At 42.9% G+C, this 124,767-nt stretch overlaps 1 protein-coding gene and 1 pseudogene across 3 annotated transcripts; both read left to right on the forward strand.

Annotated features, from left to right (window-relative positions):
* Positions 1–1,035, forward strand: part of LOC115909997 — a 2,327-nt pseudogene extending 1,292 nt beyond the window's left edge.
* A 50,390-nt stretch (positions 1,036–51,425) lies between these two features.
* On the forward strand, positions 51,426–121,484 carry RASSF8 (Ras association domain family member 8). 3 transcript variants are annotated; one of them, XM_030959369.1, is made up of 6 exons: positions 51,426–51,515; positions 87,670–87,752; positions 104,098–104,292; positions 116,391–117,280; positions 119,230–119,374; positions 120,465–121,484. In XM_030959369.1, the coding sequence occupies exons 3-6, from the start codon at positions 104,190–104,192 to the stop codon at positions 120,584–120,586; spliced, it is 1,260 nt and encodes a 419-aa protein (XP_030815229.1). In that variant the 5' UTR covers positions 51,426–51,515; positions 87,670–87,752; positions 104,098–104,189; the 3' UTR covers positions 120,587–121,484. The 3 variants fall into 3 exon arrangements, with proteins under 3 accessions (XP_030815229.1, XP_030815230.1, XP_030815231.1); XM_030959370.1 differs by lacking the exon at positions 51,426–51,515 and adding an exon at positions 52,428–52,725; XM_030959371.1 differs by lacking the exon at positions 51,426–51,515 and adding an exon at positions 57,221–57,239.
* The last annotated feature ends 3,283 nt before the right edge of the window (positions 121,485–124,767 follow it).

Here is a 124,767-nt window from a genome sequence, read left to right on the forward strand (position 1 = left end):
CTCCGTCAGCTCAGATGTGCAGGCCGTGTTCAAGGGGAAGACCTACAACCAGCTGCAAGCTCTGTACCAGGGCATCGAGAGCAAGATCCAGGCAGGAGGGCCCAACCTGGACACTGGATACTGGGAGAGCCTTCTGCAGCAGCTGAAGGCTGACACAGCTTGGGCCAGGTTACAGGAGCGACATCAGGACATGCTGCATGAGAAGCTCTACAAGCTGAAGCAAGAGCAGGGTGTGGAGTGTGAACCGCTCTTCCCCATCATCAAGCAGGAGCCAGCTTCCCTCAGCAACAGGCTGGATCCTGAGGAGAGTCTTGAGGCACAGCCAGGGCCATCATCAGAGCAGGACACAGAAGCCAGGTGAGAGGCAGAGGGGGAGGCTGTGCTGATGGAGGAGGATCTGATCCAACAGAGCCTGGATGACTACAATGCGGGCAAGTACAGCCCCCAGCTGCTGGGCCCCAGCGAGTTGCCCTGCAATGCCCACATGCTGGAGGCCAAGGAGGACACTCATCAGCTGCTGCTCCTGCGCCAGGGGCAATGAGGGGCAATGCTTCCAAGAACACTCACAACATCTTCTTCCATAAGGCTAAGGAGGGCATGGGCACGGACGAGGAGCAGTTCAGTGTGGAGATGCCGCTCACAGGCAAGGCCTATCCATGGGCTGACAAGTACCAGCCACGCAAGCCCCACTTCTTCAACCACTTGCACACAGGCTTCGAGTGGAACAAGTACAACCAGACCCACTACAACACCGACAACCCCCCACCCAAAACCGTGCAGGGCTATAAGTTCAACATCTTCTACCCCGACCTCATTGACAAACGCTCGATGCCTGAGTACTTCCGGGAGGCCTGCCAGGACAACAAGGATTTTGCCATCCTGCGCTTCTATGCCGGGCCACCCTATAAGGACATCGCCTTCAAGATTGTCAGCGTGGAGTGGGAGTATTCCCAGCGCCACAGCTTCCACTGCCAGTTTGCCAATGGCATCTTCCAGCTCTGGTTCCATTTCAAGCGGTACCGGTACCGCCAGTGAGGGGCTGCTCAGCGCCCTCGGACCCCTGCCAGGGGTGGGCAGGGGGCATCATCGCACAGCACAGACTGCTCCAGGCAGGGCCCCGAGGCCTGGCCCTGAGACTCTGGTGTAAATAAAACAAGGGTTGTTTCAGCCATAAGATCTTGGGGAAGTGAATTTTACAGTTTTTTACACTTTTGGAGGAATTCAAAGCTGTTTGTGTACACTATGACACAGTTGCAATGCTTTTACTACAATAATTAAACTTTTAGCTTTTACTACAATAATTAAAATTTTAAGCTCTTATCTATGCACATATCTACATCACAAACTTACAATGACTTTACCACACCCTCCTTGTAATTCCTTCAGCAAAATCGTTCTGTTTTTATTTTAAGCATGCATTGTTCAAATTCTCAGTATCTTTTGTATTAATAGTATCAAAATAAGTTGAAACATTTATGGATATTAAACTTTAATATGTTAAGTTGACCTGATCTTAGCAACACTTAAGTTTTATTACTTTTAGGTCTAAGTACTCTTAAATTAGATTTTATCAGTTTGGTATTCTGTTGAAGTTAAATTTATTATTTTTTCTGTCAAAGTTCATTCCTTTCAAATTTTAGTATTGTTTAATATAAATTATCCTAAGTTTTGTTAAAAGTAATTTGCCTTAACTCTATATATATAGTTATTTTCTTAGAGAGATAAAACAGCTCCAATTAAAACAATAGGCTGCTTAATTGATCCAACGCCTGTTCCTACAGCTATTCAATTAAAAAATAATTTTTAGTCTGATTTTCTCAGGTTGTTACTTTTGTTCTGTAAGGAAATGAAGCTTAAACAGCTTATTAACACATCTGCACATGTGGATGGGCACACACACAGAGTCCCTCTTACCTCCAATAGCTTCAGGACTTACTGGCTAATTTCAAAGAGGTTTTATAGAGCAGCAGAAGTTAACCTCAGTGCCCAGGCAGAGAGGAAAAAAAACAAAATTAACACCTGTCTGAGAGAAGAACGATCATAATTAGAGAATCAGCTCAGGGGTACAGAACAAAAACTAAATCTAAGTCCAGCTGCTGTCCCAATATGTAAATTATGACTGAGGATAAACTTTAGACATGATGAGTTCCTTGTAGGCAGAGTTATTTAAGGCACTCGTTCAAGGCTTTTTTTTGCATTTGTAGATCCTTATACTCCTTCCAGTGGAAATGCAAATGTGTTTAGGGCACTTCAGCCTGACGATAATTATCTTTTATGGCCTCTCAGAGAGAGTTCATGGATTCTCCAAGATTGATATACTAAGAGTTGTAAAATAATTCATCTCATGCAGACTTGCATCTGCAGTTTGGGGCTAGAAGTTTCAGGAACACCCAAGTAGGCAAGCAGAATTTCCTAACTCTGGTTGAATTAGAAATAGTGCTTAGAAACCTCTTTAATAGTATTTTAGCATTGCAAATTGTGGCTGAAACAATAAAACTGACAGCAGGAAGCAATCCTTGCTAACATTCAGCATCAGTTTTCAAAGAGACATTAAAAATACCTGTGAAAAAGTGTGTTTGAAAGCCCTTTCCTACATCTCAACTAGATATCCCTAGTGCTCATCTGTGGGATAAATTAAGCAAGGGCTTAGATCTTTGCAATTTATTCCCCTCATTGCTATCCCCAAAAGGTCTCACAAGACTGGGCTAAAAAAAGAGTTCATATTGTGGTCCAGCTCCAGTGGCACACCCCTTCATACACAGGCAGCCCTAATGAGAGTTCCTCCTTTAAAAGTCCTATGTTGATCCCTTATATTCTTTCCTAAGCTAAAACCAGACGAATATACAGATTTTTTTGGGGCAGCATTTAAAAAAAAACAGTGCTAATAATTCATCAGTAACTCTTGCTTAGATTTCCTTATTGATGCTCTTTTGAGGAGAAATAGTATTTCAAATGAAGATGTGTCTATTAGCATTCAGAGGCATCACTTATTTGATAGCAGAACTGATGCTCTGCTAATCAGCTGCTCACACAGGGACCTGAAGAGAAATCCATGAGAATATGACAAGAATAAGACAAGGGACACACAGCTTGGAATGACAGAATACCCTCCTGGGCCTTCTCAGGCTCTTCCAATTTGTGTATTTTGGAAGATGCATTTTCAGCCATCCTATAAAAAGATCAACCAATTACTCACCTCATTCTTTTGTTTAATTTCTCATACACACACTTCACTGTGTATGAGAAATTAAATTATTTCTCATATTATTTTCGCTGGTTTCTGACCAATGCAATTTTTGTGCCATTTTTCAAAAAGGCTGTTGAATAGCAAGAAAATTGTAATTGTGCTTCCTTCTGGACAAGGCAACTGCAAAGTGTGCTTTATGACAGCATGTTGACCAGTTAGTGTTTTTTTATAAAAACAAAACATGTCTCAATCTTGAGATGTATTAACAGAGCTCTGGCTCTCAGAGCCCTGAGGACACCTGTGGCCTTAATGGCCTTGCCAGCCTCACCTGGGGGTCCAGAACCATGGCCCCTGTCCATGGGCCCAGCTCAGCTCCAGGGTTCCAGCCTTCACTGGGGCCATGTGTAGTGTGCAGCCCTACCCAAGGTCCCCAAAAAGCCCCAGGCCTGTGCTGCAGATAAGGCCATTTCTGATGCTGCACACTGGATAATTCTTTTACCCACACTCAAGGGAGCTCCATCTTCTGTCCAGTCTCCTGCTGTTCACAGCAGGACTCCCCCAGACCTGGTCCACCATCTTACCTTGTTTAGGTCTGTCAGTGGATCCTGCCATTGTCACAGAATCATTTCGTCTGGAAAGACCTCCAGGACCAATGAGTCCAACCTTTGAACAATTTCCACCTGGTCAATTCGACCATGGCGCCGAGTGTCGCATAATTTCTTAAGAACTCCAGGGATGGTGACTCCACCACATCCCTGAGAAGCCAGTTCCAATGCCTGACAGCTCTTTCAGTGAGGAAAGTCCTCCTGATGTCCAAACTCAATCTCCCCTAGTGCAGTCTGGGGCCATGTCCTGTCACTGGTTGCCTGGGAGAAGAGGACAACCCATTGCCACCAGGTACTGCAGCCCTGGGCTCTGGGGACAGAGGGTCTTGCACAGCCCCTGTTGGGCTGCTCCATTACATCAGGTCAAGTCAAAAACCACAAGAATTTGTGTTCTGGCCTGAATGACAAGGTCATGTGGAACATGCAAAACATCTTTCCCCTGACCCACTTGTGTGCTATGCATGGACACACATCCTGCTCAGCCACAGCCAGTGCTGCAGCAGGAAAAATGCTGCTCCTTGCAAACATGCAAGAGGAGAGGTCAGAGACTTGCTTCAAAACCCCTCCCTGCTACTTTCAAGGGCCTGCAGTCAGGAGCCAGGAAATGTTGCACAAAGAAAGGCAGGTAGGGCATAGGATGTGGAAGTTCGGAGCAGAATTTCACTCCCTGACTGCTGTCACCACTCATGGATAAATGAGCCAAGCAAACAAAAAAAGCCCACCAGAATGTACCAGCTTCTAGTACATCAGATCCTCTTTCTCCTTCCATTCTAGAAACACATTCTATTATTCCCTTATTCCAAGGGTTTCTAGAGTGGAGGGAGAAAGAGGAGGTGATGTTTCAGAATATCTGCAGATAGTCAATTATTCATATGCCCGCATGGAGAGGGAAAAGAGCAATTATTTCCAGTTCAGCATCAGCACATACTGAAAGCACTGTGAAAAACCACCAGAGGTGTGAAATAGCTGTCAGTCCATGTGAAAGGCCAAGATTAAACACCCCTCTCACCCAGTAATCTTAGTCTAAGGATAGCAATCATGAATCAGCCACTCAAAGCCCACAGAGGGCTTGTTCCAGGAAACCACCCTTAGAAAGGGCCAGGATGGTTTGGAAATGCACACAGACAAAACCACACCAACAATCTGCCCACAAAGGGATATTAATAATCTACAGATTGTACATACACAGGCAGATTGCTCCAAGCCTCCCAGGGTGTGGGGTGGGAGCACATCCTCCCATCCTGCCCTCTCCAAAGGAGCAAAGCGCGCTAACAGAGGAAACTGAGAGAAAGGAAACCTCCTCATACCTCCTCACAAAGGGCAAGTCCAAGAAAAGCAGGACGTGCCCTATTTACAGTCCTCTAAAGTCCCTGCCTGCCAGATGGTCCCTTTGAGCTCCTTGGTGGGGCACAGCTTAGGCTGTGTTAAAACTCCCCAGAGCTGGGGTAAGCTCACAGCAGGAAGGAACATGGAGATTGTGCCAAGTGTCACCAATACAAGACCACACTGTGTGAGGTGCAGATGACCTCATTTTCTGTGGAAGATGACATTAGAAGAGAGCTGTGTGTTTTCAGGTGTGAGGTAAGGAAGGAGGAGGCTATTTCTTATGGGAAAATATAACAACCAAAACAGCAACACAAAAAAAACCACAATCCTGGGAAGTGCCCCTAGAAGGTTGTAAAGATAGAAGCCAAGCTAACAATCCTTTGTTCTTCTGGAAATACTTTCCTCTGCCCATAGCAACGGAACCAGGACCCCATATTACCATCCTAAGTTAAACACGGGCCCTTGTAGCTCTCAGGAGGCCAAGATTTAAACTTCTTTGTTTTCATAAAGCAAAAAAATACACGCTTGCAGAAATCACTGTCTTCTGATTCATTTCCTCTGGCATTGTATTGTTAAGTTGCTTTAACAAAATACTCAGTTTTCTCCTCTTCCTCCCCCTTTCCTCTCCTTCAGGGCCACGTTTTCCCCCAGCAGGGAGAAAGTCTAACTTTCTAAATAAGCCATTACTGTAGCTAATAGCCTAGAGGGAGAACAGCCCCCCTGTGAACCCTGAGAACGCTGTGTATTAACTCTTGTAAAGCAGACAAATGAAAGCAGGAACACGTGTTATACATTAGAAGCTCATATTTTGATGGTAGGTTGCTACAGCCCAACCTTCAATTAATTCTGCCCCTGCTCCCTTGGCTTCTCAGGTTTTCTGAACTTCAGCCACTAAATCTGGGTTTGCATCACTCAGGTGCCGAAGGTTTCCTTCCAGGTGGAAGGAAAGAGCTTCTGACCACACAAGCCCCATTCCTATGCTGGCATCTTTAGTATTTCAAGAGGCAAATGGAGAGAGTCTTGGGGACAGACTGGTAAAGAGCATGGCCATATAGCATTTATTACCACAAAACCCCACTGATGTTCTGGAGCCATGAATCCGCTGAAAGGAACCAATTATCTGATTGCTAGGCCTGGTTTTAAGAAAGGAACCTGTAACATACCTATGTTCCTTGTTAGACTCTATTACAAACTGCTGTGGGCAAAAGAGCAGAAAGCAGCAGTAAATTTACTGCTTAGTTTCAGTTGCAACCTACTGCTTCCCAAGGAGTAAATGTAGATACATGAAAATTATGTAAAACTGTTCAGACCACAGGTTTCAACTCATCACCAGCAAGTCAGCAGTAGGCTTTCACCCCAGTTCTTAAAAATGTTTTTATACCTCATAGCCCTGTCCTGGGCAGCATCTCTTGCTTTCTAGTTGAAAGGATGGCTTGTCACCACACACAGACACACATTCCAGCCTTAATATTCCATTACTCTGTAAAGAATTATCTCACAGGTCACCCATCATCTCTGTACAGAGGTGCAAAACAGTCTTCTTTTCACAATGGATTGTGGAAACCCGAAGAGAAAAAAACCCAACAAAACAACCAAAACACATGTAGGATTGAATTATAAAACAAAAAAAAAAGGGGAAGAAAAAAAATTGGGAGTTCTTAGATAATCTTTCATTCACGTAAAAGCATCTTTGTTTATGCAACAATACCAGATATTAACACCCCAAGAATTATCTTTTAATAACAAGCACTGGTTATTTGTTTTACACAGAAAAGAAAATCTATGTGATATTTATTGTTGCTGAAGAGTGGAAACTCTACTCCACTGAAAAGCAACGCTGCTCATTATTATGACACACAAATACATCTGATATGAATTATATGGAGTAGCTGGCTGAGGTGAACCATTGCTGTTTCCTGCTGCCTCAGAGCTTTATCTGGGGCTGAACTGCAGGTGACAGTTCATGCTTCAGATGGAAACACTCCTCTGGAGCGAGAGCAAGCACCAGCAGGGATTCAGAGACAGCCCAAACGCTCTGTGTAGTGTCAGAAACTAATCCCACCTCTGCAAGGAAGGGCTAGGGGGAAAACAGCACTCAGCACTGAGAGGGCATGCTCAAACTTTCTGGCTGATGAGATTCCCAGAGCTCTTCAACATGTGCTGGGCAGTTACATCATGCACATGGCTCTGCTTCCAGCAGCCTGCTTAATACATCAAGAGCTGATGTGGGGGAAAGGAGGCAGAAGAGCAAGCAAACTCCCCATCAGAGTGACCTCAGTCAATGCTGCAGCCAAGTCTGTGAGGTTTGGATCCAGAGCACCTCCCAGCATCCAGATCTAGAGCCCTAGGTGCTGCCATTACAGAATGAGGGGCCAACAGAGGCAATAAATACATGCTAAAAACATCAAACTTCAGCTCTGACCATGGCCCTCATGCACAAAACACAAAATGCTTTCATCTGTGTCCATCTCTGTTTGGTACAAGAAGAGTGCAGCCAGCAGCACAGGACTGCAGGGAGATTGGCAAAGATCTTCCCCTCCATGCCAAGGGCAACACTTCTTGCCTGTGGCATTTTCCACCCACACATTAATTCACTTCACTTCATGTTTGAAAATAAAGAGTAAAAAACCCCATCATCATTCAATAACAGCAGCAACATCAATTCACCAGGGGAAACAACAAAGGCAGGGGAACACAGGGAGGAAATGTTTATACATGCAAAGGAACCGCCAAGAAAACCAACCGATGAAAAGGCAGAAAATAAACAAATCCCACCCTGCCCTGCTCACCCCCCACCTCCAGCTGCAAACCAGCCAGGCCTTTGTGTCACCCTGCTGCAGGTGCCAAAACTTTGTCCTGGCAACCATTCAGGGGTTTTTGCTCCTCAGGACAGACGGACAGCAGGGACGGTTAAAGCAGCCATGCCCTGCTCTTCGCTTTGCCAGTGCTCCACTGGACTCACTGCTAATGGCCACAGTCCCAGTGCACCAGGGTCTTCCTCTCAAGTAATTTTGCTTCTGTCACTGAGATCCTTCCATTTCTCATGGCTCCTCTCACTCAAAAGGCTTTATCCTCCTCCACAGAGAGCAAGCACCTTGGAGCAGTTCCCAGCAGCAGTTCCCTGACACCCATTCCAAGGTGGCAGGTAGTCCCCAGTCTGACTCCCATGAATGCTTCCACTGGGAGAGGATAAAACACCTGAACAGGGCACAAGCATCAGAGTTTGTCATCTCAGAACTATACTTCTGCCTCCATGTAGAATGGCAGGCTCCAGGGACAAAATGGTGCCTCTGCTTTTGTGCTGTATTGTGGAAATGCCAAAAGGGGTGGAGAGAGAGGGGAAAGGGTCACAGAGAAGTGGAACACCTTATGGAAACAGGCCTGTACTAGTGATGAAAGAAACTCTCTGGTCCTGCCAGAGCCTGCTCCTACCCAAGTCCATAACAGAAGGAGGGGGGGGGTAAAGAAACAACCACCAAAAAAAAAAAACCAACATTTTTCTGTGTTCCACTTTCACACGCAGATATTGCAAAAGACCAATCCCATTTTTTCTAGAAGCTTGCAACATTAGTGTTAACAATAATTTCTTTCCTTCAGATGTGCTGCTCCTTCATTCTGCACACAGCCTGGAGTCGTGTTCTCATTGTTTCTACTCCTGAAGGCACCTGGAGTCAAACCAGTCACTGATGAGCACTGGGTTTTACCACAGAGGGTGTGGAAGAGCAGAATGAAGGTGTCCAGTGCTCAGAAGAGCTGTATTAGTGACTTCCCAGGGCTGTTTACAGTGACAAGACAACATAGAGGAACACTGAGACTCATCGATCCTATGTCCACTGTCTGAAGGAAGACTCCAGGAGTCTTCTGCCTACTTCTTTATTCTATGTACTTTTAATATCCCTGTGTTTGTGCAAGGTATTAAACCCAGCAAACGCTGATCACTGCCTCTGCTGTTCCCATTCAGATCATTAAGTTAAAGACAACACTCCTGCTTTTGGCACTAACACAGATCCTGTGCCTCTGAGGGGAGGTTGGAGCCCTCTCAGCTCCTTTGCAATGTGCATACAGAAACAGAGTTCCTATCTGCACATTGCTAGAAAACAACAGGTTTCCTAATCAACAAGTTCAGCTCTCATCTCACCTTGTGCAATTTTAAGTGTTCTCAAACATATAACAAACCACACACCAAAAAAAAAAAACCCAAAAAGCCCCTAAGCAGTTACTGACATGATTCCTGCGCTGTTCCCATAGAGTCCCCCAAAGTGAATGGCTACAAAAATGAAAATAGATAAAAGGAAATGGCACATAGGCTGTGCCAGAGTAAGCTTAAAAGGCAAATGAACTTATTTTAAAATTAAAAGCCTCCCCTGACACAAGATGATCCTAAGGAATATTTATATTTTTTCCCAGCAGCCTCCTGTCTGTCTACACAAGGAACCAAAGTGACAACCATTACCAGAGCCTTCAAATACCTTATTATTTTAGTTTGCAACCATCCAAGACAAGGAGCAGCTCCGTTTTCAGCAGAAAATAGAGAGATCCTAAATACAGGGCATAAGAATTCACACTGTCCTCTGGCTAAGTCAGTCCCTGCCACACATCCAGGCACAAGGGGAAAGCAAAGCTATCGATGGGGTTTTAAAAACAGCCTGCAAACCACTCGTGTGAGGGCTCGGTCAACATAGTTTTCCACGACCTTCATTTCTTGCAGAAGTCATCAATATTCACCTACTAATGAGAACTCGTGGCCTCACAATTGGCTTTTCCCTTCCCAGCTGTGCTCTAAAGCTGTTCTTGCTTGCCCAAGGGTAAAAGGATGGAGGGAAATGCTCAGGTCTCTAGAGGGCAAAGTCAGAAACCTAAACATAGAACCACTCCTCCTCCTTTTGTTGGGCTTTCATTGTCAGTGTCAAGAGTGTCTTATGGATCAGCAAGGTGACCACCAAAACACACACACAGGGCTTTTTGTCCTGTGACTTTGACGCCATTCTCTTGAGTGTCTCTCTAACACAAATGCTAATTTATGCTTTGCTTGTTCTTTTTGAATTCATGCACATGAAAGATTTCTCTTGCCAAATTGTTGTTTTAGAGGTTTCAACAGAAAAACAAAAGCAGACTAAAGGGGAGGTTAACCCTGAGGTTTCAGGAGAAAGCATGGAAAACTTGAACCTGTCAATGCTCATCCCAGCTAAAATAGTTCCAAGTACACAACTTTTGTCACAGTATTTGCAGCTTGAATTAGTGACATTCCAAGGACCTCTCTTTCATTTCCCCTCGACCACAGGTTTTCATTCTTGTGTGTATTTTCTTTAAAAATCCAAACAAAACCCAATACTACATTATCACAACTCTCTTCATCCTCTCACATTGTTTCCCGACCTTCAGCTCCTGTGCCTCAGCTGTAGTAAGTTAACTGATCACAACCAAACATCTCAGTAGGGAAGAAGTTTTTCTCATTTACCAGACTGATAAAGGCAGTTCCAGGACTAACAAGAGCTTAAACACCCCTCAGTCCAGGTGGATGCATTCACACCATGCTCAACAGGAACTAGAATTAATATTAAAACACTTTTCAATAACCTAAGTGCTGACAGACCCTTTAATGAAACAGCTCTAGGACCCATTTTAAATAATGATCTAGCCCTGAAAGCTTACAGCATAAGCCATTAGCAAGCTCGACAAATCTCAGGTAACTTCTTCAAAGAATTTTAAAACGCTTAGCAAACACTAATTAATTGAGCATCACATCACCTTCCAAAGCAAATGACTGAATTTACCACGATAACACATTGGATTTTCCTGTCTTCAGGTTGTTCAAACAATTTGCTTTCTCATTTTCCTCAGAGTGAACACTTGCTCTTCCCTTAGCAACCACTGCAGTCAAACCCGCTACAAACGCAGAGGCCTGGATACATTTTGAATCAATGAGTGAAAGAGGGATTTTCACCTTTACTAGCTCCAAGTCCAGCATTTTACCCTCATCAGCAGGTGAGCTCGAGGGAAGTAATGCTGCATGCTGGCCATAAAGGTCAATCCATATTAGATGTGGTCAGAACAGAAGATATGCTCCCAAAAAATCAGCTTTCCCTTCACCCCCCTCGCTGTGGCATTAGCTGATAGCACAGAGAGGCTGAGAGCACGCAGAGAAGATTCCTTTCAAGTGCAGCTGAACAGAATGATCAGCTCCATTTGCTAATGGACATTCAGCCTGCTGGATGAGGCTAAGAGTAGCCCAAAATATATATACTGTGAATTTCAGGTCCTAAGCAACAGCTATTTAGTGCTGCCAGTCAGTTCCTATTGGGCTGCTGGATTTATCAAAAGAAATAGAGGCACAAACAACCCACTCCTGAGAAGAAGAAAGTGCTAAGGCTCTTTAAGTGCACATTTCAGCAGTGAAGGAATATCAAAGCATCAAAGAATGGAGGCTTCAGTTTTTTCCTTTCATACAGCAATGCACAAAGGAGAAGAGTTGGTTTAAATTCACACAGAGGCAGAGCTGCATGCCTAGGGCAGCCACAGGAGCTATGGCTTCCTTAGCTCTTTGAGAGCTCCAGAAAAGCAGTTAGAGAAGTTCCCTTGGCTGAAAGGGCCTGGATCTAGAGACCAACACTTCCCTCAGCCCCAACAATTTTCCTTCTTCCTGCAGTAAAAGCACATGCACCCCAAGCGAAGCTAAATGCCACATAAAATGTTATGTCACCTTGAACTATGTCTAGTCAAAAAAGATACTTACTCAGAGCTTATTTATATATTCTTCTTGTAAAGGACCTGTGACAAGTGACCCATGAGCAAAATTCAGCAGTGTCAGCACTCTCTGAGACAAGGCAACAGCACCTACTCCCTACACAGACACAGCTCTACAAGTAAGCGCACAAAATAAGAGCAACTTTACAGTCAGGCAAAATCATTCTGTATCTTATAGCCCCAGTGTTATTAAAGTGTGACATACTCACAGAGAAAACAGCCAGAAAGAAAAGGCAACTTCACATCACAACCAGACTCCAGGATCAGACAAAGGCTCCTGACTCTCTCTACCTCAAAGGCAACGTTACCAGGCCGCATACAAGGGAGGAAAATTTAACCTCTAGCAGGTGCCCCAACAGGTGTGGCTCTTTAGCAATCAGGCACAACAGCTGAATTTGGGCCAGTCAGCACCAAAGATGCCTTAGTGAGACCCGGTGGTGCAGAGATGCAGCTGACAAAAATTATAAAGTGAAATTGTGAGCTCTGGGGACTTTCTTATACCTTGGCATTTGAGAGTGTGGCCATGTAAACACTGCAGTACCACTACAGCAGTTCAGTTCCATTAGTCTGTGCTCATCTGCTTCTGTAGGAAAGTCAGCTCTGTGACAACAACAGTGTGATCCGGAGGCACTGAAGATGCCTGTTTTAAGGGCAAGGTTACTTTTTGGACCTGTAAATAATTATCTCTTTGAATTTCCACCTGGTGCTGGAGTTGCAGTACTTGGTCCTGTAATTTCAGTCGCTGGAAAAGCTCTTTTTGTACCTGATCTTTGGGGAGGGGGATTAGGAGAAAGAAACCGATGTTGGTTTTGTTTGTGTGTGTGGTTTGGGATTTGTGGGGGTTTTGGGGTTTTTTCTAAGGAATCAACTCTAGTGAATAACGTGAAAGCACAAACCACTAGCATTGGGAATTGGAGAGTGGAGCAGACCCTGAAGCTTTGTGTAAGCAGTGCTGCTTTATGTCTCAGATACCCTGGCAAGGGGCAGGGCAAGCGGCTCTCTGTCACCTTCCTGCATCCCTGCTCCTCCCAGCGCCTCTCGCATCCCGTGTGGGTGAAAGCAGGATCTGTCCCTCAGCAGGGCTTTCCGGCACACCCCTCGCTGAGCCTTGTGCAGCTCGGGTAGCCTGCAGGTCAGTTTCGAGGATTTAGAAAGTAGATGCGTTTCGGTGATTTATACAATAGGTGTGCTGCAAAAGCAGCAATCTTTGCCGTTCTCTCAAAACGCACCGATTTGCAAAGAGACAAAGAGTAAAAGAAAACAAAGTGCGTGCAAACACACTTAGATCCTCCCTTCTTTGTTTCTTAACAAATCCGCTGGAAGCGCTCACTTGGCGGAGGGGAAATGCCTATTTGCATTAGGCCCCTTAAGTCACTGCTCGTTTGCTCTGAGGAGATCATGGGCCATTGTTCTGCTCTCCGAAACCAGCGCTGGGGCCGGTGTCCCTACTGAGACTCTGGAGGAGCCTTTGGCTTCCTGGCTCCACTTCTGGCACGCAAACTACTTGCTGCAGGGTGGCAGCCCCAGCCTAAATTTCTGAAGAAATGTAGTTACACCGAACCCCAGTTCAGCAAAGACTGAGCCCTCTCTTACCAGACTCGAGCTCTTCTTCTGGGGAGCAGCAGAGAGCCAGTCACACTATAAACAAGTTACACATTGTCACTGAAGATTAAAAACTGCTGCTTGTTTAAATTTAATTTTAACGATTGGAAACTTTAGGAATTAAGGAAAAAAAAAAGCTCTGTAAAATATTAGCCCGAGGATCACAGATTTTGGCCGAAGATCTTTCCCAATTTCAGTGGCATGGTTGAATACACACTGCAAAAAGACAGCTGTGTCACATAACACAGCCCATTGCTATATAGAATATCTAACCAATTCTATATTCTATTGCTATATAGAATATCTAGCCATCATTCAGATGCTGAAGGTGCTACTAAAGGCAAGTTCACTAGGTAGGGTTTGCTTAAATCCCTCTTATGCTTCTTTTCCTGAAGGGGAAGAAAAAGTGTTTTCAAATAAGGAGACATTTTTCTCAGAAGTCATCTGGTTTCTTCAAACACTTTTGGGAAAAAAAATCTGCTTTGTAACAGATAATCATAATTTATCTTCCACTGAGCTCTGCTATAGGAGAATTTGTTTCTAGCCTTGTTCTTGTACCGCAAAGAATTCACAATTCTTCATTTCTGTTATTCTTAACATTGTCTGTGTACCAAACTAAATTCTTCATTTTCTTGGTACCCCTACCCTTAAGTAGTCTCAGTAGGAGGTATAAAGGCTTATCAACTCAGTGCCTAGCCACAAAGCTTAAACACATTTGAAACTCTTTCAAGGTTTCTAGGTGAAATGAAACATTGCCATTGTGAAAACAATTCTTTCCAAATGCTGCAGAGTGCCATCGCACAGTGAAATTGCTGTTACTGCACACAAGCACCAAGGAATATTCATACCTGATGTCTACAGAAAGCTCAGGATGTGTAGAAATGCCCAGGGTTATGCTGATACTGGATACTTCAATATCTTGCTTGATATTCTTGGAGTCCCGGGACATTCAGCAAACCTGGAAGCAACTCTACATGACTTGTTGGCAAGGAAAAGGCTTATGAGTTTCAAGAGGCTTTTGCTTTTATATATATATATATATATATATATATATTATATTATATATATTTTTTTTTAGTAAGTATGCAAGGAACAAAAAGCCAAGGTGTGAGAATTTCATATTCACCTAGAAAAGCACTGTAGAGTGCTAGAAAAACTGCTGGTGCCCCAGCCCAGGTGATGGCTAGAGTCTCAAGTGAGTGACATTTTTGTGTCACACCAGTGCTGTTGATTCTATAGGAGCTGAGCTGAATCCTTCATGTGCCACTCAGACCAAGTGCCCCCTGACTCTGGAGCAAAACCTGCCTGATCAGTGTCTGAAGGATGCAGCCCTGGGGTACACGGTTCACTGCTGCTGCCAATTAACTGAGAAAAACATCCCCATCACTGACTGGGTTCCCAGTGCATCTTTATTTCCCTTTCCAGGCTTTGCCTGTGCCCAGAAGGCTTAACTGAGCTTGGAGAGGCAGTGTGCTAGGCAGGGTCTCAGCAGAGAGAGAGCATCTGCCTGCAGGAGGCAAAGGCAATACCTCCAGGAGCAGGGCAAAAAACCCCATGCAAGTGTGTAGTGTTCTGCCCTGGGCCCTATCCATCAGAATGTGTTATCTCCTCTTGAACCCAAAGAATAAGGTGGCTAGATTTCTATCCCTCTGTTTCACATGGAAACGGCTCAGGCCATCAAAGGCCAGCTAGCTGCAATCACAGAAAATATTTTTTAGTCAAGCCTACAATATATGCAAAAGGTAAAAATGCTTGTTGGCATCCTAGCCCAGAAAAGACAGAAAAATCACAAATAGAAAGGAAAATGGGGTGTAGAAAATTGCTACATTTCTAAACGCTAATTTTTGAGATTTTGCTTCCAGCCCTGGAGAACTGCCAGGTTGCTTTATAGTGCAGTTTTTTCCTTGGTGTTTTGCTTTCCTATTACCAGGTGGTAAACTGGCTGGGGTTCATGCTTGCCTCTCACACAACAATCTTGGAACTTGGAAGTAATAATACGTGCTCTCAGACATTGCACAAATAACCATGTCGTGTTTGCCAATTATACTCTACTTGTCTGTTGTTAACAAACCATGCAATTTCTAGTTTCCTGCAATAAATTCAAGCATAATTATCTTGTAATCTTGCAGGTATAAATGTAATTAAGCCAGGGAATCACAGTAATAATTACCAGGTAGATACCAAAGATACTGTGCTGATCCCAGATCCTTCTGTATGATGCTAATCGTGTCACATGGTATTTGTATTTCTTTGATACTTTCCTTAATATCTCTGAGAACAGCCATGTGAAACTGATTATCTTGTACATTATTAACTGGCCCCTCCAATTTAAATTGACTCTCCAGCTTGCAAGGCAATCACAAATCTTACAGGGGACAGAGATGTGACAATTTCATTGCTAGATAACAATGCAAATGTGAGGCCACGCTATGAATAACAATTGGAGTCAATCACACCAAAGTAGTTTCATGTTAAATTGCATTGCTTGGTGATTTTTTTGAGATAACAGAGATTCCTATGCCCTGCATCAGCTTCCTGTCAGGAAACATCATCTGCCAAACTTCCTGCTTGCCACAGTGGGGAAGAAGAAGACAATATAACGTTTTCTTTACCGGGATCATTGCGTGGCCATGGACAGCTGTGGGGAACTGCTTCCAGCTGGGCAGGAAAAACAGGGAACTAACAGCAAAAAGGGATGAGAGGAGACCAATACAATGAGGAGAACAAGTTAAAAACATGAGACCTCTGAAAACAATTCACCTGGACACCCCTCCATTTTCTAGCACAGTATGAAACTGAGACCAGCATGACCTTGTGGATGCTCCTGTACTTTCTGAAGACATAGAACAAGTCAATAAATCATTTGCTCTTTAAAGCCCACAGAAGTGTTTGTGTTTTACAGGGGAAAAAAAGTCATGAGGAGTTCTCAAACATATCCTAAGGTACAGCAGTGACATATTCCTCCTAGGCAAAGCCAAAAGGTCAGAGTTGTTAGGTGACATGCACCTCTTGTAGAGGAAGGACAGAAGGTGAAGGCCCAGTGCATCAAAAAGCTTTTTCTCATTCAAATGCAGCATGAAGGCAGCAGTTTTCCCTAATTGTTAACAGAAGTTCTGCTGGCTTTTCATCTCCCTGGGGCTCATTCCCACTTCATCTGCTAATATAGAAAGTTATAGTGAATTGGTTGTCGTCAAAGTTTGCTGATCAGGAACCCAGTCTTTCAAGCTGGCAGCAAGCCTGGAGTATGGATTTGTCACAATAATGAGCAAGGCTGGAATATTTTGAATAAACCTGGGCTCCCTTGGTGCAGGGCCAATTTATCAGCTCAATATGAGAAGTGTGGCAATGAGTATTAAATGCCACAACACTAAAAGCTCAGAGACTCCTGAGAACCCTACCCTGAGCCAGCTCCCCTCTCCTGTATGCCTAAACAACACAGGAGAGATAAAAACACAGGCTGGCATTTGTATTTCCAAACCATTTACATTTAATTTAATAATATCTGTAATGTGTTGGCAAATAAGCCATGGTGAATTCCAACAAACTCTCTTGTACCTAAGCAAACCTGAGCTCCCAAAGGGACTGGAATTAAAGGCTGGAGCAAAGCAGGGGCTTCCATGGGCCAGCATTGCTGGGAGCAATGGCACAGCCCTGCTGCCCACTGATTGCACTGCCAGGCTACTGCCTGCACTTCCCACTGGGAAAGAGAGCTCCAGGCAGCTGGAACTGCCCTCTGGGAAGAGGCAGAGGAGGCAGATTCCTTCTTCAGCGGACCCAGACTGTTGGCAACTAGGCAAGCAGCTGGATTTTTAGGGCAGCATGGCTGACTCAGGGTCAGGGCAGACACGGGGCTCTTCAGCTGGCCAGTGGTTTCTGTTCTGTTTCAGCCCTGACAAGGTTGGTTTCTTACCTTCTTCAAGGCATCATGATGTCCTTACTTTGGTGCCTATGCTCTTTTCCTGGCAAAGCCCAGCAGCATGGATGTTCCCCTTCAGTCCCTCAGCCTCCACAGGTTTCCTGCCAGCTGCCTTGAGAGAGGTTGTGATGCCTTCATTGCTCCTCCACCCTACATAGGCACAAACCCCAGCTTTACCCAGTGATGGGCTGGGATTTCCCTCATGTTTATCCCCTCCAAGAAGTCCCCCTCACTCCCTGAGAGCTGCTGGCCCAGGAGTGACTGCAGCCATGCCACAGCCCCATTTATCTGGGTGTGCCCTCTCCTCAAGGTCCTGGCATGGTCTGGGGAGGACCTGCCCTCAACATTGCTCTGCTTAGCTGAAAGAAGACTTCTCTGTAGGGGGTGGAAAGAAATGACAGTCTGTAGGAAACAGTGGGTTGTCCTCTGGAAAAGGCGGCAGAGAACAAAGCTGCTTTGGTACAGGTTTTCTCTGGGGTTTTGTTGTGGTCGCTGATGGCTTTTCACCGCTGGCCACGGGTGACTGATTTTGTCAGGACCCACATACACCTCATTTTATAATGGTTTGAGAGCTGGATGAAGGACTCATCTGGCTGGGTAAAGTGACAATGTGTATGGCCACTCATCAATCCCAGAGGATAATGCAGCAAAATTAAGCTACCAGGACAACACCTGCTGCCTTCACAGTGCCTCGGTCCTGGCCATGCCATGGCAAGCCTGTGTGAGTGGTGTGGTGTAAGGTCCAGCTCCTCTTTCTCTCCTGACATCTAAACTCTCCAAGCTGCAGAGTTTTATATTCCACTGCATCTTTTTTATCTTTTTTTTTTCCTGCAGCCTTCTATGCTTGGCCCAAAACAGTTCTATGCCCCCTAATCCAAAGCTGCAGACTGGGCTGTGACCCTGACAATGGATGAGACTGCTCAGCTCAGCACAGAGGCTTCTGTGGCGTCCCCAAAGCAACTCTCTCTTGTTCTCCCTTCCCACGTGGGGAAAAGCTAAGTCTCCCTTGTAGTTCCAGAGCTCACTTACTAAGCTCTCTGAGCAAGCACAGCACAAAGCCTGCAATGTGAACTTTCACTGGTGTCACAAAATCACTGCCTGCAGTAACTGGCCAGGCCTAAAGCACATCGTGTTCCCCACAACCATCAAGCAAGAACTGCTCTCTGCTGCAAGGTAGAGCCTTGTTTTGCTTTGAACAAAATCCTACCTCACTTCTAATATGAAACCCTCCAGAGGAGAGCAGGCAGAGCTTTCTCTGGTGTAGAACAGCTGCTCCAGCTCAGTGATTCATGTGGGACACCCAGAAACCTGCACAATGGAGCTTTGTTACAGATGCTGTAACACAGCCTGCTAAAAGCACTCACAACACAACATTAGCACCTCAAAGCCTAGAGAACCAGGGCAGGGTAGAGAGCAGACTGGGAAAACACAGATTGAGAGAGAAACCTTCTCTGAACAAATGACAAACTAAACTTGCAAGGCAGAACACTACATGGAGTTATCTTGATGTTTAACAAGAGCCCAGCTGAGGTAGAAAGAAGAAAGGTTTTCCCCAGGAACACATGTAATGCTGCACATGCTGGGTCTTCAGCTAATGTTCAGTGATCTCTTGTGAATTAGATGTAAGATACAAGCTTACTCTCGCCTGGAAAATGAGAATATAGGACAAAGCCCATGTCTTCAAGCACTGCTAGCAAGTGTTGCCACCCAGTCATCCCTGACTTCAGTGCTGCAGCAAAACTCACAAGGAACTGATGCCACTGCCTCACGTGTGTGCTGAGAAGGTGAAATTCACCCTTAAGCAGAAGGGTCTGGGAGTCAAACCTCACTTAATCCTTCAAAAGACACTCCAGCTGATACACAAAGGTAGAGAATGAATTGTACCCGGAGACAACAGTGCATCAATACCAAATCTTGATGTACCAGCTTCGTTCCTCCAAAGGAACCCCAAACCCCCAGGAGGTCAAGAAGCAGCTTTCATTCTTGGCAAGGTGGAGCTGTGAGGATTAGAACATGATGACAAATCTAAATCCTGATGAAAAACTGCCAGAGGCCCATAAGGCTGCCAAAGTACAGCAGGCAGGCTTTCACATAATTGCAAGTCTTCCTTTCTCAAATGCCCAACCTGATTGACCAATTAAAGTGTTTAATTCTCTGAGAAAGAGTCTATCATTAACTGTAATTTGTTCTAGTCTCACCAATCCTTTCATGGCTGCCTCTGGTGAAAGAACCATTATGTATGATCTCAATCTCCATATTATAATATGGAACTTTTGATAGTTTGCTATAAATAGGAATTGATTCATAAGGAGAATAACGGATTCATTGCTAGTCCTTTACCAACTACTTAATGACTGTCAAGATACATTAAACATCCTTAGCCCTACACTGGGGCCTGAGTTTATTCTTGGCTAACACATCTGACTGTATTATGCACTCAGTGAATTAATGCCAGGTGAAAAATAGTCTCAGCAAAACCACATTTTAGAGTGCTTTATTTCATCATAAATATTGACACTGATCATTATAAATGCCTTCCAGACGAGGCAATAAATAGATAATCTATTGCCATTGAAAAGAAAGAGGAAAAAAAACCCAAACCAAAATAAACAAACAAAACATGCCCCTAAATCTTAAAAAAAAAAATAAAAGGAAAAAAAAAAGGAAAAAAAAAAGGAAAAAACACCAAACAAAAAAACCCACAAAAAATAAAACTGACTCAGTCCAGCATATCATGTTATCACCACTCTCTCCTGAATTTTTACCTGAAAGACCCTGAAACCATGCTAGGCCCTGTGCAAGTTACAGGCACTTCTTGGGCTGTACTACTTGCTAGATGATTAACAACACAGCATAAACCCTCTGATATCTTTGATTTTCTCACTCCTCACTCCCATGCCATGTCCATGCATCGGTATCATTCCCAAAGCGTACTGACAACTACATTTAACTTCAAAATAACAGCAGGCATTGCCCAAGGCTCACAACCCCCTGCTCAGGGCTCACAACCCCCTGCTCTTACCCAGCCCTTCCTCACAGATACAGCTGCAGAGACTGAGCCCAGGCTCTGAGAGCACACCAAGCTCCCTGTTTCCTGGGCTATTCAGGCATTCCCAGGGCTCACAACCTCTCAGGGAAAAAAAGGGGAAAAAAGGGGAAAAAAACCTAGGATCTCATCATTGCAATAGGGAGAGCCCAAATGTACAGGAAAATTACTTTTGGAGGCTATGTGTCTCTTACACCAGAGTTCACTTCCAGCTCTTGCATTTCCAAGACCCAGGGAGGAGTGCCTGTTATGCTAAAACCATGAATCCATGGTTTGTATTTTTAAAGGAAACAGAGTAGAGCGGGCACTGGGGTCCTACAGGGAAGGCCTGTGATGTACAATTACACCACAGAACATTCCCTGGCATGATGCATATTGGCACTGGGAACCACCTGGAGGCTTCTCTGCCATTGTTTGTGAATTCAGCATGAGCTCTCATTATTTGTTATATGCACTGGGTACACACAGTGAGTTAATTCAACAGCAAGGGAGGAAGGATGACTGCACTCCAGATTAGTCTCTCAGTGCACCTCCAGGATTACTAAATTGTTACCTTTTCTTTTCTCCAGTCCCTTTAAATAGGCTGAGAATGCACAGAGGAATGATAAAGTTTGTGGATACCTTTGCAGACATTTCCTAAGAGAAAAGGGAACATGCCCAAACTTCAGAGTCTAAACCACATAGGAAGCTAGAATTAGCTAAAGAAGCCATTTTCTGAAGGAGTTAAGGGACTGAGGCACACTCTCCTGAAAGGAGCTTGGTGTTTTCTGGTCAAGAGACTGTTGCAGCCAGACAATTGCTCCAGGAAAGTCTGCTTGGACCATTACTGCCTTTTCTTGCAGGAGCAGTGCCAGCTCTACCTGACCTGCCTCCTGTCTGCTCATGTTCCAACAGGGCACCCTGAGCCCACCTCTGGCCTCTGACTTCTCTTCTGGGAGCAAAGCACCTTCCCAATTCCTAACAACATGGTGGAACCTGGTTCTTCACATTTCTTCTAAGGTCTCACTTCTGTGGGTAAAACCAACCTCAAATCCAGGCAAAGAACATGTTTTTGTGACCCCCATATACTCATACAAATCCCTGCAATACTTCTTCTGCTGTGGCACCTGGTCTCCCACTGATCATATCAAATTAAACTTATCCTTGCAATTTTTAATGAAATTCATCTATAACCTGGTACAGACACTTGAAGCTTACATTGGTTCAATAAATTAGGAAGAGGCAGAATAACAAGCCTTGGAACCTGCAGAAGATATATGTAGAGATTACCAGTCAAAGAGAAAGGGAAGTCTTTAGTCAATATTCCTGAGGCAAAAGCATTAAGGTATATATTTTACCATGTATATATCACACTATGTACAATAATGAGCTGGCACAGCTTGTTGGCAAGTCACACTAAAAACACACATTAAGAACAGCTGTCTCAGTTTTTTGGAGCATTCATCTCTCCTCAGATGTTTTCACTAACCAGCAACAATCCAAAACCTGTAATCCTTGTAAATTAACACTATTTGCTAAATTAGAGATTATCATATTCAAAATATGTTCTTTCCTAGCTAGGACAGGCCCTATGTCCTACGAAAGCTGCTTGCATATAACAGCAGTGCAAATAGGAAGAAAAGATTGGAAATCCAATTATTTAAATCCTGATTCAAATGAGGCTGAGGAAGCCACAGCAATAAATCACCTCAAAGCACAAAATACACTTTTGTGGAAAACCCAGGGTGGGTAAAGCAGCAGGAGAGAGTATGAAAATAGACCCTTCCTGGTGCCCCCCAAAGAGGAAATTTATACAATAGGCAGACAGGGTCTAGTGTTTACACAGGTAATGGAGCATGATGTGCTCCAGCTAAGCCCAACTGCTATTTAAAATGCCCAGCGACTGTTTGTGTTAAAAGGACTCTGATTGCCAAGTGCCATTTCTCTGATGGGGGACAGGAAGAGAACAGTAACCTAATTTACATTTCCCTCTCCTCTGCGTCCCTTTCTGAAGGAAGAGTTCAGTAGACAGCAGCAGAAGAAAGACATATGATTAATAATAAATTATTTTCCTCACAGCCTCAACAGCTTAGCCTGCAGCAGAATCTTTCCAGAGGATGTTTAAAACCAAAGAGCATCAGCATTTTTCAGCAGATATACCATTAGCAGGCTGGTTCTCTATTCCAAGGATAAAGACTATTCCCAATATTGGAGCTGTCTTGGGAGCACTGATGAATGCCATTCTTCTTGCAGAGGCTCAGTCATAAGAGTGGATGTCAGGGAACAGGACACCTTGGGGGTCTGCCACCAGATCTCATTTGTCTGAGCCCCGGATGTCCTCTTGATATGGCAGAAATAAGAATTAGAGCTGCCCTGACAGCTTATGAAGCCTAAAAGAAACCTTGGGTGGAACAGATGCTGTTTGCAAGAAAATGCCTATTTATGTATAAATGTTGGGCTGTTTGTAATAAAAAAATCACACAAGCCAGATGATGATGATGATGATGATGATGATTATTGTTATTATTATTATTATTGCCGATGAAGTCCAAAGGAAAAATAAAAACTATCTTCCTTCCCTAAAACCTTATTGTAGTTTTGTGGCATAAAGAATTGACAACAATAGGAAAGTAAGTCTTCGACTAACCCTAATGAATCTTATTGGTCACAGAGAAACACTTTGGCTGAAAGGCAGCATTTAAGAGCCAGATGCTGCTATGGATCAGCTCCCTCTTGATAGCACAGCTATGCTGAAGTCGTGGTCCAGCTGACAGCATCCTGACTTTCACAGGTCACACAGATGCAGACAAGGTCAACCTGTGTTGAAAGCACATTAAAGTCCCCTACTGAACCGTTTTTCTCCCACTTACACAGGCAAGTTTAAACTGAGCTGTGTCAAGGTTAAATGACTATTTAGCCTGAACCAGTGACTCAGACATTAAATCAAATGGAGAGCCTCTGGTACCTAAAATCTTTCCTCATGATGGCCAAGGAAACCATGTGAGTCCTCTCTTTATTAAATATTTTTCATACACAGTTCTCACTAGCTTCAGTTTCAGGCACGGTTTCAGACACTCTGAAAAGAGTGAGGAACTTGGGGTTATCTTAACAGATCATTAAAACCAGACCAACATCACATTTTAAGCCATTTTCCTATTCCAACATACCAAAGTAGCAGCTACAACTACACAACACTAAGAACATCTAGTGTTTGCATGTTTGAACACCCAGCAGCACTGAAAATATATCAGCAGCTTTGGGAAGGAGAGACAAATGGATCTTCAGAACATGAACACATTTATTTCCTAGCATTTTCCCAAAATACTTCTATTGGATGTGGTGGTTACATATTCTTCCCCCTCAGGGCTTTCATTTGGATTGCCCAGGGTAAACGATTTTGATAATGTTGCCTTGGCTTTCTGTGGTTGGAAATAGAGCTATTATTTCCGAATGGACTTTCTAAACAGTGGAGATGAGAGGCCATCAAACAAACATCTGCTGTGAGCCTTGGGGACGCAGACTGGAAACGGTGTCAGAGGTGTTGTTTGAATAGGCAGTCAAGAAAATACCCATTTTGATTAATGCGTACAGGCATTAGTATCAATCATCATTTCCTTCCCAGAGAAAGACCTTGGAAATGCAGCACTTGAACCCAGCTGTAGACACTGCTTTGGTCATGTTCATAATGGCTCTTTCAAAACAGAGCTTGCTGGGCTACTTTTCTTGACCTGTCAGGAGAATAGACAATAATGTGAAGTATCCTAAATGCAGCTAATTGCTCTAAACTGTACCTACACACAGAACAGAAATAAAAGATATTTCTCCTTCCCAGTAGAAATCAGCTACAGTAACTATATATGCAGGGGAGAGAAAGGGTTGGTCATTTGACATAAATCAGTTCCCTTTGGTGTTTGCAAAACAGAGCAAGATCACAACACGCAAGCAGACTGAAATTGCAGCTGAATAAATTTATAGCCTTGTTTTCATTAGTTTTAAAAATAGATTGTAACATCTAAAAGCAATCAACTGATGGTTTTGGTCCACTTCTGCCTAATCAGTGCTTCAATTGATGCGTCTCCTAAAAATACTTGAAATTGAAACTGTCAGATGCTAACAATCTCTTCTTCTGCCATTAGATAATATGCAATCAGTGATTATGGGCAGCAATGAAGTTCCTTAATTCAATGACTACACACCACCTACTTTCCCATTTTGCTGACAGAAGATCCAGCTGTTTCTGGTTCGTATCAATGCTCTTCAAAGATTGGCAAGTATAGTTACAAGACTAAAATTAGGAGTATTCTGCATCCCACATCAGTCACCCTTTTGCAGCAAAAGAATTTCAGAAAGTTCTCGACTAGACCAGAAAGAATGGGATTTATTTTTAATAACCACTAGACAGTCACACTGGTAATCACTGGGATATATTTTCCCCTAGTAACAAAAAATGACAACATTACTGGTGGCTGAGTTGGCTCTTGGGCTGCTTTGCTTCCAATAAAATTATCCTATACAGGGAAACTTTTATCCTGCTGCATCAGTCTTCGAACCAATACCTGCCTGGAAAGTGTCTTAGGATTTAGTCCCAGGAGACAAACAGTTCAGCTGTTTTCTCATTACTGGGCCACAGCTTCTTCTGTGAGGTTATGTTCACTGTAAATGTTTAAACTAATAAAGTATATGGGAAACTCAAATCAGAGAGGGCAGATACACCTTGAGTGATGACGGGATCTGTGCCTTTCTTGATGTGAAAGGTGGTGACACCTACCACATCAAACTTAGGCAATATTCCTGTGACCAAAGACTGATCCCCCCCATGGATCTCACTGGTGGGCCTGGCTAAAGAGGAGATAGTGCATGCAGGTGTCAGAATGATTGTACAGCAAAATCAAGTACACCTGCTTTGAGGATAAAGAATATTATTATCTTTAAAATGCTGCAAAGAACTGTTTGACCACTGAACTCCAAGAACTGCAGACTCTTTTAACCACGATGTGTGCATGACAATGTTGAACACTGTCTCAACCCAAGGCAGTTTTCTTTAATCGCCATTATTTTTAGATGCCTGTAAATATGGGTGCCTTGAAGCAGTGACTGTGATTATTTTATGCATTAATTCTGGGTTTGTGCCATATGCTGAGCTCCGTTGGTGCGTGTGCTCCTAAGTCCCCAAAGCTGTCAGCTTTCCTGGGCGCAGGTTTACAGTCTGGGCTGTGCCCAATCCTTCCCTCTCCTTCTCCCAGCCCTGCCATGCTGCCAAGGCAGTGAGGAAGCAGTGTGGAAAGCTGTGATGGTTTTGGGGTGGGGACATCTCCTCATGTCCTCCCAACCACCCCACTGCCATGAAGAGAGACCAGAAGGGCTGCAGTCTAGCCCGAGGTGCTTTATCTGACTTGTCTCTAATAAATGCCACAGTCCCAACAGCAAGTTCTTGCTGAGAACTGTTTATGGTCAATTCACAGCCTGAAGAATAAATGCCATTACAGAATTAAAATCCTTTTGAATTACAAAGCTGAAGAAATTGTGTTCTGCTTTCAGGGAGACTGCACTAAAAAAAGATGTTGCCTTCATCACGGGGCCTTTACTTGCAAACTCTTTCAAGGGGAGGAAGCAAAAACAACACCAGCATTGCCCCCAGGGATCTGCTACAGGGTCTGCCAGGTCAGCAGGGTCCATAAGATCCCCAGAGCCTGCCCAAGAGCATGAAACTTCCCAGAACTTACTTCTTCCTAGAACTGGCCTCAGTCACTTCTGTGCTGTTGGTTTTCCCTTGTGGTTGGTTTTCTTTCCTTCATGCCTGTTGGGTGTGGATTTACTACAAGGGGCAAATAGAACTGAACAAGGAATGCACCCCAAAATAAAATAGAATCAATTCAGAATGCATTTCAATCTACCTGAGCACAAGTCACAAGTATGGATTATACTTCCTGTTAAGTCTAGCATTTGTTTGCTCATTGGGTATTTATCTACCACACTGGCACTCAGAGGGCTAACAGGAATTACTTTCCAGTCTCTGTGCCAAGGACTGAGAGACACAAAAATATGGGAGAAACCACCAAAGAAACTGGGCTGTCCCAAACATGGCAGTATCAACTCACAGACTTTGGTGTAGATCAAAGACATGGTAAAAGCAGAGTTGAAATGATTGAATTTATGCATGGCATGGCAAGAAGGCTGTCCCCACAGACAGGTTCTATTTTAGGGACAAAGTCCCTCCCACATGAAGTAAAACTGCGTTTACTTGTGCTGGAAGCAGATGAATTCTCAGCACTAGGGCAATCAAATAGGAAATTGGTATTTGCTGAATTGGATTGGAGGCTTAAAGCTGATTTCCCTCTGCCTTTTACAGCAAAGACCTTCCATCCTAGGCTCAGGTTTTGCCTAGGTCTAGCCTAGATTGATAATCTACATCTGACAGGCACCATGTTTTCCTCCCTTCCAGCCTCATTTGGAGCCTTTACACAGAACCCAATGAAACTTTGTGTGCTCATTAATTAGCCTTTGCTCAAATGAGATTTTCCCCAATTATTAAACCTGTTTCCCTTTGCCCCTTCCCCATTTGATTCTATTCTATCTTTATGCTCTAGGGAGATTTTCAGAGGTCTTGTTGTGAGGATTACAAAAGCAATAAGCAGATTAGGGAAAAGCAGCTTTTTGGTGTACCCAGCATAATACAAATTAGGATTGTTTATAATTTCATTCCCTTATCAGTTCTTGCTGTGTGTATGCTGAGGTACTTTGAGGTCTCTAAATAAACTGAGAGGGCCAAAGGTAACTGATTTATTTTAACTGGCACATTAAGGAACACACTTGCCAAAGAAAAGATCATGTGTACAATGCTGGTAATTAGCAAAGCTCATCTTATTTTTCAAATAAACTATGGAAAAAGGAATGATCTTGTGCAGAAGGACACAGGACTTCTGCAGGTAGAATTTATCTCTCTGTGAAAAGAGGACTGTGCCTGACTTTGAAGACTCTCTGGTTTCTTTAGGTTTCAAACTCTTCAAAGCAAGGAGTGCCTTCTCACATAGCCCAGCAGAGTGAAAGTCTGGGCTTGATGAAGAAAATGTTCACCTTCTAATTAAGAATAACTTGTTTAATATTTCTCCCATTATCTGTTGGGAAATTTACTGCATGCATTCACTTCATAGTGAATCTAACTTAAAGTAAAAATGCACCACCCTATCACCAGGAAGTCCAAAGAAAGCAAAACTGTGTATTTTACTTTAGTTTCCTCCACTTTTGCCTTTGTGGCCCCTGCAGTGTTCAGGTGCCCAGACCTACCAAAGGATAGATCAGATACTCAGGGAGCAGAACCTGTTCTGGTAGGCAGCAGTTCCTCTGATTTCAGGTATTCCTGTGGCTTTTAGACAGCTGCAAAAAGAGAGGGGGAATATTAAAAATTGATTGCTCTATCACGAAATAAATATGTACTCTGGCATTGGATTGTCCAGCAGAAGTGGCCAGGCAGATATTTATACCACTGAGAACATCAATAACAAGGTGCAGTGCACTGCAATAGGGATTTGTTAAGGAATTGATGAAAAGAGTTATTTTTAGATTGTGAATAGGTCTGAGGAAGTGAGCTCTAAAACTCTCAAAGAGAAAACAAAATTCACTGTGTTCAGGTTTACCAGCACTGAAAGCCAGTCCCCTGCCTTCTGATAAAAACATACCAGTGTAAATGTCAAGCCAAGCCAGTGATGCCCTCTGACTTCTCTGAAAATGCCTCCATTCTTTCAAAAGAGCACTGGGAGAACAGACTGAATCACTAACTGGGAGATGTGCCCTCTGGAAAATCCCAGAGATGGTGTTGAAATTGCTGAACTTCCCCACAGGCAGGATGAGCAGAGATGCTGGGATCAGCACAACAACAGCTCTGCCACACTCCAACACTACACCAGGCTCCTTCCCTACATCTGGGGCTTCAGGGAGGAGAGGAATAAGGAAATCCTCCTCTTTGGCTTTTTTCCCCCTTGAAACCTGAGCTGATTTTTAAGTGTATGTTCATGTTTCCCCTCCTTTTCCTCTCCACCTCCTGTTCCCAAGGGCATAGGTGCTAGCACAGGAGCAGCTGCTGAAACCCACACTGCCCTGACCTAGGGAAACTTTTTGGGTTGGGAGAGTCAGAATCCATAACTCCTGCGCTGACACCCACCCTCAGAGGCTGTTGCACTTTTTAAAGCCCCTCTCTGTGGAAGGCAGCACCTGGTCTCTGGATAAGGCTTGCAAATGACTGTGATTCTGTTTGTGCATCCCTGTGTTCCATAACCTTGCAGCTCATGCTGGCTCATTTCCCTGTGCTGGGAAGGGATGGAAGGTGTTCCTAGGTGAGCCTGGAGACAGCACTGCACACCTGTGGGGCACCTGGATAAAATATCCACAGGCAGATATGGTTCTTCAATACAAAAATATATAGAGAGCACACACCCCTATGTCTTTTAATAGACACACATATCTTCCCCTGGCAAGGTGTTTAAGGTTTTACATAACAAGTCAGCAATAAGAACATTAAAATACACTTTAATTCAGGCTATTAGAAAGGCTGACTGGGACAGTTCCACCCCTGCAGATTTTTCAAGCCTTGCTGAGGACTGCAAGGCTGCCTGATGGTGCTTTTAGCAACTGAGACAGGCACCTCCTGGTCCTTTCTTTGCAAACTGGCTCAAGATCTCTTCCTGCTCGCAGTGACAGTGACAGGGGTGCAGCCAGGCTGGAGGAGCCTCCCAGCACACCCTGCAGACATTACTTAATTCTTGCCCTCTGAAAGCTCCTACAGGTTAAGTCTTCCCGATGCCAGGAACTCTCAGCTGAACATCAACAGAGTAATAACCACGTACTCTCCATTCCCGCGGTGAACTCTGCGGATTTGTTGTTGGTTGCTAAAGGCAACTCCTCCTGATTGATGGTTTCCAGGAACTTTCCACCAGCAGGGTGGGGCCGGGGCTATCGTCTTGCCAGGGCTCTGCAGACAGGCAGAGGCTATAGGAGAAAAAGAGGGAAACTGGAAGACCATAAAGGTACCAGAAGTCGTTCAGATTTCTGCCTGTGAGTGCCTTGTAACCACAGCAGCAGCAGCAAGGGCTCTCTGTGGGAGTTTGTAAGTGACACCAGTTGCCCACTGTACAAAATAAAGTAAAAACAAAACAGAAAGTTCGTAAAACTCTTTTCAGATCCATCCATATTAAACTCCCAGCTCACTTTCTCATACTAAAGTCATCTTGGTGAGACAAATCTCTTTTTAAATATTTATCAGAAGAAAAGGGAAGCGGTCTGAAAGAGATTTGCACAAAAGCTGTTTATCAGTCCCGGGCGTGCAAGCCGATCTATCAGCCCTGCCGTGACTGGGAGCAGTTTCCTCTGCCTGCCTCATATGCTTCAGAAGATATGGAAGCATTTCTGTGTGCACTTGAAACGTTGTTCTCCAGATTTATTCTTCTAGTATTTTTCTCTAACATGGTTATTTGTCTTTTTTAAGGCCTGCTTTACATTAGGTAGTCTCTTTGTGTTCTCTGCAGATGAAAAGCACATGCATTTCCACTCCTCCCTCATTATAATGCTGCTTTCTGAAGAAAAGCATCTCATGTGTTCTAAAAAACTATTGTTATTATAAAGTTTTTAAAAACCTGTTGATGACTCATTGGGAAATAGTTAACAACATTATTTCCCCAGCTTTGCCTTATACCCATTCAATCCTAGATCTTTCTGCCAAAATCCCTTCTTTTAGGTGGGGCTGACAGCTCTATTGTTAAGATTGTTCAAGTACATTTACCTAACATTGGATATTTTAGCTAAAATTTCCATGCTGGATATTTACCTAAACTTGAACTACATGGGAAAATCTTGGCCAGAAGTTTCTCTTATCTCTAAGACCGGGGCTAGGTTGTATTTTGCCTTGTCAAAATACTCTGGTAACCTTTTTCAGAGAGGCTTTAACGCCCTTAGCCTTTGGGAAGGGAACATGAAATTTGCCTTTGTGAAAGCTTGCCCCAGTTTAACCACATTAGGAGGCTTTGAAAAACTGCAGGCACCATTTGGCTAGATCCAGAGGCCACATCACTCTGACCTGCTGATTTTGTTGAAGGGCTCTGGGATAAGAGAATGGGAAGGTCCCTGCCTGGCTCCTTTTCCTGGCAGGGTTGTCTCAGCCCCCTCAGTGTCACTTGTCTCTCTTAAAAGGCCCCATCACACACCTCACTAATGTCACAGAAAGGATGAGATGGATGAGCTCTGTGCCAGCAGTCAGAGGTAGGTCCAAGGGATAGAAGGTAGGGGATTGGAACAAGAAGATTTTCAAAGTCCCTTCCAACACAAACCATTCTATGATTCTGTGATTCCTGCTCCTCCTGCCCCTGGACAGGGCATCGAAGCAAACAGCAAGCCCTCCCTCTCTCCTGCTTTCCTAAGATTTCTCTCCTCCTGAGCCACATGAAGAAGGAAGCTGCCAGAACTGTACAGCAGTGTGAGGAGCAAGATGAGGAACAAGAAAAGGAGATTGGGTTGTGAGACAATATCTGAGGCAGAGAACAGAGACTTGAGGTTTACAGGGGTTGCCTGGGGTGTGGAGAGGGAAGCTGGGCATGACATGGGGGTCAGGATGTGGCCCCTGGGATTTCCCTGTGGTTTGCAGAACTCACACAAGATGATGGGAGAACCCACAGACAATACTTGGCTGAATAACATCCCAAGAATGAAAAGAGGAAGCTGGAAAGATCATGCTTCAAATAGGCAGGCAGAAAACTGGTCACTAGAACACATTCCTCTCTGGAGCCTGGAGAGAAAATCAGGAGTCTACTGCTTTTCTGCTGTCAGCAAATACCTGCTCCAAATGCATCCTGCCTAGCCAGTGGCAAGTTCACAGGAATTACTGGCATTCCATAAGCACAAAGAGCAGAATTGCTTCAGAAGAAGAGGGGGTCACTCTCCTGCTGCTGATGTTCTGTTGGCAAGACTTGGAAGGGCAGAGGAGACGCTAATCTAGTGTAAAAATAGGTACTTGAAACTCAGAAAACTCCTGTTCTCAATATCTTGCTTCATGTTCCTTATGCATATCACAAGGGTCACCAGAGTAATGGCTTTTTATTTCTGTCCTTGTGACCCCAGCACACAGACAATGGGTGTGCAACAGGGACCTGTTTGGTCAGGTTTAAACCTGTTTAATGAGGCCATTGCTTTTCTACAGCAAAAAAAAAGTACAAGGTCATGGAAGTAAAGACATGTTCAGAGTGGCTCAGAGAACAAGGGACCAGAGAAACATTTCAGTGACTGTGTAGCTTTTCCTGGCACTTTAAAAAAATTGTCTCTTCAGACTAGAAATGATCTTTTGTAATGTTAATGCTCAGTCACACCATTGTCCCATACCACCCCATAAGCAATACCCAAAGGTTTAAAAGCAAATTGGATCCCAAATCTGCCATGTTGGCTGCGTGTTCCCAAGATTTCCCTTCATTTAGCAGCCATGAAAGGCTGTTTGAACTAAGCCATGGGACCAGCCACTGAAACAAATGAAGAGACGAAACAGTGCTCAGGTTCCTGCAGTTCTGCTTACACTGCTACATTTCAGCTGTGAACACCTCAGCATGGCTGTGGACCACAACAATCCAATCACTTTCAAAACTGACCAAAATGATGAAAATCAAAGGGCAGACCTGATCTGAGCAAGCTCAGCTAACTTCATATAGGTTACCAAGCATTTTCCAAGAAGGAGCAATGTTGGATCCTTCCTCATTTGGAGCTGATGTTAACCCGTGATTCAGAATTGGAAGTCTCTGTTTCATTTTATTAATATCTTCAGATATTTAACCCTGGAGAAATCTGCTTTTTCAAACTGTAACAATTAACAATTCCTTTCCAATGCCAAAATGTATCTGTAAGCTTGTCTTTCTGCCCATCAAACCAAACAAAACAGAGTCACCCAAATCTTTAGAAAAACAGCCAGGTCACAGTTCTTCAGGTCAACCCTTGGTGAGTTTGGGGCTGAGGGAGAAATCTGACCTGATACACAGAAGAACCTCAGGTTTTTCTGAGTACTGCCTTCAGGCTGGATGTAGTTTTATTAAACACCTATACACTGCCTCTCACTTGTTTCCAACCACCCTCCACACGTCACTCTGTGTCAGAAGAGCCTTGCTGGTTTCCCAAGTCATGAAAATCCTGTTACTGCCCTGGCCTCAGGCATGGCTGCAGCTGTAAGGATGGTGACAGTGCCCCAGTTGGGTCAGGCTGGCCATGGTGCAGGGACAACCCCTGGCCTGTGATTTTCAGTTCCCATTGTATCCAGCTGGGATATCCTGCGACTTGGAAGAGATGACTGTGGTGTTCTGTCTCTTTGCATCACACAGCTCATCATCACTTCCAGCTGCTGCTCTTTACAGTCCTGCAGTGACTATTTCTCTTACAACCACGTCAAGCACAGATCTTTCACCCCAAATCCCATTCTCCATCATCTCCCATTACCTGCTAGGCCTCACCAAGGCTAACACCTTCTCCCTTCACTGCCTCCCTTCATCACACAGCTCACCAAGTCCCTCCAGCCCATTTTTCTCAGCAGCCCCTTGCCTGCCCAAAGCCTTTTCCAAGCTGTGTTTTATAGGCTAATATATCATGCTGCAGCTATACTATGCAGAGTAGCATTTCACTGCATAATTCCAGGACTGGACACATTCATCTCTTCCCCAGTCACAGCTCAGAAAGCTCCTCTGAACAGATGATTAGTGAGTCAAGAAGCTTATTAGAAGACAAACAACACACCAAGGTAAAAGCCATAACACAAAGCAAATTGCTCATGGCAGTGGTTCCTCCTGATGCCAAGAGGAATATGACCTTTAAAGCTGTGTTTGACGGCCTGGTCCTGGCTCTCTGTGCTCTCCTCAGGTTGAACTAAGCCATGGGACCAGCCACTGAAACAAACGAACAGATGAAACAGTGCTCAGGTTCCTGCAGTTCTGCTTACACTGCTACATGTCATTCTTGTAGGCTTCAACACAGAGCAGAGTTCAGGTTTTCCATAATATCCCTAAAGACAGTGTGGATCTGCACCTCAATCTGCACAGGTCACTTGTGGGATCTCATCCAACTGAGATTTCTGCTTGTTATAGAGGGATAATGAGATGATTGGCTCTCACAATTAAGGGATGACTATTGTGTGAATATTAAGAAAAGCTTTAGTGATGTACAGTTATGTTATTGTAGTTTAGATGTCCTCTGTTCTCCCCACAGTTCCCTTTCCCCCCTGTACTGTTGCCATCAGACAGCCTGGGCTGTCTAGGACAGGTACAAAGAAGCTGCACAGGTGTCCCTGGCACGGGGCAGTTGGGAATGGAAAAGCTTGGTGCTTATGGGGGCAGCATGGCAACACCTGACCACAGAATAACGAGGTTGGAAGAGACCTCTAAGATCATCAAGTCCAACCTATGCCCTAATACCTCAACTATACTATAGCACCAAGTGCCATGTCCAGTCTTTTTTTTAAACACATGTTTAAGAACACAAGATCTCCAATCAAGTTACAAGCAAGCAGTCTCCACTGATAAATGGCAAAGAAGAGCTGACTGACAGACTTTGGGAGGGGCCAGGGCTGGCTGATGCAACCCCCAGGGGTATAAAAGACTGAGCACCCATCTTGAAGAGGAACTGGCCATGTGGTGTCCACAAGGGCAGTTCCCAGCGCTGCGAATTTTTCTTATGTAGTCCTTTTTTGTATTTTTGTCAAGGTTTAATAAACTTTTTTAAATTTTCAAAGTGAGCAGTTGTTTCTCACATGCTTCAGATGCATTTACAGAGTGCTTTAGCCATAAACCATGGGAAGCAGAATACGGAGGGGAGGGGGCACCTGACCAGGCCATGGTGGGAAGAGCAGGGTCATGGCAATTAGTAATATGCTAATATTACTAATTACTGTCCTATATTTGGTCAAGTTTCCAGCTCTTGTTTGCAGTTGGCTCAATACCCAGTTCATATAAGGTCTTATCCTGAGTGCACGTTGTGCTTGGACCTCTGGCCCCTATACCTGGTTGTGTTTGCCCCACCCAGGGGTCTTTGGAATCTAGCCTCTGTAACCTGTGTTACAGGTCACATTTGTTATTTTTGTTATTAAAGTTTTTGTTTTCTGGGCTATTCCACCATTTCTGTTCCTCATTTATTAGCCAGCTCCTCCCAGCTGTCGGAATTCAGGACATCCCTCTGGCTGTCCTGGACTGCCCAAACCTCTACCAGAGGGCTCAGAGACCTTAGCACAGAGCCCAAGACACCTGTGATTTTGATTATGACCCATAGAAAAAATTACCAACCTTATATAAAGATCTGCAAGCCATGAAAGTCTAAGTAAAATAATAATTAGTTTGTCACAGGGTGAAAAATAGATTTTTTAGAGTTTTTAGAATAGAGATTCAAAAAGCAACATGGAAGAATCTGAGCATGTCCAGTCTTTCTCCTTCTTCTTCTTAGCCTCCATCTTCTGCCGTGATGCTGGCACTTTTAGATTAGTTTAGAGTAAAACACAAGTAATAAGTATTGAGAAGTTATAGTAAATAATGTACACGTAGTTTGCAGTATAAAAAGATAACACTGCCCTGAGGGCGGACAGAGTGCTTCTGTCCGACCTGCTGAACAGACCTCAGCAAGCCAAAGAAAGAATTTTATAGATAAGAAACAATAAACAACCTTAAGAATGAGAATAGAAGAGTTCTGGCTCCTTCTTTGACTGGCAGGCTGAGAAAAGAGACTTTCTAATGCATCTCGGGGTCACTCTGTCCAGCAGAAGTCCCGAGACCCAGCCAAGCTGAGCTGGGACATCACAGCTTCAAAGCTCCACAGTCACTCTGTAATGTAATAATGTCATGTTCTGATGGTCCTGGAAAGAATGCTTTCCCAGGTTTTCCAAGGTATTCAGCAGAAGCAAGTGTGAAGAGTGTCTCCTCCCCACCATATGTCAATATAAAATTTTGGTGTTAGCATGGGGCTTACACAGTACACAGGGGACCAGCACAAGGCGTGTACTATCAGGAATACATCATTACCAACACCAAACATTCAAAAGTTGTAGGCTAGAGCTCAAACCATTACACAATTGGCACTCAAAAAAGAGAATTCGACACTAAACATTTAAAATTGATGCTTTTCAGCTTTATCTAACCACAAGAACTAGACCCTGACTTTTGTATAATAGTTTGGATGATGCCAGGACAAAGGGCTCTAGAGAAAACGATAAATATTTTGAGGTATGCCAAGTTACAGTTTTTAACCTGCAATCTGTGTGTTCATAGAGTGTTTTTAAGGGGTCTGCAGAGGGTAGCTGAGAAAAGCAAACCTATTTTCTGCAGTATTAAATCACTATACAGGAACTGACACTTCCACTGGAAAAAAGAAAGGTTTTAAGGTGCTGCAAATTGTAAAAGGTTGAAAAACATGTTTCTGCTGATTCTGAATGCAGCTTTCAATTATTCAAGTATGCAAGGGCCTCAGTTCTACTGAAGTTAACTGGGATTTGTTCTAAATCCCATAGGTACGTCGTAAAGTTCAAACCAGAGTTTTTGAATGAATGGTTCCAACTGTGTACAATGTGCAGAACTCTGGTTTTTTCCTTTTTTTTTTTTTTGGTCCAGTGGAGGTGCAAGTCCCCGTGTATAGAATTTAGCACTATGTATAGCAAGGCAGCATTTTTTGATTACATTCTGCAGCCCCTTTCCTGACAGTCCCTGAGCCTTGGCATTTCCACACAGGCTGCCTGAGCTTTTACAGTGATTTGCTTCTGTCCTTCAGCTAATATTTCTGGGAGGGATTTCAGGGATCTTTTTTGGCTTGGGAGTAGTTAGTTAAACTGTCAAGGAAATGATGAATGGAATCTGCACCCATGTGTTACCACAAAGATGCCTTGCAGACATTTCCTCAGATCTCAAGGCATCTGGTTGGGGCTTTCTTACGTCATCAAATACAATAGAAGAATAATAATGATTAGCAGTTGTATAACAGCAGCACATTTCCCCAAGTTCTTTTTGCTTGGATGTTTATAAAGCTCTGCTGGAAGAGAAACAATAGTTCAAATAGGAAAACTAGGGAAGAGGCAAAGTTCCTTGCTTAAGACACAAATCCATCTCAAGTCAGTGCCCAATACACAATTCAGATTTGGTGCTCAGATCAAAACTTCCCAGTGAAGGCAGGTTTTTTTAAAAAATGAGGAAAAGATATTTTAGTTTCAAAACCTGAAGATTTCTTGACAGTAGCACTGAAAAAAACACATTCAGTTCCTTTGAAAGCTGTCTTACAATTCACAAATTATGTGTATTAACTTTCCTGGGTGTCTTTCTCACAATAAAAGTTGCTCAAACCAGAAAATGAGCATGAAGAGCAATAAGGCTCATCCTTAAAAAAGAAAAAGAAAATAAAAAAACTGAAACTGTGCAAAAGGAAAACAAGTGGTTCCTGAATTCCAACGATTTCTTGGTGTTCCAGTTTTGCTTAAGGCTAAGTCACTCCTTTCAGAGAAACGTCCACAGGAAGGGCAAGGTTGTTCATGCTCTGAGTCAGGGTTTGTCACCGTGTTCCTGGGCGAGGTGCCCAAATCCTGCCTCCCTGCTCCTGCTGCTCCTGGGCAGGGCAGGAGGAGCTTTGTGTCCCTGTGGTGCAGGATGATGGAGCCTCGAGTAGATCTTGCATGAAAATGCCTTTGCTCTGGCCTCTGGAACAAGCCTTTCCTGCCCCATGGCATTCCAGCCCTCAGTTCTCAGTGATGCCTCCTTGTGATTTAAGGGAAAAGCAGCTCACATTCGAGTTTCCCAGGCCCTCTCAGGGGTTAAAAACAGAGAATGTTTGGGGGAAAGGTTTGTGCTGATGGTGCCTGTTAGGAGCCAAAGATCTGGAAATGATTTGTGATCTCAAAACAGGAGACATCAGGTAGGGCACTTAATGCTGAACGTTGAGGGTGTTTTTCTTCAATCCTGGGACTGGCTTAGAATTGCAACAATTAACAAAATAATTTCAGCATAAAGTGTGGGGTTTTTATACTCCTTCCCTCTACCCTGTCCCTGTAGCCCAGTTTGGCATCCACAGGAGGGAAATCCTTGTGCACATTTCCTGTCCATGAGAGAAGCTCGTCCCTCACTGCCATGCTGTCCCTGCCTCCCTGGCTGCCTGCACTGCCAGCCCCAGCCCCAGCCCCGAGCCAGGCACTGCAGGAGCTGCCCTGCTTACACAGTCCTGCTGGCAGAGGCCAAGTCCAAGCCCAGAGCAACTTCCAGGGCCTCTCACACTGCCTCTGCTCTTTCCTCCACACTCTTAGCCATGGGTTTTCCGTCCTGGTTTGCTGCAGCAACCTCTGCAATTCAGCTTTGATTCCCACTGGGATTTTTTCCCCTCCCCTTTTTAGTGAACCTCTCTACTCTGAGTTTCTCAGTGACCTGCAGGGATAATCCCAGCGTGCTGAGTGAGGCTGAGGGATCAGACTTGCTCCAGTTCACATCTGTCACCTTGTCCCTTTGCTGATGCTGGTGCTTCCCAGAGCGTTGTTCCTGCAGTGCTGGTTCCAGTGAAGAATCTCTCTCCCCAGCCAAGCTTTCAGCCTCAGTGGCTCACCCTCTCTCTGATGGAGTTTGTGTAGCCTCCACGTTTGACTTCTGAAATTGCTGCTCACGCATTTTTCTTGCTGATGTCACATGGGCTGGGAACATCACCACGCTCCCTCCACCATAGGTGATCTGGGCACCTTTGTATCCCCACGGGGTCATTTTAGCTGCAAAATTCTACACAGAGATACCTTAGGAAAGGATTATTTACACTGCAAACCTTCCACAGGTCTCCTGCAGGCCGGGTGCTTGATGACGCATCTACCCAGGCTTTTTGCACATTTTTGTGATTGTGAAAGCTCTTCCACAGAGGAGCTTTTTATTTGCACATGGATGGACAGCACTTGGCACATGCTAAGTGGCGTTAGGGCCGCTCCTGTGATGTGCTGCAGCGTTCCCGGTAAATAAGATTTGAAGTGTTTCATTTTTTCCTGCCGTAGCCTCCACTGCTGTGTCTCTCCACCCGAAGGATTATTGCCACAGCACTGCACCCCCTGTCCTGGGGAATAGGCAGCTCCATTAACGCAGCTGTCTCGCTGTGTGCTGTTATCAGCTTGGCTCATCACAGCAAGACCTCTACAGCCTCCCTGGAATTTCTGGCAGATACTATCACTTCCCAGGTATAATACATTACCCTTTAATAAATTAGTATGTGCCTAACTTTAATGACCCAGGGAAAAGTAATCTTTAAATTGATGGTATCCTTTTAAAGGAATTTAACCAAAGATAAGTCTTCTGTAAATTGTGCAGTGTGTTAGTTATATCCACCTTGAAATGACTGAACAGGCAGCCTCCACCTTCTGGGAGATTCACCTTTTTTAAAGACACATAGAGAACAACAGTTCCAACATTGCCCTTTCATTGCTCCATACACCATCAGGGGTGATTGGGTCCACATCCCCTCTCTGGGCTATTTTGCTGCTGCGTAATTAAAAAAATGTAATTCTGCAGTAATGTACTGTAAATTCACTCACTGCTGCACAAACAGCACTGCCCATTTCAGGGCCATAAAACTGCCCTCAGTCCCAGCGTGGGACTCACATGAGCCCTGCTCCTGGCACAGTGTGGCCCTGACTGTGCAGGAAGCTCATTACAGATCCCATTCCACGTACCCACGTGAATTTGTCAACCAGTAACTGGCAGAACGGTGCTTCAGGAACAGAGCATTCACTCACTGCATCTGCTGAGCTCGCTGGAGCCTATGAAAAAGTTTAATTTTTCATACCCTTCATTAGAAGAGACCACAGGGAGGACAAACGAGCAAGCAGAGCCATAAATACATTACAGATGTGTGGAGTTTTCTTTGGGGGCTCGAGTCAGAAGTGCTTCGGCTGGAGCTGTCTGACACTGAGGCGTGGCTGTGGCACTCAGGGGTTTCTCCTGTGGCACAGAGGGAAGGGCACACACTGTGCAGGCCCCAGGCAGACGCCGAGGGCACCTGGTTGTGCACACAGACTTTTCCAGTGCCAGAGGAAAGCAGGGATTTTCTCTCAACAGCTTTGAAAACGAAGGCTGGTCTGGGGGATTTCTGTGTCCGCACAAATTAGGAAGATGGAAACACATAAATGCACTTGGCAGGAAGCACGGGGTTTTGCTGACACTCCAGGAGTTCTCTCACGATACTGAGTGAAAGCCATTTCCATCACACTCCCAGGTGATGGCCTGCATTAGCCTGCCTGGAACAAAGCAAATCGCGGCTCGGGCTCTGAACTCACTGCCAAGCCCTGAAGAAAGAGTAGAGAAGGTGAAATTGGCCCCTTCATTTGCTGACGAGCAGTGTGATAATCACACAGAGCCCTCAGAAAAGCCCTATCAGTGCCACACGTTGAGCAGGGGACCCTCAGTTCAAGCCATCCCTCCACATCCCTCATCCCCTTGGCTTTTCTCTCCTGAATTTACACCGCGGGTCCCTGACCTCTCCTCCTCTCTGGGCACAGATGTTTGTCCTGGTGGTCAATCCCCTCAAGTGCTGTACCTGCTCCAGCGGATCAGGGGAATGACCCACAGGACACCCACAGGGACCACAGCCCTGCCCCTGAGCATCCCTCTGGCTGCAGTCTGTCCTGGCAGGCACTTCCCATGGGATGATCTGCACCAGCACTCTTTCACCCACATGGAAAGTAAATACTGACCGTGAGAAAACAAATCCAAAAGGAATACTTGCTCAGATTTGAGACATGCCCTCCCTCAGTGGAAGTTCATAGTACCACAAATTAATTGAGACTCTTCTGAGAACTCTTTTTTTTTTTTTTTCATGGAAGAGATGCCAGGCTAGTCCTGAGGGCACTGGGTCTTGTGGGTATCTACAAATTACTTTCATAAGATGGGGAGGCAATGTGTTTAAAAAAAAATCAAAACCATCCCAGATACTTCATGGTAGCACTTCTGAATTAAAGAAGTGACTTTTTTAAAGCATTCAGTTTTGTAATTTTTTTCAAGGTTATTATTACTTTGAAGTTTATAAACACTTAATATGGAATAGAGAAAAACAGCCCTCATTTATCTCAGAATTATTTAGATCCCTGTTTTCCTGATGAGAGTCTTTGGCACGGCTTATGGAAGATGAAATATTCACAAAGTGCAAGGAATAAAGAGGTGCATGACTTTGGCAAACTTTCCCTAAAAGCAATGGGAACATTGTTTTAGGAAGGGTGCCTTTGGATGAAAGAAAAACAAAAAGAAATTATGATGAAAGAAAACAAAAGCAGCTGCACAGCAGGATTGAACTGGCAAAACCCAAACATCATCATCTTCTTAACCCTCTCACTACTAAGAAACAAAATTCTGTCTAAACCAAATTTTCCTTACAGTCAGCCTGTCTCTCTGTGTTCCAAGCAGCAATGTCCTGTTATTACCCTCCTTCACTTCTCAGTCTACAGGAACTACTCTTCCTTGCCCCAGATGCCTCTGATTTCATTGCCAGCCTCTAAAATATTCACTGGACCATCTGGAACACCATTTCTCACCTGAATGTAGGCAAGAGCCTCTTTTGAATTGGGAGATCTGCACAGCATCTCTGAGATACGCCTGGATCAGCTGCATTATCTGAGTGCAAAGGGCTTATTATTACTTTACAAGTGGTGTTTGTAGAGCGCTGATAAACAGAATGATTATCTTATAGCAGCCTGGCACTTCCTTTGTTCCTGTCTTTGGCTGAAAGGCTGGGTAATTAGTTGAGAAACCCTCTTCTGCTACAATAACCTAAAAAGAGAGTCTTATTCAAGACCAGTTTTTTCAGCTCCCTTAGCATTTCAAACCTCACACCTCTGCCGTTTGCACATACAGGTCGTAGAAAACAAATGAAAATTGGCCAGGAACAAAAGATCAGTCCATCTCTTTGTTTAGGCATGACACAAACCCAGTGACATGAAAAAGCAAACAAACAGCAGAAGTCAGGGACAGGTCAGAAAAACTGAGATTAGAGGTTACTTTGTTTTTGCTTGAAAGAATAAAAATTGGCCTAAATCAATTTACTGCGTGTTTTCAGCTTTCCTGCTGGCCTTTTCTTACAGAAAAGCAGTTTGGAGCTGTGATTTTACAGCAGGGAAGAAAAATACATCCAGTCAGTGTCAGAGGGCTGTGCCTGCATCACTTACACCTCCCATGCCCACATTTACACTGAAAGTTTTAGTGAACAAATTAAATTATGTCTATGTGTTGGAAATTTCTACTGTGTCATGTTAACAGATCCCTTTTACAGCTGAATCCCTCAGAAAAACATCAATAATTTAACAAATTTGCTGAGTTTTGACCAAGTACATTTGATGCTAATATTTTTCCTGCCATTTAGCATTAAAGCCCTTATTCTGTTTTTACACCACTTTCATTCTATTTTGAGGAATTGTGTTGGTGGGCTGCCTGACATAAATGATATAATAATAAAAAAATGGTACATCAATAATCAGATTTCAAGGAAATTCACTTACATTGCAGACTACCAGGCAAATGTAGGTACTTAAAAAAACAAACAGAGCCATTCTCTCTAAAGCTATTACTTTCTCTCTTCCTCTGCTTCCTCTAATAAGAAATTAAAATCCATCATGTTCAGGACATTGGAATATTCATCATTATGTTCACTGGAGGGTTGTGTTTCAGGAGGAGTGAGGGAAAAAAAATTAGACCAGTGCTCATTTTTACTTGATATACAAAATTAAAGACCAGGTCCTCATTGAGTACAAATCATTATAGCTCTTTTTGAAGCAATGCTGAGAATGTGGCCTTGTACCCAAATGAAAATTACCCTTCTCCAGGCCATTGTGGTTATAAGTATGGACATTTTTAGAGGTTTTGCAGTTATATTTTCACATAAGAGCACGACATTTTCTCGTGGGCAAAAAAAAAAAATTGTTGCAGATCAGAGCTCCCTGGTGGAGTTAAAACCAGGAGAAGGTGCCACTCGCCTTCAACCACCAGCAGACAGCCCCAAAAAGTTCCCTCCCAGAAGGAATCTGCTCCTCCTTCTTGCAGGAACACCCTAGGGGATCTATAAGGTGACTTTTCCTCTTTCCTTCCCACAAAGGGAGCTTAGACTGCCACCACCACGATGGAATATGAGCAGCAAGAAGCCCCACTCTGACATCCTTCTGCAGCTCACAGGTCCTCCCCAGTTACAAAAGGTGTGGAGCCACAAAAAGGGAACTAGCTGGGCCAGACTGGGCTTGGTACTCAGCAAAAGAGCTGCTCTAAAGAAATAACTGCCCTAAAATACTTCCCCATTATAGAAAAGAGTACATTGTGTTGGGATTATTTTGCAAAATAATTCACCTCATGCAGACTTCTTGCATCTGCAGTTTGGGGCTAGAAGTTTCAGGAACACCCAAGTAGGCAAGCAGAATTTCCTAACTCTGGTTGAATTAGAAATAGTGCTTAGAAACCTCTTTAATAGTATTTTAGCATTGCAAATCCTGGCTGAAACAATAAAACTGACAGCAGGAAGAAACCCTTGCTAACACTGAGCACAAGTTTTCAAAGAGACATTAAAAATACCTGTGAAAAAGAGTGTTTGAAAGCCCTTTCCTATATCTTGACCAGACATCCCTAGTGCTCATCTGTGGGATAGGTTAAAATTAACTTTTAACAGAGTAGAGTTCAGGTTTTCTATAATGTCCCTGAAGACAGCATGGATCTGCACCTCAATCTGCACAGGTCACTTGCAGGATCTCATCCAGCTGGGATTTCTGCTTGTTATAGATGGATAATGAGATGATTGGCTCTCACAATTAAGGCATAACTATTGTGTGAATATTAAGAAAAGCTTTAGTGATGTATAAAAGAAAAAAAGATGCTCTAAAGAAATAACTGCCCTAAAATACTTCCCCAGTATAGAAAAGAGTACATTGTGTTGGAATTATTTCCCAGAAATGGAAATTAGCCTGCCCTGATCTCAGCTTGGGCCTGAGCTTACACCACCACAGTTCCAGCTATCCAGGAGAGGCTTGGGTACCCCCACACCACACTCCAGGTGTTCCTGTGGGCACATCCACAGCCAAGGCTGCAGAGGAGGCTCTCCCTTGTACCAGGATGCTGGAAAATGCCCCTCCTTGCTGCTCGCTGGACACTGTGCAGAACACAGCTGGTGGGAAGGGATGACAGGCTCTGCTCTGTCCCCAAATCAGCAGGGATGTGAGGTGTAGGGGGGTACAACCACTGTAATGACTGCTCAGTCCATCCGTGCTCCCACAGGACAAGGAATCCAGGTGTTGTACAACAAATTTGCAGGACTTGTGGCCTGGGGGAAGAACACGAGGCACAAACCAATCCTGAGAATCTCCCACCTTGATTCACCAGTGAACTCTCTGCCCCCAATAGATTTTAGAAGCCAAGGCATGTGACTGTTAAAGTTTCATACAGAGAAGCCTAATCCTGTGGTGGTGTTCACAGGGGTCTCAGGATGAGGGAAGAGATGAGAATCTTGACCCCATGTTTCAGAAAGTTGATTTATTATTTTATTATATAATAAAAGAAAATGATATATTAAAACTATACTAAAAGAATAGAAGAAAGGATTTCATCAGAAGGCTTGAAAGGAATAGAAAGGAATGATAATAAAATCTTATGACTGCTCACAGCCTCGACACAGGTGGCTGTCATTGGTCATCAAGTAAAAACAGTTTCACATGCTAGGTAAACAATTCTCCAAATCACATTCTAAAGCAGCAAAACATGAAGAAGCTGAAGCTTCTCAGCTTCTCAGGAGAAAAGATCCTGGCAAAATAATTTTTCATAAAATATGTCTGTGACATAATCCAGCAAGGATGTGCACAGATCTGTAAATGAATGCATGGTTGTGGATGCAGCATCACACAGGCTGACAAGAGTTTTGAAGATTTTGGCCTTAAAAAAAAAGACACTGTGTAAAAGGAAGAGAAAGGACAAGGAAAGGGGCAGGAAGAAAATTTTAAACCAAATAACAACCAGTTGATAATGTAAATATCTGAAACTTACTTTGCCAATTTCTTTGCTCTTTTTCAGCTTGAAGTAGACAACAAATGAAACCTCTCGAAAATAACCTCTTGATGAGGAACAACTACAGGTAAAGCAAAGAAAGAGCTTTTCACGGCTCTGATTTCCAATAACTTACTTGTAAGGCATAGAACTACCCAATTATCCTAAAACAGTCATCCAATTTGTTTCTCTGTGGGGAAGCTTGGCTCACTCGGGTCATAAGGATCAGGAAATTAGTTCTTTGTTGAAAGAGGGTATCTTGCCCTCTCATGTTTCCCAACCTACCACAAAAGCAAGGAGTGAGATTGAGAGAAAGGCTTTACAAGACAACAGGGAAACTGTTTTCACAAAGAAATGAATCTGCTGAACTCAGGTTAAATACAGACCTTGCAGAGCAAAGCACCAATTTTTGCTGCAACAGATTTGTAGGACAGCCTAAAACTTCTATCACATACTTTCTGGAGGTGCAGTGAAGTGTCAGTGTTTATTCCCAAGCTTTTCCAAAAATCCATGAGAAGTAAAAAACTCTTCTTTTTTTTTCCCATCTTCTTAAGATGGAAACCTCAGCAGCAATACTTTATTCTGTGGTGGGTTTTTTTCCTTCTCCATTTTAATGTGTGTTTTGAAAGCCCTCGAGGCATCTATTTGCATTTTCCAAAAGCTTTGGAGATCTGGCCCTAAATTACTTATGAAAATGGGGCTTAAGCTCGGGAACTACTGAGGTGCTTTTGAAATTTTGCACTCTTTGTATTTTAAAGTATATTAGCCTTGATTTTGCTGCTTCAGGGGACAGGTAATTCCTATCATTTTCAATAGAAATGAAATACTGTGCAGCAGGAAAAAATTGAGGGTCTAGAATTTATCAACAAGGTCAAAATATGAAAGGGGTTTGGTGTTTCTTTTAATGTGCATGATAAAAATCTCTTCATAATAGAAAAGCAGGCATGTCTTTTGGGACACCTGCCAGACATACAGCAGAGTAACAACAAAACTGATTTATAAACTGAAGTGAATATAGTTAAAAATATATTTAAATATGTTGCCTGATGAACCATAGCTTACACTGGAAATTATAATTGTCCTAACTCAAAAGTAGCAGTACCATGCCAGATCCTTTAAGTATTCCTGGTTTTTGAACTCCATGGAAGGATATCGTACTATCCTAGAGTTTTGTATCACACCTGGAGCGAGAGAGATAGAGGATTCTCTTTATTTTACAGGAAAAACAAAACAAAAACACCCAACCCAAAGAAACGTTGGAATTACAAAGGTTTTACAACTTTTCTGTGCATTATAAAATTATTCCTGTCTAAATGTCCTTGATCAGAGAAGGGCACAGATTTCCAGACACCCAGCAAATTAACTCCTGCATTAAATATTACATCCGGTTCAAGGGCACATTTCCAGGTTCCTAAATTAAAATCTTCTCCTTGTCATTCCCTCCTAGTTAAGTCAACTATTTTTGTCTCCATCATTGGATTTCTTTTAGGGTGTGCGTTTTTTTCTCTGCTGAGCCAACTCTTCATCAGAAGACTCGTTGTAGACAGTTTGATCTTCAGATGGTTTCTCAGTCCTTGCTTGGTGCAATGGTTCTGTGACCATCTAGGTCCTCCAGGCAAGAGAGATGCAAATCCCCATAGAGATATTATTGTTTTAGCTGATATCTGGTCACTTTCTCAGAGCCACAGTACATAATTTTCTCTCTTCTGAATTTCTTGAGATTTAGAGTGGTATTTCTTTCCAGGACTAGGCAAAAAGGTGATGCAAAGTACTTGCATAATACTTAACAGGTGGAGCATTTTTGTTGTCATTATGTTCAAATTAAATGTCTGAAGACTGATATTGGTAATTTCTCCTCCTTTATCAAAAGACATTTAGATTTCCTCTTATTTGCATTTTGGTTCCAGAATTGTCAAGGTTCCCATCTTTCTTGTGTTTCTTTGTAACCATAGCAACTACAAACTTACTTTTTTTCTCTAATGAAATCCAAGACTTGTGCAGTGATCTACAGAAGACAGAACTTGAAGAAAAATACTTTAGAAATTATGTTTACTGTCAACCATTCCAGATAACTATTGATTTAAACAGGCCTTTAAAAAGTGGTTTAAAGGTGTTCATCCAAATCTTATAATCTCATGGCCAATGCACAAGGGTGAGGTCCACTAGTAATGTTGCACTCCTCTGTAATATTCCCCCACTTTCAACATCTTCCTCTAACTTGAGCGAACTGGTCTATCTCTGAAGGAAGAAGATGACTTTCTATTAATAAAGAAAAATCAGAGGAAAAAAGCCATTTGTTGATGAACAGACAGAACCAGGCTCACCTGATTCCCATTCCTGTGAAATAAACAGAAGAGCCACACTCATGAATATTGAGTGTCTTGCCTGCCAGAACTGTAACTATCCCTGAATATATTCATACTGTGCTTAGGCTGGACCCAGGAACTGGGAGAGTTACTGCTTCTACTGACAACAAAAATAAATTTGCTCTGGTTGCTTATTCGAGGCTAATTCCCTAGTTAGTATGAGTTAACATTCACGTCCAGGTCAGAAAGAAAGGGGAAGAATTCGGTTTGGGATTCTTTTTTGAGCTCATTTGGATCTCTTCCACAGAGCCGAGTCTTGAAATCTGAAGTCTCTGTGAGTACCCAGAATCTGCTGTGTGAAACAGAAATAGAACATATTTCCCATCTTAGAATATCTGTCTTTTGAATTTCAACCATTTGAAGACTGAGATTGCATTTTTCTGTATATCGAACACAGCACATCATTCATACTCAATGCACAGCAAGGCAAGACCTAGAAAACACAGAGGAGAAACAACCAGAAATTATTACTCCTCAGGCTGCAAGAAATAAATATTAACTGAAAAGGAAAACAAAACTAAGAAGAAAGAGTTTGAAGAATGCACTTAAATTTTAATCTGATGTTTGTTTGCTTCCCCTGAATATCAGACGGCAGCTCTATTTTAAAAGAAACCAGCCTCTTGAAATGTTCATTTTACAGTTAATCAAATACACTACTGGACATAAATTAACCCCACTCCAAATCAGCTTGTTTTTCTGCTTGTTTGGTATCAGTTCAGATTTATTTGCTATGGACCCAATTCAGCAAAGTACTTAAGCACATGCCTAACTTTGATCATGCAAGCAGTTCCACTGAGACTATTCACATGCTCGGATATATGTACACAGTTAAAGAATTTGCTGGATCCAGCCCTACTTTTCCTCTAGAAAGCATTTGCAGAGACAGAGTTTGTTCTGTTCCTACCATGAAGAGCTTCCTGCAAACCCATGACAGTGAAAGCAGTGCTAATCACTTGTCACTGGTCACACAGAGCTGTTTCTGTTCTCAGTGAGCTGGATTTTATAGTCTGGATTGAATTTGAAGGGCCCACCGAGACACTGCATTTCTCAAGGTGAAATGACAGTGGCAAGGGCAGAGGTAGCTGCTGCTAGATCAAGGAGAGGAGGAAATTAAGGAACCTCAGGAACGTTCTTTTCTTGGTTTTGGGCAAAAAGGCATCATTCTTGGAAAACTTACATAACCAAAAGGCATGTGGGCTTATTTTCTCCTTTCTGTGCTCATTAAGAACATATGTGTGCATGTGTGTGGCTGTGTGGTGTAAGGAATTCCCCATGCAACTAGAATCCAAAGGGTGTCTTACTCCTCTCCTGGGGTACCTAAATTACCCCTTTGGCAAAACCAAAGCAGGATCTTTATGGGAAAATTGCTTTCCTACAGATCTGAAAACTTCTCTGGCTAGATCCTCCTTACCCTCCTCCAGCAAAGTGTGGAAAAAGGATTGAGTGAAGGTGAATGTGACTCAAATTATTTGGGATTATATTAAAAGTATCCAAGTTCAGGAGTGATTGGGGTGGGCACCAGGAGTGAAGAATTGTCACAGCAGAGTTACCCTGCACCAGCACAAAGTCCTGCCCTTGGCTGGTACAATTTAGCATCGCTCTGCAACATCTTCCTGACCAATTTTCTGGGAAAACAAGGCATCTTGTTCTTTCACAAAAAGAGCAGCTGGACTGCTGTGTTACATAAGGGAGGTATTTGTACAATTTTAGCCCCATTTCATGGCTGGATTTGAGCCTGATTCCCCCCTTTTTGCTTAAATGACCACTGTTGTATTCCCTGTGCTAGCCTTGGTCAAATTCTTGGTCAAATTTATGTAATTGAAGCAACACAGAAATTTGATTTTCTCTTTTTGCCACCACCTCACCTTCCAAAGAGTTACATTTTTGATGTACAAAATCACTCTTGAAAATGTATTTGATGCCCTCTCTGGACATCCTGTCATATCAAGCTGTGCAAAAATTGCTCTGAAAAATTCACAGACACTATTCTGAAGCAGTGGAAATGTGTTCCCTTTGGTGACTTCATAAACAAAATGCAGAAGGGAAATAGGAAGAAATAAGACATTAGAATATTAAAAATGCCAATGCTCAGCCAGCAAGTCAAACACCACAAAACCACCGAACATAAGCATTTTATGCCTTGTTGTGCATGTGCTGAACATTCAGAAATCTCTCAATTGTGGCCATTAATTTTCCCTCGGTAAAGAAGAGTTTTTCATTCACAAAACTTTCTCACAGGAAACTACACAAAAAGTGTAAAAAAATTATTTGTTGGGCTGGAGAAACTAATAGGTGAATGAACTTTGAATAGAAAACTCGATGTTTGATGTTGTGGCCCCCAGTTCTGAACACCTGAAGGAGGCAAACAACACGAACTCACAGGAAACTACACAAAAAGTGTAAAAAAATTATTTGTTGGGCTTGAGAAACTAATAGGTGAATGAACTTTGAATAGAAAACTCGATGTTTGATGTTGTGGCCCCCAGTTCTGAACACCTGAAGCAGGCAAACAACACGAACTCAATGACTTATCAAGTAGTTGTTTTCAGTAAACCATTAACTCCTTCAAAAAGGCTTTTCTCCTCCTAACAATAATTTCCCAGGTCATATAGCTTCAATAGCTTCCCAGGTCATTCACTCCATAAGAGTCCCTGGGAAGCCTGAATTTTGGGAAAATTTCTTCCACGAGTTTTACAGCTCCTGTTGTGTTTACAGGCTTCATGAAAAACAAAAGGAAGCAGTGGTATATTCTGAGAACAGCAGCATCATGACAGGTATATTTGGTTAAATATTTTGCAACAAAGAATCTACCCAGAAAAAGCATCAAGCTTTTAGGATGTTGCCTGACATTCTTGAAAGTCATAGTAAAAGATGCTTAGTGCAAAAAAAATCTCATCCAGTAGAGTACAGAATTGGTCATCAGCACCATCCCTTTTTCCTTTCATCCCTCAAGTGATGGTTTTTTAAAAGTTTCTTAAACTGAAGGTGAGTGTGTGTGTTTAACTGACCACAGAAAGCACATGGTCCCCAACAGAACAATCTAATTTTTACAACCTCCACTTCATGTTGTGCTTAAGGCTCTTCTCACAGACTGCTTAGCACCTCTTCCTGTAAGAGGATAAAAAAATCTAAACAAAGAAATAAAAGTGACAGCCTTCTGAAGACTTTTTCAGCAGGAACTTTGGAGGTGTGCGTAGAAAAAATCTGCTTAGCAAAATGAACCCACGAAGAAAGATATGATCATAACCCAAGATTCAAACCTACTAGGAATATTTGTACAAACATCCCCAACCCCAAATCTCACAAATATTTATTTGCTTGTGTCTAAACTGAAGTTATGCTTGTAGTCTTGAAAATGTCCTCCGTGTAGCACCAGCACAGAGTTGTGTGCAAGCAGCACCCTGCATGGAAGCAAAACCCTGCTCTCCTCTGAAGCATCAGGAATTACAAAAAACCCACCTCCATAAAAACATTTTGGGATGCTCAAAACCCACAAGAGGAATAATGATAACACAAAGAAGAAAGAATGTTTTCTTGGTGAGACTCTTCTTTAAATGCTATTAAATGTTTTTTTGATGAGACTCTTTTTTAATTGACCAGTGTGTCCTGGACATGGCACAGGCGGTTTTGGGAAGGCTACAAGCCCAGGGAAGAGCTGGGGCTGACTGCTGCTGCTCTGCTGCTGCAGCTGCTGGGAACTGAGCGCAGACCCTGCGCCAGCGTTTGCAGACAGCGAAAAATGCCTGTGCATCACAGCGCTGAAGTTCATTTCCAAATAGGTTCTGGATTTTTTTTTAATGGTCATTTTCCCAAAAATGATTAAAACTTCATACTGAAAACTTTTTGCCCAAAACAGCTGCCTGCAGTCTTTCAGTCTTGGCTGCTCCGAGGTTTATGACTTTTTATTTTTTTTTTCCGGGGAATTTTCCATCATCAAAATCCAAATCAGCAACAACACAGAACACTGCCTGCCGGCTTCCCGCATCCCGGTTCAAACAAGCACCAAAGGCATTCTTGTTTCTTCCAGAAACAATAGGGGGGAGAAAAAAAAAAAATCTCGTGGAAAACCACAGAGTAACCCGAGGTCTCCGGGGCTCGCCCTGTGCTTTGGGAGGGGGTGTGGAGGAGGGCGGGCGGCCTCGAGCTCCCACAGCCCCGCGGTGCCGGGCACGGCTGGGGGGGCTCCCCTCAGGCGAGGCTGCAGCGCCTGAACCGGTGGAGGCGGCTCCCGGTGCCGGGCACGGCTGGGGGGCTCCACTCAGGCGAGGCTGCAGCGCCTGAACCGGTGGAGGCGGCTCCCGGTGCCGGGCACGGCTGGGGGGCTCCACTCAGGCGAGGCTCCAGCGCCTGACCGGTGAGGCGGCTCCGCGCCGGCCGCCGCCTCCCGAGGCTGCCAGGCCGGGCCCGGGGCGGCGGGGGCGGCTGCGGCTTTAAGAGCTCCCACAATGCCGTGCTGGCGCCCCAGTTCCGTTACATGTCTCCCCCGGTGAAGGGGAGCGAGGCAGTGGCAGGAAGGAGGCGGAGGCCCCCCTGTCCCTCCCCGCACTGCCGCCCGCCCAGCCCCGCGGCGGGGAGGAGCGGGGCAGCAGCGGGGCAGGGCCGCGCCGAGCCCCGGGCGCTGCTCCGGCCGCGCCGCCCCCGCGGGCAGCGAGGCGGGGCCGGCGGCCGCTGGCGCTGCCCCGGAGCCGCCGCGGGACGGGCGCCCGGAGCCGCTGCCGGCGCGGCGAGCGAGGGGACGGGCGGTAAGTCCTGCTCCCCGTTCCTGCTCCTCTGCCCCGCTCCCTCTGTCCCCCGCTCGCTCTCCCGGCTCCGCGTCCCCTCTCCGGCAGCTCCCGGCTCGTCCCCGCTGGGGGGTTTGTGACCCTTCCCTGCCTCCTCCTCGCTCGCCAACTTTCCCGTCCATCTCTCCCGTTTCCCATCTCCCCTCGGATTTTCTTGGGTTTTTTTGGTTTCTTTTCCTGTTGTTTCTGGTTTTTTTTTTTTTTTTTTTTTTCGGCTCTGCCGTTCCCCCTCTCGCCTCTTCCCAGCCCTTTCGCACTCGCTTCTGTCCTTTGGCTTCTTCCTTCGCTACTTCCCCGGCTTCCTCCGGCTTTTCCTCTCTCCTGGCACCCGTTGGGTATCGCGTGGAAAAGTAAGGCATATTTTTCGGTGTCCTTGCGGAAGAGAATTCAAAACCTACTTTTCTTACACAGGGAAATCTTTGTAGTAGTTTTTTTCCCCTTCTCTTCCTGACAGCGGAAAGAAAATTAAACCTATTTTTCTCTTTTTCTTTTCCCCCCCCTTTTGCTACGTGGACTGTTTGTTTTGATATTTTTTTCTTCTCCCCCTTCTTCGGGCAGTGCCGGTTTGTTTCACGATTAATCTCTTTTACTCCTGCCCCAACCCCTCCCTCTCTCTTTTTGTTCCCCAGTAAGAAGAAAGATTAGAAGAAAATGTGTTTTGCCGGCAGGGAAGGCATGAGACCCTTTGGTTTGGGTTTTTTTTTTTTTTTTTCGTGGGGTAGTATTGATGAGAAAAGAATACGGTGCGGTAGGACAATACAGAGGCATGAACTTTAAAGGGTAAGGAAATGGATTCTGCTGCTTGCTTTCTCCAGCTCTGGAGTGGTGCTGGGATGTCTGCTCCAAGGTCTGGTTTGGGGTTGTGCTAGTCCGCTGTGTGCCAGCCTGTTTTCTGCCCAGCAGAATGGTGATTTAAACGCAGTCCTAAACTGCATTTCAGTGTTGCTCGTGGGTTTCGTCAGTGTGGGAAGTCAAGAGGCGGGGGAAGGTCACAGATTCCGCTGACCCCTTTGGAATTACACCTGTCACGCCTCCCATCCCCAGGCTGCAGGTGTGTCGGAGGTTGACACGTTTAACAAAACCGCTGGAAACTGCTCGCATCCGTGGCAGAAAGTGCTGTCGGGGGTTTAGGAAGCCTGGTTCGGACCTGTGAGTTTCTGCCTCAGCTCTGGTCAGTATCACCCGTTGAAATTGAGTGTTTGCCGGGCTGTGGAGAGCGAGCAAATCAATTGCCTAATGATTTCTGCAAGACGCCTGTTTAAGGGCGTTCAGGCTCCCTGCTAATTGTGTTTGGGCGCGGTGCGGTTGTGTTAAGTGCTGTGAAAGTAAAGGGCTCTGTCTTTTTCAGTAGAGAATATGTAGCTTGTGAATGAAGTGTCAACTCTTTTGATTGGGGGTGGCTCTTCGTTCTGTTACATTGCCTCTTCTGATAGATACTTTTCCGACAGTCCAAAACACCACGTGGCTGAACTGCAAATAAAATCAGTCTTACTTTCCCCCCGCTTCTTTTAGAGAAGAGAGAAAATTTAATTTCGGATTAACTTTTTGTTTGATGATATCTCATTGGAAAGTAGGCTAGATGTGAAATTGGAAGTACTTCTCTGAGTCGTAGAGCAAAAAAAATTTTTGATACGGAATGAATTGCTGAGGGAACTGAAATGACTGCTTGGGATTCATTGTTACTTAGTTATGTGTCCTTTAGGACAACTGAGAGATAAAGGTGATTCGCTTCTTACAGTTGAGTAATCTCTCCATCCTTTCCACCTTTGGGAGCCCAGTAGAATTTGATCCATTGTTTGAATTAATCTTGTTTTTAATCTTTCCTGGAGATGAAAAAGTTTGGCATAGTGGGAAATAGGAGGAGAGAAATATCAATTCGTATTTAGCAAGAAGTCTAAGTCTTCCAGAACTACTTCGAACCATTGCTGGAAACACCAGCAATAATTCTGAAGAGCCAAATTAAGTTGATTAATATAACTTAAAATCTGTTTGAGGGAAGCTCTGAAAAGGAGTGAAGGAGACCGAGTTGCTGGAAGTGCAGAGCTGAGCACCGAGGATGGTGGGTTCTGTTCCTGCTTCTGCCGTCGCAGGGCAGTGTGACCTCCTGCCTAAGCTGCCTTCCAGCCTGCACCTCCCAGGATACTGAGATTGCCCCCATTCTCTTAGGTGCTTTTTCATCTGATTTGTAAGAATAATTGCATGTGAATGTTCAGTTGTCATTCTGATTGCTGATGTGGTGGTAGTTTGGCTCGTGCTGATACTCATTCGTGGAAAGTTGTAGGCATCTTGAGCATCACCGTTTATTTGGAGCAACACTGGATTTTTACATTGCGGCAATGGTTTTGACACTGGGGCTGTTTTTATCCTCTGAATATCTCTGACAGTATCAGTGCATGCTTTTTCCATGGTCCCTTAAGTCTGCCTCAAGCTGACTATGAAGGACAGCATTGACCTCTTGAGAAAGAAACTGTTAAACTGAATTACAGGGTGGAAAACTGTGCTATGGGGACTCTGCTGAGGACCCCCCTCGGCGTGATGCTTGTTGTTCCTGGTAATTTTATTTTGTGAGGTCTGTAATTATGAACTTAGCTTAGTCCACCAGTGTGTTTGCTTTCTAATTTTAGGGGTTTTGCTTGGGCTTTTAAGTCTTTAGGACTTCTATCTTGACACTAAATGTAAATAGTTTTGTGTTTTCTGGGGCTTTTTTGAAAGCCTATGTTTTCCTGTAATTTTTTCTCATGGTGGGGTTGGGACTTTACAGTGTGATGAGATTTGTTATAATCTCAATGCCTGCCTTCCTGTAACACTTGAGACCGGGGTACTTTGTAAATGTGAGGCTCTGACCTGTTGCTTTTCTCCAGTGAAAATGATACTCGGTTCTGTAGAAAGTTGTTACTGGGCAAGTATAGGTGTGTTTGTGTGTATGTATGCGTTGTGTGTTTATAACTTGCTGTCCTCCTGCATATGCACTTTGCCAGCTCTGTGCTTCTGAATCTGGACAGCAAATCTAGTCTCAAATTCAGTTTCATAAATAACTAATTCTTCCTACCCTTCCCATTCCCCTTCAAAGCATGTGGTGATCTCATGCCTTTGACAGGAGTGGTTTTCCTGGCTGATAAGGGGATGGTCATGGTGTTTTCTCCCTTGGCTCTTCTGAGGGCTGTATGTTATCTCTCTCTGTGCTGATAAAGTGTGGGGAGGGGGTTGAGTGGTCTGTGCGTGCTGAGCGGTGCCATCCCGCTCAGTCTCTCTCCAGTTTGTCACCTGTGAAGTTGAGATCACAGACTTTATCCTGCTTGGGAAAGGAAGGTGGGTTCAAGCTGTAGATACAGGGGTTTGTCACATCTGCCAGGGGAACTGCAGACCCCTCTGGGTTGTTACTTCACTCGTGTCTCTGAAAGCAACTGGTCATCTTTATGATGACAAAAATATGGAGAGTTCTAATGTATCTGAGAGGACTCTAGGAGATGGGCACTGTGAGCTTTCAGCTGGCAGGCGCTTGAGAAATCTGTGTAATTCACCTTTCTGCTTTTGAGTCACTCCTTAAGGAGGGAGGAATCTGTTTACTTTCTTGTTGTGCTTGGGAAACGGGCTCACCCACACCAAAAGACCCCGTAATGCTTGCTGGAGTGCAGGATTATTGCACAAAAGCATCTTGCTGTGCAGTGCTGTGGCTGCACTCAGTGTTGTATGATAACACATGTTTCTCAGCTGTTGTTGATTCCTCAGTGGCACAGACTTCAAAGGAATGCACTGAAAGAGAGCTGCAGCCAGGGAAAAATGGGGTTTGTTCCAGTGGCCTGTACCATCCATCTGTTTAAATACTCTGCTGAACTGTTCCAGAGTGGTCAGGCATCCAGTTAGAACTGAGGAGCGATTACAGCTGGGGTAGAGCCTGCTGCAAGAGACCACCTAGGGGAGGCTTAAGTGCTACCTCCCTTCTGTGGGTCAGAGCTCCCCTGCCCTCCCAGCCAGCCAGGAGAGATAAGGCTCCTCATCTGGGGTATCTTTCAACATGACATTGTCTAATTCCTAATGCTGTTGAGGATTTATTTATTTTTACTCTCCATGCTATCTTTAGCACAAGAAGGGAGGAATGGTAATGAGGACAGACGGTCATCTCTGTAGTCTCCTCTGTGTGGGTAGCAAGATAGAGCTGTAATTTAAATGAGTAAATATTTATAAAAAGATTTTTTTTCCTCCCATATGTATGGGATAGTTCACAGAGACTGATCTGTTGATCACTTGTGTCTCCAAAGGTGGTGATATACATTACTGGATTCATTTCAGCTCCAAAACATGAGCAGTAAAGTTACATTGCAGCCAGTTACGTTGTGCTCTTTCAAATTGAGCACAACTTCACAACTTCATCCACAGTAACTAAAAAAACTCCAGTGTACTGCATTATAATACAGGAGGATGCTGCCAATTCCAAGTGTCATAAGTTACGTTTTTACTTAAATTCCAGTATTGGAGTCTGCTGTGCAAGACACGTCCACACCCGTTGTTGCCAACTTAATCTTCCTATCATGGCCTGTGTGTTCTATGTGATCCCAGATAGTGGAACTCAGAGGAAATATTAGCAGAGAGGTTACAAGTAATCCATGGAGAACCTGTGAAGATCCCTGAAGTTTTTCTGTGTGGGACTGACATTAATTTTGAGGATTGGAATGAGCACTGTAGATAGAGCAATGTGTGTTTCAGCTAAGAGGGTTTAACCTTCTTTGTCAATGGAAAATGCTCATGCAGATGCACTAAGAGGATATTTGAGCTTGGAAAAGTTGTGAGGCACTCTGGGATTTGTTTTTCACCTGCAAGCAAGCAGCACAGCTTTAAAGGTGAGCTTGAATGTTGTCCTCTGCTGTGGTATTGCTCCCTCCTTAGTAGTGTGATGTGACATCTATGCCTTTGAAAGAAGAGTTCTTTTTCCCCATGTTGGCAGTTGTGATGGTTTTATGGTATTTTGAGACGTCAGATTTTAATGCCTTACTACCCCTTTGAGCAGAAAGGGGAGGGAAACTTCTAGAAATGTGTAATGCAACTGACTTCCAGCTTCTGCCCTTGATCCAGGCTCGACAGTGTAGTTTGAATTTATTTACTTGCTTTGAAAGCTGTGCTCGGTGTAACCTTGAGTTTTACTTCCCTTCCTGCAACAGTACCTGACATGTTTCCAGCCTGTACCTTGCTGTGCCTCTGCATGGTCCTGTTTTAAACTGGCCAGGCTCTCGGTGCTTTCTTTGTATTGTGTTGTCCCCAGGAATCTTCAGAGCTGGAACTTTTGCTTCAAGTGAACTGGAAGTATTTTGCTAAAACATTTTTGGACTCCTGAAGTGTTTGTCAGTGTTTCCAAGCTGTTGTTCGAAAGGAGTTTGGAGCTTCCGGAAGAACCTTTGGAAACTTAAGGTTTTTCTCTCACTCAGCAGTTTTGTGAGCAAGGATAAAGAGAGGCTGTAATTCCATTGGGCAGCCAGATGTTTTGTGTCTGTGCCGAAGTGGGGAGACAGTGTAGCTTTAGGGTTTGAAGGATCTGCTGTTCTTGTCACAGGGCTGTTTGGAGATCTTCAACAGATCTGATCTGCTTTCTCTCCTCTCCCTTCCACTCCCTCCTGCCTGTGCTGATGGTGATTACCGCCTGAATAAAATGGGATTATTGAGAGCAGAGCGTAATTTCTTGCTTTCTAAAAGGTAGGTATTTGCTTGTCAGTCTGTGTTTCTTAAATACTAAGCTTGAAGCCATATAAAAGCTGCATGTATCTTGACAATTAGTGAATTAATAGCAATTATCCAGTAGATTGATACTAAAGTTCATTCTGACTAGTGTGGCATTAAGTGAAATTTATAAAGCAATCAGTTTTCCTTGCAAACAGAGATGAAGAGAGCACTCATTGATGCAAATCCCCCAGGTCCATATTAAATTGCACCATTTTTAGGCACTTAAACACTTGTAAAATCTGTGTCTGTCCTTGTCTTTCTTCTCCCTCTTCTATTTGACACATGAGGGAAAGTTAAAAGGAACTCATCAGTGGCTGCACATGTCAGAGTCTTCCTGGAGAAGAAAGTAGGAAGATGCCACAGCTGATAATATTTAGAAGTTGATATTGGGAATCAAGAGAGCAAAATCTTAGATGTGCCATTGCAGCTATGCAGCTGGCAATATTAACTAGCAGTTGTACTTGGAATAATAATAATTCCTATCCGGAGAGAAACATATGGCAGTGGTTGAATGCCCTTGTCCTTGCCCACCAGGAAGTGATTGTGGTGGTTTTTTTGGTGTTTTGTTTTTTTTTTTTTAGCAAGTTTTCCCTGGACTTCATTCTTGCCTCGAAGTCTGTCCAAGCATTTGCAGTGTTTTCACTGGGGGCAAGGACAGAAACTTCGAATAAGCTGGGTTGGAGACTCTGTGTTTTGAGCAGTGGAAGTGGCCCAGAGGAGCATGGGACTAACAAAGAACAGTCACACTGAATACAATGCAGTGTTTTCATGCAGCTAATGGGATTGGAAGTGGTAACCTGATACTCCAAAGAGATAACAAAGACTATTTAGCATACAAGGGAACATAGGTTTTTTGGTTTTTTTTTAAGGAGTTGGTAGAGTGTAGCAGAATCTTTTGTCAGAACTCATTCTAATGAACAAGTTCTGGCAGAAAATGACTAAATTCATAGGAGTTTTTGAAATACTCTGAACAGAAATTGAATTTTCTTTTTTACTACCCATGTTCTTTCACTGCAGTTGATGTATTTGCTTAGCAGTTTACCTGCTTCCCCCATGTCCTGTGAACTTAGTCTTTGTTTCAAACTGAAATGTACCATAAATTGAAAGTCTTTGGGCTTTTCTTCCAAGAACAGAAGAGGGGAGCAGAAATCAATGAAATGTACAAAGTTCTGCTGTTCCCTTATTTCCCAGGAACAGACCAGAAAGCGACCAGCTTGATACAGAGCACAGCAGTGCTGCTTGGCGTTAAGCTGTCCTGTGTGAGACCACAGTGATCTGTCTTTAGATGGCTTTTGTTGTAGTGAGGAGGGACATCTGTGGTGGTGATCAGCTGTAAGAAAACCCAGTCATAACTCAAGAATTCAGATCATATTCTACTTTAGGCCTGCTGCTTGCCTCCCTTGTGGTTTTAGTGAATCAAAGGAACTTGCAGTCCATGCAGGCAAGGCTGGAAGGTAAGAGGCACATACCTTTAGGAGGTGGTGTGTGCAACAGGAGGAGAGCTGGGTGTGAGTTTGTTGTTGGCAAGTTCTGTGTGCCATGGGTTGGTCATTTTTCTGAGACAGAAATTAGGGGAAGAAGCTCACGTTCCTTAGGTAGGGTGTGAGAGAGCTGGGCTCCTGACAGCAGCCAGAAATTACAATTTAAAATGTTCTCCATTGCGGGGTTTGGTTTTACTTAAACTCTTGGCAAGACAGAAGGGGGGTTGGGTCTATTTGGAGTTGCTGGTCTTCTGTTTGTAACTCGTTGCAAAGATCCTCATCAGCCTTGATCAGCAACCTGGGCTGGTGGCAGGTGTCCCTGCCTGTGGTAGGGGGTTGGAATGAGATGGTCTTTAGGTCCCTTCCAATCCCGAGCATTCTGCGATTCCGTGCTGGATTCCCAGTGTGCGTTTTGAAACTCGAGGCTCGTTCCCAACCCTTCCTGCTCTCCTGCCATTCTTTTAGCACTTTCTATTAGTGGCTCGTTCCTGTGCTCCCTGTGTGTGCCTGATGGCACTGCCACCCCCTTTCTGCCCTGCTTCCTAAACACTCCCTCATGACTTTGTGGCTTTCCAGGTGCCCCTCTAAGTTGCAGCCCAGCTTTTGGTTTTGGATGGGAGGGGAAGACACCGGCACTTTCCCTTCACATCTCCCAGGCACAGAGCATTCCTCCAATTCCTCTGCTGCTGAGCTATTTGGAGCAGAGCAGGGGGAATGCTTACTGTGCTGTTTTGTTGTCCAGGAGTTGGGTTTAACTTGCACCTGTCCTGTTGTGATCCTGACATCCTGTCAGTGCTCGTTTCCCCTGCTCCTTGAGAGACAGCGTTTTTGTTGCTGGCAGCTCTCTGCCTTAGCATTCTAGGGAAGCCCAACCAGAAATATTCTAGAATTCTTCCACTTTCTCCCTCCCCTTGTCCTTCACTGACCTCTAACCACATTTTTATCTTTCTTGACAAGATGCTTAGTTTCATTTATCAGCTGCTTTTCCCTTCATTCTTCAGCTTTGATTATTTTTCCAGGACTGCTTAGAAACATTAACCATTACAGATGTGCAGAACAGTCAAATACAGTCACATTCCTTAGTGTTTTGGTTTTTTATTGTTCTCTAATACTAAAGTGCCTGTGGCAGGTAAATATTTTTTATGTACACTACTTGTCATGACAAAAATATCCATCCTCAGCACAGGGTAAGGAAATGCAGTTGGCTGTATTTTCATATTAATATATACCAATGTTACCAGCTGCAAGAGCCCTCTGTTTCCCTCCCTGAGCATAAACTAGTGTAGTAAATTCTGACTTTTTTTGAAAGTCATTAACGTTTTCTGAATTTGTATTTACACACTGTAAGATAAAATGTGACATAAATAGAAAGAAATGGCAAATACACTTTCTTGTCTTAGTCTTGTGGCTTCCTAAGTGCTTGACAAATGCTGTGCCATTTCTAAACAATATTATTTTGTTCTAAAAAACTTAAATACTACCTCAACTTTTGTAAAAATGTTTGCTTTAGCTGTGGATAGCAGAGCAGAGGATGACTGGATTTATTTAAATATATGCTGCAAGGGTATTTCTTCCCTATTTTACAGTGCCCTTCATGCTTGTCATTGTAAGTGTATATGCAAAAGCCTAAATAATTGGAAATCTATATTCTTCCTGAGCATGGTTTACTTTAATAGTCCACAATGATCTCTGGACAAACTATATTTTATTTCAAAAGACCTCCATTATCCTCAGCTTGACCAGTATGCATGAGAATAGCATCAATGTATACACCATTTTTAAGAATACCCTTCTTTTTCTTGCTGACATGTTCATAAAGCATGTGGTAAGGTGAAGACAGTTCTATAATGGAGTAGAAAATTAAACAAGAGGAAAGAAGAGAGTATGGCTTCAAGTTTATAGAGAGGAAGTACAGATTGGATATTAGGAAGAAATTATTTCCTGTGAGGGTGGTGAGGCACTGGAAGAGGTTGCCCAGAGAAGCTCTGGATGCCCCATCCCTGGAAGTGTTCAAGGATCTTGTGGAAAAAAAAAAAGAATATTTAAATCCCTTGTGGTGATGTCACAATGTGTAGCTGTAATGTTGAGCCTCTTTATTGCTGGGATTTCAAGTACAAGGCAGATGGGAATATGTGGTCTGATTTTAATATTGGCAGGGGGAGCCATGAGTTGCTTCATTCAGAGTTCAGACCTTAGTTTGAGCAAGATTACAGGGTGAACTTCCTTTGGACATTTGACCACTACTTACAGTGGTGGCTTTTTCTTGTAAAAAATAAAAGATGGCTACTAGATGAATAATTAGACCTTAAATCAGGAGTTGGTAGGTGCATGTCCCATCCTCAGTGGGCGAGCCTGTTGGCATGCCCAGGATAATGTCCCTGTAATGAAGTCCAGCTCTGGAACAAGTTCTTGATTAACTTGTGTAGCAACTTGACAGCCTCTGTTGCACCCTGAAAGGCTCCTCAGGCAGGCTGGAGTGGCAAAGGCACAGCTGTACAGTGATGATGGCCAAGCAGTGCCACCTGTGAGCCACTCTGTGAGTCACTGAGGCCGTGGGTGCTGTGGCTGTCACATCAGCCAGGGGAGATGCCTGGGATTTACCTGGCACCCTGAGTGGGATAACAGCAGGCACGTAGCTGAGGTACAGCTGCTCTGCTAGCAAGAAGCTCAAGCAAAAGGAAATGTGAACTGGGGTGTTCTTTTGGAATACTGAACATTTTAAGGGGCAGGTATCAAGGAAGGTTCATCTTTTGAGGAGGAGAGCTGACTGAAAGAGTCAGATTTGTTACAAGATAATTGGAGGCAGCCATGGATTGTTACTGTACCTTGTCAATTCCAGGAGCTGGGAAGGGTGTCAAGTGTAATCCAGCAGCTGGTACCCAGCCGCTGTGTGGCAAATAAGCCACTGGCTGTTCTTACATCTTTTCTTGCAACTTCTACTTCAGTGTTCCTACAGGACAGTAACTCTAATGCCAATGCTTCAGTGCTCTGTGAGCATACAGAGCTTTCTGGGAGGGTTTGTGTGTTCTTCTGATGGAAGTTCAAAATAATCTTGCTGTACAGCCACTGTTTTCATTTTGCTCTGCGTTGTGTTCTTCTCCCTGTCTTCCTGACTCCTGCAATGTTTTAATAAAGTCAGTCCTGTGCTTGCTGAACTAGGAAAAGGGAAATAACTATAATGCTCCAACATGGGTCCTTTCTACTACACCTGACATTCAAGAAAGACATTAAGCCAAGGCAAATCTTGAGTAGTTTGACTTTGTTCATTTTCATAGTCCTTTTCCAAAACATGTGTTTTTGTCATATGATTTCCTGCAGTGGATTTATTCCTGATGTGGAGAATTAATACAGACCTTCAAAAGAGATCACAAAATAAAGAATCAGTATTAGTTTAGAAGCTTTTACTGATTTGTTTTTTGTTCTTAATTAATACAGCAGCAAATTGGTGGGCATATCCTTTGAGGAATTCTTTACCATCAGTTCTATTAAAAAGAATTCCAAGTTCTATTTCGCTGTGCTGAGCCCATCATCAGGATGTCTGACTGGTTACCTTGTATTCTTAGCACTCTTGAGGTGCAAATGGTGTCTGTTCTTCTGTTCACACTGAACCCTGTGGATTTGTTGAGAGATGTTCTTTCTGTGTTTTGTTCACGTCACTTAATTTTATTAAAGCAAAGGCCAAGCATGTCCTGAAATTTGTAACAATATTGTTTGCTCTTCTAGTATCTATTTGCTCGTTGTCACCAATTTGACAATGTGTGAACCTGAGGCAGAGCTTCACTGTGTGGGAATTGGTGATTTGTGCCTGCATTTGCCTCTTCTTAGGGAAATTTCAGGTTTGTTTGTTTTGTTTTTTTTTTTAATTAACATTTACCAGACATGGGTTTTATTTAAAAAGGAAGAGAAAAAAGCTTAAAGTATGGATTTATGTAGGCCTGTAAAAATGTGTTGCTTTGTCAGCTTATGCTGTTAAAAATATACCATATGTAGGAAATAATCTGTTGGTCTTTGTGTAAGATGCTTTTACATTAATTTAATAAATGCCGAAGCTTATTTGAAGCATTGGAAATGTGTGTAGAGGGTGAGGTAAAGAGTGATTGGGCACAAGTCAATTTGAGCCATCATTCCCAAACAAATCTTGTGACACAAATCACTTTGGTAAGTTTGCTTTTATGTGTTTGCTTGTTTGGGTTTGTCTCTGGGAACTGATTATTTGTGCTGTCTTGGATCGAGGGGACAGCAAAGCAGTTGTGATGGCTGGTATTAAAACCTAGTGTGCAAACTTACCTACATGGGTTATTTCTACAAAATTCAAACTGATTTATTCCATCTTGCCCAGGCTGGGAGAAAGCCAGCTGCTTACTTGGAGTCAACACTGGTTGTCCTCAGAGCTGACACTCCAGCTCTGCCTGTGTTGATGTAGTCATTTGTGAGCACAACTTGCTTAAAAATGTATTTACTAATAGGAGATACTTTCTGCACTGTATTAAAAACTCTCGGGATGCGTTGGGAAACTGCAGTCATTCAGTGGCTCTGAACTTCATTAAGTGTAGAAGTATTTAAAGAAAGTGATTTAAGATTTGTCACTGGCTTAGGGCTACTGGGAGCTCTCTGATCTATGTCATTATTAATGACCATATGTAAAGAAGGCTTTAATTTTCTAGGGAAGCATTTTCATCCTTTGAGTCAGTTTTCAGGCGCAGCTGGTGAAGGCAACCTGGTCTGAATGGAGCACTGGCCTTGCTTGGAGCAGGAGGCTGGGCTCCAGCAGCTCCTTCCAGCCTGGAGGGTTCTGACTTTTGGTTTGTTTTCTTTTTCTTTAAGAGGTGTTTGTACCACACAGCCACTGTCAGCTGTAATGGGGTTGCCTTGCTGATACTGCCAGCAGTTAAGCCAGAGGGGTAAATAAATCCTTGATTTTAAGTAATTTTTTTAAAAATCTTTTTTTTTGCTTATCTTTACAGCACTTCAGTTGGATGAATGCAGAACATGTAGGATTTTCTTTGCATCTTGTTTTCTGGCTGCCGCAGAATCTTTGTTTAAAGAGGTAGAGTAGGGCAAGTTATTATGACCTTCCTCTAAACTGCAGGGTAAGTTCTCAGCTTTCCAGGAGCTGGGTTTTTATATGGAATCTAATGATTCTGTACTTGAATGCAGCAGATAAACTGTGTTCTAGGAAAACTTGTCATAAATGTATAATATATTGAAATTACCCATGAATTATTGAGTTGGAAAAAAACTATAAACATAGGAAATATTAGAGGTGATAAAGAAGAGAAGGAAAAATTCTTTTATCCAAAGTACTTCTAACAGAATGCAGTGTATGCATTTATGTGGTAAGACTTTTAACAAGGAGTTAAAAATACAGATTTTTCTATAGGAATGTTTATGCACATACTTGAGTAAGGTGATATGGGAGAAATACATGCCTGGTAATGAATCCAGGATTTCAGAGCTGCTTGTTTGCACACCAGCTTGCTTTTGCAAGGGATAGTAGAGTGAGCATTCCTTTATATGTCTGGACTTGTGTCACAGAGGAGCCTGTCACTCTCTGGTGGTAACTGAGATTTAGAGAGTCATCCCACTCTGGACCCAACAGGACAAATCAGGCTTTCAGCTGGAAGCTTTGAAGTGGAAGCAGAAGAAGAGATTTTTAATGAAGTTGAAGGGGAATAAGTGATTAATATCATGTGCTTCACTAGGTGCTACATCACTGGAATTTTTTTCTTGAAATTAAATCCTTGATCAAACCATTTTGCTGTCTTCTTATTTGCTGAGTGAAAGGGTTCCCCTTTGGTTCGAGTACTGTCATGTAATTTTTATATATTTGATGTGGAGTAGGTGGCTTGATGTACCTTTTTCATGGAAATCTCATTTTCCTCCTTTCAGTTAATTGATTTTTTTTCTTTTCTGATAAAGCAGTGCTTGAACATACTATGAAAAAGAGACAAATTAATTAATTCTTCACTATTTTTTACTTCTAGGTGAAGTAATCTTGAGAAAGGCAATGATAGATGGAATAGAGATAAATCAAACTTTGCAGGAGTAAGGACACAAAGGAAACTCACTGCATTGTCACCTGTGCAAAATCAGTCAGCAACTACAGCATCAGGTCTTAGAAATTTTGGCAAATACCTGAATATCACAGCATGTGTTTAGTTATTTATGTAAAGGCACCTGAATTGCAAAATCATGAGTTTCTTAATTTAAAACCCAGTAAATTGAAAGTTCATTCAATATAACTTACACCATGAGTCAGGGGAGGTTGAAAGGGAAATGTCAGGACAGTGGTGTATTCTGGCATCATCTGCTGATTGTTTGGTCACATGCATCAATAGTTATCTGCCCTAATGATAACTTTGGTTTTCTAAATCAAGATTAGATAGAAATTTGGAGTCACTGTGGTATCTCAGGTGGTTTCCTGAGAATTATTTTGGTATCCCTTCCTGGTTTTTCGTAAAATGTAAAACTTGATTTAACTGCTTGCTGGCTTGTGTTGGAAGCTTATGGTTTAGCTCCTTAGTATATTTACTAAAAAGTGATGATCTGTTGGAATTTGAGCATGGGGCTCTGAATATGCACATATTGCACTGGTTCTGCAGCCAGTGGCCCTGTGCCAGCTGGGGTGGGCAGAGCTGGAACTGAGCCACTGCTGAACACCTCTGCAGTCACAGTCATCTGTGCCATGGGAAACTGCCGTGCACTGAGCACGGGGGGTGTCTGCAGGAGTAACACAGAATTTGGATTGGATTTAAATTTTTTTGGAGAAGATAGATGGGAATAGGAGGGTTAATTGCAGTAGAGGCTGGGTCTGTTGGGATGTGGAGCTGCAATACTTAGAGTTGAAATAAACCCTGTAGTGTTTGGGTGCTGCCAGCCTTACACCAAGGTGCAGGCTCATGGCCAGAGCTGTTGTAAAAGCAGTTGTAGCAGCTCTTGTAAGCAGGTCCTGGAGGTCACTGAAGTGCAGTCTGGGACCTGTAAGCTCTAATTACTGACCATGTGTGGGAGTAGGACTTGCTGGATCATGGAGAGCCTCCTGCAGTAGTTCAGCTGCAAATCATGGTATTGATGATACTGCATGGAAGTGCACTGGTATTACTGAGAGCTTTTTTTATATATAGATGGTCTTTGAAGATCTGGGAGCTCTGAACTTGTCTTGTGTTTCTTTAGCATGCTTTAGCCAACTTTGAGCCATTTGTGTTGGTAGCCTGCTGAAATAAATGGCTTTTTGATGATGTGATTCTCTTAAAGGGATCAATTGTGTTTGTTAAAAGTTCACTGGTCAAGCAACACTTAGACATCCAGTCTTCTTTTGATGGGACTTTAAATAGCAGAGCAACTGTGTACTTGCATCTATCTTTTTGAAAGGGGAAAAAGAAGCTTCCATATTTTCCCAGCAATAATTTAAAAATACCTATTGTTGCCTATGGAGCTTTTTCTAACTGTGTATTTTCATGTGAGAATTTTGCATTTCCTTTGCAGTGACAATTTACAGTGGAAAAGCATGTTTATTTTTGGCAATCTACTGAAAAGAACCCAGATTAAGATCTTTGACCCACAGCTGTTGTAAATGCAAGTCTTTTTGTTCTAAAGCCTCGAGGAGTTGTTCCCTTTTTGTGTTAATTGATTAAAATGTGTGCTGGATTGGCCCACGTTTCTCTTGGTAATTAGGTAAAATGAAGCCCCAGAATAGATAGAAAAATCAACACTACAGCTTCCTTTTGAGGAAAGTTGGTTATTATTTTGATGGACTCTTTTTCCTGCTGTGGGCAGATTATATATATATATGTATGTATGTATGTATGTATTTGTGTGTTTTAGCCTCGAGACCCCTTAGACTGACACTGCACTTCACCAGGCCTGTCTCAATGTTACAGAACAGATGGTTAATTCAAAACCAAGATTATTAAAGCTGAGTAGCTAAATCTGATCTCCTAAAAACGAGGTTGCCAAAACAAGCTGCTGTATTTGATGTAGCTGCTGAATTGGTCTTTTATTTGCTACAAAGGCAAACCTGAGTCAAATGCCTAAATGCTAAGAGGTTGGTCATTTCCAAATTTTTTCAGCTTTCAGTTTGTCTCTGAGCCTGTAACTTGAAGCAGGAAGTTGCTTACATATTGTAGGGGTTCTGGAAGAGAAAAAGGCTCGTTTCAAATCCATTGTTTTTTCTGGGCTTATCACCATGGTCCTGGGTTTTTGAAGTAACAAAGACAAATTGCAGCAGTAGAATGAGGCTGATGCCTGTTTCTCACGTGCTGTGATTTGCTTTTTTCTCCTATTTAGGTGGTCAGTGAAATGAGAAGAAAAGGTCAAACTGTTAGAAGAAAGAATTTGCCTGTAAACACAGTAATCCTTTCTCTGGTTGTCAGCAAATAGGATAGATAATTTGAGACAGGTGTTGTGCTAGAAGAAACCTTTAGATGTTGAATCCAACCTGCACACCACAGATCCTGGTTATCTCTGGACAGGGCTAATAAATATGTACTGATACAAAAGGGATGAAGACATTTATTTCCTGCATTTACCCTGATGGTATTATTTCCTAGGGATGCCATTTCACACTAACATACTTTCCTATTTTCAAATGAAACATGAGCAGGCTGATGCTCTTTATCTCAGTTCTTGGGGGTTTAAATACTTACAATTCTTATGTAAGCTGCTGAAAGTCATAGTCACTTTTCAGGAATCTCTGACCTTGCAATCCATTTTCCTGTGGTGGATTCATCTTAAAAAGAATGCTGTATGTGACTTTTGGGGGGTTATTTTTCACTTATATGATGCCATAAGATGAGCTCTTACATTTTTAGGACTACTTTATCTTGAGTGATAAGGCATGGCATCAAGGTAGTGTGGTCATTGTATAGAAGTTGGAGACAGCAGCCAAGTTACTTGTGTATGCTTCTGCCTCGATAAATGCCCTAAAGTTAAAAAAAAATCTATCAGGCTCCCCAGTCTTTATTTGCTTTTGCTGCTTCTTTTGATGTTTAACTCTAGGAAAGGTGTCAGGCAAATGGGTACAAACTGAATCCTTCCTTCTCTTTGATTTACACCACAAGTTTTGTGGGTAGAATTGCACTTGCTGCATAAGCATCTGAAATTTTGTATTTTTTTGGGGTAGGCCACTATTTGCCATAGAGAGGATATTGCTTTACTTGCTTGCATATTTAAATGCTAGGGAAAATCTTGATTTCTATAGGACTTCTGGGCTTTTCTTAAAAAAGAGTTTGTTTAGGTCCTTTTAAAATTCTGCTTCTTCTCATTGGCCCTGGACCCTTTTATTTCAGGGATTTTGCCATCTCTGTTGATGCCATCAGCCACATCCTCAGGCTTCTGGAGGTGATGGTCTTAAGAGGGGAGTTAATTTGAAATCTGCTGACCTGTGGGTTTGGGCATGGGATAGGTGTTCACATCTCAACTTGAAGTGTCCTCTTCAAACATGGTAGAAGAAGTGCAGGAAGCAGAGAAGCCTTGGCACAGCTTGGAGAGAGCACCACATTAGGGAAGAAGTTGGCAGAGGCACTGAAGTGTCTGAGAGCAGATGGAGTGTTGTCATCAGCTGCAAAATCAATGTAAATACTTCCAGAAAATTACTCTTCCTCTGCCCTTGCCAAACAGAAGGAACAGGAGCCATAAAAACCATTGGCAAATTGTTTTAGCTGCCAGTGAGCATGGTTGCAGTTGGAATTCTCCCTTGCAGCCACTGCTGCAGAAGTGTTGCATTAGTGGTGATGAAATATCCTTTTTTTTTTTTTTTTGGTTCTTGCCTGAAGATTTACAGTTGGAAAATCCCACAGTTCTGTGCAGTTCTGTTGGGTCATATCAAGAATAAAAATGAGAATTTCGTTACTGATTGTGCTGTATGGCACAACTTCTCTATTCTGGGTGGTTCAGCAAGGGGCTGTAAAGCAGCTCTTTCATGTGTATTAGCATCACGTAACTGGGAGCCCAGTCCTCCCAGATGGACAGTTTTGGGATACTGTTGTGTTTATAAATGTGTCTGGCTGGCTGCTGCTGAATTGACGGCTCTGGTGCCTGGTTTAGAAGAGGCTGGCAACCTCTAAATGAAAATGGGGAGCCACAAGGCAGGGTGAGTTACTGGATCACAGATGTGTGTGGCATTTGTGCCTCTCTCGACCCCTTATTACCCAGGAAAATGAATGCTGGAATAGAGCATGGAAGATGGAGAGCATTGGGTTTTAAATTCTGAAATCCCTGTTTGTACTGATCCAAATTCCATTTCCATGGAAACTGGAAGTTTAGTACTCTCACTTGTCAACTTCAGCTTCTGGCTGGCTTTGGGGAGACTAAAATTGTTCACTTACACTAAACCTTCCAGAACTGAGAGTCACGTCAGGACATTAGCACCATGTATTTTGTGGAGACTGAGAAGTTATAACTATAATTACTTCATGCAATTATTTTCTGAGAGATGCTTACAGATAAGAAATCTGAATGTTCAGAGCCTGTGCCATGTTATCTAGTAGCGGAATTGTCATGTGCATAATGTGTAAGGTCATAGTTTCTAGTGGGGATGGTTTCTTCATTGCTGGTGTGGTTTTGCAGGTGCTGAAGTGAGCCCAATTTATTTAATTAGCTGACTGCAGTAGTGCAGGTGTCCTCCCTTGCTGTGCACACACCATCTGCAGCAACAACTTTACCCCTGAAGACATCCTCAATCCACACATCCCCGGGGCTCATCATGAAGAGTTTCAGAGTTCTGATGCTGCCCTTGCCAGCAGAACAGAGCTGCCAGGCCAGATCTGCCTGGAGTGTGTGCTGACAGAAGGGCTGAGCCAGGCCTGGGAGGGAAGCAGTGCAAAGCTGAACTTTCTGGGAGAAGCCCTGAAGGAGCCGATGGCTCTTCCTGCCTCTGAGTAGAATTGGTGAGATTGCGGAGACTCTAAAGAGTGTACCACTATGATGTGGAGCTGAGAGCCGAAGCCTGCAGTCCTTTGGTCAATCAGTAAGTGTGGGAAGGTAACTTTTCTTCTCTTGAAGCTTGGCTGTTGAAATGAAACTCTTGCTAATGATTTAGACATACTTTTATCAGTGTACTGCTTTCACTTAGAGCTGCTTTGGGAGCATTATAATCACTGCGACTGCTGTTTGAAAGCAAGTATTCTTTATGGATTGGCATTTCTGTGTTTCTGTAACTTTAATGTGCAAGAATGTCCCACAGTAACAGTATATTGAGTGTGAGGGGAAGCAGTGTTGTGTTAGAGACTTGTAACCTGAAATTTTTTCACTTTTTTCTTGGTGTAGAATAGTAGTGTAAAAGTAGTGTAGTAGTGCCTTTGTGGGCTATTAACTCTGCATGTCTGGGTGCCAGTCGTGCATGTAGCTTCACCAGAAACACTGATGCCAGCTTTCAACAGGTGCATTAAACTTCACATTCTCTTCTCTGAGTCTTTAAATATTCAGCTGCCAGTCAGGGCAGGTGACCTTCCCCATAGGTGCTGCATTGTGAGCACAACTGGCTGTCCTGGATGTGTTTGAACAAAAACATTGAAGGATGCGCTCCTCTCAGTTCTTTTGTGCAGTAATAAGGCAGTTTGAAAGAAGATAATATCTTTTTGGTAGGTAAATAGGGCCACTTTTAAAACAAAATTAAAAAAACATCTAAGGTTTCAGCTTTGTAAATAAGTTACAGCAAGGTGCCATTTTGATTTTGAAAAATGAGTAAGGTGGTTCTGAAGCAGTGCCTGAGTTCTGGGAAGAGATGTTTTCCAAACACTTAAGGAAAAAATTGTTTACAATTAAGAACTTAGATGTAATTTTGTACACTTTAAGGTTTCTTTTATCTGGCAGAAGTATGAGAAGAGAGGATCATTTGATTTGCACATACTCTTCTGTCATGAGCTGGAATTTACTGGAGATCCATCTTCCTGCCTGGATTTCTTTAATTCCAGGTGCTTTTTTAGGTGCAGTATGGCAGGCTTGTTTAAGGGGAGGAACACATAGCATCACTGCTCCAATGGCCTTGTCTGTCTTCAGGTAGAAGGTTCCAGGTTCTTTCTAAAATGTGGGCAATTCTTCCCTGCTGTGATGGCTGGAATTTGATTGGAATTTGCCAGTATAAACCAGGAGCTGGGAGAAAGAGACTTGGATTTTTTCTTACAGCACAGATTCAGGCTTATGAGAGAAACAGCCAGAAATTAGCATAATTAAATAATTCTGGTGCTATCTGTAAAGCCAAGAAATCTTATTTGTTTGTATTAGAAAATTTGCCTTATGTTTGAAAGGTGTTGCCATAATGATAATTTGGCAAAGGCTTCTGTTCTCTGTTCCAGCAATCAGTGAGTCTAAAAGCTAAAGACAAGTTCTAAAAAGGTACATGTGCGAGGTAATAAACCTTTACTTAGGGAGAACATTCCCAAACTACCTGCAGCTAAATGCAGGAGCACAGAGTAATCTAATGGAGCTTCTAATCTTCTTTGAAATGTTACTCGAGGAGGTGCTTTAACATGCAAAAATTGTTTTGTTGTGCTGGTGTTTCTGATCCTGTACATGAATTTAAATAGAGAAATATGAAAATCTGAATGAAGCTTTAGCACAGCTTCTCTTCCTGTGTCATGGGTGTTATTTAAAGGATCAACACAGGATATCTGTATGCCCAGCTTGGCAATTATTCAGCTGCTTGTTTCCTGCCTGGTGCTCAGCTCTCCTATGATTACTTGACTTCTCACCACTTATATAGGTCACAGATTTCAAGAAAAAAAAATTAAAAATCAGTAATAACAGAAAAGATGAGTATTTGCATGAAAGCCTTGTGTAAGGAAGTGTGTCATTACTGACTAGCTCAAAATCCTGTGAGATTTCATTCTTTTCACAAGTGAGAGTTATCTTGTTCTCATTGAAAATGGTTTTCTGTCCATGCTGTTTAATGCAGTTAGAGCATAACAGATTATGTTTACCAGGGATTTTGTTACCTAGGCTCTGTTCAGTGTATGTAGAAAGCCAAGATGCAGGTAAACAACTTTAGAAATACAGAAGGGCTGAAATCTTGTCCACCTTCATGTAATGTGTGAATAATAGACATAAAAATAATCACATAGAAACAAATAAATAACAAAGTCAGTTTTCTGGTGGTAGTAATCCATTGTTGATGGCTGCAAGAAGCTCCTTGTCCCACCCAGAATCTTAGAGCTGAGATTCTCATTCACGTCATTCTTCAACGCAGTTTGCTCACCAATAGTCACTCTCCTTCTATTATACTCCTTATTTTTAGAAGGCTCAAGGAGTTATGTTGTAATTGAATTACTGTAAAGAGTGCTCTGATCCATTATCTAGCACACACTCAGTCCTGGTCAAGTGGCTTTTAATGGCATTAAAAAATAACCTCATTAGTACTCAGAATATATGTGTTTTCCCCAGAATCCTTGTTTGAGGATGGGAAAAACCCAGCAGCATCTCATAGTCTTGTGTTGTAACACAGCTGAGTGAAAAGGGAAGCACTCAGGATGCTCTGGGTCACAGACATTTGGCCATTCTATCCATAAAACAGGTACAGGCTTGTACTTGAGTGTGACTTGATTTTACTTTGTGTAAGGGTTTCATGTGCTGTGTTGTGAGCAGCAGACAAAACCACCTCTCTCCTGCCTCTCAAACCCATGGGGTTGGTGGTAGGGGCAGATCTGCAGTTAGATTTGCTTCCAGAAGAAAATGGTGACTTCTGACTCTTGACTTGGAGGAGATGAGGAGCTCCCCTTGCTGATGACAGCAACACCTTGGGTTAAAAAACTGGTTTTGCCTTGTGACTTAGCTCTAAATCTTACCTTTCTAGGGTTTATGTAGACCATAAATCATGCTATAAAAATAGCTTTTGGCCTTTCAGCTAATATGCATAAGAAGTCAATTCTGAAGTCCTTAGAATAGTAATTATGGTTGGTTTATGGGCATATGTCTTAAATGGATGGTTTTCCCCTGCACCCCTTTATGACAGTGTACACTGTGCATAGTTCCAGGTTAATTTTAGCAGTGTGTATTTAATTAATGTGACTGGCTGAACAGAATCAGCCTCTATGCTCCAAATGTTGATTCCTTTCAGAGTCTAAACAGCTATTTGAGATATTGTGTCCTGCTTTGATTTTAACGTGAAACATTCTTAGAGCTTAACAGTGGTGTCAAGCCATTGCTTAGTCTGTTGTTTTCTTCATATGGTGTGTAAAAATGGGATTTTCCCTTCTGTAAGTGCATTGTAACTTGCCTTTTGGGGTGCTTGGTGTCTGCTTTCACATGGTGCAGCAGTGCGGTTCTGTACTTGGATGTGCATCTGTCGTCACACTGAACTGGATTGCACGTGGGTTATTTCTTCCTGCTGCAAATAGAGATGAAAGATTTGATCTTCCCCTTCCTGCAGCAATAACAGCACAAATAGTCTGAATGATGGTGAACAGATTTTAGGAAGAAATTGTTCCCTGTGAGGCTGGTGAGGCCCTGGCACAGGCTGCCCAGAGAAGCTGTGGCTGTGCCATCCCTGGAAGTGTCCAAGGCCAGGTGGTTGGACAGGGCTTGGAGCAACCTGGGATAGTGGAATGGGTTGGAACAAGATGATTTTTGGGGTCCTCTCCAACCCAAACCACTGTAATTACTTGATGCAGTGTACCACAGGCACTCCACTCATGTTTTTCAGGTTTTCAGGATGGTTTTGGGTGAGGCTTTTTGTCCATTATTGCTCTGACTTCAGAGCACCACCTGTTCTGCATTATACTGATGAGGATCTTTCTGAACTCTCCATTTAGTCTAATTTTTGCTTCTTTCTGGATTAAAAAATGCACAAGAGGTTTATTTACCAAATACACAACTTTGTTTTGATGAATAAACTTCCAGTTCAAAATGATGCAATGAAAGCAATTATTTGAGTGGGGAAATCATGGTCTGGGTGTGTTTTACCCTTCAGGTTTCCTGTGGGGCTTCCATCTACACCTCAGACTTCATCTATGGCAAAGCTGCTGGTGTGGGCAAGGGCTTTTCTAGGACATAGGGCGCTGCAATGTTAAATATTATTACATTAAAATTATATTTTTGTGTCAGCTATGCAATAATAGCCAATGTATGAGGCACTCTTATGGACAAGTGACAGGAGTCTTGCCTGTACTGCATTAGTCAAGTAATGTAAACCAATTTCACCTAATGTTGGGTAGGAAACAAGCTTGAAATGGAATAACTTTTTAGTTGGATTGCTACCAGCTTGCTACACTGGCAGAAATGAAATTATTTGTCTGTTAATGGCAAACTGTGAAGAAAATGCTGATTCTGATTTTAATGTGTTTCCAAAACTTATTTATTAAGAATTGCATAACAGCACATTGGGATGTTAACATTGCAGCTTTGGTGGCTTTGGAGGCTTCACTCTAAAAACTACTTTTTTTTTTTTAATTGTTTCCAAGAATGAAACATGAAGAATAGGGGGTTTTTGTTATATGGTGGGGATTTTTTATTGTGAATAAGATAGCTTGTTGAAATGTCTTATATGTATGCACTCTCTTATTATAATGAGTTCTTTTGGAGGTGACTGAACCAATATTTTTGTCCTATCTTATATCCATCTTCAAAACATTTTTTATAGCAAAGAAATAATTTCATGGTGATGCCAGGTCACTTTTAGTAAAATCTAGTAATTGGTCTCACATGGGGTATTATGTCCTATGCAAAGTATGTGCTTTTCTACATCAAATGAATCTCAAGGGCAAGAAGGACAAAAATGACTGGAATAAATAGTAGAGAAATATGATTTCTATTTTCAAATAATAATAATTAAAAAAAGTCCTTTCTAAAATGTAACTGAGAAAAATGAACAACAGGAGTGTCTGGTTGCATTAATGTTGGTGGAGTTTGATAATTTTGTTCCTCAGCTACCCATCAAATATAGATAACTCTTGTTACTCTTAATCCTCATCACTGTTGGACATGGCTTTAAAAAATTTAGCTTCCTCCTCTGAAGATCTGGGCTAATTAAACTTTCATTCATCTTCTGAAACAAAAAAGTAGTGTTTCACTCTGCTCTTGGCTTCTGCAGAGAAGGTACCACAAGCATCGGTGCCTCCAGTGCCTGGGAATGTGGCACTCCTGGGCTGTTTTGCTGAACATCTGGATTTCCAAAGCCTCTCTCCATCACTTGCGAAGTTGTTCCAGGTTGTATCATGATTTTTTGTCCTGCTGAACTCTTGCTTTGGCCGTTAGTGGCTCTCCCATTTTCCTGGGGAATGAATGCCTGAAGAGCAGAGTTTCTACCACCAGCACAGTGGGATGTGGAGATGTTAATTCCTTAAGCAGCACATTCTCCTCGTGATGTGTCAAGTCTTTTTAAGGTTTGGTTCATGGTGTGGCTGTGTTTTGGATTTGGTTTTTTTGTGTGTGGGTCAGCTCTTAGATTTTTCTCTCAGTTCTAGCAGGCTGTTACTTGTGGTCAGGGAAGGCTTGCTCCTGAAAATGCTGATAGGAGGCTGAGATAAGCAGTGAGTGAGTCATGTTTGATTCCTGTGTAGCAGTGGTGGAAATCTTGTGTTGTTTTGTTTCATGTTGGTTTTTCCCCTTGTGTCTGGGTGCCTCCCATGGATGTTGGAAAAATCGAAAACCTGATGGAATGCTTTGTAGTCCTTTTGCCAGAATTACTAACTTTCCTGTGATAATCATGTACATACAGAATTATTTAAAAACTGCTTACCTGGCCTCTACATCTCTTCTTTTCCTTGGCGCCTCGCAGACCTGGACTAACACAAAGAACAAGGAGATACAGTGTTCCTGAAGGAAATTAGGCAAAGGAAAGTAATACTAACCCAAAACTGGTAGATCTTGGGAGCAGAAGAGATCTTTTTGGTGGCAAGTTAAAAGTGCTTCTGCCTGGCACTGTCACTCCATTGCTCTGTGTTTTCTTTAGCACAGAGTATCCACCTGGCAAGTCAAGGTTAGGCCCTCGTAACCAATTTGTAGAATGTCTTGTTTATAGACCTCCAGTAGTTACCTAAGCAGCAGTTTCAGTTGGGAACTCTGATATTAGAAATATGGGAGAGAAAGAAGTCTCAACACAGGGAGTTGGTGCTGTGGCAGAGAACCAGTCTCCAGTATAGAATGATTTGGCTGTAATCCATCAGGTGAAAAATGAATTATTTTTTGAGCTTCTGTCAGCAAACAGGATTCTCAATCACTGCAGCTGAATTTAATATTGTGTGCAACTGGTCTATTATGTTATAAAGGATGCTGTAGGTTGATGTTTTTTATGAAGCTGAATAAAATTTTCATTGCTATAGATGTCTCTTCCAGCTGAAGAGATTGCCTGAACTCAGATGTTGTCCAGTGATTATAAACAGCAGTGTCTCGTAAAAATGTTTGAATGTGGTTTAACTAAAAAAATTAAGATGTTGGTAATGTACTGAGAAGTGGCCCATTTTCTCACCATGAAGTGGGATTTGCACTTAGTGTTTGGTTAATCTTAGAAACTATGTAAACGTCCTTTAAAGCTTTTGATCGTTTTAATGCATAACTATGCTAAGTCAACTGAGTTGGTGTGTTCTTAGCATAATACTTAAGGATTATTATTAATAACTGAGTGTTCTTTGTGGGTTTTTTTCCACAAAGCATTAACTTAAAGAATAAGCTGTGCAGATTGCACTGGATGGTGGAACAAGAAAGCGCACAACAGAAGGAATACAAATGCAGACCTTCTGGTGATATTTGTTTCTGCCCAGTGGAATTTTAGATGCCTTTATTGCATTTCCATGAGGAAATATTTGCCTGCTTAAGGGCATCATTGAGGCATGTTGAGGTAATTACTGGTTTGTGCTGGTTTCTTTGGAGGTGGAATTGTCTTGTGTCCTTGTAGGAATTAGCAAAGGGATGAACAATCCAAGCAAATTCCTGGTCTGTGTGTGTCTTGAGTAAATAGAGAAAACTTAGTGAGGATTTTCTTATTCAGCTCCCAGCTATCCTGTCATGGGATAAGTACTCCAAAGATCTGAGCTTTTTGTTCAGGTGGTTTCATCACTTGGTGTCTTCTGAGCCTTTCACTAAGTGGTATGAAACCTAAAGGAGAAAAACAGATGTTTTGCTGAAATGATTTTCAGAGAGGTAGTGCTGTCCTGCAGGTTTGTAATGGAGTTAGGTTACTGTGCAGGTCTTGTGCTCTCAGTTTGGTTGTTTCTGTGTCTCAGCTCTCTGGTGTTGTTGTGTACCCACCTGCTGTTTGGATGCAGTAGCAAGAGAGTATTTTCAAATGAGTTGGCATTATACTTTTTATAGAAACAAGCTGTGCGTCTCTTAGCCTCCAAAAGCCTTTTAACGTTGTTAGTCTTTGTCATTTTCAAAGAAGGTTAAAACATTCTATTCAGCCTCTTTGTTACATTTGCAGTTTCAAAAGCTGTTTCATTGATTGTGTTAGTTTCAGGCAATATTTACACTTTGCTATTGACTGTTTTCTAAGTTTTCTGTGTAGGTGGATTCCATTTGCCCCCAGGGAAGAAGCTATCCTGACTAAGGCTTTAATTAGCTGTTTCTTGCTTTTCATTGAAATTCTGGAAATTGAAATGGTGAGAGCTCATCAGAATTAGTGTAATTTGGATGGGATCTGAGTCAGTGTTAACTGAAATAATCTCCAAATCCCAGCACAGGAAGGACAGGGAGCTGCTGGAGCCAGGCCAGAGCAGGGGCACCAAGGGGATCAGAGGGATGGAGCAGCTCTGCTGGGAGGAAAGGCTGAGGGAATTGGGATTGTTCAGCCTGGAGAAGAGAAGGCTTTGGGGTGACCTCATTGTGCCCCTTGCAGTGCCTGAAGGGAACCCACAGGAAAGATGGAGAGAGACTCTGGACAAGGGCCTGCAGTGACAGCACAAGGGGCAGTGGCTTCACACTGACAGAGAGCAGGTCTAGATTGGATATTGGGAAGCAATTGTTCCCTGTGAGGGTGGTGAGGCCCTGGCACAGGGTGCCCAGAGCAGCTGTGGATGCTCCATCCCTGGCAGTGTCCAAGGCCAGGCTGGATGGGGCTCTGAGCAACATGGGATAGTGGGAGGCGTCCCTGCCCATGGCAGGGGCCTGGGACAGGATGATCTTTAGGGTCCTTTCCATTCCAGGGCATTCTGTGATTCTGTGAATTAGATTTGTAATGCCTTTAACAAAATGTTTACAGTTTTGCAAACAACTATGTTTGGGGAGGAGGAGAACTTACAAAATTGTGTCTAGATGTGATTCAAAGAAGAGCTTTGATAAAAACACAGAAAAAATGGCAAAGTCATCAAAAGAGCCAGACTTAGTGTTGTGTATCTGCAGACACAGGACAGCCTATTTTCTGGCCACTTGGCTTCAGGTCTGCCTTGACTGAGCAGGACTCTGAAAGGTATCAGTAGATCTTTACAACATGTCAGTCTCGTGTGCTTGCAGCTCTCCGGCTTTGAACTGCAGCTGGACCTCCCACACGTTGTTACAGAGCATGGGAGCTTTTCAAAGGGAATTTGGGAGGTTTGCTGGCCACTGCTCTAAATCAGGAGAGAGACAGTTCCACAGAAGTCTGAAAACAGTAACAGGCACAATGGGCTTTATTGCTGCTTTTCCCTATCTTGATTGTTTTCCTGTTTTTTCTGCTAATGGCAGCAGGATCTCAGTCCTGCTTTTGAACTCTGAAGAAATCTTTCCATTTTGTCTGGTTTACGTTGAACACTTAATTTTAGGTAATGAGTCTGACAGTCCCCTACCAAAACCAAGCAAACAAAAAAGTAAATAAGTAACTGGTTGTTAAACTGTAAGGAAGGGTCTTTGAATAAAAGTGTTGACTTGTGCCTTGTTCTGACTCTGGGCTTAATGTGAGGACTTTATTAGTCAGGAAAATTTAAAACAGAAAGGATTCCCTGCTTTGAAGATCTTGTGAAGAGAAAGCTTTGTGTATATGAAGATTTTTCTCTCATTTCACTGTTGCAGTGCTTGGAGAGTCTGGTTATCTAGAATCACAGACTGGTTTATGTTGGAAAAGAGTTTAAAGATCATCTTGATCTAAACCCCCTGCCATAGGCAGGGATGCCACTAAGCTTTATACATTTATTTTCACTTTGCTACACGAGGTATTTTTTAACCAGCCCATTATCTTTGTTGTTAAAAGCCTTTTGGGTGTTGCTTTCCTTTTTTTATTTGAGCTAGTAGATTTGAGCAGTCATCTATTACAGTAGCTTTTCCTTGTCTCCCATTCCATGCCTTGCATGTCATCCCCAAAAATACAGCTTTTTCAGAGAATTCAAGTACTGACTGTTAGGGGTCATGTTTGTATAAGAAAAATTAGTTTAAATGTTTACATTAAAATTAATTCTTTCCATTTCCATTGGTTTGAGATGTGAGGAGGTGGATTTCACAGAGACGGCACCAGTCTTTGCCATAAGCTGAACAGTAGAACTGGACAGTAAAGTGTTGCTTTCTTCCTGATTATTAGTGACCTTGGAAGTGTTGTGTTGCCAATGACAAAGATTAAGTTTAGTAGGAGGTGAAGCAAGAACTTGTTGTGTACCTTTATAGTATCAAATAAATAAAGAAATTTCAAATACTTTAATGGCATCAATTGCATTTCCTGGTAGCTGATGAGTTGGCCCTTGTCTCTCCCAGGTGCTAATTAACAACCAGTAAGTGTCCAACTAGAGATTTTAATTAGTTCTGAAACTGCTGTGCCTTGATCACTTTCTGCAGGGTTTCTCCTAAGTCTCAAGAGAGACAAATGCTGTGGCTTTACTTCCTGCTATTTGGGAAGGAGGCAGTGGGTTGCAACAGAGAAATGAACTTTTCTCTCTCATATTTGCCTTACACTTGCACCTGTGTAAGGTCCAAGTGTACCTGGAGTCTGTGGCACAGAGGGTTGATTACATTTCCTTGGAGAGAATGTGGTAAATCCAGGAAAAATCAGCTCCATGTTTGTCTTCCATTGACTCATGGGTAATTGCAAGGAACGAATAAGGAAGTTTGTCATCTCTTGACTACATAATGCAGTGAGAGATTAAAGCTCCATATGAAAAGAAATCTGTGGTTATATAATAGCAGTAGCTGCTGTAAGATGTGCATTTCTTTGGTTAGTAACTGAGAAATGGGATATTATAATCCCGATAACATTTCCTCACGCTCTGGGAGGGGAACGCGATGGCACAGGACAGGGCCATTGGATGAAGGACTGATGGAGGGTTCTCCTCTTCCCCAAGGACAAATGCTTGTGGAGCAAGCTGGAAATCTGCAAGCTTTCAGGCCTGGCTTTGCTCTCTGCAGGAGCCATCTGAGCCATGAAACATGTAACAGTTGCACACTTTAGTATTTCGCCTCTTATTAGCCACTGTGTGCTTCCACTTAAAGACATTTGAAGTTCATGAGAGGGAAGCTTTTTGCAGACACAAGTTACCTGAAAGAAATTATTGCTTAACAAACTTACTGCATTATTCTTATACTGAAATTGAGTTACTTTGAGGGTGTTTCAACATAAACAAGAAAACTACGTGTTGTTGTCCATTTTTCCACATTTCACATACGCTAATGAAGTTGTTTTCAAGACATCATCTCAAATAAAGATCTCTTAATGTATTGATGATAATATATCTCTTTGGCCCTTGAGCACTTTGTCTTGTGTACAAAAGCAGAACCAAGAGGTGGGCTTTTGATGGCTCTCATGAGTGAAAATTGTCTTGGTGATGTCCTTTCCTTGTGGATGAGCACTGGCATGGCTAGGGAGGAATTCACAGGCTCCTTTTATCCTCTCAGCAGTGTAGTTTCATTGGCTCATGCATATTGCTGGACTCTTTGTGAGCTTCTGGCTCTTACAAATATGGATTTGATTGCTGACCCAGTTCACTCAGATCTGAGGGGTGCCACATGGGCCAGACAGAAATGGAGCAGGCAGGGAGAATGGTACAGTTCAGAATTCTGCTTTCAAGTGTCAGGAGCTGTGTGCTTTGGAAACAGGGAAAAGATGAGTTTGTGGAATCAGATGGAAGGCTGCAGCAGTGCGCTGCCTGCAAGGTGGCAGTCACAAAAGACAGCACTGCAGGCCTTTGGAACAGGGGCTGGATTTCTCTGTCACCTGCCAGGTTTTGCTGCTGCTGACAGCACTGTCTTAAATGCTTTGCTTTGTCCTGTGCAATTCTAAGAAGTCTGGAATTGAGGTTATTAGCAGTGGCTTATGACTCCTTGCCAAGAAAAGGGTAATTGAAGTTAACCTTTAGACCTTCTGGAAAATCACTGGTTTGGGTGAGAGCTGTCTCATATTGAAAGGGTTGTTTGGAAATGCAGAGGGATGTTGAATGTTCTGCTGATGTTACAGACGAAACTGACTTGACACTGGATATTTTTGCTGGCTTGGGTTAATCCTAAATGGAACCAACTTGAATTTACAAACAGCGACTCTTTAATCCTGATATCTTAATTATTTTATGCTCCTGATGTGGGCTCTGCAAACTAACCTACCTAGGTGCTCATACAAAACCAGGCTAAATCATCACACAAAGGGATGCTGTGTAAACAACCCAGAGAAGCAGAACAGGGCTTGTACCTGCAAAGATAGCAGCAGTCTTTCATTATTTTCAAAAATAGAGCAGGCTCTCAAGAATTGCCTATAAATTGATATGATGTGGAAATGGAAATTGTCTGGCAGTGCCTAGAAAGTGGAGCACTGTTTACTCAAGAATTGTGGTATTGACTGTGAGCAGACTGGAGGGGCTGTTGTGCTCTGGCTGTACTGCAGATACAGGCTGCATGGTGAGCCACTGCTTTGCCACCAGTGCAGCCATTCTGCTGGCAGGGACACCTGCTCAGAGGTAAAGGAATCATAAACTCTTTCAATAGCTTGAGTTGGAAGGGACTTTAAAGCCCATCCTGTCCCAATCCCCTGCCATGGGCAGGGGCACCTTCCACTATCCCAGGTTTCTCAGAGCCCCATCCAGCCTGGCTTGGATACTTCCAGGGATGGGGCAGCCACAGCTTCTCTGCAAAGGGAGATTTGGGTTTGTCTTTCATTAGTTCTACATGGTTTTAACTACACAAATGGAAATAAACCAGAATCTTATTATATTATTTTTTTCAATTACTGTCAGATATCCTCAAGGAAAGAAATTAAAACAAATGCCACGTCATTATACTTCTATTTTTGTGTGCTACTCCTTCTGTGTTGCCTAAGTACCTGGATGACTTGCCCAACTGTACTTTTCAGAGATGTGCATGATATTGAAATACATGTTTGAACTTGAATCATTCCTTTAAAATGCCTTCCTGTAGTTCTAACCACTAGGATTAAAACAAGAGCTAACCTCCAACCCAAACAGGTCGGTCAATATGTGAATACCCAGGCCTAATCCTGATTTCTGCTAAATGCTGCTTGACTCTATTACTCAGTCTCTTGATCTTTTTCTTTAAATATGTTTTCTCATACATGCTTTTCTGAGAACCAGTGCAAAATACTTAATCATAGGTAGGTATGGCAAGAGTTTGCTGTTTGAAGAATTAGTAGTCAAGTGTGAAATTGTGCAGGTAAGGCAGGAATGTAAAGTGAGCGAGCTGCTCTCTTTAAATCAAAGGGCAGACTTGGGTTTGACTATGAGTGAAAAAGAAGTTTTCAACAACAAAGCAAATTATTGCCATGACTTTCGCTGTTGTTCTGTTGAATAATTACCTTGTGAAGTAAGCCTGACTGTGTGGAAGCACAGCGGTGTGGCCAGGGCAGTGTTTTGGGAGGGAATCCTCTGAGCAGCGGCTTGTTGGAAGCATCCTGCTTCCAGGGCTGCTGAAGGGAGCAGAGGAAAGCATTCCTCTTGTCAGTGAGTGTGACATCTCAATGCCTCCTGTGTTGAAAAAAAATGAAGTGGTGTTGCTGACAGGAAGAGAAGCTCCTGGTTTCTGTGCAATTCCCCTGGTGTTTTCCAGGCACAGCTGCGAGGGTGAGGGAGTAGAGTGGGATGTGCAGGTGAGTCTGTGGGTGAGCTCTGATGGTTTTCTGCTGTATCAGCACCCCCTTTTCATCCTGGAGTAGTGGTTCCATGGGCTTTAATCACAGGGGTTTCAAAATGAAGTGTTCATTTGGAGGAAGAGAAAGCAACGTGCTCTACCTGTGGGTATTCTGCTCTGGTGTCCTCTGAGCTTACGTGGCAGGGCTCTCTTGGCTGTGTTGTTTAAACAAAAAGAAAATAAATCACTTCAAGTGTTTTTCTTCTCTCTTCTCAACAAATGCAACTCTAAAGGCTTAGAAATATTTTAAATGAATTCAAACCTCTTGTTCCTGGAAAGTAGATGCCCTTCACGTACTTGCAAGGAGACAAATGACTGGCAGAACTCTGGAGATCTCAGTCAAGACTTTTCTTTTACATCAAGCTGCTTTATAATTTTAATATGACTCTTCTTGATTTATGTGTCAACATGGTTTTTTGTAGCCCTTGCTTTTCAACACTATAGTAGACTTTAAAGAACTAGGATGCAGTGTTGTGGGCAAATAAGGAGTAGTTTAGAGCTGAATTTGAAGATCAGCAGTTTTTTTCTCCTCCTGAGAAGAGCTAAATAGCAGTAACAAGGAAGCACCTTATTTTCTGGGATGTAAATGGTGTTGCTCTTGCTAACCCATACAGGGTATGAGACTTAATGGTGCGGTAAAGTCTGGGCTGGATAAATCCTTTCTCAACTCTATTTGAGGTGTTAGGTTGCTCAGGGAAGAGAGGAAATAAATTTTATTATCTTATTATGACTGGCCACCTTTGACACCCAAGTGAGGACATGAACAAGTGGTTTCAGTCAGTGAAGACATGAAGAGCTTGATGCTGTTTATATTCTCCAAATAATATATCTTGCTTCCAGTTTGGATCAGTTTTGTCCCTGTAGATAAGGGCAGTAGCCAGGACAGGCTGCTAGAGATCGTGTTAATTTGGGAGCACATGCTGTTTATCAATAGGGTCAGAAAGGGCAGAAGAATGAACTGGTAGGAGGGAGAACTGCCTTTTCCTCCCCACTGGTGTGCCCCTGAGTTTTCCTGTCAGCATTACCTGTATTCTGTTTTCAGACCTGATGTGAAGACACCATCTTGCACCTGCTGAGCTTCATACCCCAGGCTTGTAAATGAGATCCAAGACAGGATGCTGCCTGCACTGACTGACTTGTGACAGGCACGCTCTCTCCTTGCTAGAAGCCAAACACCAATCCCAGGTTTATTTTTACATAGGTTATTATATAGCTGCTGAAAGATGAATTCTGATTAGCAGTGATGAGAAGATAATTGGGACCATCTGCCCCAGATGTGGTAAAAGGCCTCCCCAGCTGGCAGCACCTGATCCTCCTTACCATCCTGTCCAAAACAAACACACCTTTCATCACTACCTCTAGGCATCCACAAATCCCTCTGTACTTTGGATGTGATGTTGTATCTTTCTAGGCTGTGGCCTCAAGGCTAATAATTCATAGTGGTGTAGGCTCCAAGTGATATCTGCAGTCTTTCCAGAGTTGTCACTGCCTTGATAGGAACAGAAGCTAACATCTTGTATCTCCTATTACCCACAAGAACTGACTGAAATGTTCTGACCTTGTTAACATTACAGATGTGTCTCCTTGGAGATAATGATTCAAACTTTCTAAGCTCTGTAATTTTTTTTCTTCTTTGTGGCTAATTGTTACTTAATTCAACAAAGACAGAAAGGGATGTAATTTCAAAGATTTCCTGCTTTTAATCAAGAATGCTGCTTTCCTGTATTTAAAAAATAATGCAAATGCCACCCTCCCCCCCCACCCAAAAAAAAACCCAAAGCAACCCTGCTCCAAGTTTTGAAAAGTGAACTTCACACCTTTTTAAATGCTTTTTCTCTGCAAAGTCTTTGTCAGTGTCATAAGCTGCTTTGTGTTTCCAGAACTTCATTTAAACAGAGGGTTGTTTTTGCTCACATGAATTGTGGAACAGTTTTGGTCATCCAGTAAGCTGTAGACCAGCTGTGAAGAAAATAAAACATGATTTAAGGTAAAAAGATTTGTTACCATGCCAATCTTGTTTTTCTTCCATATGAGTGGAAGGGTCACAGTTGCTTTAGAAATGTGCGACTGCAAGAGACCACCTGAGTTGTAGAGTAATGTCTTGTTCTTCCCAATCCTCCTGCACTGAAGACTATTGACTAATGAAAGTTCATTCGAAGAAGTTTTGGGAAAAGCCTGCATGGAACAGATCATCAAAATGGGAAGTTTGCATTTCCAGCGGTCCTTCAAGTGTATGTTTTGTTTGGTGAAAGAACGAGCCTGGTTAGGTTTGGGTTTAGTGTTCTTCTCCCTTCTTTCAGAGGAGTGGGAGATCTTTCCCCCTGCTGGAAAGGAGTTTCCCACCTACAAGAGGTAGAAATCTTGCTGCTCTCTGTTTCCTCCCTCCCACAGAGTTCCCTGCATGTGGGGAAGTTCTTTTTTGTGGCATCTCTTAAGAGAAGCTCTTCCTTTGAGCTACTTGTGGCATTTGCATGTGTCCATCTCCTGAGAGCCTTGTGGGAATAGACTTCTAATGCCTCTCTTATTTTACCTACTTCTGTTAATTATTGTTTTCTTTATAATTTTTGGTTTTTTTGAGACAGTATGCCAGCAAACCTAGGTAGCAATTTATGCTGTATCCCTGCTAAGATTCATCTAGGCTGGACTCCTTTCTTGTTGGTTTGACTGACTTCTCTCTATGCCTGTATCTCTTTGCATTTTATGTGAGGATCTCCTTCCACAAGTATGAACTGTAATTGGGGCTGCAGTGTGAGAACAAAGACCACTTTAGTATTTTCCTTGGGACTTCCATAAAATGAAATACATAAAACATCACTATGAAAATGTCTGGATTGATGAAGGGAAGAGGGGGGAAAAAAGCCTTTTCCTCCAGCAGTGGCTTGATTAATGGATTTATTGTTTGTACAGATTTTGTCAGGAAGCCATATGGCTTGTGGAAAACAAAGAGGAAGTGGCTGATGTTGGGAATCTGATTTAATAGGGCTCCCTAAGGACAGAATGTTGCTCTTATCCTTACTCCTTCCCACTCAGTTTGCAGAGTGGTCTGAGAGGAGCTTTAGGGTTTCGATAGAGCTACAGATAACGTGGCTCTATTGGAGTGGAAGTGTCAGTCCCTGCTGCTGGATCAGCATCATGGTCACTCCATTCTCAGGCTCAGAATCCACTCCTCTTCTCTGTATTAAGTGTCCTGGGGTAATTAACAAACAGTGGTAATTGAAATGTTTACTATTTGTGTATTGGGAGTTGATCAATTTGCAGTAGGTGAAGACAACTTTTAGCATCTCAAAGCTGAGTTTTCTTAGTTGGGGTGAGGTGATTATTTCTCTCTTCTCTGTCTCTCCCTCCCAAAATTCAAGCATCTGTCCCTCTGGATTAACTAATTCACCATCTGTATCCTAAAACCAGATTTATTTTCCTAATCTAACATGTAAGTGGGGGTTGGTAAGTAACTGGGGCTCAAGCACTGGTGATTTAACGTGATGTGTTGGGTTAGATGAATGTTCTGCATTTTCTATGACTGTTTGACTATGTGGTGAATAACCTGAGTAGAGAACTTAAAGGAATGTTCTCTAATGGAACTGCAATCAAATGCATTAAGGAGATTTAATAAGCATATCTTCCTTCTGTTAAATTACAGCTTCTCAGCTGAGAGACATAAACTTGCCAAAAATTATTCTGTTCATTTCAGAGCTAGAGTAAAAGGCTCATGTGAACTGTTAGTAAATGTTAGTGAGTCTGCAGAGTGGAAAGCACAAAACATCACAAAAACATACTGTGGCAACCCAGACATTTAATTCATATCAGTTTGTGAAAGAAAGCTGCATATTGGGTCAGTCATGGTATAAATCATATGTGCCTGAGACTTTTGGAGCTCCTGAATGTCCTGTTGTGGAGTTTTGGGCTATAATGAGAGATGCAACTACTTCTATAGAGCTTGGATGCATGGTGTGCATGGTTTAGTGTTTTACAGACCTCCCTTCTTTCCAGATCTTTAAGAGGTTTTTGTTGTTTTCTGAAGTCTTATGATGTTCTTATGCTGGAGTTGGTACTTATTACATCTTTCCATCAGACAGATATTAGGAGACAAACATTCTGTCTGGACAAAATTCAGTGTCTGACAACGGTGGTAGAGGAGATGCTGAAATACCAGTGGAAAGTTTTTCTGATTTAGAGCTGTTTTTCCATGCTGCACTCTATAAAGTTCCCATGTAGAGTTACACATAATAGATAAGTTCCTTTAAAATACAACTCAGAAAATCTTTGGTTGTGAAGGCTTAAAAATAACCACATCTCACATGTTCTCCTTAGCTGTGCCCTAATATTAGGCAATGTCTGTCACAATGATGCTGTTAAACATTGTTGTAGTAAGCATCCCTCCCAAGCTGGTTATTAGTCTTAATCAGCTGTTTGGGATTTGTTACCTTTTGCCCAGTTTGTTTGGCTGTTTGTGCATGCATTGCTCATGATTCACTGCTGTGAGGGAGTCAGGGTGTGCAGCTCCAGAGCACTTGGAGGGTTATATGCTGGAGGCACTCCAGTCTGAGGATTATTTTCCTTAAAAAGAAAATTGGGAAAGAAGATTGTGAAATAATCTCCTATATTTACAATTTACCAGTGGTAGATGCTCGTGACTACCTAATACAGTGCTTAGGGGTTTTTTTGGGTGTTTTTTCCCTAATGTTCTGGAAAGCTGTTGAAACATTGTTTACCACACTTAGTTATTTATAGCAGGAACATGTCACACCAGGTATAAGAAGCAGCAAATAAAGAGCAGTATCCCAAGTTTCTTTTGAACTAACTTTTCAAAAATAAAATACTGCTTGTATGTACCAGGCTGTTGTAGATCTATAGGTGCCAGGTGAACACTCGGTTTTTCGAAAACATTAAAGGAAGGAAGGGGAATAGAACTTCATCCTCCAGAAGTTTGTTTCACTAATGTATAACAATATTTCTCCTTTTTTTCCTTCTAGGAACTGCCCTCATAAGCAGAGCGAACACTGATGCCTGGTGTAGCAGATTGTGCATAAGCAGACATCTCTGTCTTTATCTGCAGGTAAGGAGTTAACACTAAAACCCTCCAAGAAAGAGTTTTCTGCTCTCCTCTGAAAGTACTCGCACATGAAGCATTCAGAAACCACAAAAGCTTAGAGTCACAGAATGGCCTGGGTTGGAAGGGACCTTAAAGACCATCTCCTTCCACCCCCTTCTGTGAGCAGGGACACCTTCCACCAGACCTGGCTGCTCAGAGCCCTGTCCAACGTGGCCCTGAACACTTCCAGGAATGGGGCAGCTTCATAAGTTCATCACTCCCCCTTTTTTCCTGAGATGAGTAATCTGAGCAAGATCCCAGTTCCCCTGCTCTGTGCAATGTTTTCTCTAACCAGTTGTGTTCTGGGCAGCGCCCTGGCCCTGCTGAGTTTCTCTCTCCTGTGGTGGTGTGATCTCCATGGACATACACCTTCCTGCTGTATAAGAGGGAGGCCCACAGCTAACCTGTCGCTGGGGAGTGTGAAATGAGAGGAGGCTTTTGTCCTTGGCTCCTCTGCTTCTCCGGTGATCCTGGGCAGCAGATCTTCACTTGAAAATAATTTCATTACTGAAAGGCTTGCTAAGCATTGGAATGGGCTGCCCAGGGAGGAGGAGTCACCATCCTTGGGGGTGTTCAAGAAACAACTGGTGTTTCTTCTTTGGTTTGGATGACAAGCTGGTGTTGGGTCAAAGATTGGATTCTGTGATACTGGAGATCTTTTCCAACCTTAATGATTCTGTGATTCACTGTGAGGAGTTGTCCCCCAGCTTGGCCACTCAGACATTGCCAAAAATAAAAGAAAAGTTGTCAGGAAAAGTAAACAGTAGCAGGTGGTGTTTTTCCTGACAAAATCATGAATCCTTGATGCAGGAAAAATATCAGACCTTAGACTAAAATACATACTTTCAGATTATGCATTGGTTTATTTGTCATATTGGTTTGATTTTTTTTGAGTCCCCTGTTTTATGATGTAGATGAGGCTGGTGATGCAAGTGAGAAAAACTGAGAATGCAGCTTCTTCTCTGGCTTGTCACCATTTACAGGCCTTGTTTAAAGCTATTTTGCCTTTTGTGCACACATCAGCTTCTCAGTGATAGACTTTCATGGCAGTCACACCACCTTTTTCATTTCTGTGTGTGTATGCCATTTTACCACTCCTTCTATTGCAAATGCAGTATTTATAGCAGTGTTTTGTTGATAACTGAAGCAGCTGAGGGACCAATAGAACAAAATAAATTAAAATGCCTTATTCATTTGCTGCAATGAGAGCTTGTCCCATGGTGTGTGTATCAGAAGTACAGATAAGGATAAAGGTACAACAGCTTTATCTTACTACAGGAGAAGCTGAAGCAAAGCAGCATTGGATGGATACTTTCATTATCCTTACTACAGTGTAGAACTAGTAGCAATATCAATGCACATATAGAAAATGCACTGTGTATGGCGAAGAGGAGCTTTGCTGGAGGATGCTACAGGTATATGGATGCATCTGTCCATATGTACAGCACCCACAATGCTGTGTTGGCTAGAGTCTGGCTTCAGACTTGTCGTAAGTTGCCTCATTTGAGAGGTGGTTTGGGTTATTCATTAAAGCACTTTCAGCCCTACATTCTAGGCATGTTACGTGTCTCTTTAATGCACATCAGTGGATTGTTTCTAAAGCAAACATTTCCAGAGCATTAATTGCTGCCTTCAGCCAACAACATCTTCTTGCTAAAGGGCTGTGATGGTTTGTGTGGGGGGTGGTACCAGCTATGGGGACAGTGCTGCTGGCTCAACCAGCACAGAGAATTTAGGCAGACACTGGTCTCTTATTTTCTCAGGTGACACTTAGCCAGAGCGCATACACATATGTATGTTAACCTGGAACTCCAGGAAGCTTGGAATGTAGTGGTGTTGAGCCAGATTTTCTTCTGCCAAGTTGAAATGTTTAAGAATTTGTTGTTGACTCTATTTTGAATAAATTCCTTTCAGTGAAGTGAGTTTGTGGCTGGCTGCCAGGTGACTGCAGTGTCACTCCTTTATTTGTCACTTTGAAACAAGTCATGTGAGTTACTGTCTCTGAATGATTTTATTGTATGAGAGCAGAAGGTATTTGCCTGCTGGAAATTCACCAGGATGGTGCCTGCCCATCCTCACACGGGGAGAGTGATTTATTTACCTTTGCTTGTTTTGAATAAACCAGTTTGACTTTTTTGCCTTAAGCATCACTAATGTAATTTGCTGTTGTTACATGACTTTATTTTGTTGTATGTTTTGGGGCACAAGACAGGGTCAGCTTGTAGTATGTGTTTTATTAAAACTTTTTTTCCCCAGCTGAAAGCATGGAGTAATAATAGATTTTTGTGCTTTTAAGAAAAAGAAAATCAATCCACTTTTATTCAGTGTTAATCAATAAATAAAATAATGAAGAAAAGGAACAGAACTTACTCTGGCAGCACAAGTGGACACCAAATCAGAGGAGTTAACTTTGGGAAATGTTTCTTTCAATACTTTAAATATGAAAAGTGGACAAAAATAGATATAACTTTTTCTTTGAAGTTCACAGTAGGTCTAATTACACTTTAAATTGAATTAACTCACACAAAGTCTTAAATACAGTTGACAAAAATGTTGTTTCAAGACTCCCTTCAGAAGCTTTCATTGGCAGAATGCTGCTTCATGTTTTTCTGCGTAGTGATATTGCATTTTCTGGGATGTTTGATAAGCAACAAAACCAGACTTTGCTGGTTTGTGAGCACTGACAACTTGTATCATCCAGCTGTGTTGTGGCCTGTGTTTGTCATGATCTAGATGTCTTTGACCTACCTGAGCTGGGCAGATACTTCTGCTGGCTGGGCTAAAAAACCTGTGTGCTCCCTTCCAGAACCATGGAAGCAGAGTACAATTCCTTTTTCATCCCAGTGCCCCAGGTCATGAATCAGAAAATATTTCATTCATTGAGCTCATGATTTTCTGCCCTTCAGCTTTGATTGGTATCTACTGGCAGGCATGAATAGGTGGGAGAAGTGCCTGGGTGCTCTCTGAGAGGATCTCTGGCTCAGAGAGTTTTGGTCTGATGTGCTGGCGAGTTCTGGTTGAGGTAAGGAATACTCTCAAGGGAAAAGTGCTGCCTCTCAGGTTCTCATTGCTTCTCCTGCCTGTCTCAGCTTTGCTGGATGCACACCTTTCTCCTGCTGCCTGGGCACTGAGTCACTACAGGAGAAAAGTGTTCTTTGACAGTGGTATTGCTGGGATCCTTGAGTTTGGCTGCATTCTTTGCATTACAAGAGATACTTTTCATCTCTCCTCTCTCTTTCCCACTCCAGAGCCTCACACTGCACAAAGTGCCTCTTGTTTGCTTGCTGTCTGTGTTGCTCTTGTTCAGACTGGTGGGGTGGCAGACCTGAAATTGAAGATACCATGGCATGTGCATCCATTTCTTTCCTCTTCCTCACTTGGTCACTTTTTTATTACCTGTGGTTTCTTGATTTCTCATTTAAAGCTTCTTTTCCTTTGCTTTACAGTCCTGTGTAAATCTGTCCTTACATTAAACTTGGATCTTATATCCACATCTGAATGGTTTCTTTGCATTTTGAAACAGCAGTACTTCATGTATTTGAAATGCATTTCAAGTTGAATACTTTGAAAGTGTTTCTGAAGAAATACAGTGGTCTGATAGTTGGGAAAAAAAATTTCTTCCAGTGGTTTTTCAGAGTTGGGATTCATCTTGTGCTTGCCAGCTGAGGGCAAACTGAAAATGGAATGTAAGTGGAGACAGAATGTCTGGAAAGGACAGAAGTATTGATAATAAATGGTGGGGGTGGTGGTGTGTGGAAATGCCTCCTACATGAAGAGACAGTAGTCCCTAGCTTTTCTGCTTCAAAAATATTGGCTTCTTGAGACGTGAGTTGCTGCATCCAAGCCCCAGGTGTTGCAGGCAAACCATTTCCTCCCTTTTTTTTTATTCATTTATCAAGCTTTGGCAAGATTTGCGTCCTCTCACTTGCTGTAGAGCAGTGGGAAAAACAGAATTATGCAATTCCTGTGGACTCAAAAGTTAAAATAACTTTGTTTGGGTTTTATTAATTTATCAATCACAAGGGAATTCTGCAATTCTAATCTTTGTAGTAGCAACATAGGGAAGACCTCACCTCATGGGTGTTTAATGATTCACTGTCATTAAACACTTGAGAGGAAAAATGTGCTTATTACCCAACTCAAAAGTTTTTCCACTTTATTTACTGCAGTGTAAACATCAAACTGTAGTTTTTCCCAGTCTGCAACTGCAAAGATAGTACTGTTTTTTGCACTAATTACAATGCACATTAGTCATTTCTCTCTCTGGCAGGAAAGAAAATCAGCTTTTTGAAGGCATGTCATTCTGATACAATCTCTTCTCTTTGTTTCATGTAGATTTGGCAGTTCTGCAGACTGCTTCCTACAAAGGATAGTTGCACAATGTTTAAAAATGAGAATTTCTGGGCTTTAAGGAAATAAAGGCTTATGTTTTTGAATTGTAGTTGTTAAGGAAACATACTTTAGTATTTGATATCTTGGAGTGAGGAAAAAAAATAGTGGCTAAATGAAGTCAAATGCATCTCATTTGTCAAATTGCAAAAATCTTACAAATACCTTCAAGTTCATATTCAGGTCATTCATAACTAAATAGGAAGAGAAATGTGAATGCCTGGCTTACCTCACTTGGTAAGCCTGGCTTTGTACTTTTATGAATAAGAATTTTATAAAGAACAATATAAGATTTCTTTCATATAGCCTTTCCTAGGTCTGAGGAAACTCATGTAGTTGGATTTTAATTTAAATGTTAAGTTTTGGATGTTTTTATGATTTAAAGCTTTAAATTTTACACAGTTTTAGGTGTTTATTTGCTTACCATCTCATGATTAACACAGACTTTCTGTGGACACTTCCCCTTGAGTTCTTTCCAGGATTTAGATGGCTTGCTAGGTAATTTTGCTTAATAAGCCATTCTGGCCTCCTGATGTTACCTGGTATTGTACACTTCCATGGCTGCATATCAATAAAGATTAGAAATCCCATCAGCCACATTTTATTAAAAAAACTGAAAACTGGCCAGGCTCGTTTTCTTGAGCTCCCTCACACAGTTCTAAATTCTTAACCCTGTCTATTATTCAGTACTGTCAGTGGCTCTCCAGACTGCACAGCCTCTCCTCTGTTTCTGTGGAGAAACAGAATCCACAGATACTGCGGTGCTTTTAAGTAAGAAAGACCAGGGGAAACTAAAAATGTCCTAATCAGATCTCTTGGTTTGGTTTTTCTTCTGCTTCCGAAGAGAAATGCAAGCTGGGCTTTGTCCTTCATAAGCAGTGTGATGATAACCCAGAGAATTCATCACAGCAATTCACGCAGCAGTGCTGAGATGCTGTTTTGTTTAACTTGGACTCTATGTCAGGAAGGCTTCAGGAAGAATTTGTTCATTGAAAGGGTGGTCAGACATTGGAAGGGGCTGCCCAGGGAGGTGGTGGAGTCACCATCTCTGGAGATCTTTAAGAAAAGACTGGATGTGGCACCTAGTTGACGAGGTGGTGTTTGGTCAGAGGTTGGACTCTGTGATCTTGGAGATCTTTTCCAATGTTAATAACTCTGTGTTCTTCAGTACCAGTGTCTGGCATCCCAGGCATCTTCTAAGCTCAGGAAAAATGGTGAAGATCCCCTGTGACAGGAGGAATGATGATACAATTCCTTCTGGAGAGACGAGTGTACTTCCAGAAGGTCTTGATTACGTTGCCCTCATCTGGGTGCTTTGCAGGAACTTTTTAAAGCAGAACTGTGCTTGTCTTGGCCTCTCTGCAAGGCAGCAGAACCCCAAAGAGAAGGTGCACCCTGCCCAGGGTGTGGAGGTGAATAGAGTAAGCTCAATCAGCCCAAAAAGCAGTAGGGTCTCGCCTGCTGCTCCATTGTGTTTTGGTAGGTGCTCTGCAGAAGTGGGTTAAGGAACAGCATGAAGGAGGATAGAGAGATTTACCCAGTAACTTGGTGGAGTTGCACTTCCATGTGTGTCTGAGGTGACTCTGGTGAGTGAGCCATAAAGAGTTCCTGGGTAATCTGAGCAAGAAGTGAATAAGAAGGGCAGAGATCAGTGTGGAAGGACTTCCTGAGGGAAAATAAGTTGACCAAGTGAAGAAAGGGGAGGGCTGCTTTGCCCTGCCTGGATTTGGCAAGTCTGCTGACTCCAGAAATCTGTCCTGACATCCTCGTGCTGGGCAAATGGACTCGATGGGGTTGCTGAGGTTGCAGTGAGCAGGAGCAGGAGGATGCAGCCATAAGGAGCTGAGATGAATGCCTGCGACTGCATGGCCAGCAGTGAAAGGCTCCTTCTCAGAAAGTGCAGAATGTAGATGCTGTCTGAAAATACGAAGGGAAATCAGTACATGGGAAGCTGTGCTGGTTTACAAATTGTTGCCATGGTGAAAGGAGGCAGGAGCAGGAAAAGAACTTTTTTCCCCCCTTCCCATATTGAATTTGACCTAACATCTATTTTCCATTGGCATTGCTGGCTGACTTCTGTTAATTGCTGTCAGTTTTTTGGCAGAGAATCATGTTTTTCCTGAAGAGCTCTTTGCTGGGTCTTTCTATGAATGTGATAAGTGACCATTATTGGACTTCCAAGGGGAAGTGTATTTATTATGATGTTCATATCTGCACTTCTCACTCCTCCCAGTGATTTTTGGAGTTTAGGTGAGTTTCAGCAACACTTATAGAGAATTAGTGGTTTATAAAGTACAAAGTTTGTAACAGTTTCCCTAAAATTATCAGCTGAAGAGAGACCTTGGTTCCACGTCCATTCTGTGTGTGTGGCCAAAGTGGTATAGGCTTCTCTTGGAGCTGCCTGCGGCAATGCCACAGAACTATGGGATTTCAGACTGAAAGAGGGGGAAATTAGGTGAGATATATAGAAGAAATTGTTCCTGGTGAGGCCCTGGCGCAGGTTGCCCAGAGAAGCTGTGGCTGCCCCATCCCTGGAAGTGTCCAAGGCCAGGCTGGACAGGGCTTGGAGCAACCTGGGATAGTGGAAGGTGCCCCTGCTCATGGCAGAGGGATGGGAATGAGGTGGACTTTTTCCACCCTAACATGTTCCATGATTCCATGAATTAAGTAATACACTTTGAGTATTTCAGCCCATAAGCTATTGCTATGTTTTATGATTACCTCAGATTTTGCTCTGATAAAATTAGCCAAGCTCACAATTGTCAAGAGAGGGGAAATACTTAAGTGATCCAGCTGAGTCCTATAAATAGAGAATAGAAGAAGCAAGGAAGTTCTTTTGTGCCTGGGGAAATATGGAAGTAAGCACAGCCAAGTGTAAATTTTAGAAAGTGATGGGTTCCCCCCACTCATATCTTGGTTAACTGTTTAAAGACTCCTTATAGTAATAAGTTCTGTTCTGTCTTGCAGACTTTTCTAGGTTGCCAGGAGAGCAACTTGAGATTTCTTAGGTAATGTTTAATGAATAATGTAGCTGCTCACTGAATAAAGCTTTGAGATTATAATTTCTTGGAACAGTTATGTTGCTCAAGTTGAAAGTGCCTCACCTTGTTGCTGTTTCAGAAATTGCATTTCATTACAGTGAGATTTCAGTAATCATGTCATACCATGGCTTTAAACCACGTGCTTAACTGACTTTTAAGACTTCTATTAATCCAAATTTAAGCAGATTTCAGTTTCAGGATGTATTTTATTTCCTGCATCCTTCAGTGCAAACTTGGAAGGGGAGGCATGGGCTCATTTGTATGCAAGGTTCACCACAATATAGAGGAAGAAGGTGTTTTTTGGTCCATATCTTGAAATGTGGGAAGTGTAACAAGTTTCTTGTATTTTTTTTTTCTGGAATTTGCCCTTAGCTCACATTTGAAGTGTGGGGAACACCTCTCTGACAGCTGAGATTCAGGGTGGCTGTAGTCAAATGACAAAGCAAATGCTGCGCTTGAGTGAAGTGTAAAGAACAGATTCAGCCCTATAAAACCAAGAGTTAATGCAGGCCTTGCCAAAAGGGAGCAGATGAGCTCATTGCCTCATTAGTGTAAATATTGGCAATTACACATGAATGTCTTCAGTCCCTCAGCTGGGTGTGAGTGTTTGTGGACAAGCCGTGAAGGGAGAGGGGAAAAGTTGAACGGGTGGAGCTGTGTCCTCCTTGGAACCAGTTTGGAGAATGACCTATTTTGTCTCCTTTGAAGCCAGGGCATCTTGAGGTCTAAGGCAGCTTTGAAGTAAGGTGTGTGTATATTGTAGCTTTTGTATAAATATTTCCCCTGCAATGAACCAGCTTGCTTATTTCTCTGCTCTTTGTTTTCTTTCACTCCCACACACTATTTAGACCATATTAGAGAGGTACAGATGTGTCTTCCACCTAATGCTGCTGTTTATTAATAAAGTGGTGTGTAATAAAGCTGTTTTCTCAAATGCACTATATATTTGCTACTAACGAGGAACAAATACTTACACAGCTTTGGAAGACATTACAGTGCAGTAAATGTCTGCCTGTTAGCTGAGATGATGAATCAGGAGATGTTTATTTAATGCACGTCTTTTTTTGAGCTGTTTGTCACAGCATTTATATTCAGTGCAGGCTCCTTGGCTAACATATCTGGAAAAGGATATTCCTCTGCCACAGAATAAATCTGTCCCAGCTGCTGTCTGAACCTCTGCTGTGCTGCCACCAGCTATCCTGCTGGAGCCAGGCCAGAGCAGGGACACCAAGGGGATCAGAGGGATGGAGCAGCTCTGCTGGGAGGAAAGGCTGGGGGAATTGGGATTGTTCAGCCTGGAGAAGAGAAGGCTTTGGGGTGACCTCATTGTGCCCTTGCAGTGCCTGAAGGGAGCCCACAGGAAAGATGGAGAGAGACTCTTGACAAGGGCCTGGAGTGACAGGACGAGGGGCAATGGCTTCACACTGACAGAGAGAAGGTTTAGATTGGAAATGAGGAAGAAATTGTTCCCTGTGAGCCATCGTTGCCCAGAGAAGCTGTGGCTGCCCCATGCCTGGCAGTGTCCAAGGCCAGGTTGGATGGGGTTCAGAGCACCTGGGATAGTGGAAGGTGTCTCTGCCCATGGCAGAGGTTGGAACTGGATGGGCTTTAAGGTCCCTTTGAACTCAGACCATTGTGTACTTCTGTGATCCAGCCCTACCTAGAACAGTGGTTGCCAGTGAGGCTTTCTAGATGAATCCACTCAATCCTGCCTCTCTAGGATTGTGATGTTTCATACTGGCCATTTTGTTGGTTAGTAGCTAAACCAGAGAATGAGGTAAAGGAGTGCTGTGTGTAAAATGAAGGTGATACTTCAGTCCTAATCCTGAAACAGATTCAGGGTTGGGATTTAGTGAGTAAACCTGCTTGAATTGAATTCATGCTTGTACTACAGTAAATCCTGTCTCAAGAGCTGAAAGAAGTGCTGCATCAGATATTGTTTTGATTTGCTGGTACATATCCTAAACATAATGTTCTTAAGTTTTAAATGTTTAAATTTCTGCTTTAGAAACTCTCTGACTGAAATCTAATAGAAGCAAGGATCCTTGAAACTCTGACTTGAGTGCTGTCACCATTTCCAAAACACCCTTGGGTTTTCATGCCACAGTCCATGTGGAGTTCAGATGCTTTTTATATCTAATCTTAGGGAAAGGAGAGTATTAATTTCAGAGTTGTTGTTCCTGTTGATTAATTCAAGTGCAGGAGTGTGAAGCTTACTGTTAAAAATGCAAGGTTATGCTCTCAGCAGTGACCAAATACAAAGGAACTTTAGTAAGCCATCTGTTTCCCTGGCTTACCTGCTGGCTTGCTTCCTTTCCAATATTTTGTGGGGATTTGAAAATATTTTGCAGCACAGTTGGGTCAAGCCGGGTAGCTCCAAAGATACAAAGTGTTACAGACTGTGAAGGGAGCACCATGACTCCAGCCATCAATCTGTGTTTGTGACAGCTGGTTGGAACTCACTTTTCTATGAAGGCCATGGGCATTTTAGACACAGTTATTAATGGTGAAGTTTTGTAGCTATGTCATCACCTGTATCCCAGGTTGGATGAATGCTTTGTGCTGTGCTGCTGTTAAATCTTTACTAAGTCATGTCTCTGGTTTCTTCAGATTGTCACATAGGATTTAGATTAAAACACTGTGCAGGAACATGTCCTAAAGGCTTAACACACTTGCTGTAGTCAGAGTTCAGTCTTAGAATTAAAATACTGAGGACAAAAATAAAGTTTTCAAGATGGAAGAATTATTTCAGGTGGTAACTGAATAGTTGCCATTAACAAAGTGTATCTTTGGAAGGGCTGACAAGAAGTGTGGATGAATGCTTTACCTCCTCCTCTCACTTCTCCACCCCCAAAAGAAAACAAGTTAATTCCTTCTAGCTAATTCTCACCATTACAAAGAGAAGAGACAATTTGGTTTTTTCTGTGCTGTAAAGATTGCAGCTCAAGGAGAGATTGTAGCTCAGGGAGAGGTTAGAAATGTTCTGTAATTAGCAAAATACCAGTTGTAGCATTCCGTGCTTCCGAACAATGTTTCTTTCCCTCATTTTTTCCCACCAAATTGTTAGCTGTATTGCAGCAGGAGAAACTGCAATGCAAGCAGCAGTTCGTGTTCTAGGCAGTGGAGGGTTCCTGGATGAAAGTCAACTGGTAATTTGTCTGGGAAACTGTGACTTGGGGAATTTTGGGTTATCCAGAGGCACGATTTCATGCAGGCTTTGTTGCCAGAAACACACAACCAAGGTGGCTGCACGTCAGTGCTTGTACAAACTCCTGTGTTGGTGCTGTGCTGTCCTCCCACAGGTGAGGGGGTGTGTGTGTGTGTGTGTTTTGTGTGTTTAGGTATCACTTGTGGCATCAGGATTTTGGCCTCTTTGACACAGATGTCAGAACATCTTTTGGCCAGTCTCATGGAGGAAAATTCCTTGGTCCTGAACTCCCTCTCAAGCTTGTTCTCAACACTGTCATCGTCATGGTTGTGGGACCTCTGGTTTATTTGTTTCAAGCAGCGCTTATTATCTCAGAGCATTCTTCTGGAATAGCAAAAGAATAACTTCCACAAGGGCTAGTCCCACAAATAAAACTCTGTGTAAACACTCTTCTTTCAAAGAAAGTCATGGGCTGATTTCAAACCCACAACCTGTTCCTTTCAGTAAAAGTTTTGCCTGCAGAAGACTTTCACTGGATATTTTTTATTCGAAGCTGACATGATATATTTTTGCCCATTTACTGATGGGAGGCTGCATATTTTGTAGGATATTTCTTCTTCATCAGTCTAAAGGAGGAGGCTTTTTGGTAAATACTAGGGAGCTTATTTCCAGTAGCCAATTCTGTATTTGCAGTTAACTTCATCTGGAAAATGTTCCTTGGCTCCATACCTGGATTCTTCTGGTTGGGAAGACCTTCCAAATGCATCCCTGTTCATGCTCTTCTGGATGGCTTGTAAACTTTCTGGGGAGCTGGAGTGGCTTCTTTGTGCTCGTTTGTTTGGTATTTTCCAATCAAGCCTTACTAGCACCGAGTAATTATTCTTATTAATGGCTCACAGCATGGGTGGAACAAGCTGCCTGTTTGTCCAGGGCCCTACCTGGTGTCATAGTAGGGAAAAGCAAGGAGCACAACTTGGCCATAGTGCACAGGGAATGAAAAATAAAGGGTAAATGCCAAACTCCAAATGATGTTTGGTTATCGCTAATTACAAATGAAAGCACCCTGACTTTCAAGTGTGCTAAACAACATGCTGGTGACTTGCTGGGGCTACAGAAAGTCACTGAACTGGTTGGTCAAAATTCTTCTGCAGCAGGATTTTAGCCCTTATTTGAGGTCCATAATGCTTTCAGGCAGTGTGAACCTTGTAAAAAGTAGAAATGAGGTGAAGTCAGCATCTTGATTTTAGCTCTCAGGTTTCCTTGTGACTTAACACTTATGGCAAGATGTCTTGCAAACATCTGCTTGGAATATTGTTTCTTCTTAAAAGCTAAAAAAGTCCTTTGCACTTAGTCTGATCTGCTTGTCTTTTGTGAAGCTTCAGCCTTTTCTATATTTCTCTATAAACAAGTTGTGGAGAGGTAGCTGTATAGTAGCATATATATGCTATATATATATTTGTGTGTGTGTATATGTATATATATGCTGGATTTTCTTCACACTTAAAAACTGAACAAATACCTGAAAGAGTAAGATACCATCAGCCAATTAGGATAAAAGGGGAATTTAGGGAAAATGCTTAATACATGGTAAACAAGGTAATGGAGGAAGCTTCAGGCAAGGTAATGAAGAAGTGGGGGAAGGAAGTAGCTGTGGAATGCCAGATTTCCAGTGCTTGGTTCCAAGCACAACTGTGTGTGGCTGTGGAGCTGATGGCTGACAAACTGGGGAAATGCTGTGATCACAGGCGTGCTTTGGCTTGCATGCCTCTCTCTAAATTAGTTTTGCATTCCTGTTCCCAGTCATTGCTGAAATTAATATGCATAAGGTGAACTGGTTTTGAACTTACGGGATTGACAAACCTGAAGTGAGATTTTTTTTTCCCCAGCCCTTCCACTGGTTTCAGAAAGAAATTTGCACCGTGTTAGAGGTAAGGCTTATTTTGCCTCCTCTAAGATAAAAGCACAATGTGCATTATGGGCACAGCTTTGAGGTTGAGAAATATATTTGGAGCTGTCAGATGATCATCAGTGGGGAGGCAAATCAGCTTTTACTGGTATGAAAGTTAACTAACAGCAGATAAAGACTAGAATACCTGTGAAGGAAAACCAAAGACTAATGAAGCAGTGCTACAGGGTTAGATTTGGGAAGCAGAGATAAGCAGGTGGCCAGAAAATTTTCCAGTTTTCAGACTTCTCTGTGAATTTCTACTGCACAACCCTAGAAACCAAACCAGTCCTAGATCTGTTTTTTTTAACTTGGTACAGATGAGCTTTGCTTAGAAACTCTAATGAGAGACAGTGATTTCAGCACAGAGATGTTACACTTCTGATGTGAGTGTATGTTCCTAGTGGCAGGTCCCCAAAGGGGAATCCTGTGAGCTCTTGTGGGGCCCATGGAATCCCAGAATCCATGGAGGAAAAGCTCTCTGAGATCATTGAGTCCCACCTGTGATTGATCCCCACCTTGTCAGCTAAACCAGAGCACTGAGTGCCACATCCAGTTGTTCCATGAACACCTCCAGGGATGGGGACTCCACCTGGGCAGCCCTTTTATTAACACACTCCTTTAATTCAGCCCTGCCTGTTGGTCTGAGGGATGCACGTACCACAAATTCTTAATCTTATTTGGTCTATTAAAGCTATTTGTCCTGTAAGAAATGAATGGGAATGTTTCCCTTGAGCTTGAACTGATTCAAAGGCACTTTGTTCAGATCATTTGCAGCTTTGGTGAATGCTTTCTTCAAACTTGGAAGTGTCAGCAAATATTTCCTTATTATATGATGCTTCTCTTTAGTCTTTGCTTTTTTTAAAGATGGACTGTAGGAAAACAAATGACCAAACCTGATCTGCACTGAGCACAAGACTCTACATTGTGTGCTGACTGGGGGAAAAGTGCATTTGCTGGCTTGCTAAATTGAGATAATACTTTGGATGTTGACAGACAGAAAAACAATTAGAGCTGTCGGATGCTTTGCTGACGTGTGCGTTGTCACATGGAGAGATGGCTTGGTCGGTGCCAGGAAATCTGAACTGTTCAACCCTCAGCAAGTTATTAAGTTAATTAATAAAGTTCCTTACAGCTGGGCTTGGAATGTGAGGTCTGTTTATTTGTGAAGACAACTGGTCCAAGAATAAATAGCAGAGGTCACTGATGAGGCCTGTGAGGTGTTTTCTCAGTCACTGCTATGTTACAGGCTGGTAAAAGATTTTCTTCTGCTTAGTTTATTGGTGCATTAAAATGGTGTTAACCTGAGTGAAGTGTTTCTGTGTTTGTACATGGTTAATGCTTGTGTAGATAGACATTTTCCTTGAATTACCTAGCTTTATGTGGGAGAATGTTTATCAAAACCTCTTTGGGTTTTCAGATTCTTGTTCATGTCTCAAAAGACTATTTCTATATATGTCAATATTCTTAAAAGTTATCACTTTTTTATTGAATGTGCAACTCTATTTGAGATCTGCTTTTACTTACAAGCTTTACATATACTTCTGAATAGGTAGCTTTGGGCAGGATTTTGGGGGTGTTTGCTGGCCTGACTTTACTGCTTAGTGCTTTTCTGCTATAGCTCATCCTGTTGGTGTGTTGGGGCTCCAGCAGGCTCTGAGGTTGTTCCTACCCAGCCTGTCAGGTGAGGATCTTCCAGGTGTCCTCTGCATCCTGTGTCAGTATTTGTCATCTGCTGGGTGAACTGTTTGGTTGTAGATCGGAAATCATTTTTCCCCTCTAGCTTGGGGGCTGCTGTGGTGCATCTTTTAGATGCAGGAAGAGATGTTCACATCCCCAGGAGAAAGCAGCTCTGGTTACACTGTAAATGTGAACACACTCGGTATTTGTGCAGTGTTCTCTGCACCATTTCTGCCTCCATGTGGTGCAGTTCTGTTCAATCCATCAGCATCATCTGATTCCGTGTTTCTTGTGTAACCCACCCTGCCTGTCTTCATTAATCTCCCCTAATTTTCAGATTTCTTATACTCCATCTCTCTGTTACCCATTTTCCTGGTACTTAATTCTTCAAAAATATTGTCTTTAGTTTTATCACTTTATCCATGTGGGGATTACCTGGGTACATGAGCTTCTTTTATTGCATTTTCACTATTTATTTTCCCTCTATCTGCCTAAGCAGCCCAGCTGTCTCATTAAGTTTTCTTTATTTGATTTTGGGTCTTTGTTGTTGGTTGGTTTGCAGGTGTTTTTTGTGTGTTTGTTTTCTTGTTAGCTTCTGGATTTTTTTAAGATTTAATCATCCTTATTGGTGTTTTTTTTTGTGGTGGTTTTTTTTTTGCCTTTTTTTTTTTTTTTTGAGGGAACGTTCTATCTTTTGAAGACAACAATTTTTAGTGGGTTTTCTACAAATTTTTTTTGCATAGTATCATTGCAAAGCCTATGGAAAAACCTAGGAAAAGACATTAGACAACATCCGGTTCCTCACAAGAACCAGCACAGTGCTGGCAGGGGTTAAACCACCCCTAGAACACTTTCCCTGATGCATCTCTTTGTTTTAGAGGGAGAGAGAAGCAATCTGTCTGCTTGCTTTGCTCTCTGGGTTCTGACACAAAATGCATGGGGTTTTTGGGAGTAGGAACCTTCGGCTGCTTCTGCAGGGAGGCAAAAGTTGGACTCTCATGGATGGCTGTAATTAAAAATGTTTCCCTTTTGTTTTTCTGCAGCTCCACCTGCTAGAAATTATTGAACAAACACTGAAAGCTACTTACTAGTCCTTGGAAACATTCAGGCAGCATATAAAGGAGTAGGGGCACCTGTTACTGGAAACTGTTATGAGTTTATTCTGGAGGTGTTTATTTACTGTTTTTTCTCTGGGTGCTCTTTTTGTAAAAACTCCTAAAATTTCAGGAAATAAACTGTAATGAAGCTTTGGGTAAGTCCGCAGAAGAGGTAGACATCATTAAAACATGGGATCCTAGAATCAACCATAGAATTATTGAGGTTGGACAAGAATACCAAGTCCAACCTGTGCCCAATCCCCCCCTTGTCACCCAGCCCAGAGCACTGAGTGCCACATCCAGTCCTTTCTTAGACACCGCCAGTGGTAGGGACTACAAACCTCCTGGGCAGCCCCTTCCAGTGCTTGACAAACCTTTCATTATTAAATTCCTCCAGATATTCAACCTGAGCCTCCTCTGGCACAACTTGAGGCTGTTCCCTGGGAGCAGAGCCCAACCAGCCCCTGGCTCTCCCGTCCTGTCAGGGAGTTGTGGAGAGCCAGAAGGTTCCCCCTAAGCCTCCATTTCTCCAGGCTGAGCCCCTTTCCCAGCTCCCTCAGCTGTTCCTCATAAGACTTGTCCTCTAGCCCCTTCCCCAACTCCGTTCCCTTCCCTGGACATGCTCCAGCCCCTCCATGTCCTTCCTGAAGTGAGAAGCAGACACAGATTTGAGATGTGGCCTCCCCACTGCCCATGACAGGGGGCAGTCTCTGCCCTGCTCTGCTGGCCACACCATTGCTGACCCAGCCCAGGTGCCAGTGACCCTCTTGCCCACCTGGGCACAGCCAGCTCATATTCAGCTGTTGTTGACCAGCACCCACCATCCTTTTCTGCTGGGCACTTTCCAGCCACTCAACCCCCAAAATGCATCAGTGTGTGGCTCCTGTTGTTGTTTTCAAAGCAAGAAGGTTGTGTTGGCTCTCCTACCTGATAGATGTCAAGGTGAAGTTGTCAACTTTTCAAATTGGCAATTCTTTGCTCTAAACACCAGGATTTTTCTCTGTTCCAGCTGCTGCAGGAAGTCAGCTGCATGTCTCTGGTGCAGCTGCAAGAATGACTTGACTGATTTGCATTCATGGCTCTTGGATGATCTGGTGAACCATGGAGCTCAAAGTATGGGTGGATGGAGTGCAGAGAATTGTGTGTGGGGTCACCGAAGTCACAACATGCCAGGAAGTTGTAATAGCCCTTGCTCAGGCTATTGGTGAGTATTGCCAGATGGGAAGTGGGGTGAAGCTAAACCCAGGGGAGGTGGGGGAGCACTGGGTACCAGCAGAGCAGAAAATGCAGTGCACAGTGGGATAATCTTGCAGTGTAAACTTGTAGCCTTGGATTATTCACCTGCCAGAGAGAGATTAAAAAGACAGAAAAGAAATATTTTGAAATCTATAACCTTCCCTTCAGTAAAAATTTATTCTCTCTATAATAATAATTATGCTGTCATTGGTTGTTGTAAATAAAGCCTGGACTAAGGAAGGTGCTCAACTGTCAATATTCTGAGTACCAAAGAAAATATAAAAGCAGTGCAATATAATTGGTTGGCTAATGAAGTTTGTTGAAATTATACCCACTGTAAGTATCTTTAGCTATATTGGGAATAGTATAGGTCAATGAAATAGATCCTTCAGGGTCCCCTCTGACTCCTGCATGCCACATAACTCACTGCTCATGAAAGGGTAACTTGGAAGTCTTTACACTGTTATCCCTTTGCTGAACAGTTTAGAAGAGAAAAATAAAATCTTTCAGGCTCCACCACAGGAAAGTCTTGTTAGATATTTCTCAGTGATTAAGGGCATCCTGAATAAGCCTCAGCCTTATCCCATTAGTATTTCCTATGCTAATACCTATTCTTCATTAAAATGTTATAATTTGCTTTACATGCTATTTAAATTTAGTATATTATAGTATTATTAATAACACTATATACTATATAATAAACTATATAATAATACTATTAATAAATAGTATTATTAAACAATACTATTAATTTTAAAACCTATGTTTTACCTAAAATGAATAGTTTGAAGGTGAGCTTTTGCATTTTTTCAGTATGCCAGCAATTTTGCAAGATTGTGTTAGCAGTCTGACTCAATTTGAAAATAATGATTTTCTAATAGAAAGTTAAATCTGTGAATGTCAGCAAGGTATTCTCCCTGTAAGCACAAAGTCAATTTCTCTGAAATTGATGTTTATTTATTTACATGTTAAACTTCTAAACGTAATTTCCACCTACTTATATCTGATGGAGTGGAAGACTGGTGTTTGTTTATTTTATACTTTCAGAGGATTGAACAAAATGTGCTTATCTATATGCATCAAATAGCTTTTAAAGCTTCATTTAAAAATTGTAGAAAGTCAGTTCGTCTCTCAAATCTTGTAGTTGATGTTAAACTGTTAAATGTTTTTTTACTGGTTTAGTTGCAGCTTTTTGTTTAATGGTAATTGGTTCATCAATTGCTTCCATATCTCATTTTCTGCCTGCGGAGAAACATTCTCAAAGTTTTTGAGAAACAGTTCTGCTAGCATGATCATTTTCTAGGCATGATTAAGTGATACATGTTTAGAAATAATGAAGTGGTTGTGATACTTTTGTTCTTCACTTTGTTTTCAATATCCCTTTCTTTGCTGTTTCCTTTGCCTTCTCCCACAGAAATGTCAGACTCCCAGTTCTAGACAGTAATTTAATGTTCTCCTGTGTAATTTCTCCTTGGGTTTCTTCTGTATCCTCAGTTATTAGCCTGAACTCTGTAAAGACTCCCTCAGCCTTGGAAACACACACAGGTTTTGTCAGCTCTGCAGACTTCCTTTTCTGTAACACGTCACCAGTTTGTCTGGGACAGGCGACACTGCTTCCATGCTGAGATAAATTTCAGCTGCAACCAGAGCCAAATCAAGATAATCCTTTGGAAATCCCTTCCCAAGGCAAAAACCCTCTGTAGAAAACCCCCAGAACAATTCCCCTCTTGCTGGGACAGTCAGGACACTATCAAGCAGCATATAAATTACACCTGTGTGTCTTTGGCAGGGGGGGCTTTCCCAGCCCTCCTGTCAGGCCATTCATCAGGACAGAACCATCTGGCTGCCCCTGTGATTTGGCTGTAGGTCCCAGCTCACCAGGAGTAATTGTCACTTGAATTTGAATGGGAATCTATGAAAATGGATCCCTCTAACTCTCACCTGACATTTGGTGGTGGAAAGTAGCCAGTCTTAGTTGGCTTCCTCCTCACTTGGCTCTGATGGGATTTTCCACTTTGCAGTCTGGCTCCTTCAGCAGTCACATAACTTGGCTGCACTCAGGATTATTTTGTCTGTCTGTAAAGTTTGTGAGATACTCCTTTTGTTTTGTTGTGCCTTCCAGTTTATTACTAAGTCTTTGACTTAAAGCATACAACACAGAAAACACAGTCTTCTCCACTGAGCCTGAAATGTGAATTGCAAGAAATATATTATTTTCATGAAGTGCAGTGTGTGGAATATCTGAAAACTGGCTTATTTTATAGCCATATCTACTGAGGAAAGCACAAGCCAAAGATATCTGGATTAAAACATCCATAGTTAAGAAGTTTCTCATGGACAAATGAAGCTGCCTCTATTCTAGACATGTGAAAAATAAAGCTTTGTCCAGTATTTCAGAAAGAGAAAAATCAAAATTAGTATAGAGCTGTGGTTAGAAGGCACCTTTGGACAGTATCCAACTCTGCTGCTCAGAGTAGGGCCAGGCAGAGCAGGTTGCTCAGGACCAGGGGCAGCTGAGTAAGTGTGGAGACCTGACTGTAGCAGTGTTCACTCACCCTGGCAGTCGGAGTGTGCTGTCCTTAAATGGAATTTCTTGGATTTTAAAAAGTGCCTTTTGCTGTCACTTGATCAAATGCAGGGTCCTGTCTCCTGATCTCCTGCTGTGATAAAAGCAACAAAAATATTTCCATCTAGGCACTTTCCAACTCTTCCCCCATATCATGAAAATTCAATAACAACTTCAGGATACAAACGTTTCTTGGTTTTTTTTTTTTTTTTTTTTTTTTGTTTTTGTTTTCTTTTTTTATGTTCTGGGGCTATTTTAGCATTAAAATCAAGTTATACTGGGCTATGAGCCTTTGTAAGAGGTTCTGTTCCATAGCCAGTGTCTAATCCTTTGGCCATGGCATTCTGTCACTAAAACTTGCCTGGCTAATGCTCCTTAATTCCTTAGAAATTGGAGCTCTTCCAGTAAAAAGTCGCTCTCTGGGGCTGTTCTCCTGGTAAATAACATTTGTGTTACCTGCTCTTGCACTGTGAGCTCCTTCCCTTTCCCCTGCTGCCTATCTCTTCATCACTGCTGAAGAGGAAATGACTACCCAAAGTAAGAATTTCAGGGTTTTTTGGTTGGTTGTGGTTTTGGGTTTTTTTGGGGTTTTTTTTTTAATTTTTGTTTGGATTGAAGTTAAATCTCAGTCTCAAATGCCCCCTCATTCTTTAAAACAAAAGAAAAAAAAAAGGGACAGTTGACTCATTTGGTGCCCCAGAGGAGCTTATTTTTTAAAATGTGTATGTAATTTATTGAATGCAAGAGAGAATAATATCAGTTGGGTATAACTTTGGATAGTAAAATTGTCTGTGTCTGTAACTTAGAAGGAGTTGGAATTGCCTTAGCTGGAGGGCGGGTCGCTGGAATTCTGTTCAAGACAGACATAAAACTATTCAGTTACAAGTTTCCAGAGAGTGAAATCATCTCTCACTGGGCTCTTAAAGAACACTTGATACTACCTTTTATGAGTTTTATCTAGGTCTGCTTTATTTTCTTTTAAACTCAAACTGTTTGCAAGTGACAAAGATTTGGCTTTTTAATACAAATAAGAGAAGAGATTGTTTAATCATGAGAAACAAAGCCCTCACCAAAACAAAAATACACCTCAGCACACAGTTTAAATAGAGAACCATAAGTCTTGTTTTAAAAATATTTTTGTCAGGAGAAATGAGCTTTTCCAAGGTTCATCCTTGTCTCTTTTAAAAATGTGCATTTGACAGCCCATTCTCTGCTAAGTTGTCTGTGCATTCTGTGAAAACCAGAACGGCTTCATATAAACATTGCTTGGTCATTTTGATTCCTGTTCATAATTTGGACAACTGAAAAAGTAAAAAGAGAGTTGTTGATACTTTTAAACTTTGTGTGTGAGGAGATGATCGATGAATCCAGCCAAAGGTCTGTTTTGAATGTGTGTGAGCGTAGTGACTCCTCTCAAAAAGTTATTGTGATTGTGAAGGGAAAAGCAGGTGTATCCTGAAGAAGTGAGTCCATCATTTTAGCTGATGGTTAGGCTAAATGGAGTTTAACTATAGATAATTTTTTAAAATTGGCTTTTACTGGTTGTTTTTCATTCAAACACAAAAATTAAAAAAAAAAATTTTCAGAGGAATGTGGTGACAAATAGTGCAGTCACAAATACACTTGTCCTGTTCTCAGAAGTGCTGCTCTCCCACTTCCAGCCCCCATGAGGATTTTGATTGCATTTGTTGTGGAGTTTTTTTGCCCCTGAAGCCTAGAATGCATCTCTTCTGCTCAGAATGTTTGTTTCCTGCAAATATTTCAATCTAGAGACATGAAGCTTGAATTTCCTACCAAAAGAAACCTTCTGCCCTCCTCCCTGTAATTTTCTGTGGCAAATAATTAAATTGGCAGACTTGCTTTAAATAGTGCTGTGGATTTTGGTGCTTCTGGCTGGAGAATTATGAGCAGCACTTCACCGAACAAGAAGTACAGCTGTCTCTTTTTAAAAGTAAACAAATGCAGCCATCAGGGTTCTTTTTTTTCCTTCCAGTTGAGTATTTTTCCTCAAAGATAAATCGAATGTATTTATTAAAATGTCAGTGCTGTCTCAAACATGTGTTAGAGCACTGTAAAGCTCAGCCAGAGCTGTATCCGGAAAGATCAAATCACTTATTTTATAAAACCATATAGTGACAGGACAGGGGGCAATGGCTTCACACTGACAGAGCAAGTTTAGACTGGGTATGAGGAAGAAAATCTTCCCTGTGAGGGTGGGAAGAGAAGGTTGCCCAGAGAAGCTGTGGCTGCCCAATCCCTAGAACTGTTCCAAGGCCAGGTTGGACGAGGCTCTGAACAACTTGGGATACTGGGAGGTGTCCCTGCTAAGGATCTGCTTAGAATTTGTGGTTTTTTCAACCCCAAGATTTCATTCTCTGCCACTTCAAATAGTGACATTAAGTGGGATAATAAGTACAAGAAATTTTATGATGGTCCCATTGTGTGACCATATAAACTTTCTGGTTCAGAAATCTGGTGACAGTAACGCCACTGAGAGGGACCTGGGCTGCTCCATGTGCTTTGCCATGTGTTGCTGTGTCACCTCAGCCAAACCTTCCCCATTGTTTCACCTATTTAGGACGCAGCTCTAAAATTAGTATGGTACCTTAGAGTGCTTGGAAAAAGGCAGTTGAAAATATGAAGTGATGAGTGAGAGCTTTGTTTTGTCAGGTTGTGCTGAACTCCTGCATACCCTTTTTGAGAGCAAGGATAATAGTAATGAACTAGGGCTTCAGCCCTGGTAAAGACGTGAAGAGATGCTGTGCCTGGAGAACTCAGCAGACCTTCTGTGGAGCCTGTATATCTCTGTGGATATTTCTTCCTAGGACCGGACTCCTCTCACTCTTTATTTTCTATTGTATTTCATACCTGTGGTTGCAAAACACAGCATGAGTTAAGAAATCTGAGTAATGCAAACTCTAACCTCTATTTTGAAGGGTTTTTTTTTCCCCTCTTAATCTTAGGTATTTAATGAGTTTCAGGTAGCCAGAATGGTATTTTTTTTAATTGCAATGGATGTTAACTTAAGTATCACATAATGAATGAAATGTCAGCTTCATATTTCAAAGATACTGAGTTCAAATCATCCTGGATTGATTAAAATTGCCAGCAATTACTTTTCTGTCAGTGCTGTTAGAGATTCAGGAGTTAATGCTGTTGTCCCTTTGGTAAGGCAGAGCATTTTCACCCACGTGTTCCACATATTAAGAGTTCTTAGAAGATTTTACCCACATGCAATTACTTTTTCTTTGCCTTGCCTTGTTAAGGAGGACAGCCTAGGGCTGGAAGCCTGTCTCTGGGAAACCAAGTGGGTCAGAAAACTGTATCCACGTGCATTTTTCAGTGCTCTGGGCAGTCTGGATGTGGCTTGAGCCAAGTCTTGGCAGGTCTGGCTTTACCTCCATGGAGACCTGTGTGCAGGCAGGTGACAGTGTCCTTATTCTTATTATGCACTGTGATAAGTCTGGGGTGCTCATTCAGATTCAGTTCAAGAGTGAGACTAGTGCAACTTCTCTTTTAGTGTGGCTGTCTTAAAACTTCTGTCTTAGGTGACCAGTTTCTTTTTTACCATTTTTTCTCCCAAGACTGTCCAGAGTGCTTTGCAGGGCAGACTCATGGCACAGCTGCTGTGCAGCAGAGCTGATGAGACCCCTGGGGAAAAGGAGAGCTAGGAATGTGTCTGCCAGGGAACTTCCCTTGCACTGTGTGCATCCTGGTGGTCTCGGGGACAGGAGAAACTGGGAGCAAGACTGCATTGAATGGTTTAGGAGCAAGTCCTGTGAGGAGGGGCTGAAGGAGCTGGGGGGCTCAGCCTGGAGAGAAGGAGGTTCAGGAGGGACCTTCTGGCTCTCTACAACTCCCTGACAGGAGGGGGCAGCCAGGGGAAGTCAGGCTTTGCTCCCAGGGAACAAGGGACAGGACAAGAAGGAATGGCCTCAAGCTGTGCAGGGAAGGGTCAGGTTGGACGTCAGCAGGAATTTCTTCATGGAAAAGGTTGTTAAGCATTGGAAGGAGCTGCTCAGGGAGATTTGGTGTCCCCATGCCTGGAGGTGTCCAGGGAATGACTGGATGTGGCACTCAGTGCTCTGGGCTGGGTGGCAAGGTGGGCATTGGGCACAGCTTGGGCTCAATGATCTTCTTGGCAGTCTTTTCCAGCCTAAATGATTCTATGACCTCGGGTGACAAAGACCTGCTCCTGCCCACCCCAACCCCTTTTCTAGGGAAGGAGAGGTACCCTCATGTTTAGGACTGCTCATCCCACCACTTTTCCCAGAAATGATGTGAGACCAGGGCAATAAGTCACCTGCTTCACTGACTCACTGTTGTAGGTCCTGGCTCTGAAGCATGGGAGACGCTTAATGGAAAGATGGATCTTGCTTGGTGCTTGGCATAAACATTTGTAGCCTGATGGGAAAGATAAGGCACAGATATATTTTTTTTCATGGTGTATAATACTACCTGCACAGCAAAATAAATGTAGTGCCTGAAATGCTTTGCTTGTAGAAGATGATGGACTTTTGGGTGGGAGTAATGGGATGAATCATTTCTGTCCTGAAAAAGGGAATTGATGACCTCTCAGGTTACAGTCCTGCCAAGAGTGTTGCTACTGCTGCTTTCCTTTGGAGTTTCATTTTCATTTTTGGCAGCAGAAATGGTTGCTCTGTCTACCGTGTCAGTTGCAAATATTAAAGCATATAGAGGAGCTTGAAGTGAGTAATGTTGTCCTACTACCTTCATGGAGTATAATTTAAAAATCTGCCTCTTGAGAGTCTAAAAAATGTTCATTACATTGTACCTATATTTCATTAGTTTAATCATTGTTCATTGTGATGAAATCTGTGTTTAAATTAGCAAATTACATCAATTATATCAATCCCAAGCTAAGACTACAGTGGCTGGGCACATAGCATGGGCACTGGGGTCCAGAGCTTGTGTTTGGCTGTGCAGCAGAGCCAGATCTAGGACACTGAGTGCAGTTTGCCCTTTAATGTCACAAGAAATCCAGGTTCAAACCACTCATGACAGCTATTTGCAGGGTGTCAGAACATCAGCATTCTGGAGTCTATATATTTCCTTTCCTGATGTCTTTCTCAATCTTGAAATAAATTATTCTTTTGAAGGTGTGCCTATATTAATAGAACCTGTGATAAGTTTGTGTCCTTAGGGAGCTCTAGGTAGAAACTTAACCTATTAACCTTGACACTGCCCTTTGTGCAGATGCAGTGTGCTTTAGGGATGTAAATATGTATCTGCTTCTGTTATTGCTTGTCACTTGCTGTCTGCAAAACAGATACAAGTTCTTGGGGATTGTTTTGAGATGGCAATATCATATGTACATGTAGGGCAGAATGGGGATTCTGGGGACCATGTAGCAATCACAGAATGGCCTGGGTTGGAAGGGACCCTAAAGATCATCCCATCCCAGCCCCCTGCCATGTGGAGGGACACCTCCCACTATCCCAGCTTGCTTAGAGCCTTGTCTGGCCTTGGACACTGCCAGGGATCCAGGGGCAGCCACAGCTTCTCTGGGCAACCTGTGCCAGGGCCTCAGCACCCTCACAGGGAACAATTTCTTCCCATAATCCAATCTAAACCTACTCTCTGTCAGTATGAAGCCATTGCCCCTTGTCCTGTCACTCCAGGCCCTTGTCAAGAGTCTCTCTCCATCTTTCCTGTGGGTTCCCTTCAGGCACTGCAAGGCCACAGTGAGGTCACCCCGGAGCCTTCTCTTCTCCAGGCTGAACAATCCCAATTCCCTCAGCCTTTCCTCCCAGCAGAGCTGCTCCATCCCTCTGATCCCCTTGGTGCCCCTGCTCTGGCCTGGCTCCAGCAGCTCCCTGTGCTTCCTGTGCTGGGCCCAGGGCTGGAGGCCGCCCTGCAGGGGGGGCTCAGCAGAGAGGGGCAGAACCACCTTTCCCCTGCTGCCCATGAAGTAGCTGGACCTGAAATAAGAGTGCAGAAGTTCATTGCTTTTTCCAGCTCTTGAATTCCTGTTTTCTGAAGAGGAAACTACAGAACACAGCACTACTTGTGCTTTTTTGGGCCTGTCTGGATGGTTTTCTCTACCATTCCCATCAATACAAGGCTTTGATAGAAGTATTAAAAAAGAAAAGGTCTAATATGTTCTAGTTGTAGTTAAAGCCGAATTTTATTTCAGAAGTTTTAGGGGGATTCACTGCTGAACTGGTCACTGAACCTTCCATGGAGATATTGCAAAATTCTGGATGGGATTCAATATAACATTCAGCTGGAGAAACACACTGTAATTTGAGGAATGCTATGCATTGCTGATACACGGCCATTACCTGAATGCGATTGTAACTTAATTTTTAAAATAACAAGGTTGCATGAATGAGGCTGGACTGAGCTCTGCCAGGTGCTTTTTGTGTCCAGAAGCTTGTGGACAAACACACAGGGCAAGAACCAGCATGCAGGTGCCAAACTGTTCCTCATCAACAGCCCGGGCAAGCTGCTTTCTCCTTGTCAGTGGTGGCTGCACATCAAACCCAGCAGTTTGCTACAGGGACGCCTGTGTTCTGAAATACTCTGTCATTAGTTCTGAATTAACTCATTCACCCTTTCATTTGTGAATTAATCCCCTCTAATGCAGGCAAACATCACAGTTGTGGTTGTCTGGGTATTGTTAATCTGCGTCATGCACAGGCTGAGCACCAGACCTGGGTAATGATCTCGGAAGAGAACAGCTTTGTTTTAGAGCAGTCCTGAGCTCCAGGTGTGGTTGTTGAACTGTGCAAGTATTACTTCTACAAAACACTTTCTTTTATGTGGATCTTGAGTGCCAAGTTCATTATTTAGGGCTGCGTGTTGATTTGGAACCCTAAGCTAAGATGAAAATAGTTCTTGGCAAGTCTATGCTTAATTCTTTTGGTCAAGGTTGTTAGAGTTTTATTCTCCTCCCCCTCTTCTTTTCTTTTTTTCCTCTCCTGTTACATTTCTTTTAAGTAATGAATTTAATAGCAGAGTGAGTAGAAACTGCGCTCTGCTCGCTCCCCTAGTGGTACCTACTCTAGTTTGCAATTTCAGGACTTCTTTGAACCTGACTTTCTGACACAACATGAACATTAATAGCACAACCATGACTACAAGCTGGAAACTTCTAAGATGAACAAAAGAGAGCAGGGAAGGGCAGCCTTTGTCCTGGGGTATGTTTTCACTAAATTTTTCTTCTCCAGGATTTATTGTCCATATGCTGTGGCAAACAGTAGTAGGTTTATTTTTCCTGTAACAACACCAATGCCAACTACAAACTATAAATCTTCATGAATCAATTAGCAATGAGTTAGCAAAAATCTCTCACTTTACACCATATATCTTTATAAACTTGATTTTGAAGAACTTAATTAGAATAAGCCTTAAATCTCTCTGAGAGTTTTAGCCAAGCATGTTAGTATGCTGATAGGTTTGGGGCTTTTTCACACTTTTTTTCCCAGTCCCTACCCAGAGTCATTTATTTGTATGGCATTTGGGGTGGTAGATTCCTTTTGTCGTGCTGCCTGCCTTGTTTTGCTGACTTCCATCACCCAAATCTTTCAGCCCTCACTCCTAACTTGGAAGTGAACATGAACGTTTTGGTTTCTGACTGGGCCAGCCAATCCCCCTGGGATGAGCCATGAGCCAAAACTGCCTGTTCTCCAGGTGGTGCCTCTGGAGACAGTTTTTGTTCTTATTCTTTGCTTTGGGTTGTAATTGTGAGAAAGTGAGAGCAGAAGAACATTTCCAATGCAGTAGTTGTAGCTTGGGAAGCTCTTCAGAAGGCAGTGTTTGATTTTAGATGAGTGCACAGTGTGTTAATCACCACAGTGCAGCTTGTTTCCTACAAATCTGAAGTGAGGAGTCCATGTGAGTGTTGTGACTGGAGGTCAGGGGTAGATCTCCAGCCTGAGATTAGGATATTTTTGTCATTTTGAGAAAAGCGTGGTGATTGGGCAGGTAGTATAAGGTAAGAGAACACATGAAATATATTACCACTGATAACTGCATTTCTTCTGACTCCTCCCCTCTGTAGTTGCATATATGACAGGTATTTCAGGCTTTCATGTGCTGAAATAAATCATTTGAATGATCATTTCTCATGGAAATGAATGTAGGTAATGCATTAAAGTAGCTAATGATGTTTTTAAGGTTAATGGCAATTGTGGAGCTGTTCAGAAATTCATTAACATCAAATGCTTTAAGAGCAGTTGATCTTTCCCATCTTTTTGTAAATAATGTTGTGGCTTTTATGTGAGGTTACTTGGACAGGGGAGAGGGAGAATGCTGTATTTCAGAGTAGTGAGAGTGCTTAGGAAAATATCCTATAAGTGGTGTTAGAGGAGAAAGACTGCTGATCTGAATTTAAGTGTGTTTGATAAGAACCCAAATGAAGCCGTGAACATAAGTTGTATTGTCAATGGAGCGATTAGAAAAGCTCAGCCCTTACAGAAAGACTCGAGCTTCTTCCTGAAGGCTGGGATCCCAGTGGGATGTGGGAGCCGCTGGTACAGATGGCAACATTGTGCAGGGAGCCCCTTCATTGTGCAGGGATTGCTGGTTCACAGTTCAGGCAGCCTCTGCTGCTCTTGTCCCTGCGCTCTCCTCAGTGAAGGTTTGTCACATCAGCAGCACTGCCATGGGCGTCACAGGCTGTGGCCCAGGCTGGATCAGTGTCTGAACGAACTGGAGGGCATGAACAGGAGAGCTGAGGCTCTGTCAGTCATTAACAGCTGCCTCTGATTCATGAAAGTTTAGCAGCAAACGCACTGCCTCCACATTTGATATTTCTATGTGGCTGCACAAAAGATCTGGGACTCCTGTTCTTGTTTTCTTGGCCTAGAGGTTCTCATTGGGTGTATTTACGTGATGGTTACCAACCCTGCTGGGTCACTTGCTTTATCCTTCCCTGTGGGGGTGCTGAGGTCCTGGCACAGGTTGCCCAGAGCAGCTGTGGCTGCCCCTGGATCCCTGGCAGTGTCCAAGGCCAGGCTGGATGTGGCTCCGAGCAAGCTGGGATAGTGGCAGGTGTCCCTGCCATGACAGGGGGATGGAACTGGCTGATCTTTAGGTCCATTCCAACCCAAACCATTGTGCGATTCCATGAATCCTAGTCCGTCCCAGCCCGCCGGCAGCCCCGGGATTGCGGAGTGCCGCGGTTCTCCCCTTAGGGTCAATCCTCCTTCGCTGCTGCCGCTCCCGCCCTACGCGGGGAGGGTTTAGAGGCGAACTCGGTGATGTGCGGGCAGCGTGTGCTGCGGCAGGGGCGGGTGCCCTGAAACAGCCTGTGAGGGACGGGAGTGTCCGGTCCTGCCGTGTCCCCTTGTCCCGGTGCTGTCCTGCCGTGTCCCCGTCCCGGTGCTGTCCTGCCGTGTCCCCTGTCCCGGTGCTGTCCTGCTGTGTCCCCTGTCCCGGTGCTGTCCTGCTGTGTCCCTTGTCCCGGTGCCGTCCCTCACGGGCGGAGCGGTGGCGCCCCCCCGCGGCCGCGCTGACGCTGTGCTCCCTTGCAGGGCGCACCGGGCGCTATACGCTGATCGAGAAGTGGCGGGACACGGAGCGGCACCTGGCGCCGCACGAGAACCCCATCGTGTCCCTCAACAAGTGGGGACAGTACGCCAGCGACGTGCAGCTGATCCTGCGGCGCACCGGGCCCTCCCTGAGCGAGCGGCCCACGTCGGACAGCGTGGCGCGCATCCCCGAGAGGACTCTGTACCGGCAGAGCTTGCCGCCCCTGGCCAAGCTGAGACAGCCCGGGGACAAGGCCATGAAGAGGAGGGAGCCAAAAAGGAAATCCCTCACCTTCACCGGCGGCGCCAAGGGGCTAATGGACATCTTCGGGAAGAGCAAGGAATCTGAGTTCAAGCAAAAGGTGCTCAACAACTGTAAAACAACAGCAGACGAGTTGAAGAAACTGATCCACCTACAGACGGAGAAGCTTCAGTGCATCGAGAAGCAGCTGGAGTCCAACGAAGCCGAGATCCGCTACTGGGAGCAAAAGTACAATGCCAGCTTGGAAGAAGAAATCCTCAAACTGGAGCAGAAGATCAAACGGAACGAAGTGGAGATCGAGGAGGAAGAGTTCTGGGAAAACGAGCTGCAGATCGAACAAGAGAATGAGAAGCAGCTGATGGAGCAGCTGCAGGAGATGAGGCAGAGGATCCTGGAGTGTGAGAGTAAGCTCAAGGACTATGTGTCTCAGATCCACAACATGGAGAGTGGCCTTGAAGCAGAGAAGCTGCAGCGAGAAGTTCAAGAGTCCCAGGTGAATGAAGAAGAGGTCAAGGAAAAGATCGAGAAGGTGAAGGGAGAAATTGATATTCAGGGCCAGCAGAGTCTGAGATTGGAAAATGGCATTAAAGCGGTAGAAAGGTCTTTGGGCCAAGCTACCAAGCGATTACAGGTAAGACTGTAATTTTATCCATAGCTAGAAAAAGTCAGACTGTGACTGATTTTCCTTACACAAATCTGAAGCCTATGAAAGACAACACAAAAAAGTTTCCAAAGTGAATCAGGGTAAAAGGCAGAATGTGTTGCTTTCATTTTCAAATCACATTTCAGCTTGTGGGTTTTTTTTGGCATGCAGACAGTTTTTATTTCACCTGTGTTTAACTTGCTCATTCAAACTGTCTGAGAAGAAAAGCAGTAATTTGCACCATCATATCCTTTTCTGAGGATAAACTTCTGATCTTTGCTAGGTTTGTCTGCCACCAAAAGAGATGAATTACAAAGAACAGTCCAAAAGCAGCACCTGGAAAGGTACAGAGCTAAAGTAAAGTACCTGCAACCTTACAGGGCTTTGGTTTTAAAGAACAGAATCCCTCTTTTCCTGGCTGACTGGCTGGTGTTCAGGATTTTATTTTCTCTACACCTCAGGCATTTGTGGCACATGTGTCAAAATAGAATCCAGTTCCTGTTTCCTTGTTAAAGTTAATGATATCACCTGGAACTTGATAGAGCATGAAAGAATAAAGGAACTGCACTGCTAGCTGGATGAGGTGGAGGGAAGATTTGAGCTCCTGGGATTTTTATGTGCCACGTAAGGTAGTCCTAAGGCACCACACATCAGCAGGAGTTGTGGTCCTTGCTGATTCCCAGGATTCACAGTTAGTATATTTTGCAGTACTGCAGTAGTAATAAGGTGATTCCACTGTGAATATGTAAAGGGCTTTTGTATCCTTATTCCTGCCTTAGAACCATGTCAGTAGGAGCTAGTTTTCCTAGATGATGAGGGAGGGGAAAAGTAATCTTTTCATCCAAAGCAAAATGGATGAAAACTGTAAGCAGTTTTGGCCATGATTATCTATGCTAAATTTCCAGACATGCTATACTTAAGGATTTGCGCTGATGGAAAGCTTCAAGTCCTCTTTATGTGTTTTAGCTATCCTCAGTCGCATTCACGGAGGCTATGATGGAGTTCAAAATATTTCTGGCTTGGTTCTTTTCGTAGTCTGTTTTCTTGGCAAAGTTCCCATTCAATTCAGATCTTCCAGTCATCTTCTAAACCTAAAGGTGCACAAATCTGGAAGTCCACAAGAAAATAAACTGAGCTCTGCATTATGGAGCTTTGAGGGGGAGGAAATAGACAAATATTTTATTGCATACCTGAAGTTAAAGATTAAAGCAGCTCAGCCTCTGTGTGTGGGAATAATAATAGTCCAAGACTGTTATAATCTATCAGAGCTGTCAATTTTGCATATCGTGACAGAAGTACAGAAAAAGATCCTAAATGATCATCTGTGCTCTGAAGGGGTGGGGAACCAGTCAGGCTTTGGCTTCATCGCACAAAACCCTTGCAGAGTGAGAAGGTTCTGGCCAAAAAAGTTTAAATAGAAAATACAAAGAACAAGAAGAGAAAATAATATTACTCAATTTAAGATCAGAAGAATTAAATGAACTGTCCAAGCTGTGCTGGACACTTCAGGAAGAAGTAAGACTTGGTGCCAGACTGCTGCTCAGTTGATTATTTTTTCAGCATTCACAATATTATGTTTGTTTGCTGATGTGCCAAAGTTTTTCTCAGGTGGTATGAGAAACAGCTGCTAGTCATCCAAGAAGCAATATAAAAATAAAATACATTAAGAAAAACCCAATCAGGGTCATGGGTTGGACTTAATGATCTTAAGAGGTCTTTTCCAACCTAATTGATTCTATGACTCTGTAAGTGCTAGCGAGTGTTGACTGGCTTTTTAAATTACAAGATTAAAATATCTTTCAACTCATCAATTTGCATTTGAGCTTTAAAAATTGGAGGCTTTCTCATCAAGAGGAGAAGCATTAGTTGCCCCACTGTAACTATGGTCATGCAATGCTGCTTTATTTGCTCAGCAGCTGTTTTCTGTTTCCTGGCAGGACAGGGAACAAGAACTGGAGCAACTGACCAAGGAGCTGCGCCAGGTGAACCTGCAGCAGTTCATCCAGCAGACGGGAACCAAGGTGACGGTGCTGCCGGCAGACCCCGTGGAGGTGGAGGCCCCACATGTGGAGCTCGAGAGAGGTGCAGCCCTGGGAATGCTTCGGGAGGGAGGGAGGGAAGGAGGGAGAAAGGGCGGGCCGTGCCTTTACTGCCGCGTTTACTTTAATGCTGGCGCTCCTATGGGAAGTGAATGCTCCCTTAGTAAAGACATGAGCGAAACACTACGAGAGCGCATTGTCGAGTGCTTCTTTTCATTCCGAGGGTTTAGCAGGCGCTAAATAAAGAGCAGTATGTGGAGAACTTCTCTCCCACTGTGCCCGGGCATGCGTTTGTCCCATCAGCAACGCATTAAGCCTGTAGCTTTCAAGAGGGGCCGCCGTGGCTGGCTGCCAGCACAGAACGTGATCGTACATCTGACATTGCTGTTCGTCTGGGCTCTTCCTCTTCTGGTGGGGGTGTTGTAAAAGCAGAAAAAGGAATGTTTCTGGATCCCCAGAAACCCCAGACAGCAGCCGCACGGGAACAGGAGCCGGTCCAGCTGGGCTGGCAGCCGTGCAGAAGTCCTGCACAGATGGCTGTCACTGCGGGTGCGAATTGCCTTTACCCCCAGTGAGATCAGCACAGCTGCACGTGCCCACATCTGGATTGAGAGTTTCCTGGGCAGAACCACGGGAGCGTTTTGAATGCATCCCAGAGCTGCGGCTCCAGCACAGTCGGGTGCTTTTTCCAGCACTCTGTGTCTAAGGGGCTCTTTGTCTCTGCATTCTCCTGTGCTGGGTCTGTCCCTCTGCTCAGAAAACTTTATAACCAAAAGGCACTGGGGGGGGCAAGGGGGCGGGGAGAGAAGAAAAGACAGCCAGGCCTTCAAAGGCAGCACTTGTAGGAACCTTTAAGTGGGAAGGAAGCTGAAGCTTTGAGTCATGTTACACGTTCAAGCTCTTTTTGGATGTCACCATATAAGTGTGTCTGTGTGTGTGCATGTTTCTCGTGGGAGGGTAATTCTTTTGTGTGGGTTTCGTTCTGCTATGAAGTGAATCTCCTCACTTCCTAGCCAGACTCTTCAGTAGTTTGTTACATGTGGAATTAGTTTTTCTGTATTGCATTAAGCAGGAGGAGGAGGAGAGTTGCACCCCTGCTGACGACTTTTCTAATTGCCCTTTTTCTCATGCAGAGCCAGCCTTTCAATCTGGGTCACTGAAGCGCCCTGGCTCATCGAGGCAACTCCCCAGTAACCTTCGGATCCTACAGAACCCCCTGTCATCTGGTTTTAACCCAGAGGGCATTTATGTATGACAGTATGTACCTCTTCTAGAGAGGACCTAGCAAGGTACCCTGGACAAGATACACTTTATTTTATTCAGCCAATGATGATGGAAGAAGTTTGTCTTGTTTTGTTTTTTTGTTACACCACCGTGTTATTTCTTCTTCTTCCTCCAACACCACTTGGAGCCATACCCTGTGCACTGATGCTAAAGAGACAGGAGCTGTCTCGATTCATAATTGGCAAGGATGGCCTTGCTGTCAACACAGCTTGAGTGCAAAAACCTTCATTGTTTTTGCCACTTCAGAAGTGTTTGGGAAAGTATTGTTCCTTGTATAGTCATAAATGGAAGACTGAGGGTGAAGGAAACCGTGTATGCAACTTATTTGAGGTTTAATTTATTCCCTTTAATCAATGGACCTGTGAATGTTGACCTTTTATATTTTTATTTTTAACTTGTGAATTATCACGTATGGCTGTGTGTCAGTCTGACGAGGTGACTTTAATTTGTGTGTACCAACATCCCCCATCTGATCAACTATAGCAACCTGCAATGCAGAGTTCTGAGGGGTGCTGAACCATTGCAGTGGTTTCTCACCACTAACTTTGTTCATTTCTGTCATGGGTCATCATATGTCATGTTCCATCCATTCCTACCTTTTAAGGCTTGAAAAGTGAGCTTGTGGGATTTACTTGCTGTTGTATCTGCCTTGAATGAAGCACCTAGTGTTCAAAAGATTTATGGATTTTAAACCTTGGCTTGGTAAAAATATTTCCAGCATATGATTGAGGATGCACTAGTTAGATGATATTTTATTATATAGAATGTATATTTGAAATATTTTGCCACATTGTATATGCCTTTTGAGAAAAGAACAATGTAAGAAGTTGTCTTCATATATCTTACCAAAAGAGAGTAGGAGGCTTTCACTGTGTGTGATTTTGTACTTCATTTTTTTCACTAGCCATTACAGTGTTCTTGTTTTGTTACAAATCTTGCTGTTGGAGGGGAAGAAAGACACAACACAAATGAGTATCCACTTCCAACCTTCCAGAATCCACTCAAGTTTTGTGAAGGGAATAAACCTGGCAGAGTCCCAAGAAGTCAATAGCATAGTTCTTACTGACAGGAGTGAGGCCAGGATTTCATTCAGCTCCCTGGTGGAGACATTTGGTCCCTCTGAAAGAGTGTCACTTAGACAATGTAAAGCTTCGAAGCAGAAAATTCACACATTTGGTGGTCACTTTTCACAAAACATATGAAAAGAGAACATTATCACATCTTGATGTTGTTCTAATGTTCTAATCAAAGCTAAGAAAGACAAAAAGGGTTTCCTGCAGAAAGCAGCTGCTCCCAAATAGCTCATTGGTTGCAGGCCTTGAAATGAGATTGTTGCAGGGGACACCAGGTTTGTGGAGAAAGGGACTGGCATCAGTGGGACACACTGTAAATGTTGGGGGCTGGCCTCATGGATGAGTTAGGGAAGGGATGGGCCTTCCCTGGTTTGGATTTCTGGTTCTAACAGCAACTCACAGCATCATCCCCACCTTGGAGATGCCCTGGGCATAAGGGGGGACACTGTGCCCTCACTGCAGTGCTGAAGATGGACTCCTGATGCCCTCCTTGGCAGGGTCAGGATTTTACCACTGCTAGGAAACTGCAAGCTTTTAGCCATAGAAAAATACTTAACTCCTAGCATCCTCTTGTGTTGATTCACTGATGTGCAGATAAATGTTAATTTAAGTCTCCTTTTCTAAGAAAGGAGCTTCATGACAAATGGAAGTTTTAAAAGATATAGCAGAAGATGAAGGATTCTTGAGTGTTTAATGCATTTTTTTCCTTTCCACTTTATTAATGGCATCATATATTCTAAAAATGCTGCTGTATTTAGACCTACAGCAACAGATAAGGCTGTGAATATATAAAGGACCTTTCCAAATGGACTCTGAATTTTTACTGTTTGACTTATCAGGTCTTTTTTTTTTTTTTCATCTTCACTTGTGAGCAAACTGGAAAATGAGATATTCCTACCTGGGGAACTTTTGCAGTGCTCACCCATTTTACTGTTAGTTTATCACAATTCTGTGCTCATGTTTACTGTACCCATAAATTTGTATTAAAAAAAAAAGAATGTGTGTACATATATATATATATATATATATATAAAGTGTAAAATATCCATAGTTTGGGGACAATATCTGTCCAAGGTACTTGAGCATATATGCCTTACATTCTGGGTTCAATTTACAGAAATGAAATGGCCCTCTCCAGTGGATATCTTGCATCTTCAGCACCTCTTGATGTTAGAGAACTGAGGCACTCAGCACCTTGCAAAGTCTGGCCCAAATTATGCTGCATGGGGGTGGGGGGAAAGAGTCTTGTCCTGAAATGAAGTATTTCTAAGGCAGATCAGCATATTTACCCCAGCCAATGATTTTGTCATATTCTGTGACTGGTCCATCTTCCACAGATGTCAGTTTGAGCTGAATTGGGCTCTTGCATCATAAAACCTGCTCTCTTTCTCTGCCAGGTTATTCTGTAAGACAGAGGGAGGAGGAAAAGGATTAAAAGGAAGAATAAGAGCAGCTTTGGAGGGCTCGAATTGCAGCTTTGTCATAGAATCAAGGGAGGAATTTGCCATTTGAGTTAAAAAGTAGCACCTGCTGACTGCAGCAGCCGTTGGACACAGGAGCCAGCCTGGAGCTGGCTCAGGAGTGACCACTTCAGCACCCCTGAGTGGCCCCTCCCTGCCAGGGCTTTGGCACATGTCAAGGTGATCTGAAAAGTGTTTGCAGCTTCAGCCGCTCCTGTGGCCAAGGAGAGGCTTTGGTATCCAGACCTGCCAGTTGTGAGACACTGACAAATTCCCCTGCCCCCACCATACTCCTCTTGCTTATTGAATTTCACCCAGGCTGAAGTTCCATAGCATTTTCACCCTCTCTGTAAATAAACCAAAAAGAAATGGCATGCCCTTGCATTAAATGTGACTTGACCCATGTGTAACAGTTAGAAAATCCCTCACACTATGACATTTAGAGTTTTGCTTTGGATCAACTGCAGAAACTCACTCTTTCTTTACAACTGTACAAAAAGTCCATTTTCAGAAGTGTTCCAAACCTCCTAGGGCATTAGCAGAAAGGAAGCTACACATACTAATTTTAACAAGTGCCATATTATTTACTGGGCAGCATGGTAAAAATGGGGTTTTTTGCTTGCGTTAAATAGTTGAATACACAAGCACTATTTTCCAGTGCACAGGGAATTTATATGGAGAACTCCTGTAATTTATTACTAATGGAAATTAACTGTGTTACCTCTCTCATCCATGGGGATGGAGATGCTATGTTGTTAGGGGAAAAGAGGGGGGTGAGCATCTGAAAAGCCAGTAGGTTAAGGCTAAGGTGAACAGTCTGAATGCCTGAGCAAGGGAGAAACCAAGTCCCACTCTAAAAAGTCAGCTCCCAGTATCTTTTAGTGGGACTTAGGTTCCCAAGTGCCTGAATTGATTCTGGAAATGCTATGTTAGCTTTGAGATTGCTTGCTTTTCTAAACCCTGGCAAGTTTGGAGGAAGTTCTTGAAGAAAACTACCACTACTAGCATTAACAATATGCAAACATATGAGGTAAGAGGGAAAAAGATCCTTTAGTGAAATAAACATCTCCTCTTGGGGCAGCAATTGCCTTGTTTTTAGTGTGGAGAGTATTGCATTATTTTAGTGAACTGGGATCATTTGAGTATGATCAAAGAAACATCGATCTTGTAATTTTTAGTGAGTTACCTTGAAGCATATAAATTCCTGATGTGCATTAACTTGAGTGAATTGGGCCTTAATGATACATGTAAATAACAAAACTGTATTCAGATATTTTTTCCAGAAAATAGTCTCTAATGGTCTGTACTGTATCAAAAAAAGTGTCAAAGTGTTACTTTTATATTACATCTCTTTTTTTTTTTTGTTTGTTTGTTTAGGTTTTTTTTTTTTAGAACATTGAAATGTGCATGTTTATTCTATTTGCTACAGTATTTTAATGTTTTGGATGAAGGCCATCAGTTGTATGGAGATGACAAAACAATCATTCTGTCTATTTATTCAGTATTGCTGCTTAAAGTTTCCAAAAATAAAGCTTTCAATGCCAATATAGTGACTGATTGAAAGCTGTTCTAGCTCTCTTCAGGTGTTTTTTTCCTATGTTTGTAGAAAAGTAAATAAG

Source organism: Camarhynchus parvulus, chromosome 1A (genome assembly GCF_901933205.1).
Source record: "Camarhynchus parvulus chromosome 1A, STF_HiC, whole genome shotgun sequence".
Classification (NCBI taxonomy): Eukaryota; Metazoa; Chordata; class Aves; order Passeriformes; family Thraupidae; genus Camarhynchus; species Camarhynchus parvulus.

Excerpts from the sequence above, each read along its gene's own strand:
- RASSF8 (XM_030959369.1), top strand. The coding sequence starts at position 104,190 with ATGGAGCTCAAAGTATGGGTGGATGGAGTGCAGAGAATTGTGTGTGGG. Across the intron at positions 104,293-116,390 it reads AGCCCTTGCTCAGGCTATTG|GGCGCACCGGGCGCTATACG; the intron begins GTGAGTATTGCC and ends GCTCCCTTGCAG. Across the intron at positions 119,375-120,464 it reads ACATGTGGAGCTCGAGAGAG|AGCCAGCCTTTCAATCTGGG; the intron begins GTGCAGCCCTGG and ends TTTCTCATGCAG.